The sequence below is a fragment of the Vigna unguiculata genome, chromosome 4 (genome assembly GCF_037176805.1).
Source record: "Vigna unguiculata cultivar grain cowpea cultivar isolate G323 ecotype 2 chromosome 4, ASM3717680v1, whole genome shotgun sequence".
Classification (NCBI taxonomy): Eukaryota; Viridiplantae; Streptophyta; class Magnoliopsida; order Fabales; family Fabaceae; genus Vigna; species Vigna unguiculata.
The window spans coordinates 35,606,999-35,751,177 of record NC_140795.1 but is presented as its reverse complement, the minus strand read 5'-3'; the positions used below and the strand labels follow the sequence as shown (position 1 = coordinate 35,751,177).

Here is a 144,179-nt window from a genome sequence, read left to right as displayed (position 1 = left end):
ATCTTCAAAACTATTGTATCAGTTTAGAGTTGTGAAGATCTTCAGTGGAACTATACATGCGATCTCTAACTGTGATATCTCATTCCTTTAAAAATTATTTTGCAAAATTATGCTTTAATTTGTTTGTCTTTGAACAAGGCTGTTCACTCCCAGTGTACAAAGTTTCAAGATCGCCTATTGAAAAATGACATGGCGCAACTTTCCTTTAAAGCATGTTTTTAGTTGGTGTATGAGTATAACTGGCTTCATTATATCATTTGCATGTCCCTTCGTACAAGAGCCATGTGGGCTTGAACTCAAAGCATATATGGTGTATTGACTGTTGAAACTCAGGCTTGTATTATAAGAATGGGGGCCCTCTTAGTCTTAACTACTTGGTTAGAGATATTGATATTTTGATATGGACCAACTCTCTCCTAAAGCTTTAGATATCAGGTGAAAGCTAACTATAAACAACTAATGATATAAATTATATCTCCCACTGAAACAAATAATATCCTGTTCCTGAAATGAAGTTAACCAAGTGGAATAATGAAGATCATCCATAACCAAGTCACTTACATGAAGAATACTGAGCAGAAAGAAATACTTCATCTTCCAAGTGTAGAGGTTCCTGAACTATTTTGCTACCTTATGACCTATAAAAGGCTACGGTTTTTCCTGTCCTCACATTAAAAGTCTATAAGCATTAATCATTTTATCATCAACCAGCTAGCGACATTGATCTTCCTATAGCCAACTATGGAGCATAAATGTTTCCTGAATTTTAGTGACCCGATAAAAGAAATGCCACTGACATATTTTTATTAACTAATACGAGATTATCTAGGAATCCTATTTCCTTTTCTACTACAATTGATTGTTAGCTTTTCTATCTTTCGTATGAATGGTTTTATTAGTCCCTCTTGTTTCTTTAAATAAATAATAACGTGGAATTCATCATACAGATAGTAACCACGTTCATACACACTGATTACGGTAACAACACACCAGAACATACCAGAGAGAAGACAGCCCCAGCACTTGAAAACAAGGTAATTTTCTCACTACAGAAAGCAAAAAATAAGAGCCGTTGAAAGTGTTTATTCTTGGCTTACCCTTTCATATGTTTCATCAAGAATTATTGCCCCAGTTACAGGAACTCGAACCTTATAGGATGTGAAGTCCTTGAAAATATCATCTATATGGGCCACATAAGGCTTTAAAACATCACAACTGTTAAACACTTCTAAATGTTAAGGAATATTTCATCTAATATATAAATTGAAGTTGATAAAGAGAAAATGACAATAACAATGACTAGCATTACTTTAGGTAAAGCCTGACCAATTGTGCCTAATAATGTCTACAAAGTACATTAAATAATGATAGCCTTCTTTCATCGGGTCAAATAATGTAATCAGAGAACAACAAGGTTCCAACAATCATTGTCTAAATAATTATCAATGTCCGTGTATCCATGCACAAGCATGCATGTGAGCATGGCTAACAGGCTGAGCATAAAAACAACCCTCAATGATGAGCTCAACTAGTAATACATAAAAAATTATGTAAAAAACGATGAAGGAGGCAAAGGAATTCCAGATGGGAGCATGTCGACATCTTTTTGTGCCAAATCATGCAAAGATAATTTTCCACAATCCCATTAATGTAAACCTTAAATTTCATCTTTAGACATATAAAATAAGCTAACAAACACTATGTAGATTTCCTCAAAACTGGAGTGTGAACAACACTGTAAATTTACATTTTCCCTGTTTTCCAATATTTGGTTCATATATTACAAGAGATGGCAAAGGAGTAGAATTGAACATGAAAGCTTGAGAAGCAACTAAATTCCGACCAAGTTTAATGTCTTAAAAACTGAGTTAGGAACACACAAGCTTCACTAATGAATTATGACATTGTTTGATCCATTGACCTAATCCTACCTAGCAAAAAATATTGGGTGTTTTTGTTACAGGAATGAATTTCCATGCACCATTCATTTCCTCTGCTCACATACTTGTATTCCATCCCCATGTTAAAAATCAAACAAAATAGCTTACTATGATTACCCTTTTAATTAATGAAAACAATAAAAGAAACTAGAGTATGAAAAAGTTATTCATGAACTATTATAGTCAAAAGGAACAAGAATGAAAAACTTATATTCGGCTACTGTAAACAGAAAGACTGAAAACAAATCAGTTACATTAAGGATACATAAAGAAGTAAACTCCTTCAGATTTAATGATTTCAGAGATGGATTATTTTCTACAGAGTTATCTTCATAAAACCAATGTGCATACTCCACAAGAAACAATATCCTTTCAAAAGACTGAAGATCTTCCTTTGGCACATTCAGCACAAAGCGACTGCAATATAACAACATGAAAAGTGTCTTATTAAGAAAGGAACAAAATACACATAATTAGAGTCAACAATAAAAAGGGAGGAACATGAATGCAATGCAAATGACTACGAATGTTACAGAGTTGGAGGACACAGCATCACAGAATATAATAAACCTATATCACTGCATATCTATAAATGGCAGTTCAATTCACTGATCATCTCATCACTATTATAATATTATTAGAATTAAAAAAAAAAAAAAAAAAAAAAAAAACTGAACAGTTGTAATAGCAGAAAACACTTTTATTATGCTGATAGTGAGTAATCCTTGATTAATAAGAAACAAATATCCAGCAGAACATTCTCTTACAAAAATAGTATAGCAGTGTAGCAAGTAAGAATAATTGATTCACCAGCAACAGAAAAGAAACCATCATATGCTGCTTAAAGCCTAATTTACTATCATACTCAACCTCACATTCTTACATTCCAAAATTACATTGACGTGACGACAGAAAAAAGTCGGATCTTCCAAAACATTCATCAAATAATAATAATAATAATAATAATTAAAAAAATATTCAAAAGTCACCAGCCTACAATATTACCAATTCTTTTGGTAAGACAGTACGATTAATTAGAGGCTTAAAAGGTGTAAATGCGTAATATTGATAAATGTGGGCTAAAAGGAACCGAAAACCAGAACAATTCAAGAATTCAACAATTAAAAAAAAAAAAAAAGCTCCCTAACTTTCAATGTCCTATTTTCCTGCATTTTCTGGGAAACCAAACAGAGAAGCAAGAAAACAAAAAACGGAAAAAGAAAATGCGAAACCTGCAGAGATCATCAAGGAGTTCTTGAGGTGGTAGACCGTTCTTAGAGGAAGAACGGTGATGATTCGACATCGCTGTCCAGTGCCAGTTCTCAAACCCTAAAATCAAAAAAGAAAAATACTCAAAATGAAAAAATAAAAAATAAGCTTCTTCGAGAATTTTCTATGAGTTTCTCTCACTCTCTTTTTGTCTGAAACAGCAGAAAGAAAAAAAGATACCCTGTTCTGCCCGAAACCCAAACGGATCTTCTTCGCCTTAAATGTTAAGACCCGTTGTTCAAGTTCCACCAAAATCCATTTCTGAGTTTTAAACTCTCATTACTTTTTCTCACAAGTTTTTACCTGAATGATAATAAATTTTTTACTTTTTAAAAAATCTGGAAATTTGTTTATGCTTAATTTATTTTTAAAATTAATATTCAGATCAAAGAAAAAAGATTTTTTTTCAAAATGATTCCTTTTTAAGAGAAGTTCTTCGATATAATCTTTTGAAATATTATTTCTCCAACTATGTATTGAAATACTATTTTCTCACATAAACCTATTTTGATTTTTTTAAATAATAAAAAATTAAAATTAAAATCATGAAAAATAATTTAAAATAATTAATTAAAGTTATTGATTTTACATTTTAATTATTCTAAAAGAAGAGATAAAATAAAAAATAAATTTATTATTATTGATTTTTTGAAAAGTAAAATATTATAATAAAAAGTATTTATGATCAATAACAATAACAATAATCATAATAATATTCTAAAATTTTAAATTTATCTTTTATTTTTCATTAATTTTCTTACAAAGTATTATAATTTTATTCTAAATATATTATAAAATTAATATATTTGAAAATTTTCATGACTAATAATTTAAAAAAAAAATCCTCTAATAAAGTCAGTAGAACATTATTACTTTTTCATAATTTGACTTTTTGCAGAATTGTTTTTAAAGGAATATCAACATTAAACATTAAAAATTAAAATGAGAAAGAAATAATTAAAAATAATTAATTAAAAATACCAAGATTAAATTTAATTACTTTGAGAAATAAACAATAAAAAAATTCGGATGAATAAATTTTATTTTTTTAATATAATTTAAATAAAATTTGTTATCAAAATAATGGGTTGTAGAAAAAAAATTAGAAATAAAATACAAATTAAAATTTAGATATATTTTTATTATAATACTTTTATTTTTCAAAAAATTAAAATAACATTGAATTTCAAATTATATTTAAAAAATCATAAATTATTTTTTCATTTTATTCTTTCTCTTAAAATAATTAAAATTTAAACTTAATATTTTAAATAATTATTTAAAATATTTTTCCATAATTTTAATTTTAATATTTTGTCCTCTTTATTTTAAAAAAATAATAAAAATAGGTTCATTTGAAGAGATTATCTGAAATACTTTTCACTTTACTATACGTTAGAAATTCTTACTATTAACAAAATGGAAGTGTATTATTAAAAACTTAAATATAATGTACATATACTTTTTAGAAATTATACATTATATATATCTTAAATATTAAAACCAATAAATTTATTATTACTTTTCTATCAAAATATAATATTATGTAGTTTTATAAAAATATAAAAATATAATATTAAAACCAATAATCTTATTAATACTGATTCCAGCTTAATTAAAATTTTAAACCTTGAATGTATAGACTATTTGAATGACCAATCCAATGTTAAAATGAATGATCATTACAGATCATTAATATGTTATTGATTAACGGTTAAGAGATTATTAGAATATAATCAATTTCACTGCTGCATTCCATTATACATGTGAGATGATATACAAAATTTTATTAAAAGTATTAAGGATATAATAATAAAATATTATTATTATTATTATTATTATTATTATTATTATTATTATTATTATTTTTAACTGTGATCTTTGTTTTTTATTATATGGGTTTTTAGTAGAAAATAAGCATTTTATACTTTTATTTATTTTAAGAAAAAAATAATAATTATAATTATGTAGAATATATGCAATTTGAAATGTAAGTATGGAATTATGAAATTTGTTACTCAAAATTAAAATCATTTGTTTGTTTTCATTTTAAAACGTCGCTTAAAAAAGTAAAAAAGTTGGAGAAATTAGACATTAAAAGTAGAAATTGCAATTGAAAAGTTAACACCATTATGATACAAAACTATATAAGTTCCTCTCCGAGGTGTTTCACACATTATGTATATTATATATTATAAATAAAACACTTTTGTCAAACAAATGCTTTTTTTTTTATTATTCGTTGTTTTTTTTCATTGTATTTAAATTATTAAAATTAATGTGGATTAAATTTTTATATCAAGAATATTTAAATATTAATTAATGTATATCAAGTAGGCACCATGTGAGAACCCCATTTTCCTTTCCATATACTCTCTTTCTCTCTGCCACCAGTTCCACAGAACAACACACTCCACTCTCACTCTATAATTTTTCCTCACTGTTTTCACTGCCTTCTCTCTAACCAGAAAGCTTGAACTCCATTCTGATCCATCCTCCATTTCTGTACAGCAATTGAACTTGGAACCAGAACAGAAATCCTTCCCCCAGCTAAGTCTCCTTCTTCTCCAAGTAAGTCAATTTCAGTTTCCTCAATTTTCTTCAAATTTTGAAATTTCTAGAGCTCCATTCTTTCCAAATCGAATTAGGGTCATATCCTCACTCTGAGTTTATGCATTCCAGTTCCTTAGGTTGTGCAATTGAGGTGCCCCCTTGTTAAAAGTGTTCTTGCTAGTGGTAATTGCAAAGGTAAGGGAAGCTAACTATTTTTCTTCTAAATTCCGTTTGAAAACCATGTTTGATGAGTTTGATCGAAGAATTGTGTGCTAAATTGATGTTTGAATTGTATGTTTGAGTACTTGATTGAGTTTTGCCATGGATTCTGGGCTCCTGCATGTGGGAACAGGTTCGTAATCTGGTATTTTCGTCTAGGTGAGTGGCTCTCACCTGAGCGAAAACACCAGAAAACCCACCCATGTTCTTGCGCGAAGCCTCACCTAGGCGAGCTGAGGTCGCTTGAGCGAAAGACACTCTCGTCTAAGCGAACCAGCTTAGCCTGAGCGAGAGTTCGTCCAGATTTTATTTTTTTGCCCACTGATAGAGCCTCGCGAGATTGACTCGCCTAAGCAAGATGGCCTCTCGCCTGGACTAGATCTTCTAGCTTGAGCGAGAACCACTACAATGGGGTGTTTGATGCTCTGATTTAAGGGATGAAATTATATGTTTAAATGTGATCTTGTGTAATTAGCCTCTTATATGCTTGGAACGTTGTTGCTAATATTGTGAGTGATGTAATTGGATGAATATGAATTTAGAGAAGTTGTGGTTGAAATAGAATTTCAATGGAAATTTGGATGAGTATGTTAGTGTGTGTAAGGACATGAGGACTCCGTATTGGTTGGTATCCTGAAACTCCAATAATCATTCATGCTCAGATAAAGCAGAATGGATTATGTCGTGAGGAGTAGCAGGAGGTCCTAGTCTTTGGACTTGATCAAGTCTTAGACGCAAAGGGGACTTACCCTGTAAGTGGTCGGGTGATAACCCCTTGCGCCCAAACTCTGCAGAGTTTGGGGACCGTCATAGATGCACACCACCAAGAGATCCAATGTTGCTTACATAATCTAGATATTAAGTATAGAGTCATGTATTTGTGTTATGTGATGGTGTCTTAAGTAATTTTGATGGTTGCAACATAATTGACTGATATTCATAAATTGAACTGCATGATTTCTCTTACTTAAGATTAGCTTACCCTTCTTGTTTATGTTTGTTTTCCTTGTATGTTTCTCTTTTGCAATGATCACCTACTGTTGGTGTGAGCAGAGAAGAATCTAGATGAAGACACCCCTCTCCTGGACAGGAGTTGATCCTTGGCTTGGAAATCCAGTAGTAGCTTTTGGGTTAGGCTCTATGGAGTTTGAGATGTATAAATTAACCCTTCCTTGTATAGACTGTACACGTCGATAGGGACTTATATGGTTATTTTGGATGACTGTATCAGCACTCTATAACAGTTTATTCCCACTATCTGCTTTGTTTGATCATGATATAATATCTTATTTAGTAGCGTGAAAACTATTAAATGGGATGTTACGCACCATAAAATCATATTAACATAACAATTAACTTCCTAAAATAATTTCATAAGGAAAAATAGTTTATTTAGGATAAAAGTCTAAAGACATATAAGTTAACTCCTCACACATTACTTCCACGACAAGCCTCTTGTTAATAGTTTTACATGTGGTTGGACCAAGTGTCTTTTCAGAAACATCCAATGAGCATGCTTTCTTGCCAAAACATTCCTATACATAGCCAAATGTTCGAGTAATTTATTAAAATCAACGTTGTTATCACCTAAGAATAATCTTAATGAAAATATTGCAAGCACATCTGCCTTTTGTAGGATGGACAATGCATTCTTCTTACTTTCACAATTGTCGTGGGTGAATGTTGCACTCCTTTGGAATCACCAAAACTTGCAAATTTAATTGCAATAATTGGACGATGTTTGCAAGACAACTCCAAGTATAAGTGATTGTTATTAGAGAGTGAGAGGGAGCAGATCTTTTTCTTCTTGATGAGTGAATTTTTTAAGTCAATAATTTTTGTTGTTAGGAAGAATGTAAAATCCATTTTTTTTAAAGCAGTCTCAGTTGCCTCCTATTTTCAAAAACACAAAATCCCTTTCCTTCTCTCAACACCAATTTTATTCTCCATTTCAACTCAACCTTGATTCTTCCTTCTTATTTTCATTTGATCTTCATCTTTTCGTGAATTAGAGGCCAGTTTTGGGATCATTTTAGAGTTCTCGTCAAATCCAATAGAATGATTTCTTCATCCGCATAAATTGAAAATTTCAATATTCTTCTTCTTTTCTGTGTGGGGAGGGTCTCATGTGAGGTTTCTTGGATGCACGTTGTTCATGGGACTTTAATTTTGATTAGATCATGACCAAAACCTCATCCCTCTCTGCATTCCTTCATTTTGGTCTCTAGGTTGAGCTAGGGGTTTTGGAGTTCGAATCATTTTGAGGTTTCATTGTTTCAAGCTTGGGTTGCATTAGAGGTAAGAGAAGCTAGGTTTTCTGTGGAATATTGGTGTGAACTAATCATCTTAATAGTTAATTGTGATGTGGTGTATTGAATTGATGAGTTGCATGTTGAAATGTTTGATATTTGATTTATGTTTGGTCTTGATTTGGGGAAAAGTTTGAAAATGTGTTTTGAGTGATTGAGTATCAAGTTTGAACTCTGTAAAACAATTTGGCATCAAAAACACTAAAGGAAATGTGCCCAATTAGTCAATTGCATAGGGTTAATTTTCCCCTAAATTGTTGTTTCTGATACATCGTCGGACGTCATTGCAGCACCGTCGGGCACCACTATGATAGTGGCCACTAACTTAGTGTCGCTGGGCACCACTTTTGGACTGTTAGGCGCATCCAAATCAATGGATTCTAGGGGTCGTAGCACTGGGTGCCACTTTTCCAGCGTCGGGCACCACCCTATTTTCTAGTCTACGACTTCTTGGTAAAATGAAGATTCCCACTTTGTTAACCGTCAGATCAAGCTGAAATTTTGACGACTGATCCTAGACAAGTGATTTTTCACTTTGACCGGTGGGATCTTTGTTTTGAAGTATGTGGTCAGAGAATTTATTTTCACCGTTTTGATGTACTTTATGTATGTATATGTTTGAGATTGTAATTGATTGAGATGGAATTATTGATATGTGAATATGAAAATGTGATTAAAGATGTATATGATTGTGAAAGTAATTAATTGTGGTGAAAGTGTGATGATGATCAATTTGTTAATGTATACGAGCATTGTATGTATTTCACATAATTTCATGGGTCTTGTGAGAAGATTTTATGGTGGTGTTATTTGAATGTATGCATTGGACTATGGATTCAACTAAGGTGACATCTTGAAACTTTAATGATCATTTACACTCAAATGTAGGTTTGTGGTCATTAGACTATGTATGCATTGGACTATGGACTCTTGCACTTTGTGTTGTTGTGTTTTTTTCTTCTTTTGTGATGATCATCATTCTGGTGTAAGTATATGAAAATACAGGTTTAGAGACTTCTATGAAGAATGAGTGATTAGTATGTTTGATATAGGAATATTTTTGTAGGTTTGATGTTGTTATATAAATGATATATTTTTACAACTCTTGAAAGATGGTATTAATATACTTTTTATTCGATTAATCTACCTTTGAATATTATTACAAAATGTCTTTATCTTATTAATTTTATACTATTAAAATGGAATGTTACAAAAAGGGTTTATTTGTATTTTTTAATATTATTTATGAAATTTTTTGAAGATATTAGTTTTATAATATAATTTGAAATAAAATTTGTTATTATTATAATGGTTTGTAAAAAAAAATGAATTGAAATAAAGTATAAGTTTAAATTTTAGAACATTATTATAGTTATTGATCATAAATATTTTCTATTATAACAATTATATTTTTCAAAAAATTAATAATAAATCAACTTAAATCAACCTAAATCAACTCACTTTTAAATAACTCAAACATTTTGTGACCCAATTCAACCTACCACAAGTTGTTGGATTAGATAGATTGATTCACTAAAAAGACAATTTGTTCTTCTAACTTATTTTATATATTTATTGTTGGACAATGAAAGTATATCTAAACATTTTTATAAATATAGCCATTGAAAATTAAAGTCTCAATCTACATAATTTAACAAACAAATAAATTAAACATTCAAATTACTTAAATAAATTAAACATTCAAACTATTTAAAAATATAGTGAACAACATTCTGATCTTTAAAAAGAGCAAATTGTTGACCTACATATTTATAAGCAACAAAGAATTATAATAAAAGACTTATAAAAAATAAGTAAAAGAATAATAAAGGTTTCTTGTTACCTTCATTCGAATTCATTCGAACTCATTTAATTCCTAGGTCAAGTGAATCGAATTCAATTTGAACCACTTTTAAAAATTTAGAATTTTTTCCGATCCAATCCAACTCAAAACAGTGACGAGTTGGATTGACTTATATTTGAACCAATTGTGACATCTGTACTCCCTATTGACTATTGAGTATTAGACACAATGAGTTTGTATGTTTATCTGGATTATGCAAGTTTATTGCTATAGATAGATAAATGGAGTTGATTTGCCTCAAAACTCATTTCTGGGTGCTAAGACTTTGTGTAAACTGATTCACCCTTGCACAAACTTTCTATCGTGACCAATTCTACATTATTCTATATTGCATTAAACAACTCTTGCTTCCTAACTTCATGTTGTGCCATGTTGACATTTACTTGGAAAGTTACCATTGTTTGAGAAATTATGAACATCACAACTAAAAGTTTCAAGCTCACGCCTTGAATTGAACAGCAGCAATATTTCAAAGGATCAAAAAAGCCATGAATAAGATTTGCAACAATCAGGGCCATCAATCCCCAAAGTTGTATGCCATACATAAACAGCTAAAACCCTTTTCTGCTGCTTCTATTTGGAGGCCAGTGACCAGAAATTCAAAATAAATGAGGGAGAAGCAGCAAACCAACTCATAAATGCCATTGCCGTTGCTGTTTCAAACCTACTGCAATGGTTCTGTGCACAGTCATTCAAATCATTGCCAATCAAAACTGTGATACCAGCAGAAGCACAGGCTGCAGAAAATGTAAGTGTTGAAGTAATCTGCAGCAAAATTCCACATATAAGTGCCTATGCATTATTTTCATGAATTCCAGTACAGTATACCACATTACCAGAACAAATGAGCGAACAAATACATATTTCCAATAATAGGGTAGCTGAAAATTTAACTACAGCATCATCCCACTTTACTTAAGTGCAAATAATATATGTAAATAACTAAATAATTGGTTCCATAGCTAAAATGTATTTTGCTAATGCACAGTGTTATATCTTTATAGCATATTATATTAGTCTGATAGTTATGGTAGAAGTCTTACATTTTTATTTCCTTGAAATGATGCTTGTCCCTGGTTGAAGACAGACAACTATCATGTTTATGGTTATATTTTTAATGCACAATGACTGAACTTTTTCACTACCTTTACTGCTACCATGGTAACAACGGTCTTGGAAACTTAATCTACCCAGAGACAGTTTCTTTGCCAGAGTGTTTTCAAGACACTAGTGAGGATAGCACCAATTTTACAAAATCCAATTACACAAGCTAACAAAGTATTCCAGCATTGCCTTACCCCATCACCGATAGAGAATAACCGGACGATTCTAACATTTCGGTAGCCACGCCGTACTAAAATGGCATAGATATCAGCAACTGCCAAAGAGAGGCTCCACAAGCTTTGCAGGCTGACAGCAGCAACTAGGTAGCTGGAACAGCAAATACAACAAAATCAGTTATGCTATGTTGAAAATGTAGACTGTGAATGTAGATATCATCACATCCTAATGATCTCATTTTGATCTCCTTTGGAATATGACTTCCTACAATTCATATAATGCAGTCTTAGGATACTCTCCAATCTTATTTTAATCCAAATCTTATATTTAAGACTCCTGGTTAACACAGCGTACATAGTCTTCTTAATAAGTTGTTCCTCCCAAATAGATTAGAAAGCAAAGGCTTGAACAGATCAACAACTGTGTCTTCATCTGGAATAAAATTGCTAAAATCTGAACCTTACGGAACTGAGGTTGGGTACAAATATTCAACAAATTTTTCTTCAGTTATTCTATTTTATTCACTTTTCTCACTAGAGCCTCAATTGATTTTCCTTAGCATGACCAAACCACCTTAAGTGTGTGTAGACCATACTCCTCTCATCATGTGTTAGTCCAACTTTCTGGCAAATGTATTCCACCAGTTTTATCTCTTCTTGAAAGTCTACTCAACCAACATAGGCATGTAGCAGACCTCATAACAGAAAACTAGAGGAAATACCAACCATCTAGACAAATCAAAAGACAGTATATTTCGACTATTTAATAAAGGAGAAAATAGAAAATAAATGGTAACTAAATTCTTAGGGCTTGGATTGTTGACTTTGGAAGAATTTGGAAGAAGCATAGGTATCCCACCATTTTTATGAAGACTGAATTTTCTGTGGCTACTGAGTTACTCTAGATGAGGAGATATTGATCTGACATAAACTGAAGAAAAGATAACCAAAATTTGATTAAAGATGTTCATAAAAGAAACGGGTAGGAAAAATAAATGGCATGGTTTTTAATTCTAGGAAAATGGGAGATAGAGACCAAGAAAAACATTTAAGGAAGTTGTTAAGGAGAATCTCATGGAGAATAATATCTCAGAAGATTATTCTGAGATGAACAATTTCCAAATATCCCCTCTTTAGCATGAACCTGAGAACATAAAATCCCCATCAATTTCTTACTAAATTCATTACATTTGACGAAAGTAGAGAAACTCATCACCCCTTGTCTTTTTTAGCAAGAGCAAACTACGTTGACACCCTAAAGTTTTTTTCAGATTACTCCGATACCTCTCTTTTTCCTCTCCCTACAACAATCTCTTTAATTGTTTAAAAAGCATTAATTGAAAACATTCCGACCTTTACAAGGAAAGTTGTCATAAACGGTAAAAAACAAGAAGATTACATTCGATCAGAAAAAAAAAAAAAAAAACAACTTAAAAGGGTGTCTGCATAATTTACTTTTGTTGGCAAAAAGATACATGGATACTCCAAGTGAGACAAACACGGTAGATACCGAAAAATCACATAGATCATCAGTGTGGAATTGTTGTAGTTTAAATAGTAGTCTCTCCTTCAAGAACTCATGTCCACTTTCCAAAACCCAATTTTGAGAACACCCCATCAAAAAAAAAAAAACCTGACTTGTTGATTTTCAGCAACAATTACCACACATCCAATTAAGAAAGAAAGCAGCAAAAAAGGGAATAATAAACTCATCCCCACTTCACAAAACCCCATTAAATAAAAACCTGGCTTCTTGATTTTCAACAAGAATTACCACAGCCCCAATTAAGAAAGAAAGGAAATGAATTTACTAAGTGGAATAAGAAAGAAAAGGGGGGTAATTGAGTTAATTACCGGAAGGCAGTGACGGAAGGGAAATCGGATGTGGTGGCCATGACGGAGAGGGAAACGATGGCGAAGGAGAACTGAAGAAAGCGCAAGAGGAAGCCACCGAGGGTGCCGGGCATGCCCTGAGTATCCTTCAAAGTGTGTCTGGGAATTGCAATTGCATGGTCAGTCATGGGTGGGGCTTCGATTGGGTGAACTGAAGGGTGCACCATCGACATCGACATAGCAAAACGTGGAAGAACAAGAACACCAACCAAGAAAAAAGAAAAACAAAGAGTTTTTGGTTCCACAGGTTTTGCTTCGTTCCACCAAACGTTGGTGGTGGTACTACTGATGCTGGTGGAACTTTGACACGCTTTTGCTCTTTCATTTCATCACACTCCTTTTCCTTTTCACTTTTTTTTTTTTTTTTCCCGATAAGGTTTATTACTTTTTCACTTCGTAAAACCTTGAATTTGATCTTCAAACCTATTTACTCTCCTAATAAATATTAAAATTCTTTTGATTCATGCCATTAATTAATAACTATGCTAAAGTTTAACTTTAAACTTAATTTTACTTTATCAATAATTTGTATCCTCAATCTCAACGTAATCAAGACTTTCTTGAATTTTCTTTCTAATGAAAAAACTTTCACCCTACATTAGATCAGATTTCTTTTACTAATGATAGTTTGCAAAAAAATTTAGCAATTGGTAGTAAAATTTCCATCAATGATTCCATAAAATAATCGGATTGATGTAGGACTAAATATTTATATAAAACATTAATAGAAAACGTTAATTAAGAAAAGGAAAATGTTATTATCAATATAATTTTTTTAACAAACTTTAATCAATTTCAGTCGACTAAAATTATTATTTATATGATCGTACAAACAGTTACTGCATTTTTTTAAATATAAATTATTTAAAGTTCAAAAATAATAATTAAAAAAAAATAGAAAACAAAAGATGTATAAAGTTATACATATAAATAATATAAATTTTAGTTATTAAAATAAAAAATATAATTTAAATAGTATTATGGTTAATTATTTAAATTTGAAAAAAAACAGTTACAAAACTGGTAAGAAAGTAAATATATATAAAATAGTCACTTTTTTTAATTTTAAAAATAAATATAAATAATTTTTTCAAATTTGTAGATGATTTATTTTATTAAAGATACTTATTTTAGTTTAAAAACGATTAATTTAAAAAAATTAAATAAATAAAACAATCAAATCTAACAAAGCATTTATTTAAGAGGTAAAAATGATAAAATAATTATTTTAATTGAAAAAAAAAGTTATTTATTAAAGAGTAAAAGTGAGTCAACTCGACTCACACAGGTTGGCTGGTTGGCTCACCACAAGCCGGTACTACAAAAAAAAAATCATAATTACATAAGAATAATTACATACAAATTTAAATCAATATGTAAATTAGACTTTACATACGGATATTATGTATGAATTAGTATCCGTATGTAAAATAAAAGGTTTAATTACTCGTAAGGTACCCAGTTTGGGTCAAGGGTGTCAATTTGGTACCCGGCGAAAAAAAGGTTTCAATTTGGTACCCAAGTTATTTTAAGTACATCAATCAGGTACATTTTCATTGACGTTGTTAGAGTCATTAACGTTGACGAGTGAACAGGGTCTGTTGACACAAATATTTGACACGTGGTATGGCACTTATTTCTGACGTGGTATTTTCAAAATAACTAATAAATGAATTTGCGTTTGAATTAAAAAAGAAAAGCATTTGAAGTTGTTAAGTTTGGAAAGACGAAAAGGTGAGTGAGAAGTGAGAAGGAGTGGAGGAAGAAGCGATCGGGGTTTCTGCAAAATCGAAGGGCGAATTGATCGGAGAAGGTGAAATCTTCGGAGAAGGTGAAATCGTTCGGAGCAGGCGATCAAAGGTACGTTTTTTTGAGACCCCTGTTCTTCGTTCTCATCAGGGCATGGATTTAGGGTTTTTTTATGCGAATGCGTTTGCTTTGAAATTGGTGTGTTGGTATGCTTTAGTGTGTTATTTTTATACGCTTTTGTCAGTTGAATGTGCTTTTTCAGTAATGCGGTTGGGTGTGTATTTGTTTATTCGATTTTGTGGTCCACCGTTTGTGTGAAAGTGACGGTGTTTGTCGGTGTTTCAGTAATGTGGTCCCCCATTTTAAATTGTATGTCGGTGTGTATGTGGTATTGATTGTAAATTTGGTATTATTGTTTGGGCAATTTTATAGATTACAGATGGACGACCACTTTGAAGTTGTCTTCCACCATGGAGGAAAGTTTATAAATGATGGGTCACTAAAATACGTGGGTGAGAGCAATACCCTGACATGTGACCCAGATAGGTGGAGCTACTTCGAAATAATGTCCATTCTGAAGGAAATGGGATATGTGAACGTCAAAGAGATGTGGTATTCAATGGGCGGAGGTTCGGTGTTGGATGGAAGGTTAGAGTTGCTAAGTGATGATAAAGGGGCATGCCATATGGTGAATATTGCCATACTCAATGGCCAAGTGCATCTTTTTGTTGTACACATGGTATCTGAACCTCAGATAGTTCATTTGTTGGAGTATGGTGGTAATGAGGTTGCAGCTGATGAAGGAGTTGATGTGGAAGATGCTGTAGAGGTAGGAGAAGACTGTGGAGTTGGAGCTGCTGCAGTGGTAGGAGATGATGGTGGAGTTGGAGCTGCTGCAGAGGTAGGAGAAGTTGTTGGAGTTGGACCTTCTGTAGAGGTAGATGGTGGTGTTGGGATTGGATCTGCTCCAGTAGTTAATGTAGATGTTGGGATAGGAGGTGGTGCAGCTGTTGGAGAGGATGGTGGAATTGGAGCTGCTGCAGAGGTGAGAGAGGATGATGGTGGAATTAGAGCTGCTACAAAGGTGGGAGAGGATGATGGTGGCGCAGAGGTTGATGGTGGTGCAGAGGTTGAGGTAGAAGGTGAGGATAATTCTGCTGTAGAAGTTGGGTTGGATGGTGGTGCAGAGGTGTCCGAGGATGAATCATCTGAGGGCAGTAGTGCGAGCGATGAAGATTTTGATGTTCATAGTTGGAATGAATCTGAGGAGGAGTTATTTGCTGTTGAAGGAGATGATGGTCTGTTTGATGTACCTATTGGAGGAGATGATGCATCTGAAGATGAACTTTTTGAAGTCAGATTTAAAGAAGGTAAGGTTGGTGGAGTGAGAGGGTCATCATCCCAAAAGCCCAACCTTAAACAAATGGACCAAAGAGGATTCTCTGATACAGAATGGCAATCTGAAACATTAGATAGTGATACAAGTGATGAAGATAGAGATAGATATGGGAGTTTTAGATAGTGATACTTTGACAGGGACTGCTCCTAGCATTGCAAGAATTGTTACCTGGTGTGGACCAAAGGTTTTGCGTGAGGCACATCTATTCTAATTTCAGGAAGAAATTTCCTGGAAAAAATCTGAAGTTGTTGTTATGGAAAGCAGCCTACTGCACACATCCCCAAGCATGGGAGGCAGTCATGAGGGAAATTAAAGAAGTTAATGTAGACGCATTCAAACACTTGTTAGCCATCCCACCAAGGTATGTTGTACTAATTCCTGCAGTACATTGTATATATTGTGAACTGTTTTTGAAGTCAATTTTTTTTTTCAATGTAGGTTTTGGTCTAGGTCCAGATTTACAGCCACACCTGCATGTGATACACTGGTGAATAATATGTCTGAGGGGTTTAACAATACAATTCTGGATGCAAGGAGCAAACCAATAATCAGTATGATGGAAGAAATTCGGATTTATCTCATGAAGAGATGGGCAAGCAATAGAAAGAAGATTAGTACATTTGAAGGGACAATCTGCCCACGAATTAAGAAGAGAATGGAAGAGGAGGCAAAGAAGACTAAATATTGGCTTCCAAGGTAATAGTCGTACATTACTGTGATAATGATACAATTCATTTTGAAATGTGAATTCACTTTATTTTTTTGCACTCATAAAAGCTGGTCAGGACAAAGATTGTTTGAGGTGAGTCATAGGTCAATGATTGAAGAACAATTTGTGGTTGACATTGACAAACAAGAATGCAGCTGTAGAAAGTGGACCATAACAGCAATCCCATGCTGCCATGCGCTGACTACTATTAGATTTTTAAATCTGAATGCTGAAGACTTCCTTCCACATTGGTTTCTTACATCTACCTATGAAGAGACATATTTGTCACTCATATACCCTGTCAACGGACCTCATCTATGGGAGATGACTGCTGCGAATGATGTTTTGCCTCCAACAAAGAGGGTCCTGCCAGGAAGACCAAAAAAGAAAAGAAGATTGAAGGCTTGGGAATTGAGGAAGGATGACACTCAACTAAGACAAGGTGGTACCTGTAAAAAATGTGGGTTATGTAGAGAAATTGGCCACAAAAGAACAAGCTGCCCACATGTTCCTCCTGCACCAGCAGAAACTGCTCCATCTGGAACACAACAAAACACACTTGTAGACCCTACTCAACCAAGTCAGAGCACTCCACAAACTGAGCATACTCAACCAAGTCAGCCTACTCCACCAACTCAGTCTACTCAACCAAGTCAGACTACACAAGTCTCACAGCCACACAATGCCACTCTTCCAACACAAGTAAGTCAGACTACACAAGTCCATCAAATGCAGTCTACTACAACAGCAACCTACAGAGAAAAATTGTCGTTCAGGAGGGGCCCAATACTGAATCCGTGATGTTGTGTTTTGGAAGATCAAATTGCTGTTGTGTTTTGGAAGATCAGGAGAGAAAAATTGTTGTTGTGTTTTGGAAGATCAAATTGGAAAAAACTTTTGTAATCTGGTGGTGTATTTTGTAATCTGGTGGTGTATTTTGGTTTGTTTTTTGAGAAGCATTTTGTATATTGAACATCCACTTGGTACGAACATCAATTACCAACTTTTGATTAAGCAGAACAATATTCAATGAATATAATATTGGGTTATTATGCACAGGTTGTCTTATTATTACTGGATGGAAATGTTTTTGGCTTATTATGCACAGGTTGTCTTATTATTGCTGGATGAATATGGTAATCCAGTTTGTGTGCTTACATGGTGTAGTTTTTTGTGGTTTCATTACAAGGCTATATATGATTGGTGGATGAATATGATGCTCCAGTTTGTATGCCTTCATTCCAAATATAATTCAAATAAAGTGACAAGAAAATTTACTCCAAAGTTATTTTCATTCCATAATCAAAATCCATTAGAATAACATAACGTAAATACAAACATTCTAACCCATGAAACTGCATCCACACCCACTGTACTTCATCCAGGTTACAACAAAATCAAAAAATTTTGCTCAACTTACAAACTAATATAACGTTCACCAGTCCCAAAAAACATATTACCCATGTTAAAAACCTAATCCTTTTTTCAGACACCATAACTGATTTTTCAAGAGCATATATTTTTCTCCTTTGTCTTCCTATGGTTGCATCTCTTTCATCCCCATTGTCTTCGTTGAACCACTTGAAATAATTGCATCCTTTAGATTCTTCATTGGCACCACTGAGCTGGTTAAAGGAAATTAAACCCACAAAAATGCTTAACACCAACAAACATTATGGAAACCACAAATTTAAACAATAATTAATACCTTGTAGTTAGGGCACCCAAGAAATTGCTTTCCAAAATTCTTTACTGTTTTAGCAACTCTCAACACTGCAACCTCCCCACAATAGCACATTGGGGTTCCACCCGCACTCCTATACGAAACAGTAGGGGAGGACACACTATTTTTTTTGTGATGCCCACAAAGAACACGCACAACCCTCACTGCGAGACATTGAAGAATTGATTGGAAGAAGAAGACACACAACAAGGAGCAACCTCTTGAGCTCTAAACCTGCGACATAATGGAGCGGAAGAAGAAGATCAGACATTGACGAATTGATTGGAAGAAGAAGACACAAATCAAGAAGCCATTTCTTAAACTCTGAACCTGCAATGGAATGGAGAGGAAGAAGAAGATGATATGGTACTATTAAGAGTTAGGGCAAATTTATACATCACCTTTCGTTATAACACCATTACACACTATACAATTATTTTTTTTACACGTATTCTTCTTTCAATGACACGTATCTGTTATAAATTGCCACGTCACCAAGATTTTAACGCCGTTTCTGACAATCTAACGGGATGTACCTGATTGATGCACTTAAAATAACTTGGGTACCAAATTGAAACCTTTTTTTTGCCGGGTACCAAATTGACACCCTTGACCCAAACTGGGTACCTTACGAGTAATTAAACCAAAATAAAATTACATACATGTATTTTTGGTATGTAATGAAGGAGAAAGAGTATTTTGTGAAGGATAAATTTCGTATGTAAGAATACATGAATTTGTATATAAACAAAGACATACATTACATATAAATTTTATATACAGATTTTAAATAATAAAATATTAAAAAATTAAATTTGGAAAATATCTTTCTTTTAACATTGAAACCCTTTTTCTCGTGCTCATTCTACAATAATTTCTTTCGCGCTCTCGCAACCATTGAACTTTAGTTGAAGGAGATGAAGCTTGGTTGCAATGGTTCATTTTTTTCTTTTTTTTACTATGTAGAGGTACGTGAGTCAAACCCAATCTCAATTTCGAAGATCTGTTTATGTCAAACAATGTTGTTGTTCTTTATTTGTATCAATCTGAAATTGTTATTCATAAGTTGTATCAATAGTTATGGAAATCGCCAATTTCCAAACCTAGGGCGTTGGTATCTCTACCTATTTGATGATTGGACACAACAAATTCCTCTAATGAGCACATCTCTTGCAGAAACAAGGTTAATCCACCAATAAGTCTGTTATTCCTAGGGTCCAAAGGGTTCGATTCTTAAAGGTACCGTATGTCGTTCCTCTAATGTAAAATCCATTTCGGATTTTCACTTTCCATATAAATTCTTGTTCTTGACTTCTAATGCCAGATAACATTTTGTGGTTCAGGGAAAAAATCAAGATTGACATCCACCGGACCAAGGCAAAGTGGAAGGGCAAGTATGGCAAGATTTGAACTCTGCTGAACTCGACTTGGCTCACTTTATGGTGTGAGCCAGAAATTTTGCAACTCGACGCAACCCACCACAGGTTGGTGGATTAAGTGGATTGGCTTACCAACCCACATAAAAAATATTTTTTATTTATTTTTAAGTATTCAAATATTTAAATAATTTTTTAAGCAACTCATGAGATGACAATCATAGTAAAATCAAGAACTAATGTCTTCATCATGCTCACTACCAATATATGATGAATTGTTTTCAAGAAAGTATCCATATAGTCCAAAAAACATGACTAATATTACACATTTTCTGTCATACTATTCAACAAAATATAAATAAAAAAACTACACATTTTTGTCATGCTAATTTAGAAAAAATTGTTTATAAAACGGTTGTTTGAATAATTTACTATAAAGATTATAGTTAAAAATTAAAGTATGAAGATTAATTTACTATAAAGGGCCTTTGTATATACTAGCAAAAACATAGGCGCGATAGAGCTTGTGTATTCAACTTTTTAATTTTTATAGAAATTTGAATTAAGATTAATAAAAATATAATTAATTTTTAAAATAATTATTAAATGTAAAATTAAAAAAATAAAATATGTGCACAAAAATAAGTTTGTAAAATAACGGTTAAAAACAGAAGAGAATTTTAGGATAACGGTTTAAGATAAACTATTTATAAAATAATTAATTTTTAAAATAATAACTAAAGGTAAAACTAGAAAAACAGAATGTGGACACAATATATATATATATATATATATATATATATATATATATATATATATATATATATATACCCGTGTAAACGTGTAAACACAGGTGCTATAGTGTCTATATGTACACATTTTCAAATAAACATGATATTATATTAGTAGGTGATGATATTGTAATTTTATTAAAAACAAAGTGAAATGAATGAATAGAAGATGAAAAATATATGTTAATAAAACATGGAAAGAAAGAAGAGAAGATAAACGATTTTATAAAAAACATATAAAACTAACTTCTAAGTTTTAAAAATTTAACAAATAATTATATTGTAAAATATAAAATTGAAATTATAAAATATAGATACAAAAGAAGAAATCATGTTATATATATATATATATATATATATATATATATATATATATATATATATTAAAATTAATGTTTATATGTTTATAAATAAAATTTTAAATATTCGATTATTTTTTGTACTTAATGATGATAGAAATAATTTATTAAAAAAAAAACTTAGTAAATTTAAATAATTTTGTTTAATAAAAATATTTAAAGGGTGAAAGGAATTAAAACAACGTTCATTGGAATTTAATATAGTTAAATGCGTTAGAAATAGTACAACCCCATCTAAATTTTTATACTATTCTAATTTGAGTTAATATTTCATATTTAATAAAGAAAAACTTTGAAAGCAAAACCGTGAAAGTGAAGTAAAACCTAAGAAAACTACGACGACGAGCTACGGCGACGATTTACGGCAAGACGCCTTCGTCAGTAGTGACGCTTCTCCTTTGTTGAGTGTTTTGATTAGAGTTTAGAAAGATGAAAAAGGAAAGAAGGAAAACAACGAGTGGGAGGGTGAGAATGAAAAAACATAAGAGAAAAATAGTATAAATTCTATATATTTGCTAGGATTTTAAATAAACCTACATTATATTGCTGAGGTTTTAAATAAATCTACATTATTTTCCTAAGGTTTTAAATACACCTAGATTATTTTGTTGGGTTTTTTAAATAAACCTTTAGAATTTAACAATGGTTCAAAACCTTCGTTATTTAAAATTTTTATCAAGGTTAAATTTTTTATCAAGGTTATAATAACTTGTGTTAAACGCAATATTTTTTTTTTTTGTAGTGTGTGGAGGTCTAATGTCCACTTAAACAATTTTGTCCAGTCTCCAACTTTTTGCTCTAGTTGTCCGTTCGATACTCCTATTGCTCGCTCGGTTCTTCTACTGATCGATGTACTTGTTAAAGAGGCTTTGATGCTTAAGTTAGCAATGGTTCGATCGATAATAACAATTGTTTTGAAAAAAAATGCAAGAGAAAAGTCCTAACAACCATGCATTTGACTTGTATTTATAGTTTTCTACATGGGCTTGCGATTAGGGTTGACCTAATCATGACCCAATTGTTTTTAAACCTGATTACGAACCTCTTTAGGATAATTACAAAGCTTATTTACTCATGTTGCCATTCAGCAATGCTCCTGTGCGACATCGTTACATGAACGTGACTGTTGGTCAATGGATGTTACATGTGCCTTCATAAATCTCTGAAGTGATTGACACTTAGACGGTCGATGGTCGGTCGATGTTGAACATATTTTCATATGTCGAGCATCGTAACTTAAACGGTCAATGTCGCACATATCTTCATAATCTCCAAACTAATTGTCACCTAAATGATTGACGACCAGTGGATGTCGCACATATCTTCATATGTCGAGCATCGCAACTTGAACGACCAATGAACGGTAAATGTCGAACATATCTTCATAATCTCCGAACTGCTGGCCACATCGTAGTGATATGTTGAACATCCTAACCGTTCGACTGTTGACCAGTCGATCGGTCCATACAATACAATCAACTTTTTCATCTTTATTTAATATGAGACTTAAACTCACAATTAGATTAAGTATATTAAGATGAATTATAGGTTCTTTGTTGGTTCAACTTGAAAATCTAACATATCTTCATTTATTAGTTTAATTATTAAGTTAAATATGTTTTTAGTCCTTAAACTTTGTAACGACATTAAAATTCATCTTTATCTCAAACTTTGATATAATCTAGTTCCTAAACTTTAACAACTATATTAATTTTTTTTAACATGTTAAATCACGTTTCGAATCAGCTTTTGAGCTCTTTTACACCATCTTCTCATTTAAGCTTTGAACATCATCTAATACAAAAATTAATATCATTAAATTAGAAAAACTATATATTTTGCTTGAAATTTGAAAACTAAAATGTATTGTAGACATCAACGGACCTTTTTGTTGACATAGGGGAGCCATGGCTCCCCAAAATTTTTTCATTTTATTTTTATATATTTTAAAATTGTATTTATATATTTATATATTATTTATATTAATTTTTTAAAAAAATTTCTTAAAACCTTCATGTATAGTTCATTCTCTCTCTCTTTTTTTTTTTCATTTTTCTCTTCTGCACTTCTGTCTCTTTTTCATCTCTCATTTTCTTTTTTAATTTTCATCTTCCATCTCTTTTCCTATTCAAAATAAAAGTACACTAAAGTGAAATTGATAAGTTAAACAACATTTTAAATTTATTGATTTTTTCTTTTGAATAAATTTATTTTTATTTTTTTTAAAAATTTTCTTTTTGCATTTGATAAATCTATTTATTATGTATTATTGGACAATGATAAATTTAATTTTTTCTAAATAGGTGAAAATTATTAAATTAATATTAGAAAAAATATAATAAAAAGTAAAAGAATTAATTTTTTTAAAAAGAAGGCTCGAGATGAAGATAAAAAAAAATGCATTTTTGTAAAATTAAATTTAAGAAATTTCATGAGAATCTAATAATTAAAGACACCGAAAAATAATTATATGAAGTTCTAAAATTACATATAATAAATTTAAAAAAAAATCTAATTTGGCACTCCTAACTTTTTTGTCCACGGCATTGATGATAGGAGGGTCGGATTTCAATTTTATATCCAAATTTAGTCCTACCTTAACGCTATAATGCTTGGGAAATTTTATGGCTTTATTTCATGAGCGTGTGATGATAGAAGATACGTGATTACTTGCATTAACTTCTCTTGTAGTGTCTATCATTACACAGAATCAAACTTAGAACTATGATGTGAAACCAAACAACTACAATGTTTCCAAACCTTGTCACACCTGTTCAAAATCTCTCTCTTGTTGTTCTTATGTTCCGGTAAATCTGCTGCATACCTTGTGACATCAGTGTGACATGTTTGTCCCATATCCTTGACAAGACTGGTGCAACAATAGCGGCTAACTGTCTGGTTTCCAACAATTACCGAAAAAAATATTTGTTCGCCACACTTTGGCTTTAACTTATTCACACAATTACTCAAGTATGCTCCATATGGTGACAATGGCGTTGGTGCTGGTGCGTGGTTAACCCTAGAAGAAGGAGTCTTACATGCTTCCGAATTTTCAGAAGCAACTAAGTTTTCAATTAATAAGTTGAAACTTATGATAAAGACCACAGCAACATAGAAGGAATTGAATGATGCCATTGAAAACACTTTTCTTGTTCAAGTACCTGATGAATAAAGCTAATTACTTATAGCAGATATAACGCAATTTTAACGTTTACTTTAATGAATGTTTTATACTAATTAAATGAAACAGTTGGAACAAAAACATATATTGATGTTTAGGGTTTAGTAGTAAGTTTCACTTTTAAGTTGATCACTAACGTTTTTCCTTGTCTAAGATGTTACAAATCTTTTTTCTTTATTATGAACTTAATTGTATAATGTAATTTTATTTAAAAACAATTTACAAATATTCAATTGAAATTCATGAAACAATTATTTTAAGAAAGATCAAAATTGGAAGTGTAAAATCGAAAACATATTGAAATTTATGTTTTTCACACGATTATAATTGATAAAAATTATGTATGCACATAGAGATGTTAAAACGGATAACTCGATCCTACCCGACTCGACCCACCACAGGTTAATCATTTAATGAGCCAACCCAATCTGACTCACTTTTTAGCGAGTAAAAAAAATTCGAACCTAGCTCGGCCCACCGCGGGTTGGCGGGTTAAACGGGTTGGCTCACGGATTCACTTAATTAAAAAAAATGTATTTTTTTATATTTTTTCAGTCAAAATTAAATTATAATTTTAATTAAAATCTAAATAAATTTTAATAGAATCCAAATACAAACCAAAATCAACAAAATACAAATTATTTATATGTTGGTTAAAAAAACATACTAACATGACTCAAATGTAAAGCCCAACTTAATAAAAAACACATGTGTGACCCTTTTATCTGCGGATTGGTGAGTCAACCCAACTCACCACAGGTTCAACCCGCGTGAGCCGGGTTCTAAATGCGCCGGGTCAAAAATCAACCTGTATTGAAAGTTGTAAAAAAATTTCAATCCAACCCGATCCGAACTCGTGGTGAACCGGGTTGACTCGCAAGTTCCATCTGTGTAACCCATTTTAACAGCTCTATATGCATCCATTGAGTTTAAAGTAGTAAAAACCAATTTGTATAAATTAAATATAATAAAAAAATGTGTTGGCTTAAAGCTAAAAAGAAATACTCTTTGTAATAATTAATATAAATTTTAGTAACGCTTCAATTTTAATTTCATTGATAATAGATTATTTTAAGTTAAGAAAGAAAATGAAAGAATTAATTATTTAATCATACATATTAAAGTTTGAGAATATATATATTTTCTCAGGAATTTATATTTTTTAATATATGATTCAATTGAGTTTTTATATTGATATTTATTGTCTTTATTTAAATAATATAGGGAGTCAATTGAATTTATAAAAGAAAAAATTATAAACTAAATCAAAGACATATTTTTATTGGCTAAAACGTAATAAAAACGTTAATGATAATTTTTAACCACAATAAATCGGTTTAACATATAATAAGACTTAATTAAATAAAAATAAATATTGAGACAAAAAAAATTGAAAAGGCCAAAATAATAATTAGACCTTTTATTTTTATCAATAAATTGAATACCTCTTCTAGTTTCATATATCTTTATATGATTTTCATATATCTTTATATGATTTCAATAACAGAATACAAAATTATACTTCCCAATTGATATTTTCAATCTCAACCAAATGCAATAGAGCACACTCAATATTACATTCATCCATAATTAACCCAATAATCAGAGCAAACAATAGGAGTCGCACATTAGTCACTAATCAAAGTGCAAACCAACCAAAAACGAAATTGTAATAGAGGGAAAGAAGTGGAAGGACCTTGTCCGTGCCGGAAATGAGGAAATATAGAGCGAATGCTCCGTGGCGACTGCTAGTGTGCTCGATTGGTTGAGGGTTTGGGCAGTGGAGAAATGGCTCGCGAAGAAACCCTGGTCGACATTGTCGTTAGAGTTGCTAGAGATGTTCGACGCTTTGCTGCTTCCCAATCAGTGTGGCGAAGGAAGTCCCGATCTTCAGCGACTTGGTAATCTCCACTTGCAGCGACGAGTTATACGAGATCTCCGACGATGAAATCGACAACAAGAACGATGTGGTGGTGTGAGGTGCGAGGAGCGGAAACATCGAGGTGCGCGTAGTGGAAACAACGATGTGATCTCCTACAACGAGGAGGGTGGAGCCGACGAGGATTGGGAACTGCGAGGTGCGAGAGTGGAAAATTGCGAGGTGTGAGGAGTGTGGAAACGAAACAAAGATTGGGGTTGATAGAGAAGATTTTGTAGGGCTTGTCTTACATGAGCCAATTTTATGTTTTGTGTGTGCATTTGTCTCATTAAAATTCAATTTACTATGTAATAAAAAAGATAGAATTAAATGAGAAGTAAATAAAAAAAAAGTATTATGGAGGGAAAGATGGCGCCACTGAAAAATGGCGTAATGTGTAATGGGAGCATAATGGCATTTTCAAATGCCATATTTTGCATACAAAATGTGGCAGTTATAGAATTGTTGTATTATGAAGCAAATTATGGCAGTTTTTTATAACCGCCATATTTACTTCAATTTTTTGTACTATAGGTTTATACAAATTAGAAATTAAAATGATTTTAAAATTAAATTCAAAATATAATTTGTCTGACATTCTCCTTTCTCTTATCATTTTACAAGTTACAAAACTAGTGGGTATTCTAAAACATGTGATAATGTATTCAATAAATAGAATCAGTTGATTGGAATATAATAAAGTTGTTCACAATAAACAATACAAACAGGAATTTATGATGAAAAGTCCTTGATGTCACCCATACAAACATGAACAACATTTGAAGTCACAAGAATTGTACTAATTTAGATAGGAAAACACACTTTTCATGTATTAATTATGCAACACTAATTGCATATCTTCTTCAATCAATATTCAAATATAGGAGATACCTCATTAGGCTTAGGTTAGATAACTTTTAGCAATATTAGAGTACAATATCATACGATACTGATGGTCCTTTGACATTTTGTCTTTAGAAAGGTTGTTGACCAAAAACATCTTATTTAAGAAATATTTGATAAATATAAGTTCTCTAGAGGGGATCTTATTTTAAGATGGAATAAACGAACATTTTCTACGTAGACAAAACAAACATTTATAATATTCAATAAGTACCATGAAATACTAAGACTACCTATCTTCGTGGTCTCTCCGAGCATCAACTTATCATAGAAGTCTAAGAACACAGTGTAAGTGCTTTGCATTTATTATCATTAGAATAAACAATGCATTCATCAAACAAAACATTTTGTCTGTCATTAGACATATCATTTATGTATATCATGTGATTTGATAGTAAAATAAAAACAACTTTCAGATTTCATATTTTGTTTTATTTTACAACATTTATCAGAATAACTTGGAGTGTGATGATAGAGTCGCAAGATAGCTTATTTTAGTTTATTCAGTTATATCTGTTTTTGCTTTAGTTAGTTTCTTAGCTTGTTTCTTTTACCCTTTATATTCAATATATTCAATCTTTTTTGTTGTTCACATGTACTGAAATAATGAGTATCTCTTAATAAAGTGTTCTCTCTGCAAACTCTTATTTTTGGCTTGCCTTTCTCCAAACATCTTATGTGTTTAATCCTGTCTTACATGGTATCAGTTTAATCTGGTTTCGCTTCTATATTCTTCAACGTGCCTCTATCAACTCATGAACCCACTCAGTTTCCTTTTTCTTCATCTGGTGAGAATCCTGCCCTTGTTCTTGTTTCCCCTCCTCTCGTTGATAACATTTACCAACAATGGAAACATTGCAACCAAAAACAATGAGTGATTCATTCTTGCCAATCTCCACTGTGCACGCCCGAGATCCCTTGCACGAAGTTGGGAAACACTACAACAAAATGGTGATTTCATGGCTTACTTGATTGATGACGCTTGCGATTGATGACGCCTGCGATCAAACAATTGCTTATGTGGATGAATTTTGTTTCTGATATTTGGACTGATTTCCTTCAAAATAGTTCTCTCATGCTGATAAATTTGAGTTTCTGATCTCCAAGAAGAACTCTAAAGTTGTAGATAGGGTGATTCCTCTCTCTCTCATGCAATCTTCAAATTCTTTGGAAGGAACTTTTTTTTTTTGTGTAGAATAAGTCTTGTATGCAATTGAGCTAAAAAAGTTTAGTTATACTAAATATTACTAGGGATGGAAAAGACTGGTAATTATTTTTTGAACAAATACCCACACAGGTAGCAGGTAAATTTTTTGGTTGCGGGTCGAGTTACAGATAGATACTACCCGTACCCAACTCGACCTGTTGTAATTCCTAAATATCATCTTATTTTAAATTGCTTTTTATTTTTAAAATTATTTAAAATATAAAAAAATTCTAATTTTAATTTTATTTAAACATATGATTGCGACTTTTTTTAAACAGTTTATATAAAAAAGTAAATATATTTTATTATTTTATATCGCGAAAATGATATTTCAACAAAAAATTTTGACAAGATTTTGACAAATCTGACGTGGCACCAAAGTTTTTAAAATTTTATTACAAAAATCTTTTACTAAGGCGAATTTTACACGTGCGGGAGTTGCTTTGTTTGGAAACTGAAATGGAGAAGTGCATTGAAGAGAGAAAGAGAGAATGAGAATGAGAGAGAAGAGAAAGCGAAAAACACCGGAGTACCAGAGACACAAAGATAGCAAAAAACAATGATCTCTTGGAGCATTGCCGGAAGAAAGTGAAAGAGAGCGAGAGACCGAAATACAGAGAGAGTTTAGAGTAGTGGTGGAGACAAAGACAAAGAGAAAAGGAGTGGTGCAAAGGAAGAAGAGAAGAAAATCCATTGAAGACCGCGAGAGCGAGAGAGTGAGAGAGTGAGAGAAGTTAAGCATTGTAGAGTAGTGGTGGAAAGTTTGAGTCATTTCAGCCGTTTGGGTGGGTTACCGGAGACAGGGTGTAGCAGAAGTCGTCGACGACAACGATTTCATCTTTCTGACCGTACCATTGAACCCTTCTTTGAGCTCATTACAACTCTTATCGATGCTCTGAATGATAGATTAAGTCTGCAACAAAAGGAATTTATTGATATTGTATGTCCTTTAATATTTAAATTGGTTGTTGAGTAAACTGGGTGTCTGTGGCAGTTTCAAATTGTTATATTTGTCATGTCATCTGTACAAATTGTGGGCAGTCAAGTTACAAATTATGGAGCGAAGTTGCAAAATTTACAAGAACTGAAATATGGATATGTGATAACATAATGCAGTCACTTACACAAATTTTGCACCATTCAATGTCCATTTAATAAACACTGAATATTCACCGTCGTGGGTGTTTGTGGCTCTTTCAAATTGTTCAAGTCGTCAAATCTTCCATATTTGGGGAGTAAAGCATTAACATGTGGGGAGTACTGGTAGAAAATGTGGACAGCACTTGCATGTTGTAATGAAATATAATTGCGATAATTTGATGACATCATGCGGTGACCAAAACATTGAATATTGACCATAGTGGATATTTGTGGTTTTTTAAAATTGTCAAAATCTCCAAGTCATTCGTAAATGGGGAGTGAACCATTAATATGTGGGGAGTGAAGTTGGAAATTATGTTCCGAGGTCGCAGATATTTAAAAAGGTACAAAATTCATTTTTCATCAAGCAATACAGTAACTATCACAAATTTTCTATCTACCAAAATGCATGACCGAAACACTGACCCTTGGTCTTTGTTGAATGTTTGAAATTATCAAAAATTGCATGTCATCCGTAAGTGGAGAGTCAAGCATTAATATGTGGGGAGTAAAGTTGGATATTATGTTTCGAGGTTGCAATTTTTTTAAAACTAATTTAAATATAGTATTGGGTTCACATTATTCACTCGTTCAAACAAATTTTCCATTTTCCAATTTCCATTGACTGACGTGGGTGCTTTATTACTTGACAATTGATAAAATACTCCACTCGTACGTAACTAGGGAGTAGGGAATTACTATGTGGGGAGTTAAGTTAAACATTATGTTTTCCAGTTGTATATATTTTTAAAAGGCTTAATTAGACTTTTGGTCCCCTACTTTATCTCCGAGGTTCAATTTTTTCGGGGTTCAATTTAGTCTCCCAATTTGTTAAAACAGTTTAAAATGGTCCCTCCCGTTAGTTTTAGTTAAACGATGTTAGAATAGTGCCACTGTGTCTGTTTGGAACAGGAACGTGGCAAGTCCTGAGTACCTTGTCATCAATGTGGTGTAATGAGGTGGCAATGAAGGTTATTTATGGAGATAGAAGTGTTCATTTGCCCTAATTTCAGTCGTCTTCTTCGTCCTACTGGAGTTCATCTTCATTTGGCAAGCTTTCTTAATTTTGAGTGATGTCTAGGGGCCATTCTTCTTCATCTTGCTCCTGTAACTCGTGGGGTACACAAAATCCAAGGTTATCTAATCATGGTGGTGGTGTTTTGTTTCACAGTGGAGCGCCCATTTACAATTGTGGAGAAGTTGCTGTGTTAAGAACAACTCGAACTACTAAAAATGGTGGGAAGCAATTTTGGGGTTGTCCTAATTACAAGGTTAGATCCATCACCCTTTTTTTGTGATTCGTTGATCAATAAGTGTTTGCAACTAACATGAAGGTTGTTTTGTGTTCTGGATGTTGTTAATAACAGAGGGGAAGTGAAGCTTTCATTGGTTGTAATTACTTTAAATGGTGTTCGGAAGATGCTGCTGATGAAAGGGATAACACTATTATAAGGCAAAGAAGAAAGATATTTATTCTGGAGAAAGAACTTAAGGGATCCAAAATGTTTATTAATGTTTTACTAGGGATAGTGGGTTTATTAGTTGTAGTGAACATCATTGTGTTGTCACAATTGATGAAAAGTGTGTGATTAAATCTGTATTCGGTGGTGTTGAAATCTGTATTGGGTGTATCAGTTTGTGTATTGGGGGTATCAGTTTGTGTTTTTCATTTTATTGTCTTGAAATATGTAATTGGAAAGCTGAATTGTTGTATGACTTAGTTAATTAATGAAAAATTGGTGTTAAAGAAATATGTGTTTGGTATCCTACTTACAAGCATTACAAACATTCAATAACGACAATTTTTCAATCATAAGCAATATTATAGAAACACATCATTGTACTTGCTGTTACAGCACAAAAGACATCCAATAGTGTTTTGGATTTTTGAACTTACAATGTAAAACATGTAAATTAAAACTGGACAAAACATTCTTGACTTAGAAATCTAAAAGCTGCATAATACATCAAAGATCCAAAATAAATCGTGCAGTATAAAAAAAGCATAAGTCATCCTCATGGCTTCCACACACGTCCTCTCCTATGCTGCAGTTTCTGCCTTCTATTGGGTATGGTTGGACGAGGAATTGAAAGGTGGCATGGGTGTGGCTGCTGTGATGACTGTGGTGGCTGCTGTGATGACTGTGGTGACTGAGTTGGTTGAGTCATAGGTGTTGGTGGTGGCTGCTGTGATGACTGACTTGGTTGAGTAATAGTTGGTGGTGGTGGCTGAGTTCCTGCTGCTGTTGTAGTTGGTGGTGCTGTTTCAGTTGATGGTGGTGGCTGAGTTGATGGTGTTGGCTGATTTGATGGTGTTGGCTGAGTTGGTGGTGTTGGCTGAGTTGGTGGTGCTGGTTCAGGTTGTTGGGGACAACTTTTTCGATTATGACCAACTTCTTTGAATATGCTACATTTTTTAGTCATGCCATGTTTTGTAATCTGCTTCCCATTCTTGTTTATCTCCCAAGCTTCAAGTCTTCTTTTCTTTTTGGGTCTTCCAGGTAGAATTCGTTTAGGAGGGGGCAATACATCTGGAATTCAGTCCACATTTGCTTGCCATTACAAGGGTATATGATGGAATTGTAGGTCTCTTCATAGGTTGAGATTCTGAACCAATGAGGGACAAAATCTTCTTCACTTAAGTTCAAAAACTTAATTGCAGCCACTGCATGACAATAATGTATCCTTGTTAGACTCCACTTCCTGCAGGTGTAGTGCTTGCTGTCTATGTTCACCACAAATTTCTCTCTAGTAAATGATTTGTGCCTAACCTCAAAAATCTGATTTGCTGACCAACTGTGTGTCACAATTCAATACATGTTTAAATCAAAAATGAGGCAATGGTGACTAAATCAAAATGAGTGTGCAACAAATTAGAAGTACCTGGGAATCCAATTCGTGGAATTTGTTGTTTCATTGTCCAATCTTGTCTTGATTCTTGGACATATTGTGTTTTTGAATGATTTTGCCTTTGATCTATTCTCATCCCATCTTTGCATCATATAAAGATGTATTTCCTCCATCATGGACACTATTGGCTTACTCCTTGCTTGTACAATTATGCTGTTGAATGTCTCGCTCATGTTATTGACGAGTGTGTCACACAAAGGTCTGGGGATGAACCTTGACTTTGACCAATACATGTAGAAGTGGCACACAGAAATCATTAATGCTTCACAATTAGTTTCAGCAAAGTTGAGTAAGGTTACCTAGGGGGTATTCCTAACAGATGTTTGAAAGCATCGTTGTTAACTTCTTTCATCCTCTTCATGACTTTCTCCCATTGTTGTGGATATGTGCTATGAGTTGCTTCCCACATTAAAGCTTTCAGATTCTTTCTCGGGAATTTCTTCCTGAAGTTTGCATATAAATGCCTCATGCAGAACCTTTGGTCAGCCCTAGGCAAAAGAGATTGAATGGTTGGTAACAAACCCTGCAAAATACAATTAAATCAAGTAAGGCAGACCACCAATTATATCAACAGTAAATGGTCATAACAAAACTGTGCAAAAATAGTATCCATACCTTTTGCTTGTCTGACATGAATGTGTAGGCTGCACATATATCTGGTCCCCCAAGATCATCAATTAAAAACTCCAAAAACCATGTCCATGTGTCCTTATTTTCCACTTCAACGACAGCACAGGCAATTGGTAGCATTTGGTCGTTGGCATCCCTTCCAACAGCAGTAAGGAGTTCACCTCATACTTATGTTTCAGAAAACATCCATCTAAACCAATAAAAGGGCGGCATGAAATCATATTATCTTTGCAGGCTTTTAAACACATGTAGAACCTGCTGAAATATTTTTCCCCTTAATTTCCTTCAACTTTGACCTTTGCTGTAGAACCAGGATTAGAACGAAGAATCTCATGTGCATAATCATAGATTCTACTAAATTGTTCTACAAATGACCCATCAACTTGCTCAACAACTAGTGTTTTTGCTCTACGAGCCATGGACTTTGTCACAACAATATTCCACTTCCTAGTAACTTTATTGCGAATATCAACTGCCCTCAAACTTGGGTTGTCTCTTAATGTGTTTTCCAACCTACTACTTAACCACTTAGCATTTAGCATTTTCACATTGAATTCTCTGCTGCACTTGTGCTTGTCATTAATTCTCCTTAACTGCTATATGTGTGTTTCAGCCATATAAGCACAATAGGCAAACCAAGAACACTTCCCTTTCCCACCCAAACATATCACTCTACATTTACGTTTATCATTTTCTTAAGTTTAAGCCTTCTTCCAGATTGCACTCCATATGTCCTTATTGCCTCTATAAATGACTCTTTATCTGGAAAATACGTTCCAAAGTTTGCCTTACATTGGCTACGACTGACCAACGAGTCATTACTGCTTGGATCATCGTTGTACATGTCATCTGATTCCCACCCATCATCAGATAACCCCCTATCTCACATATCAACATGGGCACTGCCATCAAATTCTAAATCGTCATCCTCACTATCTTCTTCCCCATTTCCTTCCCATAAATTGTCCTCATAATGGAAACTTACATTAACTAGATCAGAATCAGTTTCATCTTCATTTCTCTCCTCCCACCTACTGCCTCATGTGCCTCAGCTCCAGTTTCATCACCTTCACCTACTGCATCAGCTCTAGTTTCCTTATCTACAACTACTTCATCAGCTCCAGCTTCATCACCTTCTGCATCAACTCCAGTTTCCTTACCTACACCTACTCCATCAGCTCTAGTTTCCTCAAATTCAATTTGTGACTCCACCCTAATGTTATGGTGACTATCAGCGTCATCTTCCAATTCATATTCCATATCACAAACGTTTTTATCCTGTTGCATTTCAGCTTCATGAATAACATTATTATCATGCACAGGATTAATGATCTCCATCGCCACAACCACTGTGACCATCCACCTCAGCCTGGACCTCAACATTTGTAGTTCCTGTTTCTGCAACCACCTCTTCAGGGAAGTATTCCAAAAAATTGTCCACAACCTTAGCTACGCAAATTGAGTGATTAACATACATATGAACCTGCCCATTCCTTCTAGCAATTCTGACCATTTGCATTGCAGCCATGTCATTAGACAAAATTTTCAAGTTGTTCTCCAATACCTCTGACCTACTAAAATTATACCACAAATCTTTAATGTTTACATAACCCATTTCCCTAAGTATTCCCATTATTTCAAAATAGCTCCACCTATATGGGTCACACGCCAACGTGGACGTTAACCCATTACTATAACTCCACCTAGCTTCATTCCTTTCAAAGTATCCCGCATGGTGGACCACCACCTCAAATCTATCGTCACACATCCCAACCTATAAAAATACATATTCCAAGTTACTCGACGCACAACCAATGCCCACATATACAATACATATTACATCCCATATCCCAAAAAATTTAAAACGGGACCACAACCCACTAACCACAAACAAATGGGACCACCATAAAGCAACGAGACCACAACCCACACACCATTACAAACACACAGATAAAACAACACAAAAACAATACCAACGCCGACAAAGACAATACTATATAAGTAAAACACGACATTCAATCCATAAAAAAACCAGAAAACTTACCTTCGATTTCGTCCCACTATGAACACAACGACGAACCTTTGCTGCACTGAAGGAGACCGCGAATCCTTCCTCTTGGAATCGTTATATATTGATTGATTTTCACTTCTTCCTCGAACCCTAATTTGTTCAATCGTTATCCCCAATTTCTTCCTCGCACCCAAATTTCTTTCTTCCACAAACCTTAATTTCTTTCTTCCACGAACCCTAATTTCTCTTCTTCCAATTACCACTGCCTTTAATTTCTCGTTCTCTACTGTCCACATAATTTGATGTCCCTACTTGACACGTCATGTAAAATTGCCACAGTATCACATCAAATCACTATGCCGTTAATTTTTTTAACGCTATTAACACAGAGGACTGAATTGAACCTCCTACACAAACTAGGGGACTAAATTGAACCCCGAAAAAATAAGAGGACCAAAATGAACCTTGCATATAAAGTAGAGGACCAAAAGTCTAATTAATCCTTTTTAAAACTAATTTAAATATCATATTGGGATCACATAATTCACCCACTTAAACAAATTTTTCAGCTTCCAATTTCCATTGACTTACGTGGGTGCTTTCTTATTTGACAATTGACAAAATACTCAAGTCATACGTCACTAGGGAGTCAGGAATTAATATGCGGGGAGTTAAGTTGAACATTATGTATCCAGGTTGCAGATACTTTTAAAACTAATTTAAATATCGTATTAGGATCACACAATTCACCCACTTAAACAAATGTTCCATTATCCAATCTCCATTCACTTACGTGGGTGCTTTCTTACTTGATAATTGATAAAATACTCAAGTCATACATTACTGGGGACTCAAGAATTAATATGTGGGGAGTTTAGTTGGACATTATGTTTCCAGGTTCCAGATATTTTTAAAATTAAATTAAATATCATATTGGGATCACACAATTCACTCACTTAAACAAATTTTCCATCATCCAATTTTCATTCACTAACGTGTGTGCTTTCTTACTTGACAATTACCAAAATACTCATGTCATACGTAAGTGGGGAGTTAAGCATTAAAATGTGCGGAGTTAAGTTGGACATTATGTTTTAAGGTTACATATTTTTTTAAAACTAGGTTAAATATTATATTGGGATAACACAATTCACCCACTTAAACAAATTTTCCATCATCCATTCTCCATTCACTTAAGTGGGTGGGTTGTTGTCTTACATGACAACTGCCAAAATACTCATGCCATACATAATTGGGAGTCAAACATTAATATATGGGGAGTTAAGTTGGCATTATGTTCCGAGGTTGCAGATTTTTTTAAAAGTAAGTTAAATATAGTATTGGGATCACACAATTCACCCACTTTAAGAAAATTTTCATCATTCAATTTCTATTTACTAACGTCGGTGTTTGTCTTATTTGACAATTGTCAAAATCATCAACTCAACCCGTAAATGGGTAGTCAACTAATGATATGTGGGGAGCAGTGTTGCAAATTCCTAATTGCTCTTGCAGGTGGTTAAAAAATTAAAATATCATAACACACATTGTCCTTCATACAATTTCAATAAAAGAAACACTACATATCCACCATAGTCTGTGCTTATGTTGCTTGAAAGTTGTCAAAATCCTCAACTCATCAGTAAATGGGGAGTTAAGAATTATTATCTAGGGACTAGTGTTGTAAATTTTGGATTGCAATTGCATCTTTTAAAATAAAAATTCAATATGGTTTTGTGATCACACAATGCATTCACTTACACACATTCTACATCATACAATTTCCATAACCTAAACATTGTATATTGACTAACGTAGGTGGTTTTGGTCCTTCAAAATTATAAATTACATAAAAGCTTAAATAAGTGGGGACTCAAGCATTCAAATGTGGGAAGTATTGTTGCAATTTCTACACTGCAGTTGCAGATATATAAAAACTGTCAACATATAAATGAAAAACAGAGTTCCAAATTAATATTCAGCCGAACTTCAACAACACTTATGTCCTTCATGTGGGCACCCATTACAAAAAATCAGGGGATCTACTATATTCATTTCATTCTTGTTCAATCTAGAATTTTGCTCTTGGAAGTGCTTTACAATATCATCAAAGAACTTCGATAACAACTAACTTTTAGCAAAGACGTCATAGTATTGAAGGATGTCATGCTTGTGGATGTTGTCAACATCTAGAATCCAATCCCAAATGTATTGTTGTCTTTTCTGTTGTAGTTCTTCCTGCCAAACAAATAACACAAATGTTATTGCATACATCACACTGAAATAGAAAATGAAAAAAATCCAAACAACAACACACAAGCACCCAAATACGAAAATACACAAATGTGCTTTCTTCAAAATTTGCAAAGAGCCACAACTCTAGAACACACAACCACGAACTACAACAATGGCCACTAAAAATGCACAAAACACTCACGACAACACCACTAAATAAGTTTTCCAAACTTCCACGAAAAACGAACATCTTCAAAACCAAGTTTTTCGCACAAAAGCTCAAAACTTTACGAAAACGAAATTAAATTCATCATCATCGAACACCGTAGGGAAATGTCTAATGGAAGCAAAGCAAACTTACAATGCAACGCTGTGGAGGATGAAATCCTTGCCGTCGATGACAGAAGGTGGCCGTAGTCTCCGCAAATCCACTCCCAACTCTGAATGCAACGAGGTGGATGAATAAGGATAGTGTATGGGAATACTGTAAGTGTCCTCCGATGTGGACGGCGAAATACTTACCGACGACAATTTCAAGTCAGTGCATCTCTAAATCTGGTGACTCCGGCGATAACCAGTTGCTTTGTCTCGCTCTCTTTCGCTTCTATGTTTCTCCCTTTCTTGCTTTCTCCCTTTTTCCCTTTCTCTCTCTAATTAAATTTTCACTTCCAATTTCCAAACAAAACAATCCCGCGCGTGTAACGTTTCCTTTAGTAAAGCTTTTTCTAATAAAAAATTTAAAACATCGGTGCCACTGTTAAAATCTTAACAAAATTTTTTGTTGAAATATATTTTTGATTATATCGAAAGTCTTAAAAAGAACGTTCTCATTTTTTCTAACCAGAAAAGAATTCTCTTACCTATATAACAAACAACACCTCATCCTATCCTACTTGATTCACCTTCTTTTGTCTTGACTTCGTAGTCGCACATGCCATGTTACATGTAACTAACTCTCTCTTATACCAAACACAAACACAAACATTAGATATTTCCAATGAAGTGGGAGTTCCAGACCAGACACAGAGACCCTCCTCGAAATGCTGTCTATTATTCCCTTTGATATCTCTGTATCCTCAACTCTCACCAAATTCTCACCTTTCAATATCACTTCTAAGAAATCAAACTCTTTCCCTTCCAAGATTTCACCTTTCTCCAATGATTCCTCTCTCCTTTCTCTCCCCAACTCAGGTACTTCTCTGCACACTTACCTGTTCTACAGGGCTGGTTTCAGTGTTAAGCATCATTGCATCACTGGGTTGTGATTAATTTCTAACCCTTCTGAAAGTTATTGGGAAATTTTCTCCATTCAATTCATCTTATTCAAACCCTTTTTCAAGTTGACCATAGTCAACAATGTGGAGCATCATACATAAGTATAGCTACATCAAATCATGTAGTTCCATGTTCACTTCTTAGGTTTTGATTTCACCTGATGCAAAGCATTCTGCAGTAGGAGAAAATAGCAGTTCCATTTATTATACTCTGATGGAAATTTGAGTAGGAGATAAATAAAAGTCTGGTTTTTGAATTCAGGAATTTGCAGGGCTAGTGAAGTTGCTGATTTGTTCCCAGCAGTGTGTCCTGAAATTATTGTCCGGGAGGCAAGGTTGGAGGACTATTGGGGAGTGGCAGAGACTCACTGCAAGTGCTTCTTCCCTGAATATTCCTTCCCATTAGATTTTGTGCTCAGAATAGACAGATTGTTGGTGGCTATGTTAGCAGGTATTTTAGCAGGATTCTTCAGGCCAAGACACTGCAGAAAAATCTGTTTGGTGGCTGTTATTGGGACCTCACTTGATGAGTCTTTTTCATTTGGAAACAAAATTGGTAGTTTTGATGGAAAATTCAGTCCCAACAAGGGTTATGTGGCTGGTATATTGACAGTAGACAATAATGCAGACTTTCTACCAAGAAAGGGGCCAAGGAGACATAGAAGGTATGTGCAACACTCACTTTTGGAACTTGGACTAGTAAGGGATATCATCATTTTGAGGAAAAAATTGCAATAACTCCATGTGGCATAGCTTTACTTCCATTCAAGTATGTCACTGTATTGAATGATTAGGTGATGATGGTACAAGAGGGAATTGCAATGGAAATTAACTAAACTCAACCACTAACCAACTGAAATCAACTAATACAACTATTCAGCAACCTGTAACAAAGGGTTATTTAAGGACTGAAGTTATTATAATGCTTTGAACTTTTGGTTTTATGTGTGTTTGCCTTCATAGTTCATCATCTTCATTAAGAAAATGACTTTTAAATAAATTAATCATTTTGTGTTTGTACCTTTGCTGATAAAATTACTACCTCAACACACAGAATTTCAATTTGGAAGTCAATAGTGAAACATTGATTCGTTGTTTGACCATGAAACAATAAATGGTGCATTTCATGGTTATAAGCTTCAATTTGATGTGGGTTGTTGTGTTCCTGTTTGAGTTAAATTTGCTTGTCCATTCTCTCTGTTGGGTGCATAATGGTCAGATCTCAAAACTTTATGCAGAAAACTTTCCTTGTATAATATCTATATATATGTGTATGTGTGTGTTGAAAGCATTCATGACCATGCTCTTTTTCATATATATAAATAATGACCTAAAAAGTTGAGTTTTGTTTGGAAAGAGAGCATTGTCCCTTGAAGAGGCACAAAACGTTTTAGGGAATTCAGTTAAGGAATTGTGCAGCATGTTCTCATCAAGTGTTGGAAGTGTATTCTCTGCAAAATATTTTTCTGCATCAAGCAGAAGAACATGTTCGCTAAAAGTAATACTTAAACCAGCACCAAAAACTGCCGAAATGTTTCCCAGAAAGTTACAATTGGCCGAGTCTTTTGTCTTAGAAGCAAAAGCTGAATGAATGATATCCCTCTATAGCACAAAAGTTACTCATTACACAGAATCTTTCATCTCACATGCACAGTTTCTTCTTATTGATGACTATAACCAAATAACTTTATTGTAGGACTGGAGTTGCATACATATCAAATGTTGCAGTGAGAGAAAATTTTCGGAGGATGGGAATAGCTAAAAAACTGATAGAAAGGGCTGAGTCTCATGCGAGAAGTTGGAACTGTCGTGCTATTGCACTGCATTGTGACTTGGAAAATCCTGTGGCCACAATGTTATACAAAGGCCAAGGTTACAAATGTGTCATGGTTCCACAAGGAGCAAAGTGGCCTCAACCAAGAACCTCATCAGATATCAGATTCAACTTCATGATGAAACTTCTAAAAGATTCACCACTCTAGTTAGACATATAGTAGGAAATAGTATTCATTAACATTGTCTATTAGAAAACAGTTCACTATAGTCATTATAACATTCCAGAATTGTAATATACTACTTCTTTGAATACTATAATTATTAAAATGATTTGGATTCATATGACTCAACGACTAAGATTGAAGGTTTTGTCTAATAGCTTTCATTAATCCATGGTTTAGAAAAATTGAATCTTCATCTAATGAAGAGAACAAATGCAAGTGAAGTCTTCACCGCCACCTATCATTTCATGAAATCAATGCACTATAGGACTTTGTCTAACACTCATAATATCATCTAACATGTTCTGGAGAAATATTGAATACAGACAAGTTGAACGTGACAAAATAGCTAATGCATGACATATTTATAAGAAAGACAAGTAAAAGAAGATTCACAAGAGATAGGCGACAAAAGTAAAGATTGACAAATTGGCGTGTCACATGTGCTTCTTAGAAGTGAAATAATGAGTTTTATTAATTTTAGGAGTCAACACGTGCCTTTCCCTAATTTTAAAGAGTCACTCATATATTTTAAATTTCTTGATATGATATATGTTTTTTATTTTCATTTTTTCAAAGTATCTTATATACAAAAAGTGAAAATATTTTTCTATATTTAATGTTTAAAAAATAAAAGGACAAATTGTGATCATTATAACTCATTAAAAGTATTCTTCCACCTGTGACAAACAACAGCTAATCACGTTCTCTACTGACACATGCCATGGTCTTTCTCTCTTATACCAAACAACAGTATAAAGATATTTCAAACGATGTGGGAGTTCCACAAAGCAGATCCTCCACAAAATGCTGTCAGTTATTCCTTTGAATTTCTCTGTATCTTCAACTCTCACCAAATTCTCACCTTTCAATATCACTTCTAAGAAACCAAACTCTTTCCCTTCCATGGTTTCACCTTCCTCCAATGGCTCCTCCCTCCTTTGTCTCTCCAACTCAGGTACTTCTCTACATTGTTACCTCCTCTGCAGTGCTGCCTTCATAGCTAAGCTTCATTGCATTACTGGGTTGTGCTTTGTTTTTTGTCCTTCTGAAAAATATTGAAAAGTTCTCTCCATTCACTTCGTCTAATTCAAACCATTTTTCAAGTTAACTATAGTCAACAATGAGGAGCATCATACATAAGTATAGTTACATTAAACCATGCAATGCAGTTCCATTTTCAGTTCATAGGTTCTGATTTTTTACATGATCCAAAGCATTCTGCAGATGCAACTTTCCAACTGATAGAATCCAAATTATTCTTCTGAAATTAAGCTATCTCCGATGCATAATAAGACACACATTCAAATCACTTTTCTCTCTTATATTTGTTAATTAGTTTAATTTCATAAGAATAATTTGGATTCTATCTTCAACTTTCCATTTATTACTATACTCAGATGGAAACTTAACTAGAAGATAAGAATCTGGTGTTTGAGTTCAGGAATTTGCAGGGCTAGTGAAGTTGCTGATTTGTTCCCAGCAGTGTCACCAGAAATTGTTGTCCGCGAGGCAAGGTTAGAAGACTACTGGGAAGTAGTAGAGACTCACTGCAAACGCTTCTTCCCTGAATATTCCTTCCCATTAGATTTTGTGCTCAGAATAGACAGATTGGTGATAGATATGTTATTAGCTATGTTAGCGGCTACATTATCTGGATTGTTTAAGCCAAGACACTGCAGAAAAATGTGTTTGGTGGCTGTTATTGGCACCCCACTTGATGAGTCCGTTTCATTTGGAACTGAGGGTCACAAGATTGGTTATTTTGATGGTAAATTCAGTCTCAACAAGGACTATGTGGTTGGTATATTAACAGTAGACAATATTGCAGACTTTCTACCAAGAAAAGGGCCACAGCGACATAGAAGGTACCTACTTTATGCATATGAGTCATATATAAACTCTTTATGCAGAAAATTTCTTTAGAACCATGTGTTAATATATATATGAGAGGATTTTAAGATTACTTCTACCCACAAAATCAGTTTATATATAACGTGATTTATAGTATTTATAATTTTATCTCTAATCGATATGGAACTTTCACTGAGTTATAGTCTTACAAACCTTTAGAACAATCGATTACCCTTCAAAACAAGGTTGATTTGGTGGATTTAGAAAGGAGGATGGAAGAGAACGTAAATTCAACTCCTTCCCGTTAACAAAAACTAACGATTAATATTTATCGGATAAAAAAACAACTTCATTTGCTATGATCTTTATTGATGAATATAAGTAAATTACTGTGTTGCAGGACTGGAATTGCATACATATCAAATCTGGCAGTTCGTGAAAATTTTAAGAGGAAGGGAATAGCTACAAAACTGGTGGAAAAGGCTGAGTCTCATGCCAGAAGTTGGAACTGTCGTGCTATGGCACTGCATTGTGACATAGAAAATCGTGTGGCCACAATGTTTTACAAAGGCCATGGCTACAAATGTGTTAAGGTTCCGGAAGGAGCAAAGTGGCCTGAACCAATGACCTCAACAGATATGAGATTCAACTTCATGATGAAACTTCTGAAAAATTCACCACCTTAGAATTAGACATGTAGTTGGAAATAGTGTTCATTAACATTTGTCTGTTAAAAAAAATTCCCTAGTTTCTATAATGTTTCTAGCATATTCTTGTTCTTTTTCTTCTTCTTCATTTGTGTCCTCACGTGTGCATGGAGTGATAGAAACCATAAAAAATCGTGATATTTTGAGATCTAATAATTGCTTACCAAGAAAAAGTTTGTTTTATCTAATATTTTTACTAATAAAAAGTTTGTATATTGGTCATATTTTAGATAAAGTGTCTTGTAAATACTTGTTTAGTTGAAAAAGTCTAGGAGAAATGTTTGTATAAACTTTCATATGTTAATTGTCATGCATATGAAGTAAAAATAAACATAATAATATAAATTCATTTTTATATGCAACTTTTTGTGCAAATGAGCATATATCCGTCTCTTAACCATTATTCATTTTACATCATCTCTTAACCATTATTCATTTTATATTGTTGAAGTTCCTTTGAAAATATAAAGATATTAACTAGGTTGTCTATTCAAAAATGAAATTTGCGTCTTTTTAATTGATATTTTTAATTGGTTTATAACGAAACTGTGGGTGGTGGATATATGTATAGGTGTTTATTTATGGACCCTAGATGTAAAAATAAATAACGTTTCATTATATTAGAATATATTTTGAAATATAAACATATACTACATAAACAAATAATAATTTAATGTATTATATATAGTATAATTTTAATAAACTTTAAAAAAATATATTATTTTTTGTTTCAATTACTCGTATGTTATGGTCTATTATTCAATTGTATTTTAAAGAGAGAGAAAAAAATGGATATAAAGATAAATAAAAGGTATGCACGACAATATCACAAAATTGATGATATATTTGACTCTCTTTATTCTTGTTCACACAAAGAGGAGAAATGTTGAAGTTCAAAATAAGTTCATGGAAATATTGAAGTTTAAAATAAATAAATTTATAATTTTGAAATTATTCTCCATTGAATTTTATTGTATTAGTCACTTTATTATATTAGAGTAAGTCACGGTCCTACATGTTACATTAATTACTGTTTTGATTTTGTTTATATATTTTAAAATTAATTTTATGTTTATAATTTGATTTTATATATTTTGTCTTTCAAATAAAATGCTATAGATTTATTATTATAGTTCGAAAGAACAATACATAAGAGATATTTGATTATGTTTATAAAAATTCATAAGAGTAACGTCTTACCGATCATTGGCGGAACTTAGTGTCGATACAGGGGAGCCATGGCTCCCCCAACACTTTTTTTTTTCTAATTTTTATATATTTTTAAAAAATATTTTATATATTCTAATTTTATTTATATTAATTTAGTTTAAAAAAAATCTTTTTTTAAATTTAAAAATTATGTTTTTCTTTTTTATTATAATTTCTTTTACTTCTTTATTTGATTTTTCTTTTTTTCGTGTCTCTATCTTTTTCTTTTTTTTTGTTTCTATTTCAATTTTCATCATCAATTTTTTATTATTTTCAAAATCAAATTGTACCAGGAAAAAATTGAGCAGGAACATTTTGGGTTGAACAATTTCTTCTTTTGAATAAATTCATTTTTTACTTTTTTTTTTTCGAAGTAATATGTGCCTTTTTTAAGCTTTAGGCATATCTCTATCTGTTAGAGATCATAAAATCATGCTTTAATTGTTCATTAAACTCTTCTTTGTATAGATAGAGCTATTTTAGACTTTTAAGTCATGTAAGGGAAGAACAAAAGAATAAGATTATGAATCTCTAAGATAAGGGAATGTAATAATCTAGAAGTTATTATTTTTCTTAGAATATTGAGTCTTGGTTTTAAGATTTAGTTTAGGATATTCATAATTTAATATTTTTCTAAATAGGTGAGAGGTGACAAATTTATATTAGAAAAATCATGACAAAGAGTAAAATAATTGATTTTTTTTAAGTGGAAGGCTTGTGATGAAGATGAAAAAAGTACATCTATGTCATATAAACTTGAGAAACTTGATTAGAATCCAAAAATTGAAGAAAATGAAAAAGAACTCTCTAAGGTTCCTAAAGTTATATATAATGAATTTTTAAATGCTTTAGAATGTGATCCCGGAAAGGTAACTTTTGCTCCTTTTTTTTAATATATTATTGTTGATGATAAATTTTATGCTACTTTTATATATATATTATTGTCATATTTTTTGGATTCTATAGTTATGAGTGCTTGTTTTGAATAGAAAAAATGATATGAGAAAATGAAAACTTTTTTTAACTAAAAAAAATAATTTATATATAACAAATATAATTTAGTCCCCCTAAAATTTTTGTTGAAGTTCCGCCATTGTTACCGATGATACTTTTTCAATACGTAATTGACTCTTATGCTAACAAATTAATATAATTTTTGCATGTTTTTATTTTTTATATTTTTTTCATAATTTTTTGGAATAAATTACAAAAAAAATTACAAAATCTCCATTTTTTAAAAATTATTTTTCGATTTATCGTATTGTCCTGTCGTAATTTCAGTTTTGAGAATTGGTCAAAAGTTATTAATGCAAAATTTCTTCCTTTTTCCAAGATTACCCCATTTATAAAGAGCTTAAAAAGAAAATATTTGTATAGTGGTTGTGAGCATTGGGGGAACATTATAGGGACAGGCTCCCCAAATTTTTGGAATTTTTTTTTATATATATTTATATATATTTTTAAATTATAATTATATATTATTTATATTAAGTTTATATTATGGAAAACAATAATAAAAAATAAAATAAAATATTTAATAGAAACATTGATTTATAAAAGAGATTAGGGTTTTATTTTTGTTATAAGATTTTTCTACCATGTAAGTTATTATGAAAGTGTGTGAGGAGAAAAAAAAATCGAAAAGATAAATTGGGAAACAGAGGTTAAAGAACACATAGATTGAGATTCAAATATATATTTTTTCATGATCTCTTACATATCAAGGTTAGTATCTTATAATGATTTATGTAGGTTAGATTTATGATTCTTCTTAGGATGCTTATCCCAAATTAGTATAAACCCTAATTATGATTGTAGGAATTCTTTTATGAAATTTGTATGAACCCTACTTATAATTTTTTTCCAAATTAGTATAACTCTTAATTATGAAATTTAGGGATTTGTGTTTTCCTTCCTATGATAAATTTCTTAAAGTTTTGAATTTATACAGGAGGGGTGATAAATTTGTATTAGAAAGAGTATGATAAGGTACAAAGGACTTATCTAAAATGGTATTCATGGATTGGTATCATGATATAATAGCTAATGATAGTCATATTTTTTTTGAATTCTACTATTTTGTGTGCTTGTTTTAAGTAGAAGAAATAAAGAGCTTTTTTTTAACAAAAAAAATTATATATAAAAGTCTAATTTGGCACTCCTAAATTTTTTGTCCAAGTTTCGTCACTGATTGTGAGAGGGGGAAGTTCTTCGTTCTTCATATGCTTTTATTCTTATAAACATTTTAGAGTTATATTAAGTACTCTGGAGGCAATATTTAATACAAGCTTTTACTAGAAGAAAAATCATACTTCACATCCCTTATTAGACCTTTGTCAAATATTTTTTAACTTTTCTTGAAAATAAGTCAAGACCATACTCAGTTTATGGACTATGAAAAAAGTGAGAAATTGCCCTTTTAAAAAATTTGTTGGCTTTTTTTTTATCTACAAAGAATTTGTTGGTGTAAAACAACTTTTATTGACTCTTCAAGGAAACTTCTTGTGAGATCCTCTTGGTAGTCAAATGAAATAATATTCTATGAACTTTTACAAGTAAGGAGTGTATTATGAAATATCAAAGACAATATATATCGACTATTTTTAGTGTAATCTTATCTAATGAAGACAAGATGACAATGTGCTATAACATGTTTTGAAATTAGACTAAACACTTGCATCTATCAAGATCTAATAATAAAAGACACTTTTCATGCTTTAAATACTTTATCCCCAAAAAACTTAATCAAGTTTGTTAGGGTAAAGTTAGGTATGTTGATTATTTCTCTAACAATCCCTCCGTATTTTATGGTGTTTGAAACAATAACGTTTAAACATGAACATTATTTCAAAAGGCTTTTAGTAGAACAATTTTCATAAAAATACTTTCAATGAAAACCTGTTCAAAGAGTAGAATAAGATATTAAGCACACTATTTTGATGGGATTTCAATGGTTTTCATTATATTTAATTATATTAGGGAGATATAATATTTTTCATGTGAGTACAAAATCTAGTGAAGAATAAAGAATAAATAAAATAAAAAATATTAGATTTTATAACTCAATTTGCTTACATGTATAAGAATAAAGAATAAAGAAATAATAAATAATAAATGTTTTATTGTTTTTCAAATTTTCTTCTTAACTTGACCCGTCTTTTTAAAGCTCTTCTAATTTAACATCTTTTAAGCTTTTTAAATTTTTATCTTCTTTCTCTTCCTTAAGGAGCAAAAAAAAAATGATGTTAGTCTAACTCTTCTTTGTCGGAGAAGATGACTAAAAGAGCGTGAGATGAAGTGAACAAAATGAGTCTAGGTCCGTATACCCTATGAAAAAATAGAAAATAATACGAGAAGAAATGGTTGAATTATGTTTTCAAATTTTTTCAGTCTTTTACTAATATTGTTTATGCATGCATTGTCAAATGATATGAAGTTGTACGAAAACACTTTATAAAATGTTTTTGTGGGTTTTGTTTTAGCTTTTTTCTTCCTTCTCCGGTTGGTTTAATAATTATTGCATGCAATATGAAAGATCAAAGGGAAATGGTTTAATAATTATATATAGCATGCAATATAAAAGATCAAAGTGAAAGAAAAGATGCTTAAAATTTTTATACCGATTCGTACGAGGACCAACATTCCACTAGGCAAACTCATGTTTTGAAATAAAAAATATATATATATATATATATATATATACATATATATATATTATTTCCTAAACCATTTTGGTTTAGTTCAAACAAGTATTCTTTTCCAAGTCTTTACCGACTCAAACAAATATTCTTTAAGTTGTCAACTACTTTTAGTTGACCTAGACAAAGTGAAATGATAGTATATCACATATGAGACAAAATACTTTGCATCTTAGATAATTTATTTATAAATTATTATCTTGAAAACAAAACATAATCATGTTTACACTTTGTTATTTAACAACACTTAATTAAAATCTATAAAAGTACGTCAAACTTTAGTCTAACATCTTTTATCTAACAATATGTAGGCTTTTAGATTTTTATAATTTAAATTTTTATTTACGTTTCTTATTTTCTTAAAAAAATTATATACTTCAAATTTATCATTTTAGATCTATTAAAATGTTCCATATATTACTTAAACTAAAAATTTATTTAATATGTATTTACATTTGTAAATGTAATCTATAAATAAAACTAATCAACATATAGTATGTTTAGTAAGGCCAATAAGTTCATAGTAACATATTTGACTAGCTTATAAAACCAATTTGATCAACATAAAAATATTTGACAAGTATATTAAAGGAGTCCATTTTATGAACTTCTACCTAATAAGTTATTTGCTATTTCACCTAACTTCTACCTTTTAGCTTATTTAATTTTCTTTCATTATTATCCTTATACCTTGATGATTTTCTTTGTTATTATCGTTAATTTCATTTTACCTATTATGACCTATATCAATTCTATAAAGACAATGAATTATTACACTATTTTAATGTTTGTTAAGAATACTTCTTAATATGAAATTCAAAATAAAAACAGTTATAAACATTAGAAATTGATAACTATATAAAGATGACACACGGAAAAGGTTGTAAAGAGAAATTCAAGACGTAGTGATTTAAATTGAGAAATCAAAACATTTAAATTTTTTGAAAATAAATAAAAAATAAATTTGATTGATACTTTTTATATCAATTCATTTAATAAAATGACTTGTTTAAATAAACGAATATGTACACAGCTTATAAAAAAAATAAAGATACCAATAATAATAATAATAATAATAATAATAATAATAATAATTTAAAATAAAATTTAATAATATAATAATTTAGTAATATATTTTTTTTAAAAAACAAAATCTCATTGATATATTAAACTTATTAATTATATCCTTTTACATATATCAACCAATTTATCAAATTCTTCTGATCCAATAAATTAGTTTATCAACCTAAAACTTATAAACTACTAAGAGCTTATAAACTCCTAGCTTATCTAGTTTTGTTAAACAAATTCATAATAAATTCTTTAATAAATGATCACACTTTTGTTTAAAAATATAAAAATAATAATTTTTATTTTATTTATAAAAATAATATTAAAAAATATTATATAATTATATAAAAATAAAATAAAATTGTGGGGCTCTCCATTTTTTAGTGGTATCTGAACACTTGCACTAACCAACTATTCTAGTATGGGGATGAACATTTCGTATGAAGTACATTTTCTAAGGCATGAATATTGGAAAAAGTACTATTATACAAATTAGCATCCCTAAACTTAATATGAATAAATAAGTATTTTACATTGTATCACTGAGCACAAAGTAGCAGTATGTTATCCTATTATCATACTAAATATAAGATGGATAAAAACAAACAAAAATCAAGTATATATATTATTGTTTGAAAAATAATTTTACCCAAAAGTTTTAGTTCATATTATAACGACAAATAAAATAGTCTTACTATATATTTTAAGCTTTCAAAGTTGATTATGATATGAATGTTTACTTTTTTATTTAGGCATGCTTTGATTTAATGTTTTTTTCCCTTAAGAGATAGAAGAAGTTGCGTGCACTCCTTTCATATGAACCCTACTTTGATAGAGAGGGATATTTATTCATAGCTTGGAAGAAAAAAAAAAGTTACATTTGAATAGTAACAGTAATATTAGGCAGAAGAGGTTGGTGGTGAAATTGACCTAATTTTTGTATGCGTAGAACAATAAGATAGAGTAATAAGAGTATATAAAAATACAAAAGACAATAATATCATGATTTAACTTACATCTTTTACTTTTTAATTTTTAATTTTTAATATGATTTAGTGTGGATCATTAATTAATATACTACTGACCTAACTAAACCACGTCCGAAAGTAAAGGATAGAAGTAAAATAATAGAAATCATAGTATAATTTTCCAAATATAAATAATGTTGGAGAGGGGGAGGAATCAAACCTTAACAAGTCTATATCAAAGTTGTTAAGATGAAGCATAACTTAAAGCAAGGTTGATGTGTGTGAGATTTTTGAAAGAATAATTCGCATGAAATGATTGATGCAATCGATGGAATTTAGCAGCAAATTACCATCATTTAATTTAATTGTCGGTTGTAAAGTTGCATGAGATCATGACATGTTGCCAAATCCTCACAAAGAGTCTACCAATGTCATCATAATGGAATTAACATAGGAGCATTAGTCTTACCTTTCAAGGCATGGATGTGTTTTATCAATCATCATCATCATTTCTTCTCCCACCACCATTGTTGTTTCTTCTTTTCCTTTTCCTTTTGTTGCTGCCTTTTGTAACTTCTTTGCAATAGGGTATTTTTTGCTTTGGTTTTAAGCTTTTATATTGAGATAATATTCCTAGAATTTTAGTGGATTGAAATAGAAAATTGTATTTAAATTATCTTTAGTCTTTATTTTTAAATGATAAGAGACTATTAGTTATGTATAAAGTTATATAACGAGTGATTATTAAGATTAATAAAATATTTTAAATATTTTTGGTCTCGATTTCTATACTATATGAAATTATTGGGTGTATCAAAATATATGTAAAAAGTGATTTGTTAAACTTTTCTTTCACTTGTGTGAAACAAATTGATCTCCTTATATGAAACATGATTTGATTTCAAGTTGTGAAATATGAATCCTCTTTTTCCAAGCTTTTGGCAAATTATTTCAAGATTTAGACTTGTAAATGGTAGTGACACCATAAGAACCAGAACCAGTTGAAGAAAAGGGAACTTTTAATAGATCAAGATGAATATTCTTATACTCCAAACAAACTGCATTTTCGAGAATTGGTCAAGAACATTACTTGCAGATACTAGGAAAGAATATTCCCAACACAAACATTAAAAAGAACGAAAATTCCAAAAGATCCTTTCTGACTCAACTAATAAGTTTGGCTACAAATGAACTGCAAAAAGAATTGCTACATAGAAAGATGGTTGGAAGCAAAAATAAATGAAGAAAAATAAAAACCAGTTCTATGACCCTGCTGAGTTCTGCTACATTACTAAACCTAAATGGCTAACACTAATGACTCTATCCTCTTTGAATTGCATCTCTATATCACTTCTTCCTCTGTTCTCATTACAACCCTCTTCTAAATATAGCTAACTTATGACCATATTCTATGCTCCTATCACCAATTCCAGCCCTGTACAAAACCCAATGAGAAAATAAATGAAAAATAAAAAACATAACAAGACTAAGGTTCAAGGTTTAAGGTTTAAGGTTTAAACTTGTGGTTGTCATGCATCAAAATTGTGGACAAATATGGCTAATGCAGTCACAACAGCAACCACAATGCAGTTGCAGATACCTATAAAAAAAAGCTTACTACTGCAGTTTGCAGAATGCAATTCAAAGCCTTGTATAAGACATGATGATGATGATGACTCAAGAGAGGAATTGAAAGAGAATCAGAGAAACTCCAACTACTAGGATCATTCCTTTCACATGTATTCCAGTGAAAGGCTGGTGTTAGTGTTTGGAATAAGTTCTGGTGAGGACTCTGAATCTGCTGCAAAACCAGATTTGGAGACTGTTTTGTTTCTCATTTCAAGGACCTTCTTGTGGGAGTTGGAGTGCACAGCTGCACAGAACGTCGGACTGGCGGCCGGCCGGTATTCGGGGAAGAGCCGCCCTGACTTGTAGCGCACGCCACAAGCATTGCAGAGTGTTTTTGGCCCCATTGGCCCTGCCCTCCACTGTGGTGTCTTGGTTATCTCACAGTGAACACATTTTCTCACTGTTTGTGATGGTGCAGCATTGTGGTCTTCACCACCTGAGAAAGTCACTTTGATCTTCTTTTTCTTCTTGTGGTCACCAGATACCTGTTTTGGTGTCTTGATGGTAGACTCGGCAAAATTCTCAGAGTCTGAGGACGTCTTGGAGGTGGCGGTGGTGTTGTGATGTGTGTTCTCGCCGGTGGAAGACGCCGACGAGATCAGCTGCATCACTGGATGAGGATTGAAGACTACAGGACGTGCACGTTTACTTCGTGCACGTCCACATGGCACGGGGATGTAAATCTCCGCGCCACGAGATGCAGCCTTCTCCCGGGAAGAGAACGTGCTGCTTTCAAGGACTGAGACTGGACTTGCTGTCTGGAATTGAGCATGAGTTGTGTCCTCCTTGTTGGTGCATTGTGGCTGCTCTTGCTGCATGGTGAGACTCCCTCCGGAGAAAGAGTCCTCGACAAAATTTGACAGCCATTCCAATTGTACAATGTCTTCAAACTGGAATAAGAACAATGTGAAACATAGTTAGTGTTTACCATTGATGCTGCTGCTAAGGTTTTCTGTTTACCAAAGGAAAAACTTATCTCACATTTTCATCTAGTTTTTCACTTTCCTTGGACAAAATTTGTTTAAACATTCTCTAAATAAGAAATGAATTGAGAAATTGCAATTGTTCAATAAATTTACATTAAACTACAGTAATTATGATGAAATAGAGAAAGTATTTATAAGTAATTTTCTCACTTTAGCCGTATGAAAATTTTATTAAAAAAAAAAAAACACGAAACACTATATATCACCCTAAATCTATGATAAAATTATAAAGATACATATACAAAATATAAAAAAATAAAAAGTAGTAAATCAATACGACATCAAACAGTGTAATAATCAAATTCATCAACATAGAACTAAATTTATCATTAACTGATCTACTCAGGTTAAAAAAAACTTTAAAAACCTTAAAATTGTTTTTCACAAAATACATTTTTTTCATAGGTTTTACACTAACTAAAAAACTACAGATAAAATAATCTTCAGAGTAATATTTTGACATTACTGACTTCCTCTATAATTGCATAAGAAACTGACAAAAAAAAGTATAATGTGAAGTCAACAAAAGAGGAGAACATAAAGTAAATTTTGATTAATTTGTTTATCATAAAAATCAATTATTTAACAACTAATTAGAGCATGCATGTTAACAGATTTTGACCAACTCACACCTTATGAAGCATGAGGTGCTACTACTATGAAGAGTGTGACAACCTTTGTAAATAGTCATTATGGCGTCACATGCTAAGTCACGTGACTGTCAATAATGATATTCATAATAATTTAGCCACCCCAACCCCACCATTGAAGTGGATGATGTGCTCTTGTTTCTCACCGACACAATCAACTATCCACAAATGACCAAACTACCCTTGTCTAAGAATATTTGGAAATTTGTTCAACTCCCCCCAATGCAACCTCCCAAATCCAAAATTATATTTGAGAATAATGTGATTACGTTATTTGTCGGTGAAAATTAAATATTTAATAAAATGGAAAAAAAATTAGAAAGACAACTTTTATTGGTTTTGAAAGAATATTATTTAGATGTGTGTATATGAAAAGAAAATAAAAATACAAACAGAAAAAATATTTTGTACTCTATCGTTAATTATATAATCATATAATCGCTATTGATGCTGGTCCTTGATGTGATACAGTTATCTATATAATTAATATATTAATACTCATATAATTCATAATATAATTTATATCTATAAATAGTATTAAAATACAAAAAAAAATATTCTTTATTTTCTCATTTTTTATTTTTCTTTTATTTCTACTCTTTTGTTATTAACTATTTTATAACAATAATAAATTTATTAACATGTATATAACACGTATAAAAATATATCAAAATATATTTTTTACATGTCATCTAATTTATTTTCTAAGTAATTATTACTTTAATAATTAAAATTCAAAATTTATCCCAAGTACACCAATTTCATTTATATAAGTATTAAATGTATTTTACGTTTTCAATAAATTAACTTTACATTTAATATGTTTGAACGAGATATGTAACTTTGAAAAAGTACTACGTAAAATATTAAATTAATTACTTTAGAAGTGATGGTTTTTATTTATTACAATCAAAAAATTTATCCAAACATATTTAAAGTTAAGAAACAAAATAATTTTACTAAAAGTTGGTTTAAATACAATCTAAATTGTTAAAATTTACAAGTATTTTTTTTTTATTAAAAGCTGTTAAAATAAAAAAAATAAAGTATTTTTAAGTAATGATATTGAAAAAATGAAACTGTTTAAAAATTAGGGATTCTTTGACTGAAACGTATGAAACTCTGTAACTCCAAAATCGAAATTAAGGCTAAGTTTGGAGTATTGAAGATAGAGAAAAAGATTTGAACAAAAAACCTGTAATCACACAGCCAGTAACAGACATGTAATAAAAACACCACCAAAACCAGGGCGTTGATAAAACATCACGCAACTGGTTCACGAAACGCACGTGACCGCGTTTTCAGCACACACGTGGACGAATGAGATGTCAGAAGAGTTTGGAATCTCACCGGAACAGAGAGCTCTGTCGAGAGGTCTGGCACAGTGTTGCCGGAAAACACCGTATTGGTGGCATGAAGCGAGTCAGACTCTGCCGGCCAGAAGGTTGTCGGAGGAGCAACCGGTGTAACAACAGTAGTGTCTGTGACGGCTGTTTCTTCCTCGGGGAATTCGAGGAGGTCGTCTATGTGGTCGAAGAAGCTGCCGCAATCAATGTCGTCAATGAAGTTTCCGATCATTTTTTTCCTCCTTTTTTCTTTCCTGTGAAAATGAAAAATTTAGAGTAGGGAATGGAAGAGAAAAAGGAACAAAGCGCTTTTTTTTTTTTTGTTCTGTTTTTAAGGTTGTGTTTGTTTGAAGGATGAATGAGTGTGAATGGTTTCGAAATAGGTTATTAGTAGGAGTGAGTACCCATGTCGTGGGACCTACTGAAAGATGGAGGGTGTTCACCATGAAAGAGAAAGAACATATTAGCACTTATCATATAACTTTTCTGATTTTCATTATACATTAAAAGAAAATTAGAAAAAGAAAAAGAAAAAACAAAATACATATATAACAATTATCGAAATGGAAATGGATAAAAGTTGTAATAAATATATAACAATGCATAAAATTTTAATGAATATATTATGGAATATAGACCTTTTACTTTCCATGTAAGGATTCTTATATGCCGGTGCTGTTATAAAAAAAAAGTATGTCAAGTGTGACTTTTTTTTATTTTATCGATAAACAAACTTTAAGAGAAAAATAATTTATGTTTAAATATAGTATTACTTTTAATTGTTTTCTTGTTATTTGAGAAATGAAATCTGGGATAAAGTTTATACCATATGGGTTTCTTAAACTTTGAAGATTCCAGTTTTGGAAATTACAGAAATAAAAGTAAAAAAAAAATGGTGGGGGATTTCTTAATTTTTTATTGTAGTCAAATATAATTTCATCAAAATTCATAAGAATTGAAAACCTTAGTTAAGAAATTTATTTATTCTTTTGGTAAGTTTTAGTAATAAAACTTTCAAAACCACTTCAATACAAATTCACCACTTTTTTTTTTTCCATGAAACAAAAAGCTGAGATAAAAAATTGTGTCATTTCAGCAAACACTTGGCATGCGTAATAGCTGGTACCAAATTTGTTCCACTCTTTGCTATTATCAAACTGAAGATGAATACATTCAATTTTCTTAGCCCTTTAGAAAAATTGAAGCCATTTAATGAAAAATGAAGGAGAACAAGTAGAACAAAACCTTACCTTTACAATAAAGTAAATCAGCAATGTTTGAATAATTTCAAAATCCAAACCTGAACAAACAAAAACATCAGCAAAAGAAAACACATTACAAAATGAAAATATCTCATAATAACTCATTTCGTATTTTCACTCAAAATAAAAAATATATAAAAAAAAGACTTTCTCTATTTACTCTCTACAGTGTCAACTTGATATAGTCTACAATTTCGTCAGCCAGATTTGTCAATAAAGACAAAGAACAAGGATAATTATAAAATTAAAATAAAATATTTTAAACTACAGAAACGAAAAAGGAAAAGTTATTGCAAGTACATAGACCAGTACACAATTAAAGATGATGGTGTGTAGTTTGATATCAAAATCTACATTTCATAAAAAATAAAAATTTGATATCAAATAGAAAAAATATAATTATAATTTTCAACAAAAATAAGATGAATTCAAATGAACCCAAGTGAGAAGAGCAAAGGTTTACAAACCTGAGAAGAAGAAGAAGAAGAATGTTAGAGACTGATCTGCATTGCAGAGAAAACTACAGTAGAATGTGAGAGAGAAGAAAGAGAAAGGTTTTGAAAGGAGAGAGAGGAGAGTGAAGAAGGTTTAAAAGAGTGGTGAGAACTAAGAAATTGAAAAAAAAAAAAAAAGTGATGGGCAACAAACAACGTTAGGTGATGCTCCGCGTTCGTTGCTAGCTGTCTTTTACCATGGGACAGTGTCGTGATGTTGAAGTCTTCTTCGCTTTCTTTTATGTTTATTTTTCGATTTTGATTTTTGATTTTTGATTTGTGTTTGAGTTTCTCTCTCTTCTGATTGCACACGGGTCCCATGCCTACACACCGCATTCACGGATATTCACACCACCAAAACAAGCTTCAACTCTTTTCATCCTCAAAACAACGATAACTGTTTCTACCCTTTATCAGAGAAACGCCAATAGCTTTTTCTGCCGTTGCAAAATATTTTTTTGCAAATACATTAAAGAAATATATTACTTTTAGGTTAGGAATAGTAAAATTAAATGTTTAAATTAAGATTTAAGTACTTTGTAAAATTTAAAATGATTTTTTATCAAAAGAATGGTTTTATTATTTGATTTGATGTTATGAACATGTCGTTACTTTCATTTTTTATTTATAATTTTGTTTCTTGAGGATTTAGATTTGATATATTTTACATTGTTGCTTAATGAACTCAAGCGGAAACGTTTATACTAGGTTAGCAAATTTATAAATTTATAAATTTGTTTTAAACTGTTTATGCATCCGCTCTTAGAACGAACGAATTTGATAAATAATTTGCTTATATTATAAATCAAAGTTGTAGAGATCTTTAAATCACTAAATTTTTATTAAATATGGACTTTAATTAATAAGTGCATTTTTTTTTCGAACAATCATATTTTTTATGTTTTTGTTATTTTTCAACGAGTGGACGATGGATGAAAAAGAAAAGATAAAATATAGAATGAAAAATAAAGAAGACAATGAACATGAAGGGTTTGTAGAAATATAAATTGCACAAAAATAAATTATCAATGATAGAATAATAACCGGTAAAATAAATCAACAAAAGTGGTGATCTAAATTGTTATAACTGTGAGGCCCACTTTTATTGAGTACCCTAATATTAAGGGCTGCCACACTGTTGGGCCTAAAGGGTTGCCCCATAGGGTGCCAAGACCCCTAAAGCAGCCAAGGTTCCTCAATTGCAAGTCATTCTGAAAAATCAGTGCCCTAACTCAATCATTTTCTCTCCACAGAACCTCTGCTAGGGTTTGGAAATCTACTCAAGTTCAAGTGAGTTCAACCTCCGTCTCCCTTTCACGTAAGTTAGTTCTCGAACCTAGCCTTTCTAAGTTGTTTTCGTGGTTTATGTCGGGACTCATTGTATGAATCCAATCTCCTTTGTCGTGCCACTGTTCCAGTTCATAGATCTGTCCTTGGTGCTACTGGTTTCGCTGGCTTAAGAGTCGAAGTCCAATATTAGCCCTTTTCCAGGTAAGGGAAGCCAGGGTTGCTTGTTTAGTTTGAGTTTTATTTGTCCTGTTGTTATTTTTTTTTTACGATTCTATGGTTGGTGTGATTTTGTGAATGCATGGAATGCTTTGGCATGTTGGTTGGAATCTGTGTGTGTGGCTGTGTAAGAAAACAGTGGCGAGAAACTGACGATCTCGCCCAAGCAAGCCTGCTTCGCCCTAGCGAGACTTGTAGAAAATGAGTCAGGTTCACCTCCGAGCTCTCGCTCAGGCGGAGAAATCTTGTTTGAGCGAGGCAACGTCTCACTCAGGCGAGAGGAGCTCACCTAAGCGAGATCGTGTGGAGACCATGACTTGTCGCTTTTGATACCTCTCGCTGTTGGCAGTCTCGCCTAAGCGAGGGCTTGTCACCTGAGTGAAAGGACTCTTTCGCCTGGGCGAGGGTTCCTGGCTTGAGCGAGACCTAGCTTGGGTTCTTGCTGATCTTTATTTCATGAATGTTGTTGGTTATTGATTGGCTGGTTCAATGATTTATTACATAAAAGGGGCTGGATATACATGTACTATGTATGTTATGGGTGTGAACTAATGAATTGGTAATGAGCTTGGCATGAGATATGATTTATGGTTGGTCATTTATACTAAATGACATGTTAATGGTATGCATAGGAACTTCATGATTGGTTGATACTGTATGAGTAAGGTTTGTGTAGGACGTAATCCCATGACCCTTGTAGCGGGGACTCGTGGTGGTGCCTCATCATATGGACATAATTCCATGGGCCCTTCTAGGGGGAGTCCACGGTGGTGTCTCAGGTATCGGACCTAATTCCATGAACCTCGAGGTGAGAGCTCATGGTGGTGCCTCAAGATCAGGATGTAATTCCACGAGGGTATCGTGGTGGTGCCTCAAGGCCAGGACGTAATTCCACGAAGGCCACATGGTGGTGCCTTGTGTAAGGGTGTAATTCCGCGAAGGCCTCGCGGTGATGCCTCACTGCTAGGATATAATTCCACTGTCTCGTGGTGGTGCCTCATTGTGCGTATTCGGATAGTCTAGTCTTGAAGTCTTGAATGGTTTGGTAAATCATGTGTGGTTTCCCCATATTTATGCTTGACTATGTCATTGTATGTTGAGTGTATGACATGAGAACTTTTTCACTAGCTTACCCTTTCGCTTGTTGTATGGTTGTGTGTGGTTTTCCTCCTTTGCAATGGTCATCAATTCTATTGATGTGAGCAGATGTGAGAATCCGTGGCAATGGTGATGACAATAGGGATGCTACAACTTGATGGTTAGGGACGGGTATGGGGCTCATTATGGAGCTGCAGCTGAAGGAGTTTTAGTATTTAGATTCTCTATTCTGGACAAGAACTTGTGTTACTGTTGATCCTTTGTATTGATGTTAAGCAGTGTAGTGCCTCTTCCCTTTCGTTATGAACATGGTTGGGGTATCGTGTACCCTCATATCCAATTTCCGCACTCTCTGAATATTCATGTATGCGACGTTTTGTTAAATTGGTTTATCTATTTAATTGGGACGTTACAATAACCATCATCAAATTTGTTAGTTCTTCCTGATTCTGACATTTTTAAACCGTATGAACTTTGTATATGCAATTTGTCACCCTTTGTTTATATTTGAATTATCTCTTTGTATTTTTTTCCTTTTGTTAACAGTTACCGGGTAACAACAATAAAAGATAAATACACAAATAAAAGTAATTGCTTTTAAACTACCCACTTAACCTCAAATGTTCTCATTTTTATTGATTTCACGTTTTATAACAATTATTACATATAACGACTCTTCTTGATTTAACTTCAGCCACCAATGCATAAAAAGGGTTTTGACCGCAGTTATTTTGGTCATTTCGTTTTAGTTTAAGAACCAACGCATATCCAGTCGAGATAAAAAGAGGTGACCTTTCTACCTCGGTTATGAACCGAGGCATAAAATTGAGTCTTATTGCCTGGGTTCTAGAGATAACTAGGACATAATAGTCATTAAAAATTAAAAAAAATAGAACTAAAAACCCTAGAGCTTCCATCACTTGCAATCTCACAGCCACTACGCTGCCACCATCTTCACCTCGCGGCACCAGATTTGTTCGGACCACCACGTCGGCAATGCACCTGCAATCACTGTGCCTGAACACGAAAACCTCAATGTTGCATAAGCATGAACTGATGGTGCAAAAACGAAACAAAAAACTGATGGTGTAGGCATATTCAACCAAAAATGAAGAAAAATGCATAAGAATACCCCAAAATCGCAAGGTTTAACGATGAGCAATAATAGTGGCGAAGTGGAGGTCCATTGGTGGCGCAATCGTGACAGAACTAATCCGCAGATGGTGGTAAGGATGTTGCTGGACGAGCTTGCAATGGAGAAGAAGAACAAGAACGTTGCTGGTGCAAGACGAAGAAAATTGCGTTTTAAAATTAAGGATTTTTAAGCTAGATTTCTGCCTCGATTATTTTAAACTGAGGCATAAAGGCCAATTCTGCCTCTATCTGAGTACGACCAAGACATAAAGTCCATTTCTAACCATTTTGCCTCAGTTCTAAGACCACCCGAGGCCATATATATTAAATAAAATAATTAAAAAATGTCGCTTTTATGCCTCGGGTAACTTGCAACCGAGGCAAAATAGGTTTTATGCCTCAGTTTGGGGGGAATTGAGGTCGAATCCTCAGAATTCAAATAAAAATTCAAAAGAACGCGAATTTGAAAATTTTTGGAGACATTAGGCCTCGATTATATTATAACCGAGGCAGAAAAACCTTTATGCCTAAGTTATTTGGACAATAAAGGCATAAAAGTTCTATGAAATTGCAAAAATGTGATTACATACGAATATGCTTCTATTCTTGTTTAATCGAGACATAAAAGACGTTGTAAACGTCCAAATCTGCACTAGTGAGCTCTTGATTGTCCTTCTCTTAATCTTTCCTCACCTCGATTCAGTTCCTTAATGTCATCCATCTCAATCAAGTTTCTTTTGATGTTTTAGCATATTGTTTGCTCGACTCTCTTTTTTTATTCTATTTTCCTTGATACATCCCTTCTTTGCCTTTATCATACAAATTTGTTTGTCACCATCCTCAATTTGATTCACTCTTCTTTGCCTTTATTATACCTTTTATTTTTTATATATAGTTCATCAATTAAGGTTTTTTATTTAGGTTTTTTATTTGAATGTCTCGTGACTTTTATCTTTTTATTTATATCTTCGTTAATTATTATTTTTTTATTTTGACTTGTTATTTTTATCCTTTTATTTATAGTTGTTGATAATTTTTATTTTTTCTTCAAATATTTTTAACTAGTTAATTAAATCATTTTTGAAGAATAAAAAGAGAAAAAACAAACTCAAAATAATTTAGTAAAGAAATATTTAATAGTGAATTAAAATAAGAAGATTAAAGTAATAATTATCATTTTAATGATAAAAATCAAATTACAAAATACTTAAAAAAATAAAAAATTTTAGTACATGATAGAATGATAAAGATTTAAAAGAAGAATATTTTTCTTACAACATAAAAAAAGGAAAAAATAACAAATAAAATATATAATGTGAGACTCACTTTTTTGTCTTAAAAACGTTGGGTCTGGCCTTACTAAAAGGCCCATAGCCAACCCCTTGTTCCCTAAAACCCCCAGCTGCCTATTCATTTTCCATTCTACCTCCCACTCCTAAGACAGCTCATTTACCCTCTCTCTTTTCTCTCCAAAAGAGGCTCTGCTAGGGCTTGAGCAAGCTTCCCCTCTGAGCTAGTCGAAAGCTTCCTCCAAGTAAGTAATCTCCCAACCTCTATTCCTTTCCGTTTTCAGCTCCTAAGCTCTGGTTCTACCTTAATCCATGTCTTGGTATCATTTTCATCTCCCTATGTTTCTATTTTAGCTCTTTAAGCTTTCCTAGTACTAGTGCTCCTCCCACTACATGTTTTCTTCTCTTTGAGCTCAGTTTCACTCAAAGGTAAGGGAAGCTAGGATTTTTCATGTTCTTAAAATATATGCTTATTTTTAGTTTTGTTACATGTTTATAATGCTTGCTTGGTATTGTGATTGTCTGGAAATGTTGAGTTGTTATTTGGTATTACTTGAATCTGACTTGCACGCGTGAACAGTGGTGAGAACTGATATTTTCGCCCAAGCGAGCTTGTCTCGGCTAGGTGAGAATAGCATAAGCTCGCCTTGGTATTTGCTCGAACTCTCGCTCAAGCGACGAGCTTCTGTTTTGTGCGACGAATCATCTCGCTCAGGCGAGAAGGTCTCGCTTAAGCGAGAACCCATGGAAACCTGCAGTGTACAATGTTTGAGCCCTCTAGCTTGGGCTAGACTCGTGCAGAAAACACTATACTGGTCAAAATTGTTCCATGATTGTTTTATTTATCTTTCAAACTCGAAGTATGTGACCATACCTATCTTCTATGTTGTAATGGAACTGAATTTTGATTATATTTGGTGTGGAATGAAAAATGGGTTGGTTGGTTGGTTGTTCCTTGGCATGAGAATGAAATGTTTTATGTGGAATTGGTGTGAGAACATGGATATGGAATGAGATAGACGTAATTCCATGAGTCTCTTGGGGAGACTTCATGATGCTGTTGTAGTGTATATAATTAGATAAGGATTCAAGCAAGGTTGCATCCTAAAACTCTAAAGAGTCAGTTAATCTCACGTAAAACAAACTAATTTAAGTGGTGAGAGTAACAAGAGGCCCTAGTCTTTGGCATGATAATGACCCTAGATGATCATGGGCTAACCTTGTGCGTGGTAGGGTGAAACCCATTGGCAATGGCTCTGCAGAGCAGTAGAGGCCACTACAAGTGCAGACATCCAGTGAATCCGATCTTATTATATGTATCCAGATAATTAAGTCATAAAGTCTTGTTTGTTTGCTATCACATGATTGAATGCCTATTGTTTTGCATGTTTATAATCTGTTTTAATTATCTGCTTACTATAACATGTTCAAAATTTCTTTTTACTCTACCTTATCATTTTCTCTTTGTGTTTCTGTTCTTTGTTTGGCTTTTCCTTTTTGTGATGATCACCAATTATTTGGTGTGAGCAGATGTGAAAACTCTTAGTAGTCATCTGGATGAGGGGAGTGCTACTTTTTAGTCAAGGTTGGACCTTGCTCCTTAGAGCATCTTTTGGGGCCTGTGGCCTTTGTTGTTTATTTGCTCTATGAGCGAACTTCAAGTTTAATCTAATATCCATTTCAAACTCCGTTCATGGCATCGTTGTGCCTTAGACTTTATTTCTAGTATATTTTATGGATGATTGTAACAGTAAATCTTTTTTATACTTTTGTCTCGTTTTCTATTTATTTATAATTATGCGATGCTTCGTTTAATAAAAATTTATTCTATTTAAATGGGATGTCACATATACCATATTTATAAGAATTTTATTATTTAAAATTATATAAAAAGGTAAAAGGATTTTGGATTGAAACTATTTTGGATTTAAGAAGGTATAACATTTTTAAATTATTCCTTTGATTTAAAGTAAGAAAAAAAAATGAAAAATCTTATAGTCTAAAGCTTAAAAACGTGCATGACCTAAGTAATAAACATTAATCCCTTTTTTGTTTTCTAAATGAAATTGACAACAAATAGTCAAATTCAAAGAATATTTTTACATGCTGATAGTTATTTTGAATTTTCTTAAACTTCGGAACTAATGTTTCAATAAATTGATTTTAGTTGGCTTACATCCATTGTAGTTTATAATTATATAACAACGTAAAATTGTTTTAAAGAGGTAATTAAAATGAATAGACAAGACTAATCTATTAAATTAAAATGATAAGTTTGTAGGTTGTCACATCATTAATTAACATTATTTGATAAAAAATCTAACAATGAACATTTTAGAAAGTAAAGATGTTAAAAATTGAATAAGAATTAAAAATAAAAAGCTAAAAATATATTAGTTTTTATTTTATTTTATTAATAATAATAGTAGTATGAGTTTTCTTCTTCTTATTATTATTATTTGAGTTTTTTTACTACAGTAAAAAATAGTTTCTCTTCTCTATAATGGGCTAGTTCGGAATTCACAAGTTTGGAATTTATTATATGTACTATGAAGGGCCCATTATTGAACATTATTGGCAGGGCCGAAGCCATTGGCTTTGATGAGGCTTAAGGTAAAATTAAATTTTAACTAATTATACCTACAATCTATAATATATAAACAGATTTATTTATTTCCTCTACATATTTCATATATATTTTTTAATCATATTTCAAATAAAAAAAATAAAAAAAGCAATTCAGATAAAAGTGATTCCACACGCATTTTAACTACAACAATGCACCAGTACAAATTATCAACATTTTTCAATAACACAATATACTACAAACCATTCATTATTTTCTTATATAATCACCTATATTAACTTTAAAAAAAATTTATGACGACAAAAGTATCTCTCATACACTAATATTACTTTAAAGGAGAAAATTAAAAAAATATGAAAACAAAAATTAGCTCTTTTTTATCCATATCTTATAAGAACATATTTATTCTATTTCTTACATTAATTCTCTTATGGTGTTTTTTTATCTAATAGAAAATGGTACTAAATAAAAGATAAAGTATTTAATATTTTAAAATATAAATTTTACTGTGTAAGAGAAACCGAATAATCAATAATATATTACATTAGAATTATTTTCTTAAAAACAGGCTAATTTGAAAACTAATTCAATTTAATTATACTAACGAAAAATACGTATACTTTTATTATTTTTATGAATAATTAACTAAACACATGGAAAAATATATAATTTTGTAAAACTATAATGAGAAAAAATTATGTAATTGTTACTTTCAAAAGGAGAAGTTATTCAATATTTTAAAATAAAGAAAAAACTATTTATTTATTTATTTTATTAAATAAAGAAATTAATTTTGTAACGTCTAATTTAATAAAAAAAACTATTAAATAACACATTATGTAATATAATATAATAGAGCAAGAGAGAAAGTATACTGGAATAACTAGTACAATTATCCAAAAATATATACGGTATACAAGATATCTAAGGACACAAAACAACCCAAGAAAAGACTAGGAACATAAAAAGAGTTTTTAAAATGATGCTAAGAGGAAGATGGGTTGATCTATAGTATCTACTCTAAACACCAACATCATCCTCCACCTGATCAGGATCAACAAGCATCTCCTCATCTGCTCACTACAATTTTTGGTGATCATTGCAAAAGAAAAGACAAACAAGGAAATAGAAGCACAAGGAAAAAAGGGTAAGTTAATGAAACTAAATTAATAGATAATAATCAAGTCATGGAAGCACAAGAAACATGTAATACCAAGCAATAGTATACTCTCTAACTCAATTATTTGGATATATATAATGAAATCAGATTCACTAAAACTTGCACTTGTGGTGGTGATCTTTATTGCTCTGAAGAGCCATTGCCAATCAGAATGTAACCTTACTTGAATCCATAAATCATTACATACATTATATTACCACCAAAAGGAATTTCTCCATGAAACTCTCACATAATTCACATGTTATCTAAGAATAACTCATATTTCCATGCTAAACACATCAAGTCATGCTTAGCTTCATACTTCATACTTTTAAATAAATTAGTCAATCACAGATAAACAAAGAAATTAAGAGTTCTGTAGCAATTCTTACTTGAGTTAGGAATTATCACTTAAGTAACATGAGGTCTCGCTTAAGTTAGAAATTTTCGTTTGAGTGATAGGAGCTATCACTTAAGCTAGAAGTTATCGCTTGAGCAACAAGAGCTCTCGCTTAAGCTAAAAATCCTCACTTGAGCTAAAAATTAAACAGAGACAAAAAGAGTTCCAATAACCCTCTCGCTTAAGCTAGAAATTCTCACTTTCGTGAGAGGAGCTCTCGCTTAAGCTAGATTATTTTCTCGAGAAGGCTCTCGCTTAAATTAGAAATTCTCGTTTAGAATAACAAATTTTTACTTACTTTCAGCATACAAAACCAACATCTAAACCAAAAACGAAACACAACCTACTCTAGCTCAATTCACTCATCAATTCAACACATTTAGAATCAAGATAAGCAATTTATTTCAAAATTTCAACGAAACCTAGCTTCTTGACCTCAAAACTAATTTACACTTGTTAAGAGCTTCAAAAACAAATTTTGCTCTTAAGAATCCTCCCTTCAACCTAAAAAAACAACAGAAAACCAACAGATGATTAGAACAATGATCCAAAGACATGGATGTGTTCATCAGAGAGAATTCATAGGATTGACAACACTCCCATGCATATTGGAAAAATTGGAGAAAAAAAGAAAACAAATTGGTTTTCTCCTTAGAACAGAGATGAACATAGCTTACCCTAACCAAAATTTTGATTGGTGACACGATATATGACTCCTCAGTGCTTCCAACAACAATATCTACTAAAGAAAAGGTTTACGATTGAGTGAGGATTAGAGGGAAGAAGGTTGAGAGAAAGGGATGGTTCAGAGGGGAAGTGTTGTTTGTGTTTTTAAAGAATTGGGTTTTACAAATGTTGTCAAAATAATATTAAAAATTTATATAATCGTTATTTGAAAAATTTATTTAGTTATTTTGAAATAAAAAATTTATTTTAGAATTTATTTAATTAAATAAATATATAATTTTTTACTTACCAAAAATTAAAAATATATAATTAAAAGGTAACATTAAAATTACTTAGAGTGTGTTGATTATCTTCGGATAATATATTAACATTAAAAATAAGAAATAATATACTATCAATGTGAAAATCTAGAAAATATCTAAGAACAATAGTGATTTTTAAAAAATAACACCATAATATTTTGATAATAAAGGTTTAAATTATAAATAGATTTAAAAAGTTCATTTTATTAAAATTATCATCTAGACTTTCTTTTTACCCTTTTAAAAATTTTTGACTTTACTTTTCATCCTTTTGAAGATCAAAGATTGTAAGAGTGTTCTTAGTGAAGAACTCTACATAATCACTTGATCAAAGTGAAGAACAAAGTAATTTCTTCTTTTGCCCTTTTTAAGGTAGTTTTGCTCTTTAGATTGCACGTGGACCGAGTGCATGGTAATATGTTTGGATTTTTAATTGGGATCTCATTTGACTAGTTAGGTCATCCTTGAGAGAAAAAGCTTAAAGGAGCATTTGCAAGATTCGAGATTGTTTAACCAAGGTAAGGGAAACAAATTTTAATCTTTTCACATTTGATTTGTATGATTTGTATGGTATGAATTGATTGTTTCTTTCTGAATTAAATGTTGAATTGGTGTATTACATTTGATTGATTTGAGGAAAAATTGACAAATAAGGACTTTTGAATTGGCCTTTGAGTTGTGAAATCGGGATTGGATCTATGGAGTGGCATTCTTGGCTTCGAAGGAGTCATTTTGACTAAATTGGTACTAATTTTGAGTTGCATATAGGAGACAAACACTCGTTAGAGCCAAGACAATCCTCTTTTATGCTGAATTGTGAGTTTGTGTTATGTAGATTTGTTGGGCAAGCCCATTCCCCGTTGAGCGAGTGCTAAATTGAGTTTGTTAGAGAGTTAGGGGAGGTTTGTTTGTTGAGGCGACTAGACTCTCGCTGAACGAAAGCCAAACTCAATCTAGTCGATGAGTGAGTACTCCTCTAGGGAAAGCTCGTCTGATTATAAGAGTAAGTGAACTCACAATTTGTTAAATTAATAGTTGATGTGGTTTATAAACTGTGAAGAACTTACTGAGAAATTGTTATGATAAGGAAATGGAATGACTTTAATAGGGTGTTATCCATGTAAATTAATGAGATGATTTGATTTTGATTATTGTGAGATTATTGTATCATTCCTAAGGAAGAATGTCATAGTGGTTATTAGTGTTATGCTAGGGATCCTCTTTGTGAAGTCATCTTAATTATGTTTGACTCACAAACTGATATAGAGATAAAGTCTAAGTGGTGATAGTGAATGAAGTTTCTATAGCGGGATTTGGGGTCAGGGATCCCTTTTCTAACGAAGCTATAAGTGAACTTACCATGTCATGATAAAAAGAGACCATATGAATTAGGATTGGTTTTGACATGACAAATGCAGGACTTTCTAGGATTTGATTCAATGTGTAACTTCAGATCTGAGTCTAGAATAATTTTCTTTTATTCTTTATAATTTGTTACTTGTGAATATGTTTGTTTATTTGATTTACTTTTTTAGTAGATTTTATAGAATCTATGCTAGAGAAATATTCAAAAATTTTCATTAGTTCATTCTTCTTTTTCTGTATTTATTGTATTCCTTTTTACTATATTCACTATAATGATGTGAGCAACGAAACTGCAAATAACAGTGAAACTAGACAAGACAATATTGTTGATTGTAGTGAGAATCTTGAAAAATAATATTGAGTATATATATTTATTGTGTTTTTATACCAAGCCATTTAAAAACTAGCTTTTTTTTTAGAAACTTTACAAAGAAATTAAATATATATATGGGTTAAATATGTTTTTGGTCCCTCAAGTTTTAGTGAATTTTGGAATTAGTCCCTCATCAAAACTTTATACCAATTTAGTCCTTCATCTTTCAAAATGCGTGAATTTAGTCCTTTTAACCAAATTTTTTTAAGTTTATTTGACGTTTCAAACGCATTTCATGATAGTATTTAAGTTAACATTGAAACAAAAATGTGTCAAACAGTGTAAATAATTTAAATACTATCATGAAATGCGCTTGAAACGTCAAAAAAACTTAACAAAATTTGGTTAAAAGGACTAAATTCATGCATTTTGAAAGATGAAGGATTAAATTGGTCAAAAGTTTTGATGAGGGACTAATTCCAATTTTCGCTGAAATTTGAGGGATAAAAAGATATTTAACCCTATATATATTTGTGTATGTCTTTTTGTTTGTTTATCCGGTTATACTTATTACTTATGATATATTAACTCTATAAATAAATCTGTCCTATTGTTACATTTATAGTATCCCGGTAAAATAAATAAATATTTCAACTTTTTAATAAACAGTGTAGTTTTTTTATTTCAAATTTATGAAAATGATTAAAATTTAAAACGTTTACACACATGGGAAAGTTGTTTGCAACATCAATCAAAAATTATATTTGATGGAGCCATATTTTCAAAATATGACTTCTAGTTTATTTTTATTTTTGTAAACTGTTGAAAAACACACAGTTAGTTTTTTTATTTTATGCAAGTAGTCATTCCACAAACAAACTTTTATTTTATTTTTTAAGTTTTGCGTGACTTGTACCACCTACAGACTTTCATCAGAATCTTCACCGAAAGGAAATTCACGGTGAGATAAACTCTTCCATCACGTGTACAACCACCGTGGGCAACTGCTATCTGCAAATGTCTCTGTCTCTGCACCACCAACATCACCAATTTTTCTTATTCATAGATTAAATATATTTTTAATCTTTTAATTTTAACTAAAAATTGAAATTAGTCTCTCTTTAAAATTTTGGACCAGTTTAGTTTTTCGTATCTAGAAATACATAAATTTAGTTCTTTTAACCCAATTTTATTAAGTTTATATGACGTTTTAAACATGCTTATCTACTAACATTGAAGCGGCGAAAATGTGTTAAATAGCATAAACAACTAAAATACTATGATGAAATATTTCTCAACTAACATTGAAGCTGAAATGTGCTAAATGGAATAAACAACTCAAATTCGATGATGAAGCATTTCACAACTAACATTGAAGTGGAAATGTGTCAAATGATATAAAAAACTCAAATATACAATTACTCGTTTTTATTAAATTTTAAATTTCTATGAATTTTAATGACTAAAAAATAGTTAACTGCTGAGGAAAAATATTGAGAACAGATCAATATTATAAAATATTAACAGGAATCAAATAATACAAATTAATATAATATAATACGGTTAAAACCAAAAGTACAACATAGTTTTATAAATTCTTTAGAATTAAAGCTCAACAAAAACTTATTTTATTATAGGATTTAAGTCCATTTTTCAACCATAATATGCATTAATATTTTATAATATTGTAAGAAACATATTTTATTGATATCATATATATATATATATATATATATATATATATATATATATATATAACAACTGATTTTTTTAACATTAATAAACTAACAGTCTTCTCTAGTTCAACCAATTTTTAATAAAAACCCCTCTCCTTTATTATTTTAATTCTAACAGATGCTATATCTTTTAGCCACTTTTTGTTAAATGGTTTTTATTTAATTTTATCAATCTTTATCAAAACGAGTGGGTCTTAATCAAGCCAACCCAAGTGTTACTCTAAATCACCAGTTGCCAAATAATTTATTTATCCATCAATCATTCCATTAATTTAGTCAATTTATTCACCGTAGAACATAAAAAGAAACAGATAAAATCAAATTCATTTATTTAATTTTACTTACGAATACTTTTTTATTCATTATTTTTCAAAATTCAATGATCTTCTTTGCAATATATCGAATCAAAAACTCATTCAAATAAACTTTTTCATAACTAAATACCTTTTGAAAAACAAAATAAAACTACATTTCAACTAGTTTTAAATATTGAATTTATAGATAGGATGAATACTCATCTATAAAATAAAATTCGCAATTGATGAAACCAGATTTCAATTGGATAAAATTATATAAGGAATAAATCAAAGTTGATTAACGTGTGCTTTTACTCTACACCCAAAAATCAACACTTATTCTCATGAAACTTTTAGTAAACATTTGATTTTTATATCAAAGAAAAAGATATCAAAAGTGTTTTTTTTTTTTTTTATGTTGCTCTTTTCTTTCAATCTTTTCTTTTTCTCATAACTAACTTGAGTCACACTCTTAGAATCATTGATATTCATTCATTCATTCATTCAATTGCCTTTGAAATTACTCTCCCTTTAGACAAAAAAATGTTGAAAAGGGAACATGGTAGTGTGTTGGTGCCACTTCATCCTTTGCTTCTTTAACTAACTTAGGTTTCACTCTTTCAAACCCTTTCTTCTATGAGACTTCTCCAATTGGGAGAGAAAAGATAATAATGATTGGTTTCACTATATATATAAATATGTTAAGATGGCATACTCAAGTTAGTTAAAGAAACAACATGGATTTTATGATGATATTAGGGCATTTAGAACATGCATGAGATGAGTATAGTTCAAGAAATTGATTAATTCTAAATAATACTTCAAGAACTACACTTTTCTTTTCCTAAATGTGCTTTCTATGGACAAATTTTAAGTATCAATTATAGTTTCCCAACCACTACCCACTTTTTCAATTTTATTATAATTGAATGAAACAAATAAGATAGTTGAAATTAAAAAGAAAAATCTACTTAAATGTTCAATGAGCTGTTGTAACTCAAATTAGTCATCAAATCTAAATTGATAAAAAAAATATTTATCCAAAATTGATTAAGGTAAGATTCATTGCATTGAAGATATTTTTGGTTAATTAACCTAATTCACCTTGAAATTCATGATTTAATGACAAGAAAATGTGGTAAAGAGCTTAATGATTTTTCTGACTCAAAAGTTTGCTTAGAGTACCGAATTGATGATATTTTATTCAATAATGTTAGAATTAATTGAATTATCTGAATGAGTTAATTATAATGAATAAGGTTATAATTTATTCATAATTAATAACACAACTTATTGAGTGTCTATTCCTTTTTAAAGAATTTACTCTATCAGTTTCAGCTGTCTCTGGGCATCACATCCTCAACAAAAATCTCTACCAAAACCTTGGCAGAAATATTAATATATATTAATTATTTTTTCACAAAAATTAAAAAAGAAAAAATTTCCCCTTTTATTTATTTTGTATCGCTACTAAAATTTAAGCAGAAAGCAACAGATTAATTAAGTATTTTTTTTTCCAAAAGTAAAAATGCAAATGTTTTATCTTTTATTTATTTCAACCTCACTAATGACAAGTCATAAAAGAAATACAGTAGTGTTACAATCCTCTTAAACAAAAAAAAAAAAAAAATTGTTCTTGATATTTCAATTACTGTGTAGAATATGTAAGCATTATCTCAAATTCAACTTTAATTGTGCTGTTGTGTTGGATCTGAGTGGTCACCATCTTCACTCTACTAGGTTTTCAGAAATAAATATGAGAATTGACGGTGATTGGTTTATAAAGAGAAAATAAGAAGATAAATTAACATTAAGTTATACATAAATTAACTAACATAAATTAATGAAAATAAATTGAAGGATAGAAAGAAATCTAATTTTTAATTAAATTTCCCTCTCAGGCTAGGACTTTCATACTCATAGGTCTAATTTTTAGTTAAATTTTCCAATAAAAAAGAAAAAGAAAGTATTTTTCTAGGTGGGAATCTAATCTCTCTTTAAGTATTTTTTATTATGACAAAGTATCATGCTCTACAAAAATATGCAATTTTAGTGGATATTTGTTAACTAGGGTTATAATAAAATCTAGAAAGAATAATGGACATAAGAGACGTTTTGAAAATCCTTGTTAATGAGTTTTCTTAAAAAACTCCGGTAAAATTTAAATCCTCAATGTTTTTCACTTTTTATCTTTTCATAATTTTCATAATTTTTATTTTAATATTTGGTCTCTCTCAGAGTGATCTAGAATTTTTTCGAAATTTTGTGTGTTTGAAAAGCTCTTTTCGTTCTCCTTTATCGTTCTTTCGTTCTCATTAAATTTGAAGATTTAGGTAACAAATTTTTCGTTCTTCATGCTTCCTTTTTCGATTTTATCACTATTTTTTTGTCAATTTTATTACTATTTCTCTTTCCGATTTCATCTCGTGCTTTCATTTTCTGCATCACTATGTCGTCTCCTTGATTTTAAGTTTGTTTTTGCTTCCTTGCCTCTTTCCTTTTCAAGTTTGATTTTGTCTCCCTGATTTCATCTAATTGTCCTAACTCACTGCTTATTTTCCTTGTTCTAACTAAGTGTCGTCAAGTAGCAGTGCTGACTGCAACCGCTGCAACTGGAGTGTGATGCTTGAATATCAAAATATGTATTTTAATTTTATTTAAATTACTTTTATTCTTTTTTTTTTCATTTTTTTTGTAAAACAAAACTGCTACGTGTCAAATTAGGGGTTTATCATATGTGTCAACTCGTGACGTTTTTGATTTCTTTTTAATATCTTTTTATGTTTATTTTTTTATTTACAAAAAATTACCACGTGTCAAATTAAGCTGTTGTCACGTGTCAGCTTGTGATTTTGTTTGATTTTTTTTTTAATTTTTAAAAAAAATACCACATGTGAAAATAGGATTTGGCAACGTGTCATTGTTGATGTGAAAAATCTCAATTAAATTCCTATCTTTATTATTTTGTCTTAATTTAGTCTTTTTTTTTAAATTGGAGCAATTTCATCACTTATAAATTGAAACAAAATTTAACTTTTATATAAATATTATAATAATATTTTTAATCAAATTAAGTTTATTAAAAATTTATATTTTATAATGAATTTTACAATTGAGATTTCGAAAAAAAAAAATACAAGGGGTTTAATCTTTTATATATTAAATAACAATTAAACAAACGTCAAATAATATTATTAAACAAAGTTTAAATGATTAAACATGTCTTAAAAATATAATTCTTTTTTACATTGTTTTAATAAATTAAATATATTTTAATAATTAAAATAATATTTTTTTATTAAAATTAAAACAAACAATACCTACAAAATTGTTCCACCTTAAAAAACAGGTTTATTTGTCATTGTCATCCCTGATTCGCACCCAATTCCTCCTTGCATTGTTGGCTCCTTGTGGTCTTTTGCCTTTGCAATAAAAACTTCCTTCTGCTGTAAGTGTCACCGTCGCCTCTACCATCCATGTAGGTCATTATTAATTTGAATTCATTATTTAAAATGTAAACTATAATTTATCAATGTCTAACTAATATAAAAATGTTAGATGGTCAATTTGTTCTATAATGTTGCTTTTAAAGACCTTCATAAATGAAAATAATGAGTATTTTATTTTATTTCTGATATTTATTTTAAGCTCTTATGATTCATAGTCTTATTTAACGAAACATTTTTTAAGATTCCTTTTTTTTTTTTGGAAAGAAATCTGTAACAGAATACAATTAGCCCAATTTTCTGTTAAAAATTAGCCCAATTTGTAGGTTTTATTCACATATTGCTAGTTAAAAATTTGGTTTTCGGAGAATTAAATTCTGAACGTGTTTTTGGTGAATGTTAGTTAAATAACAAGTAAGAACTTTTTAATCTAAAAAAACATATTTAAAACTTAATTTTGTGGAAATCAAACTATAAACCGGTGTAACACCCCAAAATAAAATAACCAAAAATTATCTGATAGGATCTTATATAATTGCTATCCAAAGAACATACATAAAATATAGAAATAACTTCATTTAGAGTCATCCTTAAAGATAAAATGTAACCAAAATAAATTCAAATTCAACTTAAGAATATAAGCTAGAAAGGACGCCGATTACTGAGTTTTTCAAAAGATAATAAAGTAGAAAAAATGCTAACTAAAATCTAAACTGTTGCACTGTCATCACCACCGCTAGAAGAGTCAATACCTAAATCCTCTTCTACTCACACCAAATAATGGTGATCATTGCAAAAGGAGAGAATAACACAAGTACACAACATATAAAATGGTAAGCTAATTACAACACACACACACACACACACACACACACACACACACACACACACACATATATATATATATATATATATATATATATATATATAACACTCAAAAGAATTACAGAACAATGTACCAATTGCACCAAGCTAAGTAATACCAACTAACCCATCACATAATGACACTCTAGACTCAATTATCTGGATCTCGACATTGATGTATGATTCTTGATGGTTTTTTCACTTGTGGTGGCCTTTACTCCCCGCAGAGTCATTGTCAATGGGTTTCACCCTACAACACACAAGATCCTTTTAACTGTCATAAGAACCCTAAGGCTATTCCTAAAGACAAGACCTCATGTCTCTCTCACCACACGACTCATTCTACTCTATTCGAGTCTTAAATGAGCATTAGAGTATTAGGATAAACCTCTAGTACTGACTCCTTATATCAATGAACACACTATTAATTAAATCAAATAGGATTTCCCCTATGGAATCTCCTATATTCTCACACAAGCTTTTGAAAATAGATATTTGGAAAATGACTAAATTACTGTTTTGGTCCGCTAACTAATTGGCTTATATACCACTCGACAAGGACCAAATTGAACCTTTTTAAAGATTTAGAGGACCAAATTGAACCAAAAAATAATAAGGGGACAAAAATGAATTAAACTAACAAATTAGAGGACCAAAACAGTAATTAAGCCTAACTAATTCTTACCATTTTTATCCAATCCAACTTAACAACACATTGTGCAAACAATTTGGGATTTTAGAAATAAAACTACAGATTGTGTAAAACTCCAAAAATGTTGTATTTACATTCAAATTAAAGATGATTGAATCAAGAACCAAATGCAAAAAAAAAAAAAAATCAAACTAATTAAATAACTATAGAGAAAGTTATGCATCAAACAAGTAACAAAGGTTAAGGTTGTCAACAACCAAAACTATAGGAACCTTGCGATAAAAAATGTTCTCACTATAGACTTCCAATTCAAGATCTGACCAGTCAAAGTCAAGAACTATGTGTCTAGGATCAGTTGTTAAAATTTCAGCTCGATCCAACGATTAACGATGTTGGAACCTTCATTTTAGGAAAAGTGTGCAGTGTAGGAAAAATGGGTAGCGCCACATCATATGCTTCTTGGTTGTGAAATCTTAACTTGTTCCACTACACAATTTGGTATCTTGCACTTTTATCTTCTCAAACTCATTTTAAAGTAATTTATAGATGATACCAAACTGAACAATTGCAACAATCAATATCTCTCATTCCAATTGCATTCTAAACTACCTAAATTCTACATTCACCAAATCTATAAATGAGTAAAAGCAAAACCTTAGCTAAGTAATATCAAACTCTCAATTCAAACATGGTCACAACCCTAAAGTCCAACCTTGTACCACATTCTACATCACCTGCCAAAATAAAAAAGTTCCATCTCCATTTAACTCAAAAACCATATTTCTCCTAAACCCACAACTTAACCTCACATGCATCCACTTTCAACATGTCTCTAAAATGTACCAAATTCAATACATGTATATATATATTTCTCATAAAATAGACAACCACAAATTCTTTGAACAAAAGCATCCCGTCCGTAACAATTAACATTTTGAAAACTAAGATTTTCTTATCAATACATGAAATTAAACTACCAATTAACAAAAATTCTCAAATTTGCTAAAAACGAAATTCCCAAACTTCAAACAAAAACAAACCTACAATACTATAATTCAATAAAAAAAAACATGTTGCCACAAGCAAGCTTCAAGCAAAGAATTGATAAAGCCATGTACATGAAGATCATAGGTGTTTGATGAAGATTGATGAAGATCCATTTGAAGATCATGTTACCCAACAACTTGCATTCTTTTAACATATTGCATTTGTTTCTCAAATTGAACCTAAGAATGTGAATGATGCATTATGTGATAGTAATTGGGGTGTTGCTATGCAAGATGAACTTAATCAATTCACTAGAAATGATGTGTGGTCTCTTGTTCCTAAAACTGATGAAATGAATGTGATTGGTACAAAATGGGTGTTTAGGAATAAAATGGATGAAAATGGTAATAGAGTTAGGAATAAGGCTAGGCTAGTTGCTAAAGGTTATAATCAAGAGGAATGTATGATTTTGATGAAACATATGCACCTGTAGCTAGGCTAGAAGTTGTGATGTTATTGTTAGCATATGCATGCATGTGTAATTTCAAACTTTCTCAAATGGATGTGAAAAGTGCATTCTTGAATGGTTTCTTAAATGAAGAAGTGTATGTATCACAAACTCCTGGCTTTGAAGATCACCTCTATCCTAATCATGTTTTCAAATTGAAAAAGGCTTTATATGGTTTGAAACAAGCACCACAACAATGGTATGAGAGGTTAAACAACTTTCTTTTATCTAAAGGATATGCTAGATGTGCTATTGATAAAGCACTTTTCATTAGAAAGCATGCAAGTGATGTAATACTTGTTCAAGTATAGGTAGATGATATAATCTTTGGATCAAATAATAACTCCATGTGTGAAGAGTTTGTTGCAACTATGCAGGGAGAATTTGAGATGTCTATGATGGGTGAGCTAACTTACTTCCTAGGGCTGCAAGTGAAGCAACTCAAGCATGAGACATTTTAAGCCAGTCAAAATACATTTTTGATCTACTGAAAAAGTTCAAAATTGAGGATTGCAAAGAGGCTGCCACTCCAATCACTACAAATTGCCTTATGGATGTAGATGAAGTTGGAAAACAAGTTGATTCAACCAAATATAGAGGGTTAATTGGTTCCTTGCTATATCTAACTTTTAATAGGCCGGATATACAATTTGGTGTTTGCTTGTGTGCTAGGTTTCAATCCAATCCAAAGGAATTGCACTTCAAAGCTATAAAAAGGATTCTCAAGTATCTGAAAGGAACAACTAATGTTGGATTATGGTATCCTAATGAATCTAACATTGTTTTTAGTGGTTTTTCAGATTATGACTATGCAAGGTGCAAATTGGATAGGAAAAGCATAAATGGTACATGCCATCTACTTGGATCAAGCCTAATATCATGGAATAGCAAGAAGCAAGCTTATGTAGCACTCTCTAAGCTGAGGTTGAGTACATAGTAGCTGGACATGCATGTGCTCAAAGCATATGGTTGAAGCTTCAACTTATGGATTATGGTGTAAAGCTAGAAAAGGTACCTCTTTATTGTGATAATACAAGTGCAATCAACCTAACTAAGAATCCAATCCAGCATTCTAAAACTAAACACATTGAAATCAGACATCATTTCATAAGAGATCATATTCAAAAAGGTGATATTGAAATCATGTTTTTGAAAACTGAAAATCAATTGGTGGATTTATTCACTAAATCACTTGCACGTGATAGATTTAATAAGCTTAGAATTGAATTAGATATTATTGACATGCAGAATATATGTTGATATCTGTTTGGTTTGTTAATCTTATTAGATCATGTTTTTGCTGCATTTAAAATGATAAAAATCTGCATAATTTGAAAACTGCCAGAATTTCAGTCAGCTAAATTGGCAAATTCAACACATAGATTTCACTTAAAATTGTCACTGCACAAAAAATAAGTTTTCTGGTATAGTTTTAGTCGACTAACTCTATATTTTCATGTGTTAAAATCACTTATGTTGATGTGGATTTGCTTGAATTGATTTTAATTGATTGACCCAGTCAAAGTATGCATCACATGACTATTTTTGGACTGTAGTAGCAGCATGTAACAGCTATTACATCAGCTAAAATCAACTTTTCAGATTGTATTGACCATAAAGTGCTTTAATTACATGATTTCCAATGAGCATGCATTAGATGTGAACTGTTTGTGAGTGGATTGTTCATAAAACGTATGGGAAACACATCACTGCATCTCTGATACAGATTCCCTCACATTTAGTTGCTGTGATTTCCTGTACTGCATTGAAAAATAGAATATTTGCACCATTTAATTGATTGCTTTTGAAAATCAACATGCTGATTCTATAAATACTTGCATAAGCATCATACATTGGCATTCTCATTTGCTAGTAAGAGCCAAACCTACATTTCACCATGCCTAGAAGATCACGAACAACCCCTCAGATGATGAAAGCTCCACCCCACGTACTCCATCCTCTCCAAATGCCATGAATCAAGGAAGGCTTGAAGTATGGTTTGAAGGCCATGAAGACAAAATACAAACCTTCTTGATTGAGATCAATAGGAAGCAAATCATCCTTCCTAAGGTGATTCGCATGTGATGGCTAAGGGCAGAAAACTTTGGCAACCTTGAGCAACATCTCAAAGCTCAAAAGTTGAAGACTTTTCTTGAGCTTTCAGGCAAAGTGTATCCGGATTTGGTGAAGTTGTTCTATACCAACCTCAAGTTCAGTAATGGCATTCTCAAAACAAGTGTCAAAGGTGTGGAGATGGAAATCACTAGGCAAACATGGAAGGATGTGGTTGGCCTAAGGCAAAAAAGTGTACAAGTTCGCAAAGGTGAAACTAGTGCAGTGGGTTAATTCAACAAAGTCCAATACTTCAACCAATATGTGCGAAATCAAGGTGAGCAAACTAGAAATTTCCATGTGGGATGGCTTCGTGTGGAGGAAAGGTTGCTATCCATGGTGGTGACCAAGATCATCATGCCCAGGGGGAGCAATCATGCAACCTTGAATGAAGGTGATCTTGTGGTGATGTACTACATTCAAAATGGTGTGATGATTGACTGGACCTACACAATTGTGACCACATGATGAAGGCAAAGAGGCTCACGAATTTCAAGCTTGCATATGTGGTGCTCATCTCCAAGTTCATTAAGCATTTTGGTGTGGATGTGAAAGGAAAACTTGAGGAGTCTACTAGGCTTCTAAATCATGTTTCTACACTGAATATGCACAAGATGGGATTCACCAAGATAGGCAACACTTTGCTGGTTGAAGGAGATCATGGTGCAAATATTGAAGTTGGAGCAAATGATCATGAAGTGGGAACTAGTGGAGGAAACCAAGAGTAAGATGAACCACAACCTATGGCAATTGAGTTGTACAATCCTCATGGGAATACTAGACCTGCATACTCCCAGTTTGAGAGAATGGTTCTCAATCAGCTTCAAGACCTCAACATGGCACAAACTGAACATCATGCTTATTACATAACAAGGTTCCAAGACTTGGATGACCAGCTGCATAATGTTCATGACCTTCTCTGCAATGTCTACAACAGGGACAACCATAGGAAAGAGTGAAGGGGATGGCTTATAGGTCATGCATTGCATTTTCGTGCTGCATTATGTGTGTCTATCTGTCCATTCCAGTTTTTTAATCGGCTATTTTCTCATTTCAATCGACTGATTATATAAGTTTTAGCTTCATGATGTATCTGTCATTTCTGTTTCTGTTCTAGTGTGCTTGTATTCGTATTAGCTGCCCTGATACACCCCTATGTTACTGGTTTAATGAAAATTTTCATCTTTCCAAAATGATCTATGCATTTACTTTCATTTGATGAATCCAAAGGGGGAGAAAAATGTAAAAAATGAGTAAAAATGTGTTAGATTTGAAAAACCTGAAATAAATATGCTGGAATCATATAATACTGCAAACTTAGTCTAAAATCTGAAGTTAAATCATATTATTAGTGATAGGGGGAGCATATGCATATGTGATATGTATTTATGCTTGTGTGCTTTTGCTTGGTTGTATATTTGGAATATTGGTATCTTGTATGCAAAAGCTTTTTCAGGTTTCTCTATGGATCTTAACTCATCAATTCAACCCAAATATGTTGGCTTCAATTCAGGGGGAGATTGTTGGCACAAGCAAGCTTGAAGCAAAGAATTGATAAAGCCATGTATATGAAGATCATAGGTGTTTGATGAAGATTGATGAAGATCCATTTGAAGATTATGTTTTAGTGTGTTAAATATGTAAATAACATGTTAAATGTAATGTGTTAGTGTTATATCTTGTTGGTAGGCTATATGGCATAGGTCAGATGTCTTGTGTGCCTTAGTGTGTCTCTTTTAATATTTTAAAATGGGTTTTAACAGGTTAAAAGGCTTGTTGTATATAGTTTCTGGTATGAATGTATTTAGTCAGTTGAATTATTTTTCAATCGACTGATTTCACTTAAGTCAAGTGAAATCAACTGACTGTACGGAAAATTCAATCGAATTTTTTTCACTTAAACCAGACTATATAAGTTGTGTTTTCGCAAGCAGAGGTGCGAATTTGAGTTTTTGTGCATGAAATTTTGTCATTCTTCTCTGGAAAGCTCTCTCTACAATACATAGTTGTAGCTCGTGTTTTAAAGATCTTGGTTGATCTTGGAGGCATTTTGGCTTGTGAGTAGCTTGAAGAACACATGTATGGTTGGTTAGGGACAACCACCATCATGTTTGGATGTTCTTGTGCCTCTGGTTGGTTTGTCTGATGTGATTACAGGTATGTAAGTGTGATTCTTGTAGGGTGTGTGTCTAGATTTTTGTGAGTCAAAAATCTTGTGAGTTTTGTTGTTCAAAAGTGTAATCATGGTGTGTGATTTGTAAAACTTTTGAATATAGTGGAAACCATGCTCAGGTTGTCTTGGTAAACTGGATGTAGCTCTATGATTGAGTGAACTAGTATAAAAACAGTTATGCATTTCTCTTTCCCTCATCTCACTCTCTTTGAAACTCTTTAAAAACTCAAGAAAATCAAGCAATTTGATCTTTGGTTTGATTTAATGCATTCTTGTGTAATATGAGGCTATATACTTGTTATAAATACTGTTTGAAACAAGTCTTGTATGTAAAAGATTGTTGTTTGAGTTGAATTTACGTATTCTGCATTCTACATAAATCTTCAATATTTTAGCTGACTGATTTGTCTTTTTAATCGACTGTTTCATAGCATCAAGAACAATTTAGTCTGCTATTTTATATTTTAATTGACTGAAAGTGTACTGGTCTGCTGCATTTACATCTAAACTTTCCAGTCTATTAGATTCAATTGAAAAGAGGTTTAAGCTTTCGAGAAAGTTTTATAAATCCAATTCAACCCCACCCCCTTCTTGACTAAATTCACCATTTCAAAACTAACAAAACATACTAAGGCACAATCATTAGCTTCCCTTACCTTCAAAGACAACCCCAAATAACTTTACAAAATCCTCTAAACCCTTCGACTCACGAAAACTCTTCTTCAACCTATAGACAACGTACGTGCGATTTGACCGAAGGAAGGAAACACTAATTAGTAGAGAATTTAAACCAAAACCCTAAAAATGAATAAAATCCAAGAAAGTTCACAATGCAAAACAATAACACAGTGGGCATTAAAGGAGGTTGAAAATTTTGACTTACCCGAATGAAGAAATTAATCAGGTAGACTCAAAGGCGACTTTGTGGCGATTGAAACCCCTACCTCTGAGCACAAGGAAGATGAAGTGAGAGTGAGAAATTGGAGAACGAAGATTGAGATAGGAAGGAGGATTGTGTTTCACAGAGAGGATGTTTTTGTGTATGAAACTAAAATAGACTCCTTTTGTTATTTTTATAAGTATTATTATTATTATTATTATTTTAAAGGGTTTTACAACTAGTACAATAAAATATGTTATCTATGTAAATTAAATTACAATGTCATATGGGAAAAAGAAAAATGGAACAGTGTGCTATTTGTATGAACTATTTTGCACTTATTCTCCCAACTCTACTTTTGAGTACAAAAACTTTTTCTGCATTTTGAAGCACATCCACCCATCAATGCCAGAGACCTCTTCAACGTATAAATGAAAACTAAACAATACCTTAAAAGAAAAACCAACCACAAGAGTTATTTTTAGTCTAGTGTTTACATACATTGGTTTGTGTATATCTTGGCTTAAATGTATATTCATGCAATAGAAAATAAAAATATTGCATTGGATCCTTATTAATAAAGTTTTACAACAAAAATCACTTTAGACAACATCATAAAATTGTGATCTAAATTATAAAATTCGTGGTCTGAAGATTAGACCACGGTTTTTTAGGCATGGTAGAGGTGAGTGTGGCTATAGGTAATATACAACGGTTTTTAGTACGACAATACTTTTAAAACCATTGCTTAAAATTCTCACAATAGACAATAGTTTTTCAGGTTGATTTTAGACATCACCTATATTTTTAGACTATATTTTTACTAGTTTTGTCCACATTGTTTAAAACAATAGTTATATAATCACAGACTTTCATGATATTTATACAACATTTACAAAAATTTTGTTTATTATGTTTAGGCCATATTTATTTAGTCATTGTCTAATTTAGTGTGGTCTAAACTACAAAATGTTGTAGTTATTACTAATGTACATATCCAAGATGCATCTTGTCTCCTTCATTATCCCATTACCATACACAAGGATCAAAATAAGAATAAAAAATAAACCTGAACAATGGTATCTTGAGTACTACATGGATCATCCTGTTGTGTGTTAAATCGAAATCAATTGATTGAGTTTCATATGCGAGACAATCATTTTCTTTGTTCTAAGACTTGTGATAGAAGTTAACTTTTACAAAAACATAACTATATAACAATTTACATTTTGTTTATTGAGTTGTTCATATATTTTTATTCTTTGTAACATGGAATGGAACACAACATTATATGAAGTTAGAATGATCAAGATCTTCTTATAGTTTCAGAAGCTATGATACATGTCTTACAACACCAGAAAAAAATGAATGCAAGATCAAAGAATTTTGATAAGGAATGAGTACCTGAGAGTGTTGCTTTGAAAGCAAGGCTCATTCTCTAATTCATCATATTACATTGCTTCATAAGCATCAATGAACTCATTTGAATCATTCATGTCCGTTAAACTTGTACAGTTAGAAACATCTTTCCCTACTTCATCTTCCATTACATGTTCCATGACCCTTTGGTTATCTTTTGTAACAGAAGTTCCATGTTCGATTACAGTTAGAAAGAACTTATCTGAATGATTCACACTACCTTGGTATGTAAAGAAGTCCCATATGCAAAACACTAGGTAAATTCATCATCTAAAGTTGAATTAGAAAAATAGTTAAAATACTTCGTTAGTCCTCATCTTTGTACCAAAATCTCAATTTGGTCCTCGTATTTTTATTAGTTTCAATTAGGTCCTTTTTGTTAGTGTAGAACTAACACCGTTAAATAGGTGCCATGTGTCAACTCCTCATTTTCTTGAATTTTTTAAATGTTTTTTAAATTTTTTAAAATTTTTAATTTTTTTTTAAAAAAATTTATGCCATGTGTCACGTTTGTAGTGTGCCACATGTCAATCTAATATGGTGACACGTGTCAAATTATTGTATGAATCTCAATTTGGTCCTCATATTTGTTAATTTGATTTGATTTGAGTCCCAATTTTTTTTTAAAATTTTTAATTTTATACGCTCCAATTTAGACCAAATTTAATTTTTATATAAATGTAATGATGATACTTTTATTACAAGTGATAATTCTATTACATATTTTTAACAATATTTAATTTATTTAAATTTATATTTTACATTAAACTTTATTTATATTTTATTTTAAAATTATAAATATATAGATTAATAAATTTATATTCGAAATATTTGTATAACATTCTATATCAACAATATTTTAGAGTTGGCTAAAAAATAACAATTTTATAAATTCAAATGTAAAATTTTAAAACAATTCTATAACAAATTAAAATAAATATATTTAAAATTTTAATATTAAATACAATTAATATTATTAAAATATTTAATAAAAATATCAATTTTTATAAAAATAATCATAACATTATATAAAAGTAAAATTTGTTCTAAATTTGGAGCGCCTAAAACTGAAAATTTTTAAAAAATTTGGGACTCAAATCAAATCAAATTAACAAATATGAGGACCAAATTGAGATTTATACAATAATTTTACACGTGTCACCATATTAGATTGACACGTGGCACATTACAAGCATGATACATGGCATAAATATTTAAAAAAAATTAAAAAATTAAAAAAAAATTAAAAATTTTTAAAAAAATTAAAAATTCAAAAAATTCAAAAAAATGAGGAGCTGACACGTGGTACCTACTTAACAGTGTTAGTTCTATACTAACAGAAAGGACCTAATTGGTATTAATTTACAAAATTGAAGACCTAATTGAGACTAATAAAAATATGAGATCCAAATTGAGATTTTGGTACAAAAATGAGGACCAACGAAGTATTTTAATCTAGAAAAATCTATGATCAAGGGAGTAAATGATTTATTATGAATAGAGTGTTAATAGACATACACCACAAAAGTTACATACACTTGACAATAATTATATATTATTGTTTCACTTATATTATAGTTTTCCAAATACATATTTGGAAAATGTGAAATTCCATCAATCATACCCACTACCATCATTACTGGGCGATAGCCCAACTCTAATACAACAAATTTTAGAAAAAGAAACCATAAATCAAAATGAAATTAAAAAAGGTAAGAACAACTAACTCTTCCATGGAAACCCCAATTTGGTGCTTCATTGAAGATATTTGGTCCTACATAAGCTTTACCATTGTGGCAACTATAAATCTTCCATGGTGATGGAGCAATAACATCGGAGGTGATTGCTTCATTGTATATGCATGACTAAAAGAAGAAGACCCTGATTAAATTAGAGCATAATGCAAAACTAATTATTGTTAACTAATTATCGTTTATGTTTGTTAACAGAGGTGATTAAATTAGAGCATAATCTAGAGCTAATTTAATCAGGGTCTTCTACTCTACTAAAAATTCCATTTAATAGATTGTTTCCAATTTTTCTTTTTTTAAGCCCCTATTCTATTTGAACAAAAATTTAGGTATGCATACATAACAGTAAAAAAAATGGAAGAAAGAAAGGAACGAATACTTTCTGTACATGTGATATTTGTTGTTTCAAACCATAATCTTGTTTAGTAAAGAAAAATAAAAAAGCAAACTTCTAACAAGAATGAAAACATATTCAAAGTGTCTCAACTTTGAAATTGTAGAACTTGTTGATTGTAATAAAGAAAAATAAAAAAAATCTAACAAAGAATCTAAATATGTAGGTTTTCTATTGATTTATTTTATATTATCTCTATTAAGTTTTCAAAATATAATGATGCTGATATGTTACAAAATTTTTTAATATATTTTAAAATAACAAAATTAATATATAAGTGTAATTTAAAGAAACAATAGAATAACAACACAAAAAATCAAGGAGAGAATCAAACTATGTATAATATGCAAGTCCACTAACTTCTACAAGAGCTCTATTATTCTTGTTTGGTAGACAAAGTGAAAAAGTTTTCGACTAATACTGTATAGTTCTTAAACTCATAAATCAAATACCCTTATCAATACAAATGTTGTGTACATGATTATACCCTTAACAGATTACAAAAATTCATTCTCATATAAATAAAAAGTAATTGGTGCACCTAAAGGTGTCAATTTGGTCCAGCCTACAGGGCTTGACCCTAGCCAATGTGACTAGAATAAAAAAAGCCTACATTAAAAAAAAAAAAACCCTTATCAAATAAGTTCACAGGGCAAAAAATTCTACAAAAGTTGTATCGGTCCTGTTCGGGTCGTTCGACTTGATTTTCTACTCTGGCTCAAAGTAATATTTTTAGGGGTCTAACACACCTTAACCCTGACCCTAACCCACTAGAGAGGGAGTTTTGAAAACTGAGACCTTTGTTTGGCCCCCTCATTTGGGACCCTCCTAAAAGGAGACTTAATGAAGAGTAGATCAGAGTTAACCCATGGATTAGGGGCCAAATTGACACCTCTCGGTGTACCTCAATGATAAATACTTTTTTTCTTGGAAGAAACATGAAAATTCATTTCTAGATTTAAATTCTCCTAAAAAAAGTAATATCAATCTATAAGAAAAATCTTAAATAATAACCAAATTTAATAATAAAAACTAATTAGTCATTATAGTGACTAATTTAGATATTAATTTATAAACTAAAAACTATTGATAATTAAACTAGTTTTAAAAAATTATAATTAATCTAAATTGATAATTAAACTAGTTTCTATTATTAATTAGTCTCTAAATTGGTTTCTATTATCACATATTTTTTATATTTTTCTTTCTTTATGCATAACGCAAACATATTGTTTCTACTCATTTATGATATGTTCTCTTCAATTTTGAAAAAAAAAGAAAGAAAAATAAATACTCATTTTTCCAGTTGTTTTGTCCGATTTCTAAAGAAAAAAAAAATCCTCTCTTATTTCACTTAATAATAAAATATTAATTTTACAGTATAACATTTCTTACACGTATGTTTTTATTGTTTCTCGTGCAATATTTTTTATCAGCCAAGAATAATTCAATGATAAGAATGTGAACATTTACCTTGATTCTTTTTCAAGATCTTACGCTATAATTAATTTAAATGTCTTTGTATAATATTAAAAACTTTTAATTGTCATTAAACTTCTATTATATAATAGAATGAAAATTAAAAAAAAAAAAAACCTCATTTTCAACGTCTAACTTTAGTATGAGGTTTAATATAATATCTCTGACCTTAGTTTGGGCTTTGTATAATATTTAGACATGGAAAAGGCTAGATATGTAAATCCATATTCTCTTTTCTTGTAAATATCTACTAGTTTTACTACACTCAACAACGATAGTGCTAGAGAAATTAGGGTTTAGTTTTTATTATCATTCATATCTTCAAGATTTATTGGCTTCACTCTACTAAAATGGATACAACATTCATAACCTTACTAGTACAATTTTTTAACACAATATTTAAACTTGTATGAACGTTATATATATATATATATATATATATATATATATATATATATATATATATATATATATATATATATATATATATATATATATATATATATAACATCTTGACTTAAAAACTAAAAACAATTTCCACATTGTCAATGAAGACTCTCACACATCTCAACATCAAAAAGAAGATAATTAAGTTAGGTGTTTAAACAATTTTTTTATGTAACTATCTCTTTTACTTTTTTTTTTATAGTGTAAAGGCCCGTTAAGATTATTCTTTATCTTCCTACTCTAAACTAAAGGGCTGCCCTTGTAAGTGGGCCTAAGGGCTGGCCCAGTAGATAAAATCATTCTTAGTTGCCTAAGTCACATTTTCCATTAATTTCAGAGAACCTAAAACTGCAGCCGTCAACCCCTTCGCTAGGATTTGCTTCCACTGTTACATTGAGCTAAGAGAACTTGTGCTCCATGTAAGTATCTCTTTTAGCCGTGCCGGTTCCCTTTTACCATCTTTTCGTAATTTCGCTTAAAAGCCTCTGTTAACTTCATTTTCTGGTTTTGTCCCACCCCTATTTCAGCCCATAGTTCATCCTTAGAGCTGCTGCGCTCGTGGTCGTGCCGTCGGGGTCTTAGCTAAACTTTTTCCAGGTACGGGGAAGTTAGAGTCTGAGTCCTGATTATTTTATGGCTGAGTTAGAGTTTGTTAGATGTTGTATGCACTATATGATTGTGTTGAATGCGTGAACTGCCATGTACTGTCTTTTGGGTGCGAGCATGTGATTGTTGCAGGAGGAGCAGTGGCAGGATCTGTTAATCTCGCCCAGGCGAGAGTAACTCGCCTAGGCGAGACTTGCAAAAGTAAACTAAGGGTTCGTGAAACCTCGCCCAGGCGGAGGACTCTGGTTTTGAGCGAGGCCTAGTCTCGCTCAAGCGAGAGCCACTCGCCTAAGCGAGGAGGAGTGAAGGCCTGGAATGCTGTTGTGGTCTAGCCCAGGCGAGGGACGTCACTGTTGGGCGAGAGGTTGTCTCGCCCAGACGAGTCAGGACTCGCCTAAGCGAGCCTGCGAGAAAGTCCCAACACTAGTCGCGATCTCGCCTAAGCGAGAGTACCCCTCTCGCCTGAGCGAGGGCTCTTGACTTGAGCGAGATGCGCTGCGAGTTGGGGGACTTTGCTAAATTGTAAATTGTATTGTTGGTTTATGATGTGTTTGTGTGATGTATGAAATCTGTGAAATGAAAGGCATGGTATGTTCTGTATTATAAATTGGATAGATGTGATTGAAGAATCTTGGCATGTGAAATCAATGAATGGGTTGGAATTAAAGGGGCATGATATTGTTATGAGATGAGACCCTATACTCATAGGGTGGAAATGACCAATGGTATGGATTCAACATGGGATTCGAATGAGGATTCATTTTCAGGGGTTGGTACGAAATTGTAAGCATGATTAATGTTCTCTCATTGTCGATGTATGATTTTTAGTCCGTGTCAGTGTATAATTCCTTGGAGTCTCTAGGTGAGACCTCCGGGGTTGTGCTTCAGTGGTCGGGAAGTAATTCCATGACCCCTGTTAGTGGGTGTTCATGGTGGTGCCCAATTTGTATGGTCTAGTAAGGATTCAAGGTAAGATTGCATCCTGACACTCTAAAGAGTCAGTTAGTCTCACTTAGAGCGGACTGACTCCTGTGGTGAGAGTAGCAGGAGGCCCAAAATTCATTAAGGGCTAACCTTGTGGTGAGTGATTGATTCATTGTAACACTTGTGACACATAGCTCGGGGGTGAGTAGAGGTATCCACCACAAATGCAAGCATCCGCTGAATCCGACCAGACTATACATATCCGAATGAGTCGAGTCAGGGTCTAGTGTATTGTTTGTGAAGTCAGAACATGTTTGGGTGATATATATAAAATGTTGGATTGTGCATTGATGTGTGGCTACTTGATGAACTGTTTTACTATAGCTTACCCTGTTTGTTGTCTGGTTATCTTGTATGTGGTTCTTCTTCTTGCGATGATGATCGATTAAATTGATGGGAGCATATGGGCGAGGTCCTCGTGGTCAACAAGGGAATGGTGACTCCGCTGCTTAGCCATCTGGGCTGGATTTTCCTTTTGTTTTAAGCTTTCTTTTGGGGGCCACGGCCCATGTATTTGGCTACCCACTAAACTTCTATTTCTGTTTGGTTTCCCGTATTTGCTTAGTTAACGTCTTGGTATGCCTTATTTCATCGTGAGACGTTTTGTGGAAAACAGATAAAACTGCGCTGCTATGCTATTATGTTGTGACATTTCTTTTAATTTCTGTTATTAATTAAATGGGGTGTTACATATAGATTATAACTATCTCCTTATAATTACTATTAGTAACATAATCTGCATAATCTGCATAATCTGCATTGAGGTTGGATTTCACAAATTGGAGTTTCCTATTAGATGTGGTCATAACTTTAAGAATTATATTGAATGGTAATCAAAAATAAAATATTTTTCTACAACGTCTTTGGTATGAATTCTGATAAAATTTCTAACCTTATATAGTTTATATGTCGTCTAGATATGAAATTCACACTCAATTGTATCACAAGGTTTTCAATGCTTTAAAAGTGTCCAAACATCAAATATGAAAATAGGCTAGTTCTTTAAATAATTTATTTTAAAAAAATACGCATATTATTCTTCCACTTTATTAGTGGAAAGTAAAAAATATATTTCAACATCAAATAGAAAAATAAATTAGGCGTTTAAACAATTTCTTTTTCATATAACTATCTATTACAATTACTGTTAATAACATAATAGGACTTAATTACAGATATTTTAGTTTCTTGTTGTTATAAATAAACGTAAACACTTAATGAATTTTGTTAACAAAATAATATAAAACAACGATGCATATATTGATTATTGTAACGTTATTTGATGTTTCAATGCTGCATTAAAAAAATATATAACTCTCGATTTAACCAAAACAAAACAAAAAATAGCAGACTTTTCTTTGCAATACATAGATATTGTGAAGTGATGGTCCAGAAGCAATTAAAATATTCATTTTCTACATTGTTTACAACTTTCCTCAAATAGTGTATATAAACAAATACCAAAGAACAAATCTCTTACTAGATCTCTTATTCATATCTAAATTCAAGTTTGTGTGGTTATACTGAGAATGGAAATTAACATCACATCAAGAGAAACCATTAAACCATCAGTGCCAACTTCTGCAGAATGCAAAACCCTAAAATTATGCTTGTTTGATGTGTTTCAACTCAACACCTATTTTCCATTGATCCTTTTTTACAGCAAAACTAACAACCTTAAAGAATTCTCAGATGTCTCAACTCAGTTGAAGAAATCACTCTCTGAGGCACTAACAATTTTCTACCCTCTTGCAGGTAGAAGATGTGATTACTTTTCCATTGATTGCAACGATGCAGGTGCAATTTTCATGGAAGCTTCAGTGAACACCACCATGAAAGTGTTCTTAAAACCACCAAATCTAGAACTGCTAAACCAGTTACTTCCATGTGAGGCTAACAAGTGCCACCCTCACGAAGAAGTGTTGCCCCAGTTACTTGTTCAAGTAAACAAATTCCAATGTGGAGGAATAGCCATCGGGTTGTGCAACCTCCACATTCTCTTGGATGCATATTCTTGCAGTGTCTTCTTGAAAACCTGGTTTGCCATTTGCAAAGGGTCAAAGGAAGAAATCTCATGGCCAGATTTCTCTTCTGCTGCTTCTTCCTTCCCTCCAAGAAACACCACTGGTGTACGTGCTGGAATGTTGAATATAAACAAGGACTCGAACATAGAAGAAAACTGCACCACAAGAAGATTCTTGTTTGATGACAAAGCCATCAATGAGCTAAAATCCATGTCAACATGTGATGAAACAAAACCAACACGGTACGAGGTAGTATCTTCATTCATAAGCAAACATATGATTGTAGCAATGAAAGAGGACAAAACAAGACCAATGGTTGCATTGCATGTTGTGAACATGAGAAAAAGGATGGGGGAGCCTTTCTCAAGAGGTGCTGTTGGAAATTTGTTGTGGCCTGCATTGGTTGTTCTTGAGGGTGTGAACAAGAACACTGAGATCATAGATTTGGTTGAAATTCTAAAAGAAGGACTTGGAAAACTAACTAAGGATTTGTTTCTGAAACTGCAGAATGATCCTGGTTTTTTATGGAGTGATGAGTGTGCAGAACTAATGCTTGAAGGTATAGCAGCAAATAAACCAATCTCATTAGTGTTCACAAGTTGGGGTAATATGGGATTCAATGAAGTGGATTTTGGTTGTGGAAAACCTTTGTGGCTAGCTCAAAGAGGAGGTACTAAAGAAAGTATCCCAAACACAGTGATATTGATGGAAACAAGAGAGGGAATAGAGGCATGGATCACAATGCCAGAGAAACATATAAGTATTTTGGAACATGATGTGGACTTCCTTCTATTTGCATTGCTTAATCCTAGTATTTTAATCTAAATGTTAAACCAATGAAGGTAATTAAAATGTAACGAGAGTTCCTTTTGTTTTATTTTTTCTTAACATCAATGCCGAAATAAATTAAAGTGTTTTATCTTGGCATTAGGAAGAAAGAAATGGTGTAATTAGAGTTGCTGAGAAGATTGATTTTTTATTTCTTTTTAATTATGTTTTCAATCCTTTAAATTTTTGTTTATCAAATTTTAAAACAATTCAATTAAGGTTTTATCGTTAAATTTTACAGTAAACAGTATGACGTGACAGTTACCGTCATTATGTTTAAATGTTATTACATAATATATTATTACAAGATATTTTAATTACGAGAATATCTTTTAGGAGTTTACTGTATTTAACAAAAAATATTCCTAAAATAAATAAAAATTATAAAATTAACAAAAAATAAAATTAAAAGATAAAAAGTATATAAAATTATAAAATATAAAATTAAATAATAATTAAATCATTAAATAAAAAATAAAAAACATAATTTTATAATTATGTAATTTTGCTGTTAATAATTTCATATTCCATGTATGACAATTAAGAAAAGAAGATACTAGTAAAATTATTGCATTATGTAAGGTTTTCCTTTTCAGTCTCAATGTTTAAGGGCTGTCCCAAACACCTAATGGGCCTAAGGGCTGGCCCATAGGGTGTCCAAGGCCCTAAAGCAACCTAACCCTTCCATTCTGAATTCATTTGTAAAGATCAGTGCCCTTACTCCTCTCCATTTCTCCTCACAGAGCTTTGCTAGGGTTTAATCCCAATCTCGATCCAATGAGCTCAGTTTCGTCTTCTAGCTTCGTGTAAGTATTCTACAACTTATACCTCGCTTTTCCGTTCGTATGTTCATATTTCTAGTTAGGGTTCTGTCGTAGGCTTATGTTAAAAGTCGCTCCGCTATTCTTTTCCAGCTCGTTAATCTATCCCTGGAGCTATTGTGTTCCGCTATTGGAGTCGAACTCTTCTTCTAGCCCTTTCCAGGTAAGGGGAAGTTAGGGTTTACTGTTTTATTGCGTTTTCCCACCTGCTTTGGTTTTATTTCGTGAGTTTGATGTTTGGTTGCCATTAAAATTGTTTGGGAGCTGTTAAAAACATGGTTTGGTCTGATTGGATGCATGTGTCTGCGTGAATAGTGACGGGTTCTGGTTTTCTCGCCCAAGCGAGTGTGTCTCACCTAGGCGAGATTAGCAGCAACTCACCCAGGCTGCTTGCGCGAGCTGTCGCTCAGGCGACGAGCTCTTGTTTTGAGCGAGAGCACATCTCGCTCAAGCGAGGAGGTCTCGCCTAAGCGAGAGGGCGCGATAGTGCCACTGTTCTTGATTCGAGCCCTCGCCTAGGCAAAGGGAGCTCGCCTGAGCGAGGGAAACCTCTCGCTTGACCAAGGCCCTTCTGCCTGAGCGAGGGGCTGGGCAAGGGGTGTGTTTACTCTTTGGTTTCTTTGTTTTTGGATATTGATCATATGTTTGGACTGATTATGCCTTTTAAAGTATGAATTGAGTGACCTTGGGTGAATATGATGAATTATGGTTTGTGGCTTATGATTTTAACATGAGTTGAGTATGATGTATGTATGGAATGATTCATGGGCTAAAGATCGTGAATTGTGGCATGGTTTTGGAATGGAAATTTATTGGAGGCTAGTTATAAATGTTGGCATGAGGTTCATATGAATGGCTAGTACATATTGGATGGTTAAACATGAATTGTATGTGGTTAGGACGTAATTCCTTGAAATCTCCAGGTGAGATTTCAGGGTGGTGCCTCAGTTGGTCGGGACGTAATTCCATGACCCCTGTTAGTGGGAGTTCATGGTGATACCCCATCTATACAATTTAGTAAGGATTCAAGGTAAGGTTGCATCCTAACACTCTAAAAAGTTAGTTAGTCTCACATAGAGCGGACTAACTCTTATGGTGAGAGTAGTAGGAGGCCTGAAACTCATTAAGGGCTAACCTTGTGCGTGGGGGATTGAGACATTGTAACACTTAGCTCGGGGGTGAGCAGAGAAATCCACCACAGGTGCAAGCATTTGCTGAATCTGACTAAATTATACGTATCCGGATGAGTCGTGTCTAAGTTGTAGTGTATTTTCTGAAAGGTCATAACATGTTTGGTTGACATATACTGCCTAGACTGTGAAATAACATGTAATTGTATGATAAATTGTTTTATACTCTAGCTTACCCTTTTGCTTGTTTGGTTGCTTGGTATGTGGTTCTTCTCCTTTTGCGATGATCATCATTTTATTGATTTGAGTAGATGCGAGAGGTACTCGAGGTCAACAGGGAAGGGATGATTTTGCTGCATAGTCTACTTGAACCGGACTTCTTTTTATTTGGGTTTTTTCCCAGGGTTATGGCCCTTGTACTGTTTTGTCCTTTAGCACATTATCATCTGTTGTTAAATTCTTGAACTTATTTTTGTATTGACATCTTGGTGTGCCTTTTTTCCTTCCGAGTATTTTGGATAATTATGTGGAGTGACGCTATACTCCGGATCTTCGCCTCTTATAGTATCTGTGTGAAATGTTATTTAATTAAAGTATTTATTTAAATGGGATATTTATTTAAATGGGGTGTTACACATTACCCATTTCCTTTTGTTGACATGTATTCACATTTTCATATTATCTACTTTTTTAAAATGAAAAAACTAAATTTTATTAATTTTTTATTTTTTTATTTACTTCTCTTTGCTCTCCATAATAACTACTTTCTTTATATAGCACAAATACTCTCTTATTTTCTAGATTACATAAAAAACATTAATTTAAATAATTAATAATTATTTTATTATATGAAAATTACATATCCAAAAAACTATAAAAATATAGTAAAATATTTTGTTCATAAAAGTTATATTTATGAGATTTTTACAGTAAAAAGTATGACGTGACAGTTATCGTCATTATGTTTCGATCTTATCACATAATATATTATTACAAGATATTTTAATTAAGAGAATATCTTTTATAAATTTATTATATTTAATAAAAAATATTCCTAAAACAAATAAATATTATAAAATTAATAAAAAATAAAATTAAAAGATAAAAAGTATATAAAATTAGATAATAATTAAATAATTAAATAAAAAATAAAAAAATAAAAAACATAATTTTATAATTATAATTTCACAATTTTTAAATATTGTAATTATGTAATTTTACCGTTAATAACTTCATATTCCATGTATAATAATTAAGAAAAGAAGATACTAGAAAATTTATTGCATTACCCATTTCCTTTTGTTGATATATATTCACAATTATAATTATGTGATCATTTTCATATTATCTACCTTTTTAAAATGAAAAAACTAAATTATATTTATTTTTTATTTTTTATTTACTTCTCTTTTCTCTCCATAATAAATACTTTCTTTATATAACACAAACACTCTGTTATTTTCTAGATTACATAAAAAAATTTAATTTAAATAATTAATAATTATTTTATTATATGAAAATTACATATCCAAAAAACTATAAAAATATAGTAAAATATTTTGTTCATAAAAGTTATATTAATGAGATTTTCTTCATATAAATATAATTATATTTTGTTCATAAATATGATTTTATCTTTATATGATTTTTAAATATATGTTGTAAAATATATTTTATAAATAAATTTATTACACTTTAATATTAATTATAAGTTTTTTATTACTGTTTTATATTTTCATATATAGTTATGAACATTCTCTTCATAAAAATTATAGTTGTAATTATATTTTTTTATCTGTAGATTATTTTTAAATATATGTTGTAAAATGTATGTTATAAACTAATTTATTTCTGTTTAATATTTTAATTATAAGTGTTCGTTTATTATTATTTTATATTTTAATATATTTTAATTAATTTGTAGTTTTATTAAATTATGATTAATTTTGATATAGTTTAATTTATATTTTTTTAATTTCAATAATTAAAAAATATTTCACAATATTTTTAAACTTTTTGTTAAAAACCTTGTATGTTATGATTAGTTTTAGTTTTATTTTATCTATTATTATTTATTTCAATATTGAAAACATATATTATTTCTTTGATATTTTTTAATATCAAATAAAATATGTTTTTTTATATAGTTTAATTTTTACAAAATTTTATTTACGTGAAACCATATAAAATGACATTTTAGAAGTGATAGTAGTTTAAAAATAGTAAGACTTTCATTATTTTTAAAACACACAATCTCTAAAAACCATTTTTCTAGAGTTCTTTGACTTCTCTCTAAGGGTTCTCCTCCACTGTTCGCTTGATTGAAAATCTGAGACCATAGAAGTGATTCTCGCGACGAGTTCTTCAATTTGGACCGATCAGTTTCTCCGTTTGCATAAGTTAAGTTTAAGTTATTTTCTCTTGGTATTTTTGTTACATGTGAGGCTTTTCTGCTTGCATGTGTTCTTTTGATCTTCTATATGAGTTTCTGTTGATCAGTGATTGTAACGGTAGGTCTTGATCGTTCTTGTGTTGTTCCTAGGTATAAATAGAGAATCTTGTGGAGCAAAAGGTGTTTCGGTGTTCCTTGTGTAAGACCTGGGAAAATTAAATAGTTATTTAATTAATTATTTAAATAGGACGGGTAATGAGAACATTTAAAGTAATAAATGTGAGGAGTTATAACGTGGAAAAGTGCTAGCTCATGTGGTTGAGAGTACTTTGTTGTGTGTGAGGACTTGGGTTCAAGTCCTATGTGTGTCACTTGGATGTTATTTAAATTATGCATTTTTATGTATTTATATATTGAATGCGTGGTGTGATGATAAATTCCTAGAATTGTAGGAGTTATCATGAAATATGGATTGGTTGAATGGTTTGGCCTTGGTTAGGTATATACATAAGTGTAGGTGAACTCCAATGGAAAGGGTAAATGATAGTGATGGGTTATAGGGAAACCAAATCCAGTTGTATAGATGAGGGCACGCAGGTTCGTGTGAGCATCATGTTCCCGAGTCCAAGGCTAACCAGTTGTATGTTTTGAAGGCTATAAAGCCTTAGGGTTAAGGTCTTGGCCAAGAAATAAGTAGAATTGATAAGTTGGGTATATGAGGTTATCTTGTATTTTAGGGTTAAGGTCTTGGCACAAGTGATGCTGAGGATGTCCAGGCGACGGAGTGAGGGCCAGCAGTGGGATTAGAGCTAGGATTTTACTCATGTGTATTTTATGTTTTAAATACAAGACTTGGGAACTTATAACATTATATGGATTTAGTTGTGAATTTTGGCGCGCTAGTTTAATGAATTTAAATTTTTCCCGCGTTGGGATTTTTATCGAGATGACTATTAATATAATTATTTCTTTTATTATTTATTTTAAGTAATATTCCCTAGGGATGTTACACCTTGAATCTGTTGAGTTGTTTGAGATGCTTTGTCAAGTAAGGGAAGCTAGTTTGTATTACATGTATGACTGAGTTTGATAGAGATTGATATTGGCATGTTTGTGATTGATTGAGTTTGGTAATTATCATTAATTGTATGAGTGATTTTGGTATGTAAACTATTTGATGAATCTAGTATGATTGGTTGATTGATTATGAAGGAATTTAGAAAAAAAAAATTGTAAGATTTGAGTCATTGATCAAATTGGTATCAACTCCTATGATTCAAAGATTGGTTTAGACCAATACCTAAAGGAGAAATACCAATTTGAGCTATGAAACGGGTCTGGATTTTCCAAAACCTTAAATTGAGATTGTTGATATTTGATAATGTTGAGCCTCACCATGGCAACGTTGAGCGCTAGTTTTTACGAATTGGTCAGCGTTGGGCACCACTTTCTAACGCTAGTGCCACCTAGTTTTCAACACTGTATCCTCTTGGTAAAATGAAGATTTTCACTTTGTTATCCGTTGGATTGAGATGAAATTTGGACAACTGATCCTAGACGCGCGAGTCTTCATTTTGATCGGTGGGATCTTTTGTTTTAAAGTCTATAGTTAGAGAAATGATTATCACCATTTTGATGTATTTTATGTATGACACCATTTGCCCTGTTTGATTGGTTTTGTTGTGTTGGTTACTTTGAATGTTTTGTGTATGCTTGAACTAGATTCTATAGTCCTTATTGCTATACATTGAATTGAGATTGTAATTGAATGTGATGAATTAAGTTTATAGGAAAATATGACAAATGAAGATATTATTGATTGTTTGGTATTGGGAATTTGATGTTGAATCATGTTTATTGTCGTAACCTAAATCACGACGGGACAGTGAAGTAAAAAGAAATTTGTTTTGAAATAGAGATTTGGAGCGCACCATAGTTCATTATGAAAAACTATGGAAAACCATAAAGATAAAACATAGTTTGTGAAAACTAGATTTTGGTTCGGGAGTTGGTTATGCGTATGGAAGGGTATTAGAACCCTACAACGTCCTTCCAATGGTGGTACCTTTCATTAAATGTACAAAATGATGTGTTTATTATAAATACTTATTTTTCCAATAAATAAGAAAATATTGAAATAAAATTATTTTTTTAGTTGAAAGGACCCCACAAGGATTAACCTTAGTCCTACTATTCTTATTAAAAATGAGAAATCACGGCTATGTAGTTCTTTGAAAAAACTATTTGAAAATGATTTGGAAAATCTTTTGATTTTTGGTAAGTGAACCTGACAAGGACTTGTCCGTTTTTACGTATCTCCATTCACAATGGAGAATCAAGGATCACGTAGTTTTTGGTAGAATTGATTGGAATATTTAATTTTTGAAAGTTACCTTTCGACATTTTTTTAAAACGAGTGTCATGCTACACGTGCAGCCAAGTTGACACAAAAAACATTTTTTTATATTTTGTATTTTTGAAAAGGGGTGTCATGCAAAGCAAGTGGTCGAGTAAACACAAAAACCATTTTTCATAATTTTTGTATTAAAAAAAAGAGTGTTGTATGACATGAGCGGTCGAGTAGCACTAAAAGAGAAATAAAAAAAATAATTTTTAATTTTATTTGTTCTTATTTTTATCATTTTTAAAAGTTTTTACATTTTTGTTTTAATTTAAATATTTTTAGAAAATGTTGTGATTGAAATGTGAGATTTAGTGGTGAAAAAATAAAATGCATCCTAGTCCAAAAAGAAATCACATGAGTGAGGTGTGTGCTTAGTAAAATTGAAAGAATATAAAATAGAATTCTAAATGTAAGCTGTGTGAGATTATTACAATGGAGAGTGTATAAACAAGTAAACAACCCAAAATCACCACCATTCTCCCTCGCGTGAAGGTTTCACCATTTCTCCTTCATTAGTCACGGTGGTGCGTAGTTTTTCTCCAAACACCACCATCACACCACCGTCAGCGGCAATGAGAGCTACCACAGGACCCACCGTGCCGATGTCAATGCTACCAGAGCCCCACTTTTGTTTTTCCTCTATTTAAACATTTATTGGTTTGCCATTTTTATTGTTTATGTAAAACAAAGAAGTCTTGTGTTGATGTTTCAATTCAATTATTTTTGGTTGGAATCCTTATTGTAATTAATCATGTAATAGCAACGAAACAAATATAAAGCATCATAGAAAATTTGGAAATTATGAACTTGGTTGTGTTTTAAAGTGTTCCTATTTCCACTCTCAATATCTTTGCTCTTCGTCTTTTGAATATCCCTATTATTTGCATTTTGGTTTGGTTCTTGGAGTATGATTCTAAATTGAATTGAATTCTGGTATTGGAGATGAGTAATTGTCACTAACGTGAAGTTGAGTTATGGTGGATGAAGATGTAATTGTGTTCTGTGAATGAATTGTATAGATGGAGGATCTGTATCTCTTTGGTTGTGAACATTCAGTTTCGTGGGTGGAAGGGATTCAATAAAATGAAAGGAAAATTGTGAGGGTGGTGATGAGCGACTTATTGGCTTTGGTTGTGACCAAGATGATGATAGTGTCCAATATGTGAATTTTGAAGTGGAAGTTGAAATTGGGAAGAAAACCATTTCCTCGAACCCTGCCAAACTATTTATTTTTTATTTTTGAATTTAATTAACAAAAAAATGAAAAAAAATTAATAATATTAATTTTAATTTAAAAAAAATCCTTATTTTACAAAACTTTTAAAAACATAAATTAAAGAAATATTTTTAATCAATTTCATTATTTTTTAAGACAATTTATTTTTATCCTTCTTATTTAACACTTATTTTTAGACATTTTTTTAAAACAATTTTTATTTTTTCGGTCAAAATTGGGTGTTGACATTTATTAAAGAATGTATGTGTTTAGCGTAATTCCATGGATCTCATGAGTAGATTCCATGGTGACGTGTTTGGCTTAATTCCATGGGTCTTATGAGTAGATTCCATGGTAACGTGTTTGACGTAATTTCATAGGTCTCATGAGTAAATTCCATGGGTCTCATGAGTACATTAGATTCTATGGTGGCGTTACTTTAGTCTTTTATAGCTTTCTCTTGTAAATTATATGTTTTTATGTAAGATACTCCTTTTGTAAATTAGCTTACCTTTGCACTTGTTGGTTATTTGTCTTTTCCTTTTGCGATGATCACCTATTCGGTGGGAGTAGATGAAGTTGCAGGTGTAGAGACACCTCTAGTGGATGAGGAGCTATCAGTTAGAGTAGTGAAATGTCTCGAGGAGTTTTAGTAAGCGGTTAATTTTGTATATTCATTCTCCTTGTTGTTTTAGTTTGAGTGTACAAATGATATATTTTTATAGTCTTATCTTTTGTAAATTATATGTTTTTATGTAAGATAATCCTTTTGTAAATTAGCTTACCTTTGCACTTGTTGGTTGTTGTGTTTTGTCTTTTCCTTTTGTGATGATCACCTATTCGGTGGGAGTAGATGAAGTTGCAGGTGTAGAGACACCTCTAGTGGATGAGGAGCTATCAGTTAGAGTAATGAAATGTCTTGAGGAGTTTTAGTAAGCGGTTAATTTTGTATATTCATTCTCCTTGTTGTTTTAGTTTGAGTGTACAAATGATATATTTTTATAGTCTTATCTTTTGTAAGATTGTATTAATATACTTTATACATAGGATTACCTTGTTGAATATTATAACGAAGCATCCTATTTGATTAGTTTTAAATTGCTAAAATGGGATGTTACAATTTCAATAATTAATAAATATTTTAAAACTACCTATCCAAAAAGTTACTTTAAAAGAACTTAATAAAATAGTTTTATTTTAATTATTATTATTTATTTCAATATTAAAAGCACATGTTATTACTATTAGTGGCAGATCTTTAGCCAATATTTTAGGGTGTCAAAATTTTGGTTGAATTACCCTTTTGCTCCATTTTTTTTGTATAAAAATATCAAGTTGGTTTTCTAGTTTTTTTAGTCTCAATTTGATCTCGATTTTTCTAAAATTGATGCAATTTGATCCTTTTCGTTAAATTTCTTGAACTGGAACAAATATTTTTCACCAAAATTAACACTAGGATTATATCAATTACACCAATAAAGAAAATCAGCCTTATTCACAACTTCAATTTTGATGAAAAAATATTGATCCGATTCAAGAAATTTAATAGAAAAATGACCAAATTGCATCATTTTTTAAAAATCGGGACCAAATTGAGACTAAAAAAATTGGAAGACTAAGTTAATATTTTTATTTTTTTATGATAATAAAAAGTAACAAATTCTAATTATTATTATTATTATAATTATAAAATTAAATATAAATAATTATTATAATTTTATTATAATTAATTTTCATTTGTAATGATTAAGTTAAAAAAAATCAAATGAAAAAAAGTGATTAAATAAAACAAATGATACAATATTAATAAAATAAATTTTTTTATTAAAAAAATATTTAAAAGGTAAAATTGAAAAAAAAAATGTAAAAAAACTATTCCTTATATGTAAATATAAATGTATATTTTTTTCAAATATTAAATATATTAAATATATTTAAAATATTAAATTTTAAAAAATATATTTAAAATAATATATTAAATAATATAAATATGACAAAATTTGGGATTCGTGGCCCATTTGTCATAAGAAAAGATCCGCCATTGATTACTATAATATTTTTTAAGTTTAAATATGTTAATTTTTTTATATAGTTTAACTTATACAAAATTTAATTCCATTTATTAATAAATATTTCAAAACTACATATCCATATGTTACTTTAAAAGAAGTTCATAAAATAGTAGTTTAATTTAAGAAATTATTTTAAAAAAATTCACTTTTGTTTTTATTTATTATTTATTTCAATATTAAATACACATTTAATTACTATAATACTTTTAATATTATTTGTGATTATTTTTTATATAATTTAATTTATTAAAAACATATTTCGAGAGTTAATAATAATTAGTTTATTATGTGAAATAGTAGTTTAATTTTAAAAAATCATTTAAAAAGAAATAAATTTTATTGATATTTATTGGATAAAATCATTTAATTAAAAATTTATCACAATTTTTAAAAAATAAATAAAAATGCTAAAAAAACTAATTAAAATTTATTTTTTTTATTTTATTTTTGGTACTAATATTGTCTATATGAATGACATTATTGGAACAACTCTGAAACATTTTGAAGGAAAACTTATTTCACGTGAGGGTTCTACAAGGTTTGAATTATTTGATCTTTGTATAATTTTTTTTTTTTAAAAATGTTTTTAGTCCATGTACTGTATCAATAACTTCTTTTATGTTTTATTATATATATGTCTACTATAAAATTTATTGTATTTACATGTGTTTTATTTTATTTACATATAGTTAGTAAAAATTTTGGTTACAATAATATAATATACAGATGATAAAGGATAAATATTGTTTAGTAAATTTAATCCATTTGTTTAATGTAAAAGAAAATATAAGATGACAAATCATTTCATATATTAATTAAATTTTGGTTACAATAATATAATATACAGATGATAAAGGATAAATATTATTTAGTAAATTTAATCCATTTGTTTAATGTAAAAGAAAATATAAGATGACAAATCATTTCATATATTAATTAGATGAGTATAAAAATAAACATTAGATGACTTTATCCGTATATTGATTAGACGAGTTTAGCAATACACATTAGACGATTTTATATATACACTAATTAAATGAATATATAACAATACATATTATAGATAACTTCATAATTTTGTGTTGGGTATTGGGCTCCTTTCCTATGTGGAGAAAAGGCTCAAAACTTGTCTCACTTAACCTAGTGGAGAGGGGGCTATAAAATAAAGAGAGAGGCAAAACAATAGAGTAAGAACACACTGAAAGCCCTAACACATAGAGGGAGAGGTAGAGGAAAAATTTTGTTCACATTTTTCACAGAGCTGTCACAGTAGAATCGGTGCTGCGGATTCGTTCACCGTTGGATCGGGCTGCAATTTTTACAGCAAGTTCGGAACTCATTGCTCTTCATTCTGACCAGTCGGATCTTTGATACGAGGTCTGAGTTGGGAGATATTAATTTCGCACTGCAACAGTGATTTGTAGAGGTTTTCCTCTCTTGTTCTTCTCTATTTGAAAGCTTTGTTGCTTTGTTATTTGGTTGGGTGTTGGCACTAATTTGTGCTATTGATTGAGACTCTTTTGTACTCTTGTTGATCATAGTGAAGCTATTTCTTTGGTCTGGACGACTCGTGGTTTTTACCCTTGATTTGAGGAGTTTTCCACGTTAAAAATCTTGGTGCCTTTATTTGTGCTTTTGGTGATTTATTATTGCTGCTCTTTGATTATTGCTCCTCATAGATTCTTGCAAGTTAGGGGAAATTATATCCGCTGCATTCTCTGGTATATTGTTTGTTGTTGTTTTCCCCATCAGAGTGGCATTAGAGCTCTTGGTTGGGCTATATTTACTTGCTTGAATGATGGAGGGAAATGCAAAGATGGTTGCTTTGAATGGTACAAAATATCATTTGTGGAAGGGCAAAATGAAAGATTTATTATTTGTCATGAAATTGCATCTTCCGATCTTTACTACACAGAAGCCAGATTCTATGTCTGAAGAAGAATAGGACTTTGAGCACCAATAGGTATGTGGTTTTATTCGACAATATGTTGAAGATAATGTTTATAATCATATTGCTAATGAGGCACATGCTAGAGCTTTGTGGGAGAAGATTGAGTCTTTGTATGATTCTAAGTCGGGCAATAATAAATTGTATTTGTTAAATTGCTTGATGAATTTGAGGTACAGGGAGAATTCTTCTATTTCTGATCACTTAAATGAGTTTCAAGGGCTCCTAGATCAATTGTCAGGAATGGGCATAAAGTTTGATGACGAAGTTATGGGATTATGGTTGCTTAATACTCTACCAGAGTGTTGGGAGGTATTTCGGGTTTCAATTACGAACTTTGCCTCGAATGGTGTTGTTTCTTTTCAGATGGCAAAAAGTGATGCTCTTAATGAAGAGATGAGAAGGAAGGCACATGGTTCTTCATCTCAGTCTGAGATGCTTGTTACAGAAGCTAGGGGGAGAAGTTAGAAAAAGGAACATAAAGGTGGTAGAGAGAAGAGTAGGAGCAAGTCCAAGTCAAGATACAAGAATTTAGAGTGCCATTTTTGTCATAAAACTAGGCACATTCAGAAATACTGTTTTAAGTGGAAAAAGGAGAACAAAGACAAGAAGGGCAAACAGAGAGAGAATGATCATTATGATGATGATCGTGTCACTACTGCTACAGATGGTGATCTTGTTCTTCTTCGTGACTTTGAGTCCGTTAATCTTGTATCTGATGAGAGCATGTGGATTATTGATAGTGGTGCTACACTGCATGTTACACCTAGGAAGGAGTTCTTCACATCTTACACTTCTGGTGATTTTAGAGTGTTGAAGATGGGTAATGATGGTGAGTCTAAAGTGATTGGTGTTGGTGATGTTTGCCTGCAAACCAACATGGGAGTGTAGTTGTTGCTTAAAGGAGTCAAACATGCTCCGAATGTCCGTTTTAATTTAATCTCTGTGCAGTTGCTTGATGATTGTGGTTATGACAATCACTTTGGTTCTAGTAAATGGAAGCTCACTAAAGATAACTTGGTTATGGCCAGAGGGGAGAAACAATCTAAATTGTACTGGACTAAAGCTTTGGTTGCTAAAGACAGTGTGAATGCTATGTATATGGAGGCATCTTTGTGGCACCGGAGGCTTGGTCATATAAGTGAGAAAGGGCTTAACTGCTTAGTTAAAAAGGATGTGCTTATGGGATTGAGAAATGCAGAATTGGAGAAATGTTCTCATTGCATGGCTGGTAAACAAACCAGAGTATCTTTTAAGAAGCATCCACCCTAAAGGAAGTCAGAATTGCTTGAATTGGTGCATTCTGACGTTTGTGGCCCATTAAAGGTAAATTCATTTAGTGGTGCAATTTACTTTGTTACTTTTATTGATGATTGTTCCAGGAAGCTATGGGTCTATGCTCTTCAGCGAAAAGGTCAAGTACTTGAAAAGTTCAAGGAATTTCATGCTATGGTTGAGAGGCAATCAGGCAAGAAGCTTAAATGCATCTGTAGTGATAATGGTGGTGAGTACCGTGGACCTTTTGATGTTTATTACAGGCAGCATGGTATTAAACACGAGAAGACTCCTTCTAAAACTCCTCAGTTGAATGGTCTAGCGGAGAGGATGAACAAGACCTTGGTTGAAAGGGTTACATGTATGCTTTCGGAAGCAAAGTTGCCTAAGCACTTTTGGGGAGAGGCATTGCTTGCAGTTGTGCATGTTATTAATCTCAGTCCCGCAGTTTCTTTGAATACTGAGGTGCCAGACAAAATTTGGTTTGGTAAGAATGTTAGCTATGATCATTTGCGTGTCTTTGGTTGCAGGGCATTTGTTCATGTTCCTAAGGATGAAAGATCCAAGTTAGATAAAAAGACAAGGCAATGTATCTTTATTGGCTATGGTGAGGATGAATTTGGCTACAGGTTTTATGATCTTGTTGAGAAGAAGCTTGTTAGAAGCCGTGATGTACAATTCATGGAAGACCAGACCATTGAAGACATTGATAAGGTGGAGAAGACCACACCCGAGAAAGATAGTAATCTCACTGATGGTAATTCGATGAGGTTGCCCGCTCACAATTTGGAGAATGTTGAAACGGAAGCTCAAGACAATGGGCAACATGGTGATGTTGATGATCAACAGTTTGGAAGTGGAGTAGAGGTTCCAATTGATGATGCTCAAGAGGAACATGATGTTGATTATGATCTTGGTGATATACCTGAATCACCTCAAGTCCAACTCAGGAGGTCTAATAGACATAAACAACCTTCTACAAGGTATTCTTGTGATGAGTACATAACCTTGACTGACGGTGGAGAACCTGAGTGTTTTGAAGAGGCAAAGTTCATTGCTATTACTAAAGCATGCAAGGAGTTGTTATGGTTGAAGAAATTCTTGCAGGAGCTTGGTTTTAGGCAAGATAAGTATTCATTGTTCGTTGATAGCCAAAGTGTTATCCATCTTGGTAAGAATCCAACTTTTCATTCTAGATCCAAACATATTGATGTGAGATATCATTGGATACGTGATGCTTTGGATGCTAAGTTGTTGGAGTTGGAAAAGGTTCATACAGATGATAATGGTGCTGATATGATGACTAAAGCATTGCCAAGAGGGAAGTTTGAAGTTTGTTGTGAGATCGCCAGTTTGGCGGTTATCTCTACATAGTTGTGAGGGGGAGATTTGTTGGGTATTAGGCTCCCTTCCTATGTGGAGAAAAGGCCCAAAACTTGAGAAGCTCATGTCTCACTTAACCTAGTGGAGAGGGGGCTATAAAATAAAGAGAGAGGCAGAACAATAGAGTAAGAACACACTGAAAGCCCTAACACATAGAGGGAGAGGTAGAGGGAAAATTCTGTTCACGTTTTTCACAGAGCTGTCACAGTAGAATCGGCGCTGCGGATTCGTTCACCGTTGGATCGGGCTGCAATTTTTACAGAAGGTTCGGAACTCATTGCTCTTCATTCTAACCAGTCGGATCTTTGATACGAGGTCTGAGTTGGGAGATATTAATTTCGCACTGCAGCAGTGATTTGTAGAGGTTTTCCTCTCTTGTTCTTCTCTATTTGAAAGCTTTGTTGCTTTGTTATTTGGTTGGGTGTTGGCACTAATTTGTGCTATTGATTTAGACTCTTTTGTACTCTTGTTGATCATAGTGAAGCTATTTCTTTGGTCTGGACGACTCGTGATTTTTACCCTTGATTTGAGGGGTTTTTCACGTTAAAAATCTTGGTGCCTTTATTTGTGCTTTTGGTGATTTATTATTGCTGCTCTTTGATTATTGCTCCTCATAGATTCTTGCAAGTTAGGGGAAATTATATCTGCTGCATTCTCTGATATATTGTTTGTTGTTGTTTTCGCCATCATTTTGTCCATACACTAATTAGATGAATATGACAAAACACATTAGATAAGCTTTTTGGTAATCTAATTAGATGAGTATTTCAAACAACATTAAATGAGTTACTCCGTTCATTGATTATACCACTTAAACCAGACATTAACTATACGAATCTAGAAATACACATTAGATGACTTTATCCATACATTGAATACATGAGTATAACCATACAAGTTACATGGGTATGTCCATACACAATATATACGAGTTTAAAAATGCACATTATACAAGAATGTTCATGCACTAATTAGACGAGTCTAACAATATACATTAAATGAGTCTCTTCATATACAATTTAGATGAGTTTATTAATATAAGTATATGAATTTGTTTATGGACTGATTAAACGAGTTTTATGATATATATTAGACAAGTTTGTCCTTACACTAAATATACAAGTTTAGCAATACGTATTGAAAAGTTTGTTCATACATTGATTAGAGATATAACAAAAAAAACTAAATAAGCAAGTTCATATAGAGTCCATATTTTCTACTGAGTTTGTCGGTGTTGCCCTCTGTTGAGCATTAAAAATACATTATATTGGTACTTTAAAAATATAAGTAATATATTTTAAAATTTTAAAATCAATGGCCATTAGTGTTTTTTGAAGGCACACAGAGAAAAATCATAGAAAACCCAGTAGAGAATCCAAATTTGTTCATACATTGATTAGACGAGTATAAAAATACACAAAAGACCTATTAATATACATTAATTAGATGAATCTAACAACACCCATTAGACAAATATATTCGTACACTGATTATATGATGAGTCTTACAATATATAATAGACAAGTTTGTTCATACACTCATTAGGTAAGTATACAAAAAATATTTAAATGAGTCATTTCATACATTGATTAGTACTTATATATATTAGAACACTTTGTCTATACACTTATTATACGGGTCTAGCAATATATATTAGAAACGTTTGTCTATATATTGATTAAATGATCCTAACAATATATATATATTAGACAAATATGTTCGTACATAGATTAGACGAGTGTATTAATACACATTAAATAAGTTTGTTCATCCACTAATTACGTGGTCTAAGAGTGTACACATTTAATCACTCTATTTCTAAAGAGTTAATTTGCACTTTTATCCATTTGTTTTTGTTTTACATTTTTAAAATATTTTATTTTTAGCTTTATTATTTAAAATAATATTATCTGAAAAAATAATATATTTACTCTTTTACCCAATTTATTTCTTTTAGAAAAATATAGTTAGCTTTTACTTTTATTTTTTAAAATAATATTATTTCAAAAATAATATATTTACTCTTTTATCCATTTTTTTTTATTTAATATATTATAAACAATATTTTTTCCTAATTTTTCTTTTAAATAACTTATCATTTTAGTTCTTGAATAATGTTAATTATATTTAATACTTTAATTGAAATCATAATAATAATAAATATATTTAGAAATATATGTGAAAATGATCAATCAAATTTAGACACTTAAATAAAAATAACATAAACTCAGTTATTTTTTATTTTTAATATTACAAAATTTTATCAAACAAAATAGTAATTACTCATGTACTGATTAGACGAGTTTATTCATAAATTGATTAGATAAGTATACGAATATGTATTACATGAGTTTATTCATAGACATTAGACAATTATATCCATGTTATAGAAGTCTTGCAATACACATAAAACGAGTATGTTCATACATTGATTAGATGAGTGTAACAATACAAATTGAGTAAATGTGCCCATATACTGACTAAACAAGTCTAATAGTACATATTAGACAAGTTTTATTATACATAAATAAGATGAGTGTACACATTATATCAGTCTTTTCATGCACTAAATTGTAGTTTTGATGAGTCTACTTTGTAAAACAATTAAGGATCTTTAGGATTTAGGATTCTCACACAATAAAACATAATAGAGCATTAACTTTTATCCATAAGAGATCTTGTGAATATGCGTTCTTCAATTTGTATTCTTTCGTGCGCTCTTCAACCATCGTTTCCCAATCTATCTTGCCTCTCTTTTCTCTTGTCACACGTTCTTGATGGGTTACTGTGAAAAGAACCTTATGGCCAGAGATAGAACCTCAATCCCTCTTATAAACCAACGTCCATCAAGTTTGTTTTTATTTGTCTTTATTTTTTTTATTATCACTTCCTATAATAATAACCAATAGGTCTTTAAATTTTATTAAATCACAATTGGGTCCATCATAATATTTCAAATGAGTCACTAATAGAATTAATTCGTCAATTAATTCTAGCATTCTCCCACTTGACTCATATGATGTCATAACATCATGTGATTTAATATATAAACATAATGCATATTAAAAGACCTTACATAAATTGGTTTCATTATTATTCATAATTAAAGATATAGAAATAATAAGAGTTATCGCGATCACTCATCATTCGGTCGACATGATCCTTTCCATGTACTACTATATCATCATTTTCTCCTTAATATGACATAATGGGTTCAAACATAATATCATTTTTCCAAAATAATAACATAGCATAATTTGTTTTCTTCATCATAATTTGCATGCACAAACATAACGAAGAAAACACAGATTTCAGAAACTTATACATTAAAGAGCTCATAGTGTCACATAAACATTAGTAACATTAACAATCAACATTTAACATTCACTAGTATACATAATGCCCATATTCTTTACATGGCCAACATACAATTTGGGCAGTAACTCTTTTGTCAAAGGGTCAACAATCATAAGATTTGTGCTAACATGTTCTATTGACACTCTACATTTCTGAGCTTCTTCTTTAACAACAAAGTATTTCAACTCCATATGCTTAGCACCTTTGGAATACTTCTTGTTTTTAGAAAAGAAGACTGCTGCAAAATTATCACAATAAATTTTTAGCGGCTTGGAAATACTGTCAACTACTGTAAGTCTTGAAATAAAGTTCCGCAACCAATTAGCTTGAACTGTGGCCTCAAAGCATGCCACAAATTCAGCTTCCATGGTGGATGCAACAATGACAGACTGCTTTGCACTTTTCCATGAAATCGCTCCTCCAGCTAATAGATACACATAACCAAATGTAGACTTTCTTGTATCCACACAATCGGCAAAGTCTGAATTGTATAACATATGTATAACCTATCAACTCAAGGTGATCAGATTTTCTATAAGTAAGCATGCGATTCTTTGTTCCTTGTAGGTATCTTAAAACTTTCTTTGCAGCTTTCCAATGCTCCAGTGTTGGAATACTTTGGTATCTACCAAGCATACCAAGTACAAAGCTAATATTTAACCTCGTACAAGTTTGAGCATACATCAAACTCCCAATATTTTCCATTTGTTTTCGTTCCAAATCATTCTTTAGACATTCCATAAGACTAAACTTGTATCCTTTCTGTATTGGAACAAGAGATGCTAAACATTTATCCATTCCGAATCTCTTTAAAACTTTATTAATATATGCATTCTGAGACAAACCTAACAGTCCTTGTGATTTATCACGAAATATTTCTATTCATATCACATAGTATGCCTCCCTCATATCTTTCATTTCAAAGTTATTAGAGAGAAACTTTCTAGTCTCACTTAATAGACCAAGATCATTAGTCGTAAGCAAGATATTATCAACATACGGAATAAGAAATATAAACTTACTCCCACTGACCTTTAGATATATACATCGACCAATAGTGTTTTCCTTAAATCCAAAGTACACAATAATATCATTGAACTTAAGATACCATTGCCGAGAAGCTTGCTTAAGTCAATATATTGATCTCTTAAGTTTACACACGATGTGTTCCTTTCCTTCTTCAGTGAACCCCACTAGTTGGTTCATATAAACATCCTCTTCTAAATCCCCATTCAAAAAATCAGTTTTAACATCCATTTCATGCAACTCAAGATTATAATGAGCTACCAATGCCAGATAATTCTAAAAGAATCTTTCTTAGAAATAGGCAAAAATGTTTCCTTATAGTCAATGCCATCTTTCTGAGTAAAACCTTTGGCAACAAGCGGGCCTTGTAACGTTTGATATTGCCTTGAGAGTCATGTTTAGACTTAAAGACCCATTTACATCCAACTCTCTTGCATCCTTCTAGCAATTCCACAAGGTCCCACACGCCATTATGTGCCATTGATTTAAGCTCATCTTTCATGGCATCTAACCACTTATTAGAATTATCACTATTAATGGCTTTTGAAAATGAAACTGGATCATTATCAATACTTAAGTCATTTTCTGACTCTTGTAGATAAACCACATAGTCATTTGAAATACAGACTTTCTATCTCTATGAGATCTTCTTAATACTATTTCTTATGGTTGTTCTACTACTGGTTCATTGTTAACCTCAAGATCATTAATTTGTTGTTCTTCTTGATTGTTGTGAGTTTCTACAACATGTGGAACAACAACTCTTGATAAAGAAGTACTAGCTACATGAACTTGTACTCTAACTTCCATAATCTCCACATTTTGTGAAGCTTCACTCCCACTGATTTCACCATTCTCAATGAACCGAGCATTTCCAGTTTTAACGATTCTTGTACTATAGGTAGGACAATAAAACATATACCCTTTTGATTTTTTTGGATAACCAATGCAATATCCACCGATTGTTCTTTCATCCGGTTTCTTTTCTTGCAGATTGTATATTCTTACTTCTGCTTGAAAACCCCAAACATGCAGGTGTCTTAAACTGGGTTTCCTACTCCATAACTCAAAAGGAGTCTTGAACAACTTTACTAGGAACCATGTTCAACAAATACATGCCAATCTTTAAAGCATACATCCACAATGATATAGGTAAACATGAATTACTTAACATACTCCTAACCATATTCATTAAGGTTCAACTTTTCTGATACACCATTTTGTTGTGGTGTGCCTGACATTATGTATTGAGCACAAATACCACATTTTTCAAGGAACTTAGCGAATGGACCAAGATGTTGTCCACTTTCATCATATATTCCATAATAGTCATCACCTTTATCAGACCTTACAATTTTCACCCTTCTATCTAATTGTCTTTCCACTTCATTTATATAAACTTCCAAGACATTCACTGATTGAGATTTCTCATGTAGTAGATAGACATGTTCATAACGATAAAAATCATCAATAAAGGTGATGAAGTACTTCTCTATCAATGTGTATGATTTCAAGAAATTGAGTGCTTTTCGTGGCTCCTTTCTTTGTGCATTTTGTTTGTTTGCCTTTAATACAATCCACACACACATTCAGATTAGTAAAATCTAAATCCGGAAGGATTTCATTCTTTACTAATCTTTGCATTCTTTCTTTGGAAATATGTCTCAAACGCTTATGTCACAAGTAAGCAGATCGTTCATTCCCTAAACTACGTTTAGTGCCAACATTGTGATGCAAAGTCATAAGAGTTTTAACATATAAATTATCCAAATTCAATTTATATAAACCATCATAAAGTGTACTAGATCCAATCATAAAAGTATGCTTAAACAAACTGAAACAACCATTCCCAAACTTAAAAGAGTATCCAGCACCATCAAGCTTAAACAAAGAAATTAAATTCCTAGTGATACTAGGTACATAAAAAGTATCCATAAGATCTAAATGATATCCAATGTCTAGGATTAGACGATAAGTCTCGACCGCTTCCACTAGAACTTTCTCTTTATGCCCATGAAGACAAACTTCTCATTTGGGTTATGGTCCCGGTTGTAAGAAATCACTGCATCACATTACAAACATGAGTTGTACATCCATAATGAATCCAGCACGTATTATGATGAGCTTCAGTTAAGTTTGATTCAAAACATATGTAAGTGTCAGACCCGAGAAATTTAAATAATTAAATTAATAATTATTTAATAAATGCGGGTAGTAGAAACCTTTATGACATTTAATGTTAATTGTTGTGATGTGGAAAAGTACTAGCTTAAGTGGTTGAGAGTACTTTAATCATGTGAGAGGACTTAGGTTCGAGTCTTATGTATGCCATATGTGTGTTATTTGATTGATTATTAATTTTAATAAATTGCATGATTATGTTGGGTATTAACATAATTATATAATTAGAGGATTTAACATAAACATGACTTGGTTGTGTCTTAACTTTGGAATTGCAAGGGTGTGTGTTCAAATCTTGTTCATAATGAAATTGCTCTCTTTATTTTTGCTAATAAAATAGTGGTCTAAATGTGAAAGAGTGGGAAAACCCTAAAGGCAACCCATAATGGTCTTTAAAATGCATTTAGAGACACTTAAAAATCAGAATTTCGTTTTTACCATTTACCATAATTAAATGACCATATAAAAGGGCAAAACCAAGCAATTAGGAGGGTTTTTGGAGTCTAAAACCTAAAAAGAGAGCTAGAATTGGAGGGCACCAAGAGAAGTTAATTTTGGGCAAGAAGAACCATCATCCTTTCTTGTTTTAAGCATTGGAAACCAAGTAAGGGGAGCTATTTTCGTGTTTTAGATTATGTGTATGAGTAAGAGTTATATTCCCATGATTGTATGTTGGTTTGCCTGAATTCTCGTGCCTATGTGCTATGAATTGGGATGTTGGTTATTTGGATGTTTGTTGGGCAATGCCATATACCCTGTTATGAATATGATGAAGGTATTATTTGTGTTGTATGATGTGTTATGTGCAATATCAAAAAATTGGTGTCAATCTAGGTCTAAATAATGTCCATATAACTCTCGAAGTGTTTTGGATTGCTTGGTAAATGAGAAGGGAAGGAAATTGGGTTGGAATTGGTATCGGGGTGCGTGATCAAAGGAGAATGTTTGTAATCTCGCTCGAGCGACCCAGGCTCGCCTAGGCGAAAATAGCAGAAACTCAAACCCTGGTGTTGCTTGAGCATCTTGCTCAAGCGAGGGTATCTCGCCTAGGTGAGAGATCGTGAAGTGTGGAGGTTGTGTTCGAGGGGCTCGCTCAGGCGAGTAGCCCATGAATTGGGCGAGAAAGCACCTTGCTCAAGCGAGAGGTACTCGCCTAAGCGAGAAATCGTGATGGATGGCTTGTGGTTGCAGGACTCGCCGCCTAGGCGAGAGAATTTTGGGGTTCAGGCGAAGGGAGCTTTTGCCTCAGCGAGTAAGGTCTCGCCTAAGCGAGTTTTCGTATCTTGTTACTGTCACAGGCTCGCCCAAGCGAGAGAGCCTAGCTTAAGCGAGTCTGGCCTGATCGCTTGAGCTAAAGCTTCTAGCCTAAGCGAGAATTGTGGTTTGTGTGTGTTGTTTTGGATGCAATTGAGGTGAAACTTGGATCAGGGGATGTTGTGCCATGAGCGGGTAGGTTCATGGATGGAGGTAACACGTGATGATATGAGCAGGGAGGTTCATATCCAGTTACTCTCATGTGAGGATACGGGTGAGGTAGGTTCGTTTGGTTCAGCTCACACTTGAGAGATGTTGCGTGCGGGGAGGTACGTAGCTGGTGGATCACGTGTGTTGGACTACGGGCGGGCAGGTCCGTAGAGTAGGACTACGAGCGGAGAGGTTCGTAGAAGTAGGACCACGAGCGAGCAGGTTCGTGCGAGCATTATAAACCCTGAGTCCAAGGCTAACAATGTTAAGTGAATTGAATGTTGTAAAACCTTAAGAAAATAGGAACTTGGCCAAGAACTAAATGGAATAGAATAAATGGGTGTGTTGTTGTTATTTCTGAATTATTATATGTTATTTAATCTTGTATAAGCTCACGCTTTTTGTTTGTGTATGGCGATGATCGTGTGATTCGTTACACGGGAGCAGATGGTGATACAGGTGATGCTGAGAACGCTCAGGCTACAGAGTGAGGGCTAGTTGGGATTAAGCTAGGATTCTATTTATGTTATCACTTATGTTTTTGATTTGTTTTGGAAATTGTAAAGTTTTAAATGCTACGATTTTAATAAATGTGGCGCGATGTTTAAATAATTTAATTTTCCCGCGATTTTGGAATAATAATATCGTGACGTTTATTTTCTTTTCTTTATGTATTTATTTAAATTAGTAATATTCCTTAGGGATGTTACATAAGCATTATGTTCACCTTTCTTTTTGAATCAAGCTCTATGCTTTATGCAGTCCTTCTAGAAATGTCCAAATTCCCGCAAAAATGACATTTGTCATTTTTCTTTTGGATTTTGGTTGAAGACTCGTCAATCTTCAATGGCCCTGTACCCCTTCCATGTTTCTTAGCAACTTTCTTTCCAACATCTCCTTGATACTTCACATATGAATAGAGTGCCTTCCTATGTTCTTCAATCGGGTCACTTCCTGAACTAGCATATTGTGCAATTCATGCACATTCCACTTGTCTTTCATGGTGTTGTAGTTCATCTGGAACGAACCATACTCATACGGTAATGAGTTTAGAATGAACTGCACGAGAAAACCTTCATCCACTGTCATTCCTAGAGACTTAAGTTTTGCTACGATATTTGTCATCTCAATCACATGCTCATGCATAGTACATGAACTGTCAAACTTCATGGTTGTCAACGTAATCATCAGTGTCCCAACGAGAGATTTATCAACAGTTTAGGAGCGCTCTTCTACAAATTTTATAAATTATTTTGCGTTATCGATTTTGGGGAGAGCTAACTTAATATTGCTTGCTATACTCATTCTCATAAACATTAAGCTAAGTCTGTTTCACATTTCCTAAGCTTTGTAATGGACTTTCTCTTCATTGTTACTAGCATCCGTGATAGCAGCCATATTTTCAACTTGAAAAGCTAGATCAAAATCCAACACACCTAAGTGAAATTGGACTTATTCACTCTAGTCAGGGAAATTCAACCCATTAAAAATTGGAACATACGTGGCGTGCGAGTGTAAAGATACCAGAGCAGAGACTGTAATTAACACATGTCTAACATTAATGCTTTGAGTCATAAAACTAAACATAAATAAAAATTGAGACATAAACAATCATTCTATGCATACTAATATTCTCCTTTGTGAGATCCACTAATACACAAACATGAACATAATGATGCTAATCATTATAACATTATTGATAATTAAAATATGCATCAACTAGAATCACCTACTACATTTGGGTATATAAATAAAACTAGTGACACATACAAAATTATCTACAATCATGCTCATTAATTATGAAAATAATTATTCAACCTTTGGGCGATCCTGAAATGCCTTATAATTAAGGAATTTCAATTAACCCATAAATATAATTATTCATAAATTAGCATCTATATTATGGGTAATTGAAATAAAATCTTTAATAATTTGAAATCACAAAACTTTAAAATTTTGGTCACTTTGGTAACTAATACTTGATTTCAAATAAATAAATACACATTTAATTGCTATAAACCATACATAACATTCTCATTAACTTTAATTTAACAATAACAAACATACATATTATTGTAAATTAAAATAAAATTATTCATATAATAAAAATATTATATGCCAATATATCGTTATATGGTTATATGTAAAAGAGAAAAAAAACCGTAACCTATAACACGTAATTGAATGGCACAACATTCCTTTAATTTCAAATAAATTCAATTGTGGAAAGAGGAAAAAAGATTGGAAAACCTGCAATTGGCACGTTCATAGGTAACGATTTTTAGATTTCACATTATGCCATTCATTATACTTCATTCCAAATTAAAATATTCAATGTTTTACTTTCATTCAATGTCAATTAAATCATTCAATGGCAATTAGAATTAAAAACACGTAACAGTGAAAAACACACACACAATTCCAATTAATGGCAGCAATTCCAATCAATGGCAGAAACATCGTACATGCACAACTTGAAAACATTCATAAAGACACTGTGATTAAAAACCCTCGATTAATAATTAGAGTTCATGAAAAAATGGGAATAAACTTAAATTAGGATTTATAATATTAGGGAAAAACATTATAAAGGAGAAACATCACATAATAGGAGAATCATAAATCCTATAACACTTGCTTTGATACCACATGTAAAACAATTAAGGATCTTTAGGATTTAGGATTCTCACATAATAAAACATAATAGAGCACTAACTTTGATCCATAAGAGATCATGTGAATATGTGTTCTTCAATCTGTATTCTTTGGTGTGTTCTTCAACCACCGTTTCCCAATCTATCTCTTTGCCTCTATTTTCTCTTCTCACACGTTCTTGATAGGTTACTGTGAAAAGAACCTTATGGCCAGATACAGAACCCCAATCCCTTTTACAAACCAACATCCATCAAGTTGGTTTTTATTTTCATCTTTAATTTCTTTTATTATCACTTCCCATAATAATAACCAATATAGGTCTTTAAATTTTATTAAATCACAATTGAACGCATCATAATATTTCAAATGAGTCACTAATAAAATTAAATCGTGAATAATTCTAACATACTTTACATATCTATACATAGTATATCCTCATTGTACTTTAGAGAGTCTACTTTATATTTTTATAAAGTCTATTCTTTATATTTTTTACACACATATTCACTTTTTAAGAGTATAAATATGTTTTATGAAGATTTTTTCAATACTTAATTATAAATTTAAAAGTAATTTATTATTTATTTTCTCGACCTTTAAATTCTTTTTAATATAATGTATATTTACAAACATTAGAAAAACACAAAAATTAAATATCAACTAGGCCTAATATGCCTCGGACTTAAGAAAAACAACATATTTGAAAATATGGTGATATTTTTGAAATTTCTAGGACAATATAGGCTTTGGTTCTCTTGATAGGCTTCAATTCTTTAGTAACCCAAGCCTATATATTTCTAGTAATTTCAAATATGTCACTATTTTTTAAAATATTTTACTCGAGTGTCATATGTATAGGCTTCGGTTTTTTGAATAAATGAAGCCTATACCTTGACTCAATAGGCTTCGGTTTGGAGGTGAACCATTGTTTATAGGTTCACAATAATTTTAAAAATGCCACTGGTATTTTAAAATAATTTACCTAAGTGATAGAGGTCTAGACATTCATTCTCTATAAAATCAAAGCCTATATTATAACAGGCTTCAATTCTCTCAAACAATTGAAGCATATTAGGGTATAAACTTCAGTTTTATAGAAAACTCAAGCCTATACCTCTGCTTGTGGTTAATTTTTGGGAAATTTTACATACACACCAAGGGCTTGTTGCACAGTGTCGTTGTAGAACTTATGTTTTCTATTCCTCCACTAGTGTAATTTCATGTTCCTTCTTCATTCCACTTGTGTTTTTCTCCTTCTTTGCCACTTTCATCTTGCGTTCTTGTTTCTTCATCATTCAAACGCGCCAGTCGCACTCTGTCACTATAACTCCATTCTCTCGCCGTTCTTGCACCATTTCCGAAGGCAACACTCTTGTTCTTCCATTTTGTCGTTACGAACTCCTCCCCATTCCCCTTATTGGGAAAACGTCCCCATTTTTGCCACTACTTCGTTTTGTTTCCATTTTTCCTTTGTTTCCACCACTGTCAGAGTTCGTTCTTTTCTCTATTGGTTTTTTTTTTCGTTTGGTTTTGTTAATGTCTTCCTAAAGCATTTGTTTTGTGTCCAGGGCACTACATTCTAGTGGGATTGTTTAGGCGTTACCTTGCTTATGTTTGGTTGTCTCTTTTGGAATGATTACTTAATTTATGTTTGGTTGTCTCTTTTGGAATGATTACTTAATTGTGTGAGCAGAGAAGAATGCAAGTGAGAAACACCTTTGAGGGACAATAGTGAGGCTGCTAAGTAGTTTTGAGGGTTGTGGAGCTTTATAGATTTAGTTTTTAAAAAACCTCTTAAATATTTGTTTTGGTTATGTATATATTTTATATTATTATAATTATTGTTTTAGATAACTATATTAATATTTTATATATGTATGTGACTACTTGTTTTATTCTATCAATATTTAATGTTTTATACTATTAAATTTGATGTTAAAATAATAATAATAAATAGGTTAAATTATTCTTTTGTTTCTTGTTTTTGTCAAGAAGTTTCAAATTGATCCTCCTGTTTTTTGTCTCAATTTGGTCTTGAATTTGTCAAAATGATTTAATTTGATCCTTTCGGTTAGTTTGACCAAATGATGTTAAAGTCAATGCCATTACCTGTTTCGCCTAATAACAATAGCCTTACCGTGATATTTTGATAGGTGTGATATTTTACTGGACATGCAGAACAATTGTGATCGTGCTACCGAGATTAGCGCGAAAATTTTGCTGGACATGCAGAACAATTATGATCTTTTGTGTACACACTTCATAATTCTAATTTTACCCTTTATAATATAGTTAGTTGACTATTTAATAGTAACTTTTATATTGAATTTGTTTCTTGAAAAAATTGTCATAAGTTTTATTTTCTTTTCTCTTTTTTGTTTCTTCATCATATTTGTAGTTTCTACACAGGCACACAAATGCGAAAACATTTGTGTATCTACTATTAAAAATAATGATAATATACAATCTATAACTATATAAAGAGATACACTTATTCCGTATTGTCTTTTATTTTCTCGATTTTACCATCCTAATTACTACTTTTTAAAGCTAAATAATTATTTATGATAAAAACCTTATATTTTTCAGTTATATTATTTTAGTGCTACTTTTTTGAATTCAAATAATTACTCCTTATAAAAAAAAAATATTTACTCTTTTATTAGTAACTATTTTTTTAAATTTAAATAGTTACTCCTAACGAAAAGATTATTTAAAAAATATTTTTTATTTCAATAATTAAAAATTATTTTATTTATCACTCTATATATAATTGTATATCTATAACTATATACACCTTTTAGAATTATATATATATATAAAATTGTATAACTATATCTACACTTTTTTAACCTTTCAATTACTTCTTTGAAAATTTAAATAATTTATAAATACTTAAAAATACATACACACAAGTGTTATTGTTCCAGTGTTCATGCTAATAATAATAATAATAGTAATAATAATAATATTAATAATAATGACAATGATAATCGATAACAATAATAATAATAATAATAATATTATTATTATTATTATTATTATTATTATTATTATTAATGATAATGATAATACTAATGATAATCACTATAATAATGATAATTATCTATAATAATATACCTATATCTATAATTTTTTACCCTTTCAATTATTATTTACAAAATACATACACACAAATGCTATCGTGTTTGTGTTTACACTATTAATGATAATAATAATAACGATAATTATAATAATGATGATAATAATTATGATATGATAATAATAATAATAATAATGATAATAATAATGATGTTAATAATAATAATGATGATAATAATGATTTAATAATGATAATACTAATGATAATCATAATAATAATGATAATTATCTATACCTATATATAAAAAGATACCTCTTCTTGGTGTTCATATCTTATTTCCAGTTTTACCTTTGAATAAAAGTTTTTCTAAATAAAAATTATTATTTTACCAATTTTATCCTCCAAATAACTTTTCTTTTCTTGGTGTCCATATCTTATTTCCAGTTTTACCTTTGAATAAAAGTTTTTCTAAATAAAGATTATTATTTTACCAATTTTATCCTCCAAATAACTTTTCTTTTCTAAATTTAACAGTAATAAAGATTATTATTTTACCAATTTTATCCTCCAAATAACTTTTCTTTTCTAAATTTAACAGTTTTTCTCAATTTGACCATTTTTTTAAACTTAATAATTTTTCAATTAAAAATTTATATACAAAATAAATAAAAATTCTTTATAATAAAATTATAAAAATTATTTATATTTAATTTTATAAGTATAATGATACAAATTTTATTTTTTAATATGATAAAAAAAGTGAATATTAACGTGTTCTTGCTTCAACATGAGATGTGAAACGCATTGGACACTTTAAATTATTCAATGTAATTGGTTAACGTTTGAGAACTAAAATACATGAATGTTTCCCGACAGTAATAAATTTCAACCTCACATCTCACATCAAAGTTAAAAGAATAAAATCATATTTAATTCTTATAAAATCATATTTAATTCTTAAAAATATTCATTTAGAAAATTGTTTCTAACATTCCTCAAGTAGTATATATCTAAATTCAAGCTTGTTTAGTTATAGTTTGAGAATGGAAATTAACATCACATCAAGAGAAACCATTAAACCATCACAGCCAACTTCTGCAGAATGCAAAACCTTAAAATTAAGCTTGATAGATGGGTTTCAACTCAACACCTATTTTCCATTGATCCTCTATTACAGCAAAACCACCAGCCTTCAAGGATTCTCAGATGTCTCAACTCAGTTGAAGAAATCGCTATCTGAAGCACTAACCATTTTCTACCCTCTTGCAGGTAGAAGAAGAGATTACGTTTCCATTGATTGCAACGATGAAGGTGCAATTTTCATGGAAGCTTCAGTGAACACCACAATGGAACTGTTCTTAAAACCACCAAATTTAGAACTGCTAAACCAGTTACTTCCATGTGAGCCTGACAAGTGCCATCCTCACGAAGAAGTGTTGCCCCAGTTACTTGTTCAAGTAAACAAATTCCAATGTGGAGGAATAGCCATTGGGTTGTGCAACCTCCACATTCTCTTGGATGCATATTCTTATAGTGCCTTCTTGAAAACCTGGTTTGCAATTTGCAGAGGGTCAAAGGGAGAAATCTCATGGCCAGATTTCTCTTCTGCTGCTTCTGCCTTCCCTCAAAGAGACATCACTGGTATACGTGGTTGCACGTTCAATCTAATAGAAGAAAATTGCAGCACAAGAAGATTCTTGTTTGATCACAAAGCCATCAATGAGCTAAAATCCATGTCAACAAGTGATGAAACAAAACCAACACGATACCAAGCAGTATCTTCATTCGTATGCAAACATATGATTGTAGCAATCAAAGAGCAATGTTGTGACAAAACAAGACCAAATGTTGCATGTCATACTGTGGACATGAGAAGAAGGATGGGGCAACCTTTCTCAAAAGGTGTTGTTGGAAATTTGCTTTGGCCTGCATTGGTTGTTCTTGAGGGTGTCAACAAGAACACTGAGATCATAGATTTGGTTGAGATTCTAAAAGAAGGATTTGGTAAGCTCACAAAGGATTTATTTCTAAAACTTCAGAATGATCCTGGTTTTTTGTGGAGTGATGAGTATGCAGAGCTAATGCTTGAAGGTATAGCAACAAAAAGACCAATCTCATTGGTGTTCACAAGTTGGGCTAATATGGGATTCAATGAAGTGGATTTTGGTTGTGGAAAACCTTGTTGGCTATCTTATAGAGGAGGTACTAAAGAAACAACCTCAAACACAGCAATATTGCTGGAAACAAGAGAGGGATTCGAGGCATGGATCAGAATGTCGGAGAAAAATATGAATATCTTGGAAGATGATGTGGATTTCCTTCGATTTGCATTGCTTAATCCTAGTGTTTTAATCTAAACGTTGAGCTAATAAAGATAAAATGTAATGGAAGTTTCTTTTGTTTTGTTTTTCTTAACATCATTGCCGAAATAAATTAAATCGCTTTATCTTCATAATAAGAATAAAGAAACTGTCCAGGTCTTGAAACATTGGATAGTAGGCATGGTGAGCATTCTGTGACACATTCAACTCTTGAAGTTGATTAAGAACCATCCTTTCAAACTATGAGTATGCAGGTCCATTATCCTATGGAGGATGATATCTCAATGGCCATAGGTGTGGATCAAAGGCATCATCTTCACCTTGGTTTGTTCCACTTGTTCCAGCCTGATGATCATTGGTTCCAACTTCAACATCTGATGCAGCTTCTCCTTCTACTGGCCACGTGTTGCCAATTTTTGTGAATCCCATATTGTGCATGTTGTGTGCGTAAACATGGTTCAACATCCAGTTGATTCCTCAAGTTCTCCTTCCACATCAACTCCAAAATGCTCAATGAACTTGGAGATAAGCACAACATAAGGCAAATTGAAATCAGTTAGCCTTTGGGCCTTCATCACGTGGTCTCGAATAAGGATGATGATTTGCTTCCTAGTGATCTCAATCAAGAAGGTTTGAATCCTATCTTCATGACCTTCAAACCATGCTTCAAGCCTTCCATGATTCAAGGCAATATGAGGGGATGAAGTGGGTGGAATAAAATTCTCCTGATCTGATGGAGCATTTCTTTGTCTATGAGGCATATTGAATCTTGGTATGACTCTTACTAGTAGATATGAGTGCAAATGCATGGTGCTTATGCATGTATTTATAGAATCAACGTGTTGATTTTAATAATCAGTCAATTGATTTCCACAAATATTTTGAATTCAATGCAGTACGGAATCATAGCCAATTAAATGCATTGGATTCTATGTATGATCATAAAGCTGATGTTTCCTAAGCATTCTATGTGCTATCTACTCAAAGCAAGTCACAACATATGCATGCACAGTGGAAATCATGTAATAAAAGTGCTTTATAATCAATGCAATTTGAAAAGGTGGTTTTAGTTGATGAAATAGTTGTTATTTACTACTACCATAGATCATAGAGTGTCACGCGATGAGTTGTTTAACTAGGTCAATCAATTCAATTTAATTCAAGTAGTTACACATCAACATAAGTGAAATCAACACATAAAAATACAAAGTCAGTCGATTAAAATGTTCTAAGTCATGTAGACTAAGTGCAGTGGCAATTTTAAGTGAAATCTATGTGTTGTTTTTGTAAAATCGACACATTAAAAATTTTCAGAACACACGATTCATGTTGTGACAATTTTAATATTAAATAAACTTAATATTATCGAAATATTTAATAAAATATCAATTTTAATAAAAATAATCATAACATCTATATAAAAGTTAAATTTGGTCTAAATTTGGAGCATAAGAAATTGAAATTTTTTAAAAAAATTTGGGACTGAAATCAAATCAAATTAACAAATATGGGAATCAAATTGAGATTCATACAATAACTTGACATGTGTCACCATACTAGATTGACATGTGGCATAAATATTTAAAAAAAAAATAAAAAAATAAAAAAATAGGGAGTTGACACGTGGTACCTCCTTAACGGTGTTAGTTTCATACTGAAATGACTTAATTGTTACTCATTTACAAATATGTTGACCTAATTGAGACTGATAAAAATATGAGAACCAAATTGAGATTTTGTTACAAAATCGATGACTAATAGAGTATTTTAATCTAATAATAATAATAATAATAATAATCTATATCTATGTAATAATAATAATTAATAACAATACTAAATATATAGATAATAATAATAATAATAATAATAATAATAATAATAATAATAATAATGATGATGATAAAGATAATGATAATGATAATGATGATGATAATAATAATAATGTTAAAATTTGAGTTATTTATTTGACACCACTAGATAATGATAATGGTAATTATTATAATAATAGCGATATCAATAATGATAATAATAATAATAATAATAATAATAATAATAATAATAATAATAATAATAATAATAATAATAATAATAATGATAATGATGATGATAGTATTTGAGATATTTATACTGTTTGATAATAACAATAATGATAATTATAATAATAATGATAATGAATTAATAATCTTAATAATAATAATGATAGTAATAATGATAATAATTATAATGAAATAATAATAATAATAATAATAATAATAATAATAAAAAAAAAAAAAGGGAAAGCTAACCAATGCTTTAAGAGTAAGGGAGTGGTTAAAATATAATTAATAATCACTACTTTTATGTTAAAGAATGGAATATTTAATTTCACTAATTAAATGAAGTGAGGGAAAAGAAACTCAATGAAGTTTAAAATTCATATTTTAATTGTTTTTTTAATTAGATGTTTAACACATTATTACTTGATAGTTGATACACCGGATTGTATACTTTCTTTATTTTCGTTTGTTGTTTTCTATGTTAATTTAAGTTTTTTTTTTTACGTTTAATTATCTTTTGATTTTTGTTAACATTAAACTGAAAGAAACGATTAAAAAGAAAGAGAAATGGTACAACAACATTAAACTTATTTTTATATTTAATTAATTTTTAACTTTTGTTTGGGTGCATAAATAAATTGTCAAGTACAACTAGAAAACTTATGAATATTTTTGTTATTTACAGTAAAACTATATTAATGATTATTAATGTCATAGTTAACTACAAATTTTTTTGTAAAATTTAAATTCTTAACTAGTGCTCAACCAGTACCTTACACTAGTTAGAAGGATCTAATAAAAGTGATAATAATAATAATAATAATAATAATAATAATAATAATAATAATAATAATAATAATAATAATAATAATAATAATAATAATAATAATAATAATATCAATTATGATATTAATAATAATAATTATAATAACTTTTGAGTTATGTACAACGTCGTTCTCATTTGTTATTTATTAAGAAACAAATTTGACATATCAAAAAAATTCATTATAATTGTTTAAAAGAATTATATTCTTTTACTTTTAAAATTTAAAAATTAAAATATATTAAAGTTTCGAATAAGTATTTATCATTAAAGTTCAATTACTAAAAACACAAAATTAATCTATTATTTATATTAATTTTCTACATCGTTTTCTAACATTCCTCAAGTAGTATATATAAACAAATACCAATGAACAAAATTCTTATGAGATCTCTTGTTCATATCTAAATTTAAGCTTGTGTAGTGATAGTTTGAGAATGGAAATTAACATCACATCAAGAGAAGCCATTAAACCATCAGTGCCAACTTCTGCAGAATGCAAAACCTTAAAATTATGCTTGCTGGATGGGTTTCAACACAACACCTATTTTCCATTGATCCTCTTTTACAGCAAAACCACCAACCTTCAAGGATTCTCAGATGTCTCAACTCAGTTGAAGAAATCACTATCCGAGGCACTAACCATTTTCTACCCTCTTGCAGGTAGAAGAAGAGATTACGTTTCCATTGATTGCAACGATGAAGGTGCAATTTTCATGGAAGCTTCGGTGAACACCACCATGGAACTGTTCTTAAAACCACCCAAATTAGAACTGCTAAACCAGTTACTTCCATGTGAGTAGGGGTGGGCATGGATTGAATTTTTAATGATCCAATCCACATCCATTTTATATCCAAATAATTGGATTAGATTTTTGATCCAAATCCATTTTTTTAGCAAAAGTAGTTTGGATTTTTTTAAAATCCAGATCCAAATATTTGGATAATGATTTAAATCCAATCCAAATATTTAGATCAAGTTCAAAATCCAGAATCCATTTCTTATAAAATAAATTTAAATTGATTTTTTTAAAACTTGTGTCATTAAGGCCCGGATGACCCGGATGAGACCGACGACCCGGACGAGCCCAACAACTCAGAGGGGCCCGACGACCCGAACGGGCTCGACGACCCGAACGGGCCGGACAACCCGGACGGGCCCGACACCACGAACAGGCTCGACGACGTGAACGGGTCGGACAACCCGAATGGGCCCGACGAGCCGGACAGACCCGTCTAAACAGTCGGGCCTAATCGGGTAGTCAGACGCGTTCGAGTCGTGGGGCTCGTCTGGGTCGTCGGGTACGTCAACGTCGTCAGACCCGTCCGAGTTGTCGAGCCCATCCAGGTTGTCGATCATGTACGGGTCGTCAAGTCCGTTTGGGTCGTCGGGCCCGTCCGGGTCGTAGGGCTCATCCAAGACGTCGAGCCGGTCTGAGTCGTAGGGCACGTTCAAGTAGACGCGCATGTTCGTGTCGTTGTGCCATCTGGGTCGTAAAGGTCCGTGTAGGTCGTCAGGCCCGTCTGGGTCGTCGGGCCCATCTGGGTCGTCTGAGTCGTCAGGTCCGTTCGGATCGTTCGACCCATGGGTCGTTCGGCCCGTTCGTATCGTCGTGCCCATTCGGGTCATAAGGCCCGTGTAGGTCGTTAGACTCGTCTGGCCCGTCCGGGTCATCATGCCCATCTGGGTCGCCAGGGCCCGTCCAGGTCGTCCACCCTATCTGGGTCTTCGGGCCCGTCCGGGTCGTCGAGCCCGTCCGGGTCATCAGGCCCGTTTGGGTCGTTCGGGTCTTCGGGCCTGCCTGACCCGTTCGGTTCTTCGAGCTCGCTTGAGTCATTTGGGTCATCGGGCCCGCTTGGCCCGTTCGGGTCTTCGAGCTCGCTTGGCCCGTTCGGATCTTCGGGCCCACCTGCCTCGTTCGGTTCATTGGGCTCACTCGAATTTTTCGGATCGTTGGGCCCGATCGACTCGTTCGGTTTTTCGGGCTCGCCTAGTCCGTTCATATCTTTAGGCCCGCCCAACCTCTTATGATCGTTGGGCCTGCTCGATCCGTATAGGTCGTCGAGCAAGGCCCGTCCTAGTCTGAATTTAGCATAGTGCATCTCAACCTTTAGTCTAACCCAACTAAAAATTTAAATTGAAAATTTGGATTGGATTTTTTGGATTATCCATATTTAGAAATCTTGATTTATAAAATGGATATCCAATCCATAAAATATATAAAATGTAGATTAGATTGAAATCCATATCCATTAAATGGATTTTAAATGGATTGGATTTTTAATAAAATAGATTATAAATGAATTGGATTGGAACAAAAGTGGATTGGATCAAGAAAATTAGATTTTTTGCCCACCCCTACATGTGAGCCTAACAAGTGCCATCCTCACGAAGAAGTGCTGCCCCAGTTACTTGTTCAAGTAAACAAATTCCAATGTGGAGGAATAGCCATTGGGTTGTGCAACCTCCACATTCTCTTGGATGTATATTCTTGCAGTGCCTTCTTGAAAACCTGGTTTGCAATTTGCAAAGGGTCAAAGGGAGAAATCTCATGGCCAGATTTCCCTTCTGCTGCTTCTGCCTTCCCTCCAAGAAACACCACTGGTATACGTGCTGGCATAATGAACATAAAGAAGGACTCAAAAATAGAAGAAAATTGCAGCACAAGAAGATTCTTGTTTGATCACAAAGCCATCAATGAGCTAAAATCCATGTCAACAAGTGATGAAACAAAACCAACACGATACCAAGTAGTATCTTCCTTCATAAGCAAACATATGATTGTAGCAATCAAAGAGCAATGTTGTGACAAAACAAGACCAATGGTTGCATGTCATACTGTGGACATTAGAAGAAGGATGGGGCAACCTTTCTCAAAAGGTGTTGTTGGAAATCTTGTTTGGCCTGCATTGGTTGTTCTTGAGGGTGTCAACAAGAACACTGAAATCATAGATTTGGTTAAAATTCTGAAAGAAGGACTTGCAAAACTCACAAAGGATTTGTTTCTGAAACTGCAAAATGATCCTAGTTTTTTGTGGAGTGATGAGTATGCAGAACTAATGCTTGAAGGTATTGCATCAAATAAACCAATCTCATTGGTGTTCACAAGTTGGGCTAATATGGGATTCAATGAAGTGGATTTTGGTTGTGGAAAACCTTTTTGGCTATCTCATAGAGGAGGTACTAAAGAAAGTATCTCAAACACAGTGATATTGATGGAAACAAGAGAGGGAATAGAGGCATGGATCAGAATGTCAGAGCAACATATAGCTATCTTGGAAGATGATGTGGATTTCCTTCGATTTGCATTGTTTAATCCTAGTGTTTTACTTTAAATCTTAAGCCAATAAAGATAAAATGTAATGAGAGTTTCTTTTGTATCGATTTTCTTAACATCAATGCTGAAATAAATTAAATTGTTTTATCTTCACAACAAGAAGAAAAAAAATGGTGTAATTAGAGTTGCTATCTATATTAGAAGATTGATTTCTTTTTTCTAAAATTTTAATGTAGATATTTTATTCAATACTTCTGCAATTCAAGAATTAGATGAGGGTTATCTCTTCTTACACTTCCATAGTTACTAACTTCCATAGTAATAGAAAAGACTAAAGTATCCTTCATCATTGTTGCGACTATCTCTGCTTCTATCATCACTGCTAGTGAAGAGGAAGAAAAAAAGAGGGAGAACGTGAAAAAAATCTTGTTCAGGAAAGCTCTTTCTAAAACATATTTTATGTTTAAGAAAACTCTTACTTTTACTTGATGTTTCATAAAAGTCTTACTAAAATGCATTTCATGTGGGATGTTCCGGAAAACTTGTTTTGGAAAATATTGTATATGTTGTTAAAAGTTTGTTCTATTTTGAAACATTTGTTCTAGAATGAATTTTATGCATTTTTTTTTCTATAAGTTATATTCCAAACATCTTCTTTCGAAAATTCTAAATAAACTTCCAAAAATTCTCGAAAATCATCATTTTGGAAAACTTCTTTCAAACTTTTAGAACAAATTTACTTTTAAAGAGGATAAAATCTTCATTTTGAAAATTTGAGGGTCCACAAAATTATGGAGGTGCAGAAAGTAAAAGCCTTAAACGAGTGTTACTCATGAATATAGAAGGTTACTTAGACATGTATCAAAAAATCTTATTTAATCTAGAATTCGATTTTTTGTTCTTTCATTCATTGTACACTTTTAATGGATCTAATGTTATGAATTAATGTAATCCATCTGGTTTTCTGCAATTACTCATATTAGTCTTTATGAAATTTAATTATTTGTCTTAACTAGATGTATGTCTTGAGTTGTATATTTTGGGTTGCATTTTTTATATCTATAATAATATATAAAGGAGATTCTTCTTTTATATCCACATTTTAAAATACCAATTTTATCCTTTAAATATAATAATTTTTTAAATTTTTAAAAATTGACTTTTATTTTTATAAACTTTTTATAAAATCTTCTTATATATTTCACTTTATTTAATAAATATAAGTTTAGTTTATATATTAACTTAATAATATTACAATATTATCACCTACTAATATAGTATCACACATATTTAAAAAATATATACACAGTCGCGATAGCGCTTGTGTTTACGCTAGTATATAAATAGGATTTTTCATCTTTGTAATGAGATACTGAATGTTAGTTTTCATTCTCTCTTATTCTCTCTTCTTATTCTTTCTTATTCCTTTTATTATTAGCCTTATATTTTATAACATATTATCAGCACGATGCTCTAACAACCTGAGCTAGGTAATTATTTTTCTATATTTATATATATAATATTAATTATTTTTCCTTTTATATTTGTTGCACTCACTTTTCATTATTCATTTAATATAAGTTTGTTAATATAAATTTGTTATACATTATAAACTATGATGCACAGATACGATACGTGTATTGGATACGACACGTATCTGATACGTCGATACGTTTATTTTCAAAATAACAAGATATGATACGTGATATATGAATATTGAAAAATGTACAATAATTCTTAAAAAATATAATAATTATATGATTGTTATTGTATGAATCCAAATTTCCTAATAGCTAATGTTAGTAACCAATTTAGAAACTAATTCATAATTAAAACTATTCTAAATATCAATTTAGAGACCAATTATAGTTATTTTGAAACTATTTTAGTTGTCAATTTGGTCACTATATAATGACTAATTATTTTTTGTCACTAAATTTGATCATTATTTCAAATATTTTCTTGTAGTATATTACGACTTTATAAATTAGATACTTCATTGATAAGAATCGATAAAATATCCTAAAGTATCGGAAATGATATGTATCAGACACGAATACGTGACCCAAATTGAAGTATCAGTGCATCATAGCTTGTCAATAAAAGACAATGGGTAATATAGTAATTTTGGTAATATCTTCTTTTCTTATTATGTAATAGATTAGTCAATATACAATTTTTTTGTTTTTTGTTTTTTTCCTTTTATAATTAGTTGGTATCCAATTATTTTTCCAATAAAAAGTTTACCGGATTATTTTTTTCAATAAACAAGTTTAACAGGTATTTAGAATAGAGAAATGCATGGCCTATTAGCTCAGTTGGTTAGAGCGTCGTGCTAATAATGCGAAGGTCATAGGTTCGAGACCTGTATAGGCCATCTGTTTTCGGTTAGAGCGTCATGCTACCATTGTCTTTTTTGTGTCTTTTTTGTTTTCTTTTTTTTTTTCCTTTTATAATTATTCAATTTTCAAATTATGATGCACGGATACACGGATACGATACTAAAGTAAAAAGATATAAATTATTGCCATCATAAAAGTACCATTACAAGAAAACTCTTAAATAATGACAAATTTTAGTAACCAAAAATATGTTAGAGACCAATTTCCTATTTAGATACCAATTAATTTGGTAGTCAAAACTTGGTAGATAATGTTAGAGACCAATTTAGAAACAAATTTTTTTGGTAGTCAAAATCTTGGTAGCTAATGTTAGTGACCAATTTGGAAATCAATTCATAATATAAACTATTTTAATTATCAATTTAGAGACCAATTATAATTTTCCGGAATTATTTTAGCTGTCAATAAATTTTAGTTTTTAAATTGGTACCTAAATTGGACACTATATAGTGACTAATTATTTTTTGTCACCAAAGTTGGTCATTATTCAAAGATTTTCTTGTAGTGTACTACGACTTTATAAATTAGATACTTCATTAATAAGTATCGTAAAAGATCCTAAATTATCAGACACGGATACGTGTCAGACACGGATATGTGTCAGACACAGATACGTGACTCAAGTTATAGTATCGGTGTATCATAGATTTTAAACCATATTCTAACTATATAAACGAATTATAATTTTCTTTCTTTTGTATTCTTCATAAGCTGACAAATGTTATTTGTTATGTTTCTATTTTTCTTGTAAAAATGTATTATATAAAAAAAAATACAATAAAAATTGAGATACAAGATTTTTTTTTACATGCTTTAAAATTCTAAATTCTTGATGCACACATATTACAATGATATTTTTTTTAAAAAAATATTTATGTATTTATAGAATTATAGAATTTTTAAGTTCACATTTTATGGTTACATTGTTTACTGTAAATTAATATTGTTTTGCTAATTTTATAGTTTCATAAGTGAAATATGATTATTATTAATATTTTTTTATGAGCTAGTTTTAAACATGTCAAACCTTGCAAAATTTGAAATTGTGGCCCTTGATATTATGAGGAAGAATTACTTATTTTTTATATTAGATGCTGAAATACATTTAAATGTTAGTATTGCCAATCGAGAAAGACAAAAAAGGGAAAATAAAAAGGTGAAAATAATGACAAACAAGATGAAAATATATGTTATCATTGCAATGGTAAAGTTTATTGGAGTCGTACTTGTCGTTGCATCTTGTTGAACTCTGCCAAGAATCACTTAAAAATAATGAGAATAACATAGAAACATATTTTGCTTGTGAAGATGGTGATTCTGATTATAGCCATATGGATGTCACTCATCTTGATATTTTGACTTCTTTGCTAAAAAAGATGGAAACATTGATCATCTCATTGGTGATGAAAGTGTTAAGAAATAGATTTTTTTCATATTATGTTCTGAAATTTAAAATAATGTTTCATGTTTCATGTTGCTTATATATAAGTTTTCCTAATCAATAAATATTTTAAATCTTCTAAATATTTTTTTCCTTTTTGGATAGTAATATATCTAATATTGATATTTTTTGTTTATATGAAGAATGAATGTTGGCACTAGCACCAATGATGAATATTTGAGTCTTGTTGACAATGAAACAACTCATACAATTCTCCAGAGTAATAAGTTTTTCTCTTGTTTGGTACTATTAGAAGTCACTATTAGCATTATTTCTAGTATTACAATTGAAGGCTCTAGAAGAACTATTATACTTCTACCAATAGGTATAAGGTTGCACATTAAAAATGAATTTTATTCTCCTTAGTCTAATAGAAACTTATTAAGTCTCAAGGATATTCGTCTAAGTGGATATCATATTGAGATAAACAATGAAGGAATGGAATATCTTTATATCCCCCAAAAACTCGATCAGTCACCCAATTGCACGAAAACCACATGAATTCATGTTTCCAACAATCATACATATCCAATGACTCATACAATTTCAAATTTACAACAATCAAACCATGAATATCATGTTTCCAATTCATCCCCAAACCTTAACGTGACCCTCATGTTTGTTCATGCAACAATTCACCCAAGACAACATCACACAGTACCATTTCACCAATTTATATCATTGATCACTCAACAAAACGCAAGAAACATATTCAAAAGATCAATACAGCCATAACACCAACCAAAATGCAAAAAAAGATCAACATAACTTACGTCGCTTGGCGGGCCTTGATTGATGTCAGGCGGTTTCTAGGCAGAACCCAGAAATCAGGTGCATGCAACATGCGTCGCCTGGCGAGCCAAGAACACCACTAGGTAGTTTTCCAACATGGTTTTCCAACACAAAATGAAAGAAAACATGCATCCATGCTTCAACATATCACAAAACTCATAATTCATGAAATAACATGTAAGTATAGCTCCCCTTACTTGGATTTCCCGCTCCAAAAACATTACTAGAATCCTTCTTGATTCGAAATTGGTCCAACCGTTGCCTCTACCAAAAAGAACACTCACTAGCCCTCTTTGCTCTCCTTAGGTCACAAACTCAGTGCTCTCACAAGTCTCTCTCAGCTACCACACAAACCCCATTCAATTTCCACTAACCTCTTCCTCTAAATGTTCATTTTCAGCCCTTAAAATAATTTATTAAGATTAAAATACGAAAATTGAAAGTTAATTGCCTTCAATAAGCATTAACCTAAAGCTTTTTTGTCCGTCCAAATCCTGTAAATGCTACTCCTCTACCCTCTAGAGACAGTTAGGATTTTTGTTCATCTACCAATGTAGAAAAAAATAATTCACACGAAAAATGGACTATTTAACAATAGCCAAGGTTCGACTTCTCTTCCACCCAATTACCAATCATATGTACAACCATCAAACCATCACATGTTTCATGACATTTCATACACATAATTAATTATATTATCACACCACACAACCATGCCTACATGCAAAATAAAATAAATAATTAAACATTACACTATTGACATACACAAGATTCAAACACAAGCCCTCTCAACACCACCAAACACACTCAACCACTTGAGAATTCATTGCCCTTATCCTAACTTAACAAACCAATTCTTTTATATATACTTCGAATCCACAATTATGGTTAATTAAATATTTATTCTTTATTCAATTTTTCTGGGTCTTACAAAGCACATATCAAAATCCCAAAAACAAATGCATAAGGGTTATGTTCCAATGTTTCCATTCTAAGTCATTATTTGGACATTCCATGAATGATAATTGGAATTATCATGTTTTTATTTTATTTATTTTTATATTTTATTGTTATTACAATTTTGGATTTTATTTGATATTTTAGGTTTTATTCAATTTTGGGAAGATTATTAATAGAATGAGTGAAATATGGAATAGTAAAAAATTATCAACAATATTAGATATCCACAAAGTTGGTTACTCAAATAATAAATTAGAATAACTAAAGAATAATTCAAAGATATGGAATCTTGAAAGATTAATATATATATATATATATATATATATATGATTATCTCTTACAATTTATTCAAGTACAAAATCAAGTCCAAAATCAATTTTCATCATACTTGATTAGGGATGTCAACGGGGCGGGTAGGGTACGGGTAGTAGCTCCCCCGTACCCTACCCGCTGGATAAATATTTGCCCCGTACCCGTACCCATATCCGTCGGGTATCCGTTATGCGGGTACCCATCTATTTTTTTCATATCCGCGGGTATCCACGGGTATCCGCGGGTATTTTAAAAAATAAATATTTAACCATAATTAGTGCTTAGATCAACAAGTCTCCTTTATCCGATTGATTCTTGAAAAACAAACAAATAAAAAATCACTACCAATTTATATTGTAGTTTATTTTTGAATAAAATATTAAAGAAATTACTAACTTCATCAATGTCCACCTCTTGCAACATTGTATAAAGTTTCATGTTGTCCAATTTTAATCTAGAAGAGCCTTAAAACATAAGAAGTTCAGTAAAAATTTCTTACAATCACTTAATTAAAATATCTAAGTAAAAGTGTTAATTCTATTACCTTCCATGTTGGTCCATAACCGGTCTTAGAGACACATCAATACCTCCACAGTATATGGAAGTAATTTACTCATTTGTGGGGTAAGAATCTGACCACCATTATTGAATGAAGACTCATAATGTTGTTTACTCATATATATATATATATATATATATATATATATATATATAAGGTAAAGTTTAGCGGGTACGGGTATCCACGGGTACGGATACTATGATATCCGTACCCGCCCCGTTAACATGCGGGTATCAAAAATACCCATACCCGCAGGTAGCGGGTATCCATTTTTAATATCCATTTCCTACCCGTTGCGGGTTTTATCCGCGGATACCTGCGGGTACAGATTTTTTTGACATCCCTATACTTGATATGGAGGAAGATATTGAAGTTCCTCTCATTCTTGGAAGATCATTCATGAAAACCGCCAAAGTTATCATAGATGTTGATGGCGACAAGCTCAAAATCGGAGATCAAGAGGAAGAGGTAAACTTCAAAATGTTCGAAGGAATTTACCATCTGGAACCAAAGGATACTAATACTACAAAGGAAGTCTTGTTCGTGACGAGTAAGCTAGAATAGGTTTCCGGGCTACCAAAAAATTATTCTAGTTGCTTTTCTCCACAACAAATGAAGGAAGAAGAAAAGGGACCTCTAGAGAATAAGAAGAAGAAGGGTCAAGCTATTAGACGTGAAACTAGCGCTTACTAGGAAGCAACCCAACATTTTAAATTTTGCATTTAATTTTTAGTCCATAAAGAAAACCAAAAGTCTTATTCGTTAAGCGAATACATTCGCTTAGTGAACATTTAGCCTCTGTTTTATCATTCATCCAGCGAAGGAGCTCGCCCAATGAACATTTGCACTCTATATTTTTGCTTGTGCAACGAAGTCGCTTGTCCAGCGATTAGAATAGATTCGCCCAACGAGGGAGACATGGCAAATATTTTTAGAATTTGAAAGATTTGAGGTAGTTCGCACAAGGAGTCATCTATAGTCGCCCAACGAAGAATAAGGAGTTTTCCTGATTTGTATTGTTGCTTTGAGTCATTTTAATTATTGTCTTTAGTTTATGCAATGTATTTATGTTTACATGTATGTGCCATTATCTTAAGCTTTATCTTAAGTTAACCATGTTCTCAATGTGCATTGTCAACTAATGTAATGATCAGTTAAAATGAAACACACATAAAGCATTGATTGTTTTACATCTTGATTGTGCATACTAATTAAAATATTTTGTGATATGTTTTGAGTGAAAGATAGTTTAGTATGATGATATGATAGTTAGTCCTTTGTCAAACATGAGAGTAAAACTAGACTTTTGAAACTTTTTTTAGTATTATGTGCTTATGTGTAGAGAGCTGTAAGGGGAGCAGTTATTGCCATGAAATTGATTTTTTCCTTATTCTTGTTAATGAAATCACATAATTGGTTAGAAAGAATAAAGGCATTGTTTGGTATGTTAAGCCATTAAGCCAAATAGTTAATCTGAAAACTAATTATCTGATGTTACCCTCTTTGAGCCTAATTGTTTCATTTTTTACCCCTTGCTTTTAAATAAAATATATCGTGTCCCACACCTTAGCATAGAGAACAGGTACATGTTGAATGAATTAAAGGTATGAGAGGAGATCAGTTTGGGGTAGGGCATAAACACCCTACCATCTATTACCACCGATTAGGGTATGAGATTGAATAAGTTTGGGGTAGACTTTGTAAACAAACCCTACCCTAAGAAAGTGAATAAGTTTGGAGTAGGCTTTTGTAAAAACCCTACCCTAGAAAAAAGAAAAAGAGGAAAGATAATAGTTTTATGTGATGAAAAGGGTTGTAGAAAATGCATGAAAAAAAAGTGGACCATATTTATAAAAACATTCACATGTAATTATTCTCTTAGACTTAATAGTGATTGCTAAAATAGATATGTCTAATATAACCCAACCCAGAGGGGGGTGAATTGGTTATTTTGGTTTTTCATTGTTTTTGAAAGAATTTTGAATACTATCTTTAATCTGTAAAGCCCCAATCACTAGTTTTCCAAATATGTAGTTAATGGACTGATTTAATCAATTAGGAAGTCATAGCAAATGAAAGAAACAAAAGAACACAACAATTCTTATACTGGTTCGATTCAAGATGAATCTATGTCTAGTCTTCTCCTCAACAACCCGAGCTTAGGAGGATCCCACTAAATCAATAGAGTTACAAGAATTATAAGAGCATATATATAATTCAAGAACTCCCCCTAGATGCAATGCCTCCACACAATTGCACCTAGAACTTCGCTCACATAGCAAATCAACAATAAATAGAAATACAATTCAAAATAGAGCAAGGAACGAATACACATAATGAATGTGCATATGTGACACTTAATCTTAAAGCCAAGCTTGAACTTCCAAGATTGAATCCACCATCAATCTTCTTGAATGTCCAATTGAATGATCTCCCAAGAAAGCGCAAGAACTCTACAAATATCAATCTTAGAAAAATCTCTCAGAAAAATCTATTCCTGATTCAATGATGTGTAACTTTCAAACTGATTTCAAATCTGTTTTAAATCAGAGTTATGCTATTGAGATTATTGGATTAGGGAATTTACCTAATCGATTATCATGGGTGAATTTCCACTACATAAGTGTAGTGCCTTATGATAATCTATTAGTTAAATATCTAATCCATTAACGAGTTATGCATTTGACATATTCAAGAGTTTGACAACTAATCTATTTTAGTTCACGCTTGGCTTACATGTAATCCTAGATATACAACACCTATACAAATGATAAGTTCAGGACTTAGTCTAAAATAGTGATACAAGGTGTTTGTGTGACTTTGGACATCATCAAAATCATCTTTATTGGATTGAACAGGTTCCCCCTCTAAAAAATCTTCGTCTTTTTGATGATGGCCAATTTGATCCTGCAATAGAGAAACAAGACATAAACCTTTCTCCCCCTTTGGACATTAGCAAAAAGAGCTTAAGGGTGTGACATAACCAAATATGCATAGGCATGGAACATCACAAAATAACAGCATAGATTATGACATTATTAAAAGCGCAACAAGTGTAATCAGAAACATAATATGAAACCAGGTTAAGATCAGAGTGCATACAGTCAGTTAAGGATTGCAGTACTAGCAGATGACTAATCTAATGGATTATGTAGTGTTCAAAAGTAAATGAGCCATAACAGGAAAACGATAATCAATTAGAGAGTTACCTAATGGATTAACAAGCAAGTAAAACACATAATACAAATCAACAGAAGGTGGTTTAATAACAATCAAAGTATGCAATTTCAATCACATTATCAAAACATAGTATAACAGCAACAGAAGGTGATTTAGTAGCAATCAAGGCACACAATTTTAATTAAGCCCTCAAAACATATAATCACAACAACAATCCATTTTAATCAATTTGAAGCTATTCTAATGGATTAATTTATGCAGAAATATGAATAATGTATATTTTACTTCCTTTTTAGTGAACAAACATGCAATAAATTCAAAATATGGGAGTACTTCAACCAACAATTATTCTTGATCACAATAGAAGAGGAAATTTTCACCTTGGCAATGCCTAAAATTTGACCTTTGTTATTATCACCTCTTGTAACATTACCATTAATTGGCTTTGTAAGATATCCTGCAGAAGTTCTTCACATCTCCTTTCATGTGTCTTAAGCATCCATTATATAGAAGCTACATTGTTTTCCTTGCATCAAGACATAATTGAAACATAGATTAAAGAGAAGATGCAGGTACCCAATTGAACTTGGGTCCTTTCATGTTAGTGATTTGAGGTGTTCCTTTAGGTACCACTTTGTACTATCCTTTAGGAACCCAATAATTTTTAAAATAGTAGGAATTTGATGCATAACGAAGTTGAGAACAGTATGTGAAAATGATAGATGATGGTTTGCTCACATTGAGAAAATTTCTAGAGCCTAATCTATTAGATTTGCCAATATAGCTTATTCATTCTCTGTTAAGAACACTTCTTTGAGATCATAGCACTGCATCAAGATTTAATCTAACTAAGGTGAATTTTGAAAGAGTTTTCATTAGATAATCTATCATTTTTAATTGTCTTGGGAGATTTTCACATTTGAGATAGCTTGTGCCATATTTTGACCTAGAATCTTTCTTAGGTTTTTCTAATTTTTCAAGACTTACTGTCATATTTTCATTCTCCTCTTCTAGTTGCTTTACTTTGCCCTCTAGCCATTTAATTTCTCCTTTATGCCTATTATTTGACTGTTGCATATTTGTGGCTTCCTCAAGCAGTCCAATAAATGCATCAAGTAATTCACAATAGCTATTTTCATCATCATTGAATTTGAAACTACTCACACTACTTTTTGGAGGATCCCGTTCCAACCATCAGACATAGATTGGTTTCTTCCTCAGTGCTCTCATCAGATTCACTGGATGTGTTGGAGTCATTGTCTTCCCAGGCAATGTAAGCTTTCTTTTTCTTCATGTGCTTATCTGCCTCATTTTTCTTTGTAATTTCTGCTTCAACTTGAGGACATGGCATTCAGGTTTGGTGTGTGTGTCCCATTTTGCCAACTCATAGCAGGTTGGAACACCATGTTTCTCTTGCTTCTTGGAGGATCTTTTAATTCCTACAAAATTATTGTCAGGTTTGTTCTTGTATTTCAAAAATTTTGAGAACCTCTAGTCTCAATGCTTCACTATCTGAATTATAATCATTTGAGTCATTTGCAGATTTTGTCTTCTTGGGTTTTGCTGCAATTTTCACAACACTCTTCAAAGAGATGTTGTGCCTCTTTTCTCCATCCTCTTCTTCCTTGAGTCTCCCAAGTTGTAGTTCATGTTCCCTCAATTTTCCAAAGAGAGTGGTTATGTTCATGCTAGTGAGATCTCTAGATTCAGATATTGTTGTTACTTTGGTTTGCCATGTTCTATTTAAACTCTTCAATATTTTAATGTTGAGTTCTTCCTTGTCAAAGGTTTTGCCAAGAGCTAGAAGGTGATTTACTATACGTGTAAATCTTTTTTAAACATCACATATGTCTTCTCCAGCCTTCATTCTGAACATTTCATATTCTTGAATGAGAGTGTTCTTCCTTGATATGTTGACTTCATCCGAGCCCTCATGAGTTACTTCCAAGACATCCCACATTTCCTTAGTCAATTCATGTTAGGTTTATAGAGGGGGTTTCACTAGGGAGAACAAACAATAAGGAGACCTGAGCCTAACCACATAAGGCATTGACACCACTCTCAACCCAAAACCTTAAGGCAATGGGTTTATGGGTTTTTATCCTTATATAGTGCTCTACTTTCTCATTTCTAGCCAATGTGGGACTTAGACTCACACTTGGATTCCTAACAATTCACACACAGATACCCTGTAAAATTCATCCAAAGTTAGTGTAGAAGATATAATGTTTTTGGCACTAACATCATAGTATGCTCTCTTATTTTCATCAAGAGTCCACTATAAGAACTCTTTGGGGATAATTTTGTCTTCCATAGTTTTAACTGGTTAAAGGTTCATTTACCACAGCATCCCATACCCCTTTATCCACTGATTGAAGAAAGATTCTCATTCTAATTTTCCAAAAAGGATAGTTTTCACCAGCAAACAAAGGTGGTCTATTGATGGATTCCCCTTCAGCAAATGTTTGAGATGTATTCGACATATTTAGGATCTTTCTAATCGATCAGCAAATGTTTGATACCAATTGTTAAAACATATTTGTCTTATATAACCAAACCAAGAGGGGGTGAATTGGTTGTTTTGGTTTTTCACTATTTTTGAAAGAATCTTGAATATTATCTTAATCTTTAAAGCCCTAATCACCAGTTTTCCTAATCTGTAGTAAATGGAATGATTTAATCAATTAGGAAGGCATAGAAGATGAAAGAAACAAAAGAACACAACAACTTTTATACTGGTTTGATTTGAGAGAATCTACGTCCAGTCTTCTCCTAAGTAACTCGAGCTTAGGAGGATTCCACTAAATCAATAGAGATACAAGAATTATAAGAGCATCTATAAAATTCAAGACCCTAAAGACTAATGAGCTTGATCTACAAATCAAGAACTCCCCCAATATGAAATGCCTCCACACAATTGCACCTAGACCTTCGCTCACACAATGAATCAACAGTAAATAGAAATACAATTCAAAAGAGAGCAAGGAACAAATACACCTAATGGATGTGCAGATGTGACACTCAATCCTAAAGCCAAGCTTGACCCTCCAAGATTGAATCTACCATCAATCTTCTTGAATGTCCAATTGAATGATCTCCCAAAAAAGCGCAAGAACTCTGCAAATCTCAATCTTAGAAAAACCTCTCAAAAAAATCTCTTCTTGATTCAAAGATGCGTAACTTTCAAACTGGTTATAAATCTGTTTTTAAATCAGAGTTTTGTTATGGAGATTAGTGGATTAGGGAATTTACCTAATCAAGTATCGTGGGTGAATTTTCACTACATCAGTGCAGTGCCTTCTGATAATCTATTAGTTAATTATCTTATCCATTAATGAGTTCTGCATTTGACATATTCAAGAGTTTGACAACTGATCTATTTCAATTCAAGCTTGGCTTACATGTAATCCTAGATATACAACACTTATACAAATGATAAGTTCGGGACTAAGCCTAAAATAATGATACAAGGTGTTTGTATGACTTTGGACATCATCAAAATCATCTTCATTGGATTGAGCAGGCTCCCCCTCTCAATTGTGATTTTGAATTCTTGGAAAAACCAATATTTTTTTTCTAACCAAGCCTATTACAAGCCTATGAAAGATCTTTTGATCTCACCAATTATGTGCATTTTGTAACTTAGATGATAGGCAAAAGTTGATGAAGTGGTCTTATAACACGTTGAGTGTGAGTGATCATTATTAATACTATACACATGTGTGTTAAGTGAAACACTAAATTGGTGTGAGTATTCAATAGTCTAGTTATTACTTCTTATTATGATTGGGGAGTGTATGCATGAAAATTCATACTATTTTGTCTCAAACTCCTAACTACAATGAAAATTCTTTAATGTGGCACAATTAGGATTAAAAAGTCAATTACTTTTCAAATATTTTGATCAGTTTATAAGAGTTTTCAAATTCCAAAAATTTTAAGTTTTCATGAGGACATGAAAATTTTTAAGTTTGAGGTATTTTCATAATTAACATTATCATGTTTTTATTTTATTTATTTTTATATCTTATTGTTATTTTATTTTTGGATTTTATTTGATATTTTAGGTTTCATTCAATAAAAGTGGAAAAGATAAATGTGGGGATTATATTTTGCAAATAAATGGAAATCTCAAAAATTTGGAAAGATTATCAATATAATGAGTGGAATATTGAATAGTCAAAGATTATCAACAACATCATATATCCACAAAGTTGATTACTCTAATTATAAATCAGAATAATTGAAGAATAATTCAAATATATGGAATCTCCAAACATTAAAAGTTATATATCAAGGATTATCTCTTAGAATTTAATCAAGTCCAAATCTTAGGCCTAGTCCAATTATGAAAATCTATAAATTGAGGGTCTGGCACAGGCAGAAGTGCATTCTGAAGGATGGAGGCATTCAATTTCAACATTAGTCAAGTATTCACTATGTGTAACAGTAGCCAACTCCCTTATTCATGTGGGTTGGGTGTAATGTATTCTTAATTCTCTGTAAATTCCATTATCAATATAATTCTTTTTCATCACTTTTGTGTTCTATTCTTGCTTTAAATTCATGATAATTATTGATTGCATATTTGTGGGTATCTAATTGGACATGATATTAGAACCTAGAATACAATGGACAACTAATTGATTGTGCATCTAGTCATAGAGTACATCATTGGTCATTCATAACATCAAAATTTTGATCATTAATGTGAACTCTTAATAAGGAAAGGTCTAAGACATTAGGGTCCTTATTAAAGTTTAGACTTGTCACTAAGACATTAGGGTTTGTTATATAAGGTGTGAATGCGAGAGTTGGAATTAGAAGAATATTGTTTGGTGTTTTTGCTTTGAATTGGATCATGAAACCCAATCTTAGTAAAGCTTTTATCTGATATTTTTCTCAATCACGTTCTTTGTTTCCATTGTGTCAATTCCTTTTAGTTTTTATAATTTAATTCTGAAATTATTTTATTTTATCTCAACCCAAAATGCTTTTTTATTCTCTCCATTTTACCATTCACTAACTAATTAATCTAAACTACATTAATCCCTATGAGATACTATATCTAGACTTGTCCACTTTATTACTTGTGTGATTTGGTACGCTTGCCAACATGTAACAATAAGACTAAACTTGTCTCCTTTCTGTATTGGAATAGGAGATGCTGAATATTTATCCAGTCTGAATCTCTTCTAAACTTTTTTAATATATGCTTTTTGAGACAAACCTATCCATCTTTGTGATCTATCACAGAATATTTCTATGTATATCACATATTATGCCTCACCTATATCTTTCGTTTTAACGTTATTAGAGAGAAACATGTTAGCCTCACTTAATAGACCAAGACATTAGTCGCAAGAAAGATATCATCAACACACAAAATCAAGAATATAAATTTGTTCCCACTGACCTTCAAATATATACACCGATCAAGAGTGTTTTCCTTAAATCCAAAGGACAGTACAATATCATTGAACTTAAGATATAATTATCGAAAAGCTTGCTTTGGTCCATATATTGATTT

The 144,179-nt window shown here is 31.6% G+C and overlaps 10 protein-coding genes and 1 non-coding gene across 12 annotated transcripts in view; 7 read left to right on the top strand and 4 right to left on the bottom strand.

Moving 5' to 3' along the window:
• Positions 1 to 3,526, bottom strand: part of DCP2 (decapping 2) — a 6,285-nt gene extending 2,759 nt beyond the window's left edge. Inside the window, exons 1-4 of one of the 2 annotated variants that reach the window (XM_028069457.2) lie at positions 3,390 to 3,526; positions 3,173 to 3,269; positions 2,206 to 2,357; positions 1,098 to 1,225 (exon numbers count right to left, since the gene is read on the bottom strand). In XM_028069457.2, the coding sequence (XP_027925258.1) occupies positions 1,098 to 1,225; positions 2,206 to 2,357; positions 3,173 to 3,243 (351 nt within the window). In that variant the 5' untranslated portion in view covers positions 3,244 to 3,269; positions 3,390 to 3,526. Of the gene's footprint in view, positions 1 to 1,097; positions 1,226 to 2,205; positions 2,358 to 3,172; positions 3,270 to 3,350 lie in introns of both variants that reach the window. The other variant, XM_028069458.2, reaches the window with a different exon arrangement.
• Positions 3,527 to 10,579: 7,053 nt separating this feature from the next.
• On the bottom strand, positions 10,580 to 13,640 carry LOC114180994 (CASP-like protein 5A2). Its single transcript, XM_028067301.2, has 3 exons — positions 13,289 to 13,640; positions 11,453 to 11,585; positions 10,580 to 10,919 (listed from the first exon to the last, which is right to left on the bottom strand). Exons 1-3 carry the CDS (start codon positions 13,504 to 13,506, stop codon positions 10,728 to 10,730), a joined length of 543 nt encoding a protein of 180 aa, XP_027923102.1. The 5' UTR covers positions 13,507 to 13,640; the 3' UTR covers positions 10,580 to 10,727.
• A 3,134-nt stretch (positions 13,641 to 16,774) lies between these two features.
• LOC146887092 (uncharacterized) lies at positions 16,775 to 17,985 on the top strand. The gene is made up of 3 exons (XM_085672015.1): positions 16,775 to 16,836; positions 16,914 to 17,171; positions 17,253 to 17,985. Exons 1-3 carry the CDS (start codon positions 16,775 to 16,777, stop codon positions 17,983 to 17,985), a joined length of 1,053 nt encoding a protein of 350 aa, XP_085528141.1.
• Positions 17,986 to 32,238: 14,253 nt separating this feature from the next.
• LOC146887091 (uncharacterized) lies at positions 32,239 to 33,442 on the bottom strand. Its single transcript, XM_085672014.1, has 4 exons — positions 33,308 to 33,442; positions 32,992 to 33,215; positions 32,666 to 32,905; positions 32,239 to 32,578 (listed from the first exon to the last, which is right to left on the bottom strand). The coding sequence occupies exons 1-4, from the start codon at positions 33,440 to 33,442 to the stop codon at positions 32,239 to 32,241; spliced, it is 939 nt and encodes a 312-aa protein (XP_085528140.1).
• Positions 33,443 to 38,488: 5,046 nt separating this feature from the next.
• LOC114181432 (GCN5-related N-acetyltransferase 4, chloroplastic-like) lies at positions 38,489 to 40,968 on the top strand. Its single transcript, XM_028067884.2, has 3 exons — positions 38,489 to 38,759; positions 39,105 to 39,507; positions 40,539 to 40,968. Exons 1-3 carry the CDS (start codon positions 38,609 to 38,611, stop codon positions 40,822 to 40,824), a joined length of 840 nt encoding a protein of 279 aa, XP_027923685.1. The 5' UTR covers positions 38,489 to 38,608; the 3' UTR covers positions 40,825 to 40,968.
• Positions 40,969 to 41,595: 627 nt separating this feature from the next.
• On the top strand, positions 41,596 to 43,484 carry LOC114181659 (GCN5-related N-acetyltransferase 4, chloroplastic-like). The gene is made up of 3 exons (XM_028068170.2): positions 41,596 to 41,797; positions 42,284 to 42,707; positions 43,094 to 43,484. The coding sequence occupies exons 1-3, from the start codon at positions 41,647 to 41,649 to the stop codon at positions 43,377 to 43,379; spliced, it is 861 nt and encodes a 286-aa protein (XP_027923971.1). The 5' UTR covers positions 41,596 to 41,646; the 3' UTR covers positions 43,380 to 43,484.
• Positions 43,485 to 51,473: 7,989 nt separating this feature from the next.
• Positions 51,474 to 56,836, bottom strand: LOC114182341 (GATA transcription factor 8-like). The gene is made up of 4 exons (XM_028069199.2): positions 56,687 to 56,836; positions 56,208 to 56,257; positions 54,962 to 55,211; positions 51,474 to 52,865 (listed from the first exon to the last, which is right to left on the bottom strand). The coding sequence occupies exons 3-4, from the start codon at positions 55,187 to 55,189 to the stop codon at positions 52,080 to 52,082; spliced, it is 1,014 nt and encodes a 337-aa protein (XP_027925000.1). The 5' UTR covers positions 55,190 to 55,211; positions 56,208 to 56,257; positions 56,687 to 56,836; the 3' UTR covers positions 51,474 to 52,079.
• Positions 56,837 to 90,816: 33,980 nt separating this feature from the next.
• Positions 90,817 to 92,136, top strand: LOC114180681 (akuammiline synthase 2-like). Its single transcript, XM_028066984.1, has one exon. It carries the CDS (start codon positions 90,817 to 90,819, stop codon positions 92,134 to 92,136), a length of 1,320 nt encoding a protein of 439 aa, XP_027922785.1.
• Positions 92,137 to 121,588: 29,452 nt separating this feature from the next.
• Positions 121,589 to 122,902, top strand: LOC114180680 (akuammiline synthase 2-like). The gene has a single exon (XM_028066983.1). It carries the CDS (start codon positions 121,589 to 121,591, stop codon positions 122,900 to 122,902), a length of 1,314 nt encoding a protein of 437 aa, XP_027922784.1.
• Positions 122,903 to 126,162: 3,260 nt separating this feature from the next.
• On the top strand, positions 126,163 to 129,061 carry LOC114180679 (akuammiline synthase 2-like). The gene is made up of 2 exons (XM_028066982.2): positions 126,163 to 126,520; positions 128,070 to 129,061. The coding sequence occupies exons 1-2, from the start codon at positions 126,163 to 126,165 to the stop codon at positions 129,059 to 129,061; spliced, it is 1,350 nt and encodes a 449-aa protein (XP_027922783.2).
• A 2,245-nt stretch (positions 129,062 to 131,306) lies between these two features.
• On the top strand, positions 131,307 to 131,380 carry TRNAI-AAU (transfer RNA isoleucine (anticodon AAU)). The gene has a single exon. It is a non-coding gene; the product is annotated as a tRNA-Ile (tRNA).
• Positions 131,381 to 144,179: the final 12,799 nt, after the last annotated feature.

Bases quoted from the DNA above. Each gene is read 5' to 3' on its own strand.
- LOC114180994 (XM_028067301.2), bottom strand. From the start codon at position 13,506: ATGTCGATGTCGATGGTGCACCCTTCAGTTCACCCAATCGAAGCCCCA. The intron at 11,586-13,288 runs GTAATTAACTCA...TTGCTGTTCCAG, and splicing joins CCTTCCGTCACTGCCTTCCG to CTACCTAGTTGCTGCTGTCA. The intron at 10,920-11,452 runs GTAAGGCAATGC...ATTTTGCTGCAG, and splicing joins TATTCTCTATCGGTGATGGG to ATTACTTCAACACTTACATT.
- LOC146887092 (XM_085672015.1), top strand. From the start codon at position 16,775: ATGAGGGAAATTAAAGAAGTTAATGTAGACGCATTCAAACACTTGTTA. The intron at 16,837-16,913 runs GTATGTTGTACT...TTTTCAATGTAG, and splicing joins TTGTTAGCCATCCCACCAAG to GTTTTGGTCTAGGTCCAGAT. The intron at 17,172-17,252 runs GTAATAGTCGTA...CACTCATAAAAG, and splicing joins ACTAAATATTGGCTTCCAAG to CTGGTCAGGACAAAGATTGT.
- LOC146887091 (XM_085672014.1), bottom strand. From the start codon at position 33,442: ATGCTACCAATTGCCTGTGCTGTCGTTGAAGTGGAAAATAAGGACACA. The intron at 32,906-32,991 runs GTAACCTTACTC...GTCAAAGTCAAG, and splicing joins CTGTTAGGAATACCCCCTAG to GTTCATCCCCAGACCTTTGT. The intron at 32,579-32,665 runs GTACTTCTAATT...TGTGACACACAG, and splicing joins TCCACGAATTGGATTCCCAG to TTGGTCAGCAAATCAGATTT.
- LOC114181432 (XM_028067884.2), top strand. From the start codon at position 38,609: ATGCTGTCTATTATTCCCTTTGATATCTCTGTATCCTCAACTCTCACC. The intron at 38,760-39,104 runs GTACTTCTCTGC...TTTTGAATTCAG, and splicing joins CCTTTCTCTCCCCAACTCAG to GAATTTGCAGGGCTAGTGAA. The intron at 39,508-40,538 runs GTATGTGCAACA...ACTTTATTGTAG, and splicing joins GGGCCAAGGAGACATAGAAG to GACTGGAGTTGCATACATAT.
- LOC114181659 (XM_028068170.2), top strand. From the start codon at position 41,647: ATGCTGTCAGTTATTCCTTTGAATTTCTCTGTATCTTCAACTCTCACC. The intron at 41,798-42,283 runs GTACTTCTCTAC...GTTTGAGTTCAG, and splicing joins CCTTTGTCTCTCCAACTCAG to GAATTTGCAGGGCTAGTGAA. The intron at 42,708-43,093 runs GTACCTACTTTA...ACTGTGTTGCAG, and splicing joins GGGCCACAGCGACATAGAAG to GACTGGAATTGCATACATAT.
- LOC114182341 (XM_028069199.2), bottom strand. From the start codon at position 55,189: ATGATCGGAAACTTCATTGACGACATTGATTGCGGCAGCTTCTTCGAC. The intron at 52,866-54,961 runs GTGAGATTCCAA...TTCTTATTCCAG, and splicing joins CGACAGAGCTCTCTGTTCCG to TTTGAAGACATTGTACAATT.
- LOC114180681 (XM_028066984.1), top strand. From the start codon at position 90,817: ATGGAAATTAACATCACATCAAGAGAAACCATTAAACCATCAGTGCCA.
- LOC114180680 (XM_028066983.1), top strand. From the start codon at position 121,589: ATGGAAATTAACATCACATCAAGAGAAACCATTAAACCATCACAGCCA.
- LOC114180679 (XM_028066982.2), top strand. From the start codon at position 126,163: ATGGAAATTAACATCACATCAAGAGAAGCCATTAAACCATCAGTGCCA. The intron at 126,521-128,069 runs GTGAGTAGGGGT...CAAGAAAATTAG, and splicing joins GCTAAACCAGTTACTTCCAT to ATTTTTTGCCCACCCCTACA.